Consider the following 120,394-nt stretch of genomic DNA (forward strand, 5'->3'; position numbering starts at 1 on the left):
AACAACATAGATAGACTGGAAAGGAAATGGTGCAGCTTACCTCATTAGGAAAACTGCAAATAGGACAAGCAACATTTGAAAGGCAAGGGGTTACTCTGTGGTTTTCGACATCCCACAGGCAGTTCGTAGAAGTCTCTTCACTCTAAAGATAAACCATCAGACATTATGAAAAGCTGGGCTTATGATCTCACCTGCCGAGAGTGTCAGTTTTTACCATACTGGACAGACTGGGAGGTCAATCTGCTCTAGACTCAGAAAATACTATAGAAATTGTAGATTACAGAAGCCAGATTCATCCTTTGCTGAGACTAATGACCTCAGCAGTTGAGTCCCATAGTGCTCAGAGCCATCCTTTGCTAACAGTGTGTAAATGAAAATCACAGGTACATAATAAATATATAAGTCCTACACGTAAAAGGAAAGGATGCAAAGCTTACTCGGTTAGAAATTAAGAAATAGATGTGTGTATCCCTACATTTATTACTGAATGAACACATTCAGTTATTCAGCCCTTTTAGACAATATTGCAACCTCTACACAGAGAAGGAACCTCGGTCCCTTCATTCGCATAACAAAAAATTCCGTAATTTGACGCATTCCTGAGCACAGCCCAATTCCAGTATAATTTAGTCATAGTTATTGTAAATGCTGTCCTAATGGATTTTGTAAATCCATATGTAATTTGTCAAAATTGTTAACAGAAATAATTTTTACAATTTAAGTCAAGAATTGAAAGGTTCAGAATTGGTATGTTTATATGTTTATTTTATTTATTTAGCAGCTTATGATGTACATCTATGAAGGAATTTGAGCGCAGCGACTCAACTCGAAGACTCCGGCTTTTACTGAGTGAACTGTTGTTCATATCGTCACAGATTCGTGAGCAACAATGGGGACCAGACTTTTATGTAAAACATTTTGATTTATTTGACAATGCTGTATACACTGAGGAAGTCTGTGGTGTAATTTGCAATGCACTTGCAGAACTTCCAGCAGTCTTAAATACTTTGGATATTGTGGAAACACTTTTACATATTAAGAATGGCCCTGAAATTATTTGTTGGATAGTTGCAAATTCACCAGACTGCTTCAGGGAAGTTTGCACAAGTCTCATAGCAAATGGTGAACGTCAAGAAGAAGACAATGTCGGGAGCAGAACAAGAAAACAAGCACTTAGCATGCTTTGTCAGATGAATCCCTCCCAAGCCCTCGCCATCAGAGCTAAACGTGTGGAGCTGTGTCGACTTCCAGGCCTCGCCATCACACTAAGTCTAGAGCGTGCCGGTCGTACGGTAGGAGCAGATGCTGAGGGAGACACGGTTGCCTTCGTATCAGGATTACTTCTGGGTAAAGAACAGCAAACTCGCAGCTGGTTTGCGCCGTTTGTTCGCAATGGACAAAAGCGTAAATGGGAATCGCATACAGCATTGCAGTTGCTTTGTGACGCATTGCTTCATCGTCTTCAGACCATTGTGCTGTTTTCTTTAGACAGCCAGCTGCCAGATTCCTGTGTTGTATAGGCATCAGCTCTACTAAGATTATACTGTGCATTGCGTGGCATTGCTGCTATAAAGTTCCAGGAAGAGGAAGTGTCACTAATAGTACAGCTTTTGACATCTCATCCCCCACCATCTCCTGCTGGAGTCCGATTTGTGTCACTGGGTCTTTGCACGCTCATTGCTCGTTCCTCTCTCATCCGTCAACAAGAACACGAAAAGCGAAGCATAGAGTGGGTTCGGTGGCTCGTTATGGAAGAAACATATTTTGAAAGCTCGAGTGGAGTGACAGCACCATTTGGAGAAATGCTGTTGCTTACGGCAATCCATTTCCACAGCAATCAGCTAAGTGCTATCTGTGAACTAGTATGTTCCACTCTCGGAATGAAAGTACAGATACGTTCAAACAACATGACACGAATGAAACAAATTTTCACACAGGAGATTTTTACAGAGCAGGCTGTGACATCACATGCCGTGAAAGTGCCAGTTACAGCCAATCTCAATGCTGACATTCCAGGATTCCTGCCGATCCACTGCATTCACCAGCTGCTGAAGAGCAGAGCATTCACAAAACACAGGGTGCCCATCAAGGACTGGATTTACAAGCAGATATGAAGCAGTGTCTCGCCCCTTCATCCCCTATTACCATCTTTAGTGGTGGTTTATGTCAATTCTGTATTGGTACCAAGCTCTAAAGCACACAACTTGGAACATACAAACCGACCCCTCGATGAAGAAGAAATCCAGAGGGTCTTTCAGAATTCAGTTCCGAATACACAGTCTGTTGTTGGCAAGAGTGCCGGCAGCCAAAATGCCGAAGTAGTACCATCCCTAACATCACAGTTGTTGCTGCTGTACGATGATGTCACACTGGCCAACATTCATAACCGTGCAGCTGCCGGTCGCAAAGTGAAGAGTTACTCTGCCGAATTTCTCGCTGAGCTGCCTATCAAATATTTACTGCGGCAGGCACAGAAAGATCAACACAGCTATGCGGGCCTATTTTCTCCCTTGTTGAGATTACTTGCAACACACTTTCCTCACTTGTCTCTTGTCGACGACTGGCTCGATGAAGAACCGAGGGTGCACGTTACTGAGAGCCACGACCGGGCCCCAGTGACAGTAGCTGCCATAGAAGAAGGCAGCATTCAGCCATATTTCCACATGTCCATCGAGAACTGCTCAATTGTTAAGACAGCTGTTAAATATGCCAGCAACTAGTGTATGGCCTTTTGCTGAAACCATCGTAAGTCATTTAAAAAAAAAAAAAAAAAAAAAAAAAAACACTCAGCCACACACCGTCAGGTGGCTTGCGGAGTATGGATGTAGATGTCCGAGTACATATTTGCTTTGTCAGTTTTCCAATAAAATCCATTATTTTTAATGATTCTAACTATAATTTTGCTAAGATAAATAATAAATTTTCGCCACAAAATTTCTGAAAATTAACATCATAGTTACAAAATTTTAGATACTGTAAACTAAACAGATTTTATGAGGCATACATAATCTATGTACCTAAATTACAGAACATTTAATTGCAATAATTCTACGGCATGGGTCCATCATTTTATATATACGATATAATACAGTCACATACATATTCTAGATACCGTTTTGTTTACATTTATAAAAAAATAAAAGAAATTATCAGCAATAATACTGTAGAAAAACAAAGTCATTAGATAAAATAATGCTGTTAAGAAGTTAACACATTTTAACATTTTACTTTTTCTTTTTCTCTATACCTGTGATAATTTTTCTTTTAGTGTACTATACCTGTTTGCTTCAGTTATTTTCATTTGAAAGAAATTCTCTGATTGAATATAAAGGGGTTTCTAATAGCAGTTGTTTGATTGACTGTTTAAAATTATCCATTTAGCATTAGTGATGTGTGGTGCTAAAGAGTTGTAACCCCTGCTTCTCTCATATAGAGTTATGTTATGCTGTGGGATTCCTAATTTCTTGGTGTTTCTGATGTAGTGGCGGTGTACATCTTCATTTTTGTTGAGAACAGAGAACACTAGGCCTTATACCACTGCTTTCTAATGATTTGATGTGTAATTATTAATGTATTGACTGAGGTATTTATTCCTCCTGCACTTAATTTTTGTCCTTTTTATGGCACCCATCAGAAAAAAATCACTTAAGTGAGCTGGAGTTAATCACTTGCTGGGGTCATCTTTGCAATCATGTATGTACCAGAAAATTGGCTTGTAACCTGAAACCTAGGCTGTACAGTAAAAATAAAGTTTCTGAAGTGACCTAAAAAAGTGTTTTAGTTAATACAATCATTCTTATTATTAGCCACAAATGCTGTGAGAGAATAAATGTACTGCCATGTAAGTGTGTCAATCCATATGTCCCTGAAGATGTTTCTGCAAAATGTTCAGTTGTCAACTTTATCTTTTATTTTTAATGTATGCTCTAGAATAAAAAACATTTTTCCTTTGCTGAAGTGGCCCAGAAGATTATACCACAGGGCACAGCTTTGTGAAAAGGTGCTAAGTATACTAACAGTTCCATCCATGGATCAACACAATAAAATAGAAATCTAAGTGCAAAGGAAGCAGAACTGGGATTTTTCATGAAATTATCCACTTCGTGGTCATTATTTTGTTATTAAAAATTTCACACACATGACTTAATTTTGTGCCTGTTCATTGATTGCCAATTTCAGTAACAATGCAAGGCATACAATAATAAACTTAACAGCTGTTGGAAACTAATTAATTTGGCTGGCTATGTTAGTAATTACTCACCATTAGACTGATGTTTTATTAATGTTTATACATGCTATAAACGAACATTATAAATCAGTTTCTTCTGTGTGGGCACCACAGTCTCCACAAATTTGAAGAGACATATTTATTTCCAACAGTCCGTACTTTAAAATTATAGTTTGTCAAGCACTGCTAGCTTTGAGCACAGCCCATTCTGCTCACCAAACAAAACTCGTGTGCTGTGCATTTGACCAATGTGCTATACACATGGCACACAATTTGTGTTTTACAAGCATGATGTGTCCATGTCTGTTATAGATCAGTGGCATTCAAAACTAGTTGTGTTTAATAAAGTACAATTTTAAAATACACGTTGGTGAACTGTCATCTCTCTACAAACATTAAAAATTAGCACGAAAATGTCTGCTTTAAAAGAAAGCTGCTTTTTTATGCTAAACAGCATTTCTTCTTTGATTGTCTTCTCAATGCTCTCCATTATTTGCTCTCCCTTTCTACTTATCCCTCCACACAGTTCTAGTATAATGCATTTTATTTCACACTTATACCCAGCACTTTCTTTTTCTCTTCAATCTGGATCCAGAAGCTCAGAATTCTTTCTCCCATTTGTTCAACTTCTCAACATATTTTCAGTAATATATAGGAATAATCATTACTGTGACGAAACAATAATCCGATTAAGCCATGCTATCATTAAAAATTCAAGCATTCATTCCAAGGAATTTTGAATGTGAGCCAACTACTCTAATTCTTCAGATATGTAGCAATCACACGATTTATTTAGTTTTTGATTTTTACAACTCAAAAAATTAACCTTAATTGTTCAGGCCAAGTGATGCTTTAAATTTGTATCCTACCAATGTTTTCACGCAGTGAGTGCCCAAGTATTAACAGGCAGACTGTGTGAAATACAGTGCAGACCCTATTACGGAATGTCCCTACAGAGCATACTGGAATACATAAAGACCTACTGAAATATGTGAATGTGCTGTTTAATTAAAATAATATTGGTCGTTTACTGTCAGTAGGGCTGTATGACAATCATTATTTAATGTATAAACTATGGTCGTGATATCTGGGAACAGTTTGCAAATTATGTGGCACCGATTTAACAATCTTCCACCATGAACATATTTCATAAAAATTCCAAGTAATGTAAGGATTGCAAAGCAGGAAGAGTGAATTTAATTCCACGTGGATGTGGTCCACACTCTGATATGGACACACTGATCAAGTTTTCATACAGTTATGACAGATTGTCACAATCAAATACTACAGTGGTTCTTTCAGAAAGACAATGCCAACCATTCCACTGTTCCTCTCAGAGCTGACATTGCACTGACCTCAAGTAATCTGCTAGGGCTATAATGCAAGAGAATTTTTGAAACAAGTCGGCCCTGTCTTCCATGTTTAAGAGACAGTGGAAATGTAGGGCCAAACGAAAAAAAATCCTGTGAGAATGAGGATGGAAACAAAAATAAAGCAAGTCTTACTCTGACCCAGAACCATTGTCAACAGCTTCTCCTAAAATTACCATTGTTTTCTCAGAAAGCAATATAAAACTGAAATAAAAGCTATGTTAAACAGAAACTAAATTTTTGAGCTTCTGAAGCATTTTAAACGCTGACGCCAATATACAGAAAAGATATATACAAATCTCTTATATCAATGTTTTTCTAAAAGGTTTCTGTTACTTTCAGCTGGATAACAAGATATCAGCGTGTTTACTCACTAGCAAAAAGTTACAAATAGTTCCAGACCTACATCGTCACTAATCGTTTACATGCTGTAACGACGGCGGCAAATTACAGTATTCACAAAACGTATGGACCGACGATTGTCATACAGAGTTAAGAATCTGCCTTAAACATTTGTTAGTTAAATGCGAATAGTTTTAGGATGCAGAACTAGATTCTAAACGTTGGGGTTTAAACTAGGTTCCTGCGAAGAACTAAATTTTGGCTTTTATAATTTAGCCTACTGCACATATTAGCCTACTCAGGTGCAAAATATCAGTTACACTCTGACGTAGTTACACAATTTGATACAGACGCGGTATTTATTACTAATGAACCCTTCGGTATTAAAAAAGTACGACCCAATACGGTCGCACCCAAAATGAAAAATACTAAATTTAATTAAACATGCAAGTGACTTGTTGCCTTTATAAGCTGTCTAAAACGGGATCTTCAGCTTTTTACACTTATTGTGTAATGCACTTCCTTTGGAATTCGCAATATTCGATATAAATATGTAGTTTGCCCACGACAACATGTTGGAAATACTATATCATGTTCAGGAAAACAGATAAGTCAGGTGATCTGTTACCGAGCTCTAAATGGAAAATGTATAACAGACTATGTTGATGATCCACAACTTATATCCTCCCTGGTAACATGTCCTCTGCGGAAAGTGGGTGATGATATTTTCACGCGAAAGTAGAGCTGTATGTACTATGTGGATGTGGTGCGAACGAGCGTTTGGCAAAGTTCAGGGACACACATCATTACGTCAAATGTTTATTTTGTAAGAGGCTTTAAATTGCTGCGAACGGCCGATAAATACTGTTTTACGCTACTAATATTTCAAACACGAGTTAAGTTCCAGATACCTCGTTTTTCCGCATCCTCGTCATTTTGCTATTAGATTTCGGGACTTGTGTTATACTACATGTGCAGTGCTGCTTTTGCCATCAGTCATTTGTGCCTGGATACGAGAACTGCGAACTTGATCTAATTCTGTTCAGTGGAGGTCTTCTGATTGATTCAGGACAGGTGCAGAAGAGTTAACTTTTATGTACAGTGGTACGACATCAAATGCTTTACTAAGATAAGTTATATCAATTTAATATGCAACCTTAATTATGTTTTAATATCTTATATAGTATACGCAAATTTGTCAATAGCGTAATACTTTACAAAATGCAAATGGCCAAGTTATTACGACTATCGACTGGTATAAAATCGATTTCATTGCAATTTGATGTTAATCGACCTTGCCGTTGGTTTTCGACTATCCTTGGCAACAGTTCTATAAAGACCAAATTCCAAGGTTTAAGGAAGCACGATACGCTGCCGTATCGGCGGAGGCAGTCTGTTGTAGGTACGCAGAGCGGTCAGCACATACGTTCACATTTAGAAATGCCGAAGCAAAAGAAAGTTTGTATCATTGGCTCCGGTAACTGGTGAGTCGCGTTTCTGCATGATCTGTGTTTTCTTTGTGCTTCACAACACACCGTGTCACCATCTAAAAATTCAGCATGTTACGAATGATGCAGCTGTGTTTGCGCGACGATCGTTCACGTTCTATAATGTAGTAGAACAGGAGAAAGGCTTGCTGTTTTTCTGTTGCGTGTCACCGTCTTAGAATGAGATAGTATGTTCATTTTTGTTTTGTTTTTAGTTGCGATATACGCATGTCTAACCAACTGTGTAGATAATTGTGGAAACTTTCATTACGCACTATACATATGTGTTAGAACAGTGCATGTTGAATACACCTTATGAATTCCCACTAGTAATTAAAACCTCTAGTTGCACTATCGTTTTTAAACAAGTCTTGAATTTATTCAATTTGAAATTAGATCCCAGTCCTGACGCGAAGTTAGGAAAACTGGAAAATGCGTCCGTAAAAAGTACTGACCTTCAGTCTCGTGAGAATATCAGAACAACGACACTTCACTCAAACAACAAACACTACGTCACTGGCATAATTACAAGAGGAGACGTCTGTGTAATAGTTTAACATGACACGTCTGTTAGTCGCCCTTGAGACTCGGATATTTGCGAAAAATTCTTACCTCGTCATCCGCGATAAGAGGCACTCTCGGCGTATTAATGGTCGCGCACATTATGAATACATAAAACGTGCAAAACATTCGGAAGTACCCGACGCAGTACACGGTATTGTGCTGCAGCTGTGCTAATTATTGCTGAGAGTTGGAAAGCTTGTGTATTGGCTTTCTGGGATTGCTTACGCGTGTTACAAATGTGAAAGCAGGTGCTGAAGAGCGTATAAAAGCTAATACATAAGCGCTCCCTTCCCCTCTCTCAACCCCTCCCCTATACACGCACCCAGAAAGACATTAAATATCGTTGGCATTATTGGATATTGCCCTCTCTGGCAGCCACATAAAAAACGAATTGTAAATGGAATAAAATTGGAAAAAAAAGTTTAAATTTTTATTCGTACTTTTGTCTAACATTGTCACAGTAGGAAGTAATTATTGCTTTGCAATGCAAAAAATTTCATCTTAAAAAGTTATTAAATAATTTGTTAACATGATGAGGTAACAGCCAGTAACACAAAATTAAACCATCTATTCAAAGTGACAATTATGAACTGTTCCACCAACTGATACACTACAAATACCTGTGTGCTGACTTTAAAAAAAAAAAAAAAGATTTGCTCTGTTGTTCATAAAGATAAGAAGAAAATATAGAGAAGGTGAACTGTATGTTCACATAAAGGATTGAAACTCCACACGAAAAGGACTGTAGAAGGGGCAGCTGCAGATAAAGAAGTGGAAGTAGCTATGTCAGTTGAAGTTGTGTGGAGAAAGACAAAGCCTGTTTGGAACTATAGACCCGTGCAAAATGTGGACAACAAACAATTCAGAAAAGATGATGATAAAAGCTTTTCAAATGTGTCGCTACAGAAAATGCTGTGTACTAAATGGGTAGATCGAGTAACTAGTGAGGAAGTACTCGATCGAAATGGAATGAAAAGAAATTTATGGCACAGCCTGACTAAAAGGACCCAGCTGACAGGACACGTCCTGAGGGTATCAAGGAATTGTGTGTGTGGTAATGGAAAGGAAGAAGGAGAGGGATGTTAAAGTTGAGGGAGATCAAGGATTCTCTGCAGTAAGTAGTTGCAGACAGGTGTAGCTTACAGTAGTACAGAGACAAAGAGCTTAGCATAAGGTCACAACATATGAGGTGCCCAAAATGAGTGGTGACTTATACGTAGAGGCACAGGCTGTGGCAGTGGAAGACTGGGTGCAGCCAGTGTCCTCGTGCAATCGACCGTACTTAGTGCCTCGGTACTAGCTGCTGCCGCTCTACCTTTGCAAGGGTTAGCTGGGGCGAAGGCTGGCTCGAGTATGGCAGGGATATTGTGACAGAAGAGCCATTGATAACACTGAACGTTTTGTCGTGGCATGACAGTACAGGGTCTGGACCACTGTATGGTGCTTTTTGAGTGGCCTCGTGTCAGGTGAATACCTGTCTGACTAAAATGAAACTTCCTGGCAGATTAAAACTGTGTGCCCGACCGAGACTCGAACTCGGGACCTTTGCCTTTCGCGGGCAAGTGCTCTACCAACTGAGCTACCGAAGCACGACTCACGACCGGTACTCACAGCTTTACTTCTGCCAGTACCTCGTCTCCTACCTTCCAAACTTTACAGAAGTAAAGCTGTGAGTACCGGTCGTGAGTCGTGCTTCGGTAGCTCAGTTGGTAGAGCACTTGCCCGCGAAAGGCAAAGGTCCCGAGTTCGAGTCTCGGTCAGGCACACAGTTTTAATCTGCCAGGAAGTTTCATATCAGCGCACACTCCGCTGCAGAGTGAAAATCTCATTCTGTCTGACTAAAAGTTGCAGAAAATGAATGGCCACTGGGTAGAATGTGCATTTGAATCGCAGGACGGAGCTTAAGAGTCAGCCGCTATAGGGTTGACACCTTCTTGGAAAGCTGTCCGGAGGCCTAGTAGGACAGTAGGGAGGCCGTCACTCTGATGCTCTGTGGCACAGCATCTGAGTGAGGTCTGTCAGCGGAGCTGTTCTGTGAGGTCATTGACGGTGGGATGGCAGGCACAGGTTTGAATACAGTTCGTGCCGAGCAATGGCGAGAGTGCTTTAAGGAGATAAGACTCGAATTGTTTGTCAGTGGTGACGTGGAGAGGAACACCGTAGCACAGGATCCACTCGTGAAGGGAGGACACAGCCTTAGTAGCTGCCGTTGTGTCCTTTGTAGGATAGATTTCGGGCCAACAAAAGAAACGGTCAGTTACTGTAGGTAGCTATTGGTAATCTTCGGATGGTGGTAAAAGTCCACTGGCATCAATGTGGAGGTGCTCAACGTGTTGATTTTGTGGGATGAAAGTACCAATTGGAGCTGTAATGTGCCAAGTTATTTTGTGATCCTGTCACCAAATCTTGTGCATAAATACCATTTATGTGTCTGGCACAATGTAAGCAGTTAATTACAATGGATAATCATAAGATTGCAAAGCATCTATATTTATCATTTTATTGTACTTCAGAGGCAGCATGAAGAATTGGAGAGTTTACAGTGAACGCTTATATGTAGCAGACAATTCACTGCCTGTAGACTAATACGAGGAGTTGCACCGAACCAGTCTTCAGGCTGAAAACAAAAATGCTTTGTTGCTGACGATGCGAAGATATCAATCGAGCCTAGTGGAGCAATTTCACCAGCTGAAAATGTAAACAATATTTCCTCAGAAATTAATAAATTGGTCTTCGCAAACGGATTGTCACTGTATTTAGGTAAAGCACAATGCCCGGCCATGCCATTAGAAATAATTCTTGAGTGTAAATTGACAAAGGAAAAGACATTTATATTGATAAGACGTTGAACTGAGTCACATGTCGCACTTCTTCTCAAATGTCTAAGCTCTGCAACGTTTGCATTAGAGATATTATCAGATTTTGCAGATTAAAATGCCAAAAGATAGAGTTAAACAGTGGAAAATTCGGGATGGAATAGTAACGATATTATGAAAAGGAAATTTTCTACCCACTGTATAGCAGAGATGCTGAGTTGCATACGGGCATAATAACAAAAAAGGCAAACAAAAGTTTTCAGCTGAACAGGCCATCATCAGAACAGACAAAATAAATTTATACTCGCATGTACAAACGCCATTTGCACAAATGATGTCACAGGAAAAAATTATGTGAATTGTGTGTTGCACAGTGGGTGTCTTGTTGTCAGTTACTTAAACAGTATCCTGACAACAGGTTCTCAGAGAATGTATTCCCTTATAAATTTTGCTGTCAACAGTAACAGTTGTAAAACAACATTAAGATCCATAACTGTAATACAAGAAGGGGAAGTGATTACCATGTCCACCACTCAACCAAAGTGTGGCACAGAAAATAGTAAGTATTCGTCGGCAAAATTTTGTCTGCCTAAATTATGATACAAACAATTTAATGTGCAGTAAAATTATTAATAATAATAGTAATAAGAAATCTTAGTTGGTGTGTTGCCTTTTTTTCCCTCTGAGATGATATACTATAATTGTAAAACTAACACATTCCTTATCAAAGTAAGATTTCCCAGATATGATCCACAGAACATGCAAGTAACTAACCAGATTTGGCCATGACTTGCTTAGACCTCCTTAATCTCTGTCTTCTTAAAGCCATTTTCTCTGCCCCTTTGTATACATACATCTGCCCCCTCCCGGTGCGGCACACGGCACAAAATCTTGCTGTTGCCTCCCTCCCCCCTCCCCCCCCCTCCCCCCGAAAAAAAGAGACTAAATTCCTCTCACAGACACACAATTCACTTTCCCACATACAAATTTCCCCTGTACACCATATTCCTTTACCCCTGCAGATGCAGTCCCCCCCCCCTCCCCCACATCTGCACGTTCACGTGCTCTCTTTTTTTTTCCCCCTCCCTGCCCCCCTCCACCATATTCTCCCTTTTCACACATACTGTCCCACATTAGTACCATTTCGCTCCCCATCACCACCATTTTGCCACCACCATAAGTTTGCCCTGGGCCACAGTAGTACCATTTCGCTCCCCATTACCACCATTTTGCCACCACCATAAGTTTGCCCTGTCACTAATGCCACCACTGCCCTCCCCCTCCTCTCCACAATCACCATTTTGCTCACCAGCATTCCTCCTCCCCTCCCAGGCTGCTGCTGCTGCTACCACCACCACCACCACCACCACCACCACCACCACAACCACCATTTTGTCTCCTCCACTCCTCCCACCCCCATTTTCTCCACACACCATTCTCACATAATTTGCTGTTTGTGTTTGCCATCAGCCCCTCCACTTTTTGCCTCTGATATGCGTCTAATCCTCTTCATGGGAAACATAATGTTACTCCACCCCTCACATCACTGCAACTCCTGCCATCTTCCATCCACTGTTTACTCTTCTAAGTGTTTGCCATATATTTTTGTAAATAAAGTTCTCATGCATTTCAGTTTGTGTTTTAGGAATACTTGTAATTTTGGTATGTGTGCTTATTAAACTCAAAAGAAAATTGTATTAGCATTAGAACAAGGATGTGTAGTGCTTAACACTAGCAGTTGTAGGTGATGTAAACATAGATACTGCTTTTTATCTGTATAAAAAAAATGTTGGTTATAAATATATTTAACTTAATAATCCTTATATGTTGGCACGCTAATAAATAAACAGCTGCACATATTTATAAATGTGTATTTGTTGTTTTTAAAGTTCTTCGTGTATTTTTGGGAGCACTCTCATATTGTGTCGGTGATCCTTTCTTTTCCACAACACTTTAATAGCACAGCGGTGAAATCGTGTGTCAGCTGCAGGAACAGTTTGCTACTAAGTATGTGCTGTAAAATTGTGCCCTCACGTCTCTCGGCGACTGAGAACAGACGTACGGGCTGAGGAGTATTAAAATTGATGCACAACTACTCTTTGAGAACAGAAATGAATTCATAAAGTGGTCTTACTGAACGAATTACAAGAATTTTAGTTTGTACTAAGCTTATTTGGTCAAACAGCAAGTATTTGTCAAGCATTCTGCAAATTATAGAACCAATGGAGCAAGTTCAAGTGGGCGTCAAAAGTGGTTTTGAACAAGAGTATCTTATCTGCGGTACTTTGCAAATTATAAAAATAAAATCAGTCAAAGCAATAATGTGTCACCTTGCTTATGTGGATGACACCTTCCCGGTAAGAGGTAACAGACGAAATCTGAAAGCCAGACTTAGTGTAGGCAGAACTGTTGCACTAAGAACACAAATACCAACTGGTGAATGAAGATCAGAATAAGACACCGTACGGTGCGATAGCTGTGGAAACAGAATAAACGCGAGACAGGCAGCCAATTTCACCAACTCTGCCAGAACAGGAAAAAAATGACAGTTTTAATCACATTCTATGTAAGTCGGAGTTATTTAATTGAAATAAGGAAAGTTGCTCTTCAGTTCAAAGTCGGCATTAAATTGTATGGCCTCATGTGTCTGGATGGATGAGTCAGTTCAGTTGTTGAAAAGCAAGGGCGTACTTCCTGCAGTAGAACTGTGTCCGTTGAAGCCCTGCAGTCCTGAAACGACCTCCAGGTTGACCACAGCCTCTCCTTACCTTACAAGTCGTGTATAGTACGTGCCCATAATTGCAGGGTCCAACTTCTGGTCAGGTTGCTGTGGACAGCAATTTCGGTATTTTGTGTCTCTGGCTTCAGCGCAATCCCGCACGGTACACCGGTGAGTTGCGCTCTCGGTGAGTGGCCTTTCCCTACAGAATGCTACGACTGCAGTGTATGTTTGCCATTAGTCCACAGCACTTTGGATAACTGCTTTCAGTTATCCAGTCAGTGCAGCAAACAAATACAGTATATACAGTTGTGTAAACTTCCACGGCCAGAGTCTGTAGACACATTCCGAGTATCGTACTGCGTCATAAAAAAACTTTACTGGAAAAATCAGCTTCTGAGTTGCCTTCCTCTGGGTCTACTGATGTGCTTTAGCTGTGCGGAGTCAGTCGTATTTTGTCGTTCCTGCTCACTGAGAACAGTGTTACGCCACAGTTTTAAAGTTGTCGCTATGATTGTGCCGGACGCAGGCTGTGTGGTGGCTGTTACCGGGTAGTAGTACTCACGTCACGTGTCGATCGATGTGATCTGTCGGAGTCTGTGGGCTGGTGGCTGGGACGGGCCAAACCTGTACGTGTCCTCTCTGTTCACGTCATAAGGGCGTTTTATTATTTCTGTCGCTTCTCTGGACACGCGTTTTTTCAAAAGCCGGCTGCTTAGCCAGTACACAGGTTTTGTTATATTAGATTTCCTCGCCACAGTCTCACTGTGCTGCCCCGGACGAATATAACTCTTTATATTATACTAAGATGGTATCTGTTCTTTCGGACATGTCCGAAAGAACAGATACCATCTTAGTATAATATATAGTTAAGGCTCAACGGCCACTCGACCGTCTTCTTCTTCTGTGCGAACGCACAAACAGTGCCCGAACTCTTACGGGAATCGGCAACGTGCCGCGAGTAATGAGTATAATGGGCAGGGGTACTACGACTGTAGTGCGGGACAATACGTCGAGAATGTGGGTTTCGCGGGAGGCGTGCCAGAGATAAATCCCTGCAGTTGCGCTATCCTCTGTGTCCTCGGTGGCTCAGACGGATAGAGCGTCTGCCGTGTAAGCAGGAGACCCCGGGTTCGAGTCCCGGTCCGGGCACACATTTTCGTCAGTCGCCGCTGACATATGTCAACACCTGTAAGCAGCTAAGGATGTTCATTTCATTGAATATAACTCTCACATTCTCGTATGCACGTCGCTATCGGCGTGACGGTTTCACTGACGTATACGTCTCCACACTGATATAGAGCACTGTACGCACCTGCAGTGTGTAAAGCACCTGTCTCGTCCTTCGCGGAGCCTCAAACTTCTGGGATCTTGTGGCTGCTGCGGTAGACACGCCGGACACGGACCCATCAAAGGAGTTCGCCGATCCGATCGGTGACCTTTTTTACGTAACATAAGCTCACTGCCAGCCACAGTTTCTCAATGTCTCGCCCGTCTCGCATCCTCTGTCTGTTGCCCTTTTTGAACTCGTGTGTTATGTTTTGAGCATCACTTGGGTGCTGTGCACGGATGGTCAAAAAACCGCTAACAGTCATTCTGCAATAGGAGGTGGTCAGACTGGATGTAGGCACCTGGTATACTCTGTGTCCTAGTGTCTATCGTCCTGTACACTCCGATGTTCGAGAGTGGAATTGTGCCGTTCTTCTCTACCCTGAGCACAAACTGTATCTTCCTGTGCATTTTATTCAAATATTCGTGAAACCTGTGCAGCCCTGTTTCACAGTGACACCGTATAGCAGTGACAAAATACGAGCAACTCCACACAGCTAAAGTGCACTGGTAGACCCAGAATAAGGTCGTGGTACCCGTGGCTGTAACATTTGTTTCTCCGCTATACATTGTTACTTTATGATGCAGTGCAATACTCGGAAAACTTTTCTTGTCAAATTCAGAACAGTATTGATAGAGGAAAACTCAATTGAGAAAACTGTAAAAGGAAACAGGATTGGTGTACAGTACTGCCGATGTATGCGTAGAAGACTACACACCGTCCTCACTTTCTCAAATCGCAGTTTGATACTCGGTGAGGGGTGAGCGATAGGTTGCAGAGGACTAAAAAGGAACGGCACATCAGTTGGACCCCTTGTCGAGGGGAAACGGATAGCTTTCGAAGTGTCGAAATAATTAGTAGAGGACTGAAATTTAAATACCTAGGGAATGGACAGCACCAACAGAGGTACTAGTTGCTACATTACAGAAAAGAACAAGAAGGTGAAAATGGGGTACTACTGATGCTGAAATGTCCACAAACAAAAAAAATAAATTTCAGATTTAGGTACTACAAATTGGCTGTCTCAGGAGAGAGTCTATATACAGTCGAATGTGTCCTGTAGAACAGAAAACGTCTGCTATAGAACTTTAAGTAGAGGAGATGAGAAACTCTATGGAAAATCTCAGGGCTCCAGGAAGATGGTCACGAATACAAATTGTGACAAAATAAGGAATATACGAAAGAAGCTGGAACATCATTCGTGAAGGAAGGCTGAATCTCTGTCTTCTTGTCAAAAGAATGGCCGATAGGTTACCAGAATACTTGGAAAGCGGGAAGATACAGCATAACTGGTTGAAAGAATTAGAGGTGGATAAAGCAGAAATCAGTCATTCCAGAGGTAGTGAGAAATTAAATACTGTGTTGACAGCCAGAAAACCTTGGTTTTCAATGCTCTCCTTAGTGGAAATACAAGAAGGGGTGTGGGGTATTTGAGAAATTTCATTATTGGAGGGAGGGGAACACAAATGCTCATAAAGATATTTGAGCAAACAGTGGATAGTGCCAGAAAGCGAGATAGGCTGCAAATGCGATGGAAGAACAATACTGACTGGCATACTGAAGATGTAGGAGACTGTCAAGTAGTGAGCAAGAAATGGCAGGTAAATGCTGGAAAGTGTGGAGAAGTGCAGAACGAGCCTGTGCTCAGCTGGGCAATGCGAGGAGCGAGTACATTTAACAAAAATAAAAAAACACAAGCGATCATAATCCTTCGGGGGGACTCGAACTGTTTTTCTCTCACATTTTGGCTACTTTTCATACGATTGTTTTAAATAAAGCTGTTCTCAACCTGAAACTCGGCTTGAACATTATAGTGCTGTGCCAGGGAGACACATATTGGAGATAGTAGACTTTTGACTGCCTGTACTTGCTTAGTTATAACGGGGGTTTAAAAGGTCACTGTATGACTCTGAATCTTCCTATATGAAAATCTTTGCCAGAGGTGAAATGAGTGAATGGACAGAAAAATAGCTGCTAGGACAAGGTGAAATTGAAACATAAACTTTTGGGTTTTTGGTGCAACACTTATACTGTTAGCAATTGAAATGTACTCGAAATAGAATACAATAAAAATTGAAATTGAAAGATCTGGTCTGGTCTGCTACACGTACTAGTAAATGAGGCGTAATTGTCAAGCGGTACGTTCCTTCAGGAGGTGACGTGTCTAGTACCGCCGATATACGCGGGTAAGTCGTCACTTTGCCTCCTGAATGTAGAACTAAGTACTGGCCAGCATATATTAATTTTGACCGAGTTCTGTGCCGATCAAAAGAATGGCACCACGAAAAATGTTGCCGTTTTACTTCCTGCTACTTATCTAATTTACCGTTGCAGAACCCACTTGTCCCGATTCCTTCTAAACTTTCGGTACCCGTTGACACGTTAGCTTTTGCTTAAAGAGAGAGAGAGTGTGTGTGTGTGTGTGTGTGTGTGTGTGTGTGTGTGTGTGTGTGTGTGTGTGTGTGTGTGTGTAGAATAGTTTTCTACTGTATCAGATGACAGAATGGGCATAACTGACATCAGTTCATTTTTAGGGGCTCCGCAATTGCCAAAATCGTAGGAGCCAATGCGGAACGGCTGGACTATGTGGACAGCAGAGTCACGATGTACGTGTACGAAGAGATGGTGGAGGGACGCAAGCTGACGGAGATCATAAACGAGACCCACGAAAATGTGAAGTACCTGCCCGGGCACAAGCTGCCCCCTAATGTGGTGAGTGCCGGCTGCTATTTACTTACGTCCGATCGAGGTTAGTCGTCAGTCGACACCCGGCATCCGATCGGAGGGCCCGACGTCACGTCACGGTTGACGGGCCGAGACGGACTGCGGGTTCGCTCGCGGCATTCTGGTTACATCCTGCGCCCGACGTAGTCTGTCGGCTGCTTGCTCTCCGTTCAACCGGGCTGTAATTTGCGTGCCGGCGACAGTTTTCGTGACACCGTTCGTGTGACCTATCGCAAATGTCGACTGACGAGTAATTTTGATCGGACTACAAATGAGGACAAATGATCCACATATTCTGTAGCAGAGTGAACAGCTCAATATTTTATTTTTGTGCAGTTGTTTTCTATGATTCCTGAGTTTCTCCCGGCGTATTTGATAATCAAAATATCCACGGGTGTACTGCCGGTCTACAGTGTCCAACGGGCACAATATTTCGGCGATCATACGTGTCGCCGTCATCAGGTAAACTCACGGACTGAGCTCCTGTGAACATCGTTTGTCGGAAAATCACGCTACGGAGTACGAACGCACGAGGATTCTGGTACAGATGTCGAGATACTGGGACAGCGTCGTTAGAGAGGCCGTCAAAATTCGCACCGATGATGACCTCGTAAACCGTAACTGCGGATAAAATCTTAGCAAGGCTCGGGAACTGGCGATCTGGTTAATCCAGAGTAAATCGAGCAAACGTACAGTTGTGACGACACCGGGGACAGAGCCGTCACACTGACGTCATCTCGGACGCCGTCGCAATCTGTTCCACCGGGCGCGGACGGCGGAAGGAGCGCGCCGTGGGCGGAGGGTATTTAAATCGGCCGCCACCGCGACCGAACCCAGTTCACCCTGAGTGGCCGTACCGTACGGATCTCCGTGTCTGCACATTCACAGGAGCTCAGTCCGTCAGTTCACCTGACAGTGGTGACACGTACGATCGCCGAAATACTGTACCCGTTGGACTCTGTAGACTGGCAGTACACTTGTGGATATTTTGATTAGTTGTTTTCTAATTTGACTGTTGTACAAGTAAAAGCTGAGATCTTCATCACTAATAATAATAGTGGTAGTAGTACGACCCACGGCCCCAGTGCGAGTATTTAAATTGGGCGCAGCTTCGGCAACTCGCGTGCCCCGGACTGATCTGGTGAGTAAGGCGTACCCAAGTGGTCGTCCGGTCGAGTACTCGCTGGGCCTGACATTGCTAAACTTAGGTGATTGAATGGCAATTCCTACACAGCAAAGCTGCTGGCAAGTCTTCAGTAAATGGACAACACTTTCTTCACACTCTCTAGCAAGGCCTTTACATTCCATTCTGTCTTATATTACTTAAACATGTTTGTTCTCGACCGGACGACCATTTGGGTACGCCTTACTCACCGGATCAGTCCGGGGCACGCGAGTTGCCGAAGCTGCGCCCAATTTAAATACTCGCACCGGGCTCGTGGGTCGTACTACTACCACTATTATTACTAGTGAAAAACACACACACACACACACACACACACACACACACACACACACACACACACACACACACACACCTGCACATATACAGACACAGGCAGACATATTTGTCTCCTATCAACATACCAACGCTTTTGTTTGGTAAGTTACTGCATATTTCTGTTTAGATATATTTTTCCCACGTGGCATGTTTCCCTCTATTATATTCAAATATTTAATAATAATGACGACGACAATGATGATGGTGTAATAGTCTTAGTTACCATGATGGAAACTGGTGTGTAGAATATTCACAATGATTGGGAAAACTGTTCACCTAATATTTTAGAGAGAGAGAGAGAGAGAGAGAGAGAGAGAGAGAGAAGGTGGCAGCTCAAAGTTTCTGTCCTACTAAACAGTTTTTTTTCTCACACATGCTCTAACACTCCTGTCTGTTCCAGAATTTTGTCTCGGTCTGTGTCTGTTACTGTGCCCTTTCTGTATCGAGACAGTGATTAAATATGCCGATAACTGCATCATTGTTACATTTTTGTTAATGAAGTACACTAATATTTGTGTGTTCCGAATCACTCCAAAATTGGAGGATGTGTAGATCGGTGGAACCACGATAAGTGATAGACTGCAGTGAGAGGACACGCACATAGGCCCAGCAGAGCATTCCTCTGTGCGACTGGACGACTCGAAGATACACCGTGCTCGATCGTCGCAGAGTCTCTCGGACGGAGAGGAAACGTGTAAGCGAGTGCGAGTATGCCGCGTCTGCTTTAAAGTGCACAATAAATGCCTCTGTGCCTCTTAAACCGAGACTGGTTCGTGTCTGGAACTGACGAATAGAAGAGGACTGTGCACTGTGACGAGCAGTTAGCGTACCGCCACGAGTCCCGGTAGCCGTGACGGACAGAACAAATTTGTCCGCAGTCTCGGCCCTTACACTGTAGCAGTGCAACTGGCGTAGACGTGTGCACTTCGACAGTCGACACCGTCTGTTTGGGGCGATCGTAATTGTAGAGACTTTGGTCGTGCGGTGAGCTCCGGACGCAGTCACCGGTGTGCCTGCCCGCGAAAGGCGAAGGTCCCGAGTTTGAGTCTCGGTGCGGCACACAGTTTTAATCTGCCGGGAAGTTTCGTATCGGCCCACACTCCGCTGCAGAGTGAAAATCTAATTCGGCTATACACTGTGTCTGTGAAGCTCGAGCCGAGACAGTGGCAGCTCCACACGCCCCGTTTCGTCGAGACAGTACCGAGCCACACGTGGTGACAGCTGTTCGAGCCTTCTGCGGAGGGTGGCAATTACCACGACTTTCCCGATCTGCCCGTTCGCCGGGCATTTCAATTGCCGGACACTTCGGGGACGTAACTGGTCTACAACTTGTTAATCACCGTTCTCCCGCTCCACTGTAGATGCTTTGCCCTGTCACCTACAAACCGTGTGACCGCGTGTTCCCGAACGGCATATTCGGATCTCTCCAATTCTGTGCCACGACGTCTAGAGTGTTAAATTGCAACGCGTGGCAGCTTCGCGCCGTGCCGAATTCTCTCGGCCAGAGCGCGGGTACAGTTCTGTATACTGTTGTCTGTAATCTGTGGAATAAATTTCACTGCAATCGCACATCTCCTCTGTAGCATTGCTGTTTTTACAAACAGTAATGTAGGTAATACAACGTAAGAGCCTCGTCGAAGTTCGAACCTGGATGCTTACCGTTTACAGGTGAGTAATCTGGACACACTCTGTAACCCACACCGAAGCCGGAATCTGCGAGCACAGCTTCTACTATCCCAGCCTGCGAGCTTTCCTCCGTACCTCTCCGCTCCGCAGGTCTAGCGGGCAGTGGCGTGTGAGAATCTGACTGGCACCCGAAGGAGGTCACCTGGCAGTGAATACGGGACAGTTACATAAACGGGGGAGACTGAATCTGTGCGAGAGCTCCAGCTGACCTGATCGTCTGGTAAGGAAGGAATTGTCTGAGCTGGAGGTCTGTCCCATTCTGGCTCACAGTTCTGGCCTGTCGAGGAATTTTGTTGAGGTCTGCACTTTGCTGTGGGGTGGGTGCATTCTGCAGTTTTAAATACACCTAACTAGTTTTATTCTTATCTCTCTTTTGATTGATACATTTTATTTATACAATTCCAAAAAAATTCTTGATGTTTTGCATTGAATTACACTGTTAAAGGAGGAAAAAAAGAGCCAGACTTTAAATTCAACCTGTCGGAAAACTTAACCTAGTGTGAAATAGTAAACAAATGTTTTCATCGGTGATGTTTCACGGACGACTTCTGTCAGCAGATAAGAAGTGTGCTTTGGAGTCAGTGTATTAAAAGTCGTGATGTGTGAGGAATTCTTATGTGTGTGGAAGTGTTGGCGGGTAGCTGCCTGCTCTGCTGAGTGGAGCTTACGTAATGGTGATAACGAACTGAGTAAACAACACAGAGGTCACTTGTGAGCATACTGACATTGATTAGTGATTACAGACACTAATCAGCAGTGTTCTGCAGCTGGCCACATTTCCTTGCTAATTTCCACACGTACCTCGACAGTGCACGTATTGAAGCAAATGTTTGAAGGTTTTTCTCAGCAGCAATGTGTTAACAGAATTCATAACACGTCCCGATTTACAAATAGTGTTGTGTGCCTCTGTACTGAACACATCGTTTGCCCTGCTGATTATTGTACTGTAGATAAGAAAGCCAGTGATCACAGCCTCATTACTCGGCTTTCACTCGTGGAGCTGGACACAGATGGAAACAGTCTTATTTATTCAGCCTAGGCGTGATCTCCCCCCCATGAACCATGGACCTTGCCGTTGGTGGGGAGGCTTGCGTGCCTCAGCGATACAGATGGCCGTACCGTAGGTGCAACCACAACGGAGGGGTATCTGTTGAGAGGCCAGACAAACGTGTGGTTCCTGAAGAGGGGCAGCAGCCTTTTCAGTAGTTGCAGGGGCAACAGTCTGGATGATTGACTGATCTGGCCTTGTAACAATAACCAAAACGGCCTTGCTGTGCTGGTACTGTGAACGGCTGAAAGCAAGGGGAAACTACGGCCGTAATTTTTCCCGAGGGCATGCAGCTTTACTGTATGATTTAATGATGATGGCGTCCCCTTGGGTAAAATATTCCGGAGGTAAAATAGTCCCCCATTCGGATCTCCGGGCGGGGACTACTCAAGAGGATGTCGTTATCAGGAGAAAGAAAACTGGTGTTCTACGGATCGGAGCGTGGAATGTCAGCTCCCTTAATCGGGCAGGTAGGTTAGAAAATTTAAAAAGGGAAATGGATAGGTTAAAGTTAGATATAGTGGGAATTAGTGAAGTTCGGTGGCAGGAGGAACAAGACTTTTGGTCAGGTGAATACAGGGTTATAAATACAAAATCAAATAGGGGTAATGCAGGAGTAGGTTTCATAATGAATAAAAAAAATAGGAGTGCGGGTTGGCTACTGCAAGCAGCATAGTGAACGCATTATTGTGGCCAAGATAGACACAAAGCCCATGCCTACTACAGTAGTACAAGTTTATATGCCAACTAGCTCTGCAGATGATGAAGAAATTGAAGAAATGTATGACGAGATAAAAGAAATTATTCAGGTAGTGAAGGGAGACGAAAATTTAATAGTCATGGGTGACTGGAATTCGTCAGTAGGAAAAGGGAGAGAAGGAAACGTAGTAGGTGAATATGGATTGGGACTAAGAAATGAAAGAGGAAGCCGCCTGGTAGAATTTTGCACAGAGCACAATTTAATCATAGCTAACACTTGGTTTAAGAAATTATGATAGAAGGTTGTATACATGGAAGAACCCTGGAGATACTAAAAGGTATCAGATAGATCATGTAATGGTAAGACAGTGATTTAGGAACCAGGTTTTAAATTGTAAGACATTTCCAGGGGCAGATGTGGACTCTGACCACAATCTATTGGTTATGACCTGTAGATTAAAACAGAAGAAACTGCAAAAAGGTGGGAATTTAAGGAGATGGGACCTGGATAAACTGAAAGAACCAGAGGTTGTACAGAGTTTCAGGGAGAGCATAAGGGAACAATTGACAGGAATGGGGGAAATAAATACAGTAGAAGAGGAATGGGTAGCTTTGAGGGATGAAGTAGTGAAGGCAGCAGAGGATCAAATAGGTAAAAAGACGAGGGCTAGTAGAAATCCTTGGGTAACGGAAGAAATATTGAATTTAATTGATGAAAGGAGAAAATATAAAAATGCAGTAAATGTAGCAGGCAAAAAGGAATACAAACGTCTCAAAAATGAGATCGACAGGAAGTGCAAAATGGCTAAGCAGGGATGGCTAGAGGACAAATGTAAGGATGTAGAGGCTTTTCTCACTAGGGGTAAGATAGATACTGCCTACAGGAAAATTAAAGAGACCTTTGGAGATAAGAGAACCACTTGTATGAACATCAAAAGCTCAGATGGCAACCCAGTTCTAAGCAAAGAAGGGAAAGCAGAAAGGTGGAAGGAGTATATAGAGGGTCTATACAAGGGCGATGTACTTGAGGGCAATATTATGGAAATGGAAGAGGATGTAGATAAAGATGAAATGGGAGATACGATACTGCATGAAGAGTTTGACAGAGCACTGAAAGACCCGAGTCGAAACAAGGCCCCCGGAGTAGACAACATTCCATTGGAACTACTGACGGCCTTGGGAGAGCCAGTCCTGACAAAACTCTACCATCTGGTGAGCAAGATGTATAAAACAGGTGAAATACCCTCAGACTTCAAGAAGAATAGAATAATTCCAATCCCAAAGAAAGCAGGTGTTGACAGATGTGAAAATTACCGGACAATCAGTTTAATAAGCCACAGCTGCAAAATACCAACACGAATTCTTTACAGACGAATGGAAAAACTAGTCGAAGCCGGCCTCGGGGAAGATCAGTTTGAATTCCGTAGAAATACTGGAACACGTGAGGCAATACTGACCTTACGACTTATCTTAGAAGAAAGATTAAGGAAAGGCAAACCTACGTTTCTAGCATTTGTAGACTTAGAGAAAGCTTTTGACAATGTTGACTGGAATACTCTCTTTCAAATTCTAAAGGTGGCAGGGGTAAAATACAGGGAGCGAAAGGCTATTTACAATTTGTACAGAAACCAGATGGCAGTTATAAGAGTCGAGGGACATGAAAAGGAAGCAGCGGTTGGGAAGGGAGTAAGACAGGGTTGTAGCCTCTCCCCGATGTTATTCAATCTGTATATTGAGCAAGCAGTAAAGGAAACAAAAGGAAAAATTCAGAGTAGGTATTAAAATCCATGGAGAAGAAATAAAAACTTTGAGGTTCGCCAATGACATTGTAATTCTGTCAGAGACAGCAAAGGACTTGGAAGAGCAGTTGAACGGAATGGACGGTGTCTTGAAAGGAGGATATAAGATGAACATCAACAAAAGCAAAACGAGGATAATGGAATGTAGTCTAATTAAGTCGGGTGATGTTGAGGGTATTAGATTAGGAAATGAGACACTTAAAGTAGTAAAGGAGTTTTGCTATTTGGGGAGCAGAATACCTGATGATGGTCAAAGTAGAGAGGATATAAAATGTAGACTGGCAATGGCAAGGAAAGCGTTTCTGAAGAAGAGAAATTTGTTAACATCGATTATAGATTTAAGTGTCAGGAAGTCATTTCTGAAAGTATTTGTATGGAGTGTAGGCATGTATGGAAGTGAAACATGGACGGTAAATAGTTTGGACAAGAAAATAGAAGCTTTTGAAATGTGGTGCTACAGAAGAATGCTGAAGATAAGGTGGGTAGATCACGTAACTAATGTGGAGGTATTGAATAGGATAGGGGAGAAGAGAAGTTTGTGGCACAACTTGACTAGATGAAGGGATCGGTTGGTAGGACATGTTCTGAGACATGGAGGGATCACCAATTTAGTATTGTAGGGGCCAGTGTGGATGGTAAAAATCATAGAGGGAGACCAATAGATGAATACACTAAGCAGATTCAGAAGGATGTAGGTTGCAGTAGGTACTGGGAGATGAAGAAGCTTGCACAGGATAGAGTAGCATGGAGAGCTGCATCAAACCAGTCTCAGGACTGAAGACCACAACAACAACAACAAGGCGTGATCACTCTATTTTTGTTCCTGTTGCTGACAGTCTTTCTTTCCCATAGTGTTTGTACATGTTTGTTGTAGCTAATGTACATAAAATCCCACAATGTAAGTGTGTTGGATGTCTGTATAGATTATACTGTGATATTTTCATCAGTTTGAATGGAACACTCGATGAAAGATCCGTACCCAGAGACTGGAAAGTTGCACAGGTCTCACCAATTCAAGTAAGGTAGTAGGAGTAATCCACTAAATTAAAGGCCCATATCATTAACGTCAATATGCAGCAGGGATTTGGAATATACAGGGTATTACAAAAAGGTACGGCCAAACTTTCACGAAACATTCCTCACACATAAATAAAGAAAAGATGTTATGTGGACATGTGTCCGGAAACGCTTAATTTCCATGTTAGAGCTCATTTTAGTTTTGTCAGTATGTACTGTACTTCCTCGATTCACCGCCAGTTGGCCCAATTGAAGGAAGGTAATGTTGACTTCGGTGCTTGCGTTGACATGCGACTCATTGCTCTACAGTATTAGCATCAAGCACATCAGTACGTAGCATCATCACGAACGTGGTTTTGCAGTCAGTGCAATGTTTACAAATGCGGAGTTGGCGGATGCCCATTTGATGTATGGATTAGCACAGGGTAATAGCCGTGGCGCGGTACGTTTGTATCGAGACAGATTCTCAGAACGAAGGTGTCCCGACAGGAAGACGTTCGAAGCAATTGATCGGCGTCGTAGGGAGCACGGAACATTCCAGCCTATGACTCGCGACTGGGGAAGACCTAGAACTACGAGGACACCTGCAATGGAAGAGGCAATTCTTCGTGCAGTTGACGTTAACCCTAATGTCAGCGTCAGAGAAGTTGCTGCTGTACAAGGCAACGTTGACCACGTCACTGTATGGAGAGTGCTACGGGAGAACCAGTTGTTTCCGTACCGTGTACAGCGTGTGCAGGCACTATCAGCAGCTGATTGGCCTCCACGGGTACACTTCTGCGAATGGTTAATCCGACAATGTGTCTATCCTCATTTCAGTGCAAATGTTCTCTTTACAGATGAGGCTTCATTCTGACATGATCAAATTGTAAATTTTCACAATCCACATGTGTAGGCTGACGAGAATCTGCACGCAATTGTGCAATCACGTCATCAACACAGATTTTCTGTGAACGTTTGGGCAGGCATTGTTTGTGATGTCTTGATTGGGCCCCATGTTCTTCCACCTACGCTCAATGGAGCACGTTATCACGATTTCATACGGGATACTCTACCTGTGCTGCTAGAACATGTGCCTTTACAAGTACGACGCAACATGTGGTTCATGCACGATGGAGCTCCTGCACATTTCAGTCGAAGTGTTTGTACGCTTCTCGACAACAGATTCGGTGACAGACAGATTGGTAGAGGCAGAGCAATTCCGTGGCCTCCACGCTCTCCTGACTTCAACCCTCTTGAATTTCATTTATGGGGGCATTTGAAAGCTCTTGTCTACGCAATCCCGGTACCAAATGTAGAGACTCTTCGTGCTCGTATTGTGGACGGCTGTGATACAATACGCCATTCTCCAGAGCTGCATCAGCGCATCAGGGATTCCATGCGACGGAGGGTGGACGCATGTATCCTCGCTAATGGAGGACATTTTGAACATTTCCTGTAACAAAGTGTTTGAAGTCACGCTGGTACATTCTGTTGCTGTGTGTTTCCATTCCATGATTAATGTCATTTGAAGAGAAGTAATAAAATGAGCTCTAACATGGAAAGTAAGCATTTCCAGATACATGTCCACATAACATATTTTCTTTCTCTGTGTGTGGGGAATGTTTCCTGAAAGTTTGGCCGTACCTTTTTGTAACACCCTGTATACTGTGTTCGAACATTATGAATTACCTTGAAGAAAATGGTCTGTTGACCCACAGTCGACATGGATTTAGAAAACATTGTTCTTGTGAAACACAATTAGCTCTTTCCTCGCACAAATTGTCAAGTGCTATTGACAAGGGATCTCAAATTAAAAAATTGACAATTGACTCTAAATAATGAAAAGAGGGAAGTCATCCTCACGAGTGCTGAAGGAATCCGTTAAACGTCGATTACACGATAAATCAATCAAATCTGAAGGCTGTAAATTCAACTAAATCCCTAGGAATTACAATTATGAACAATTTAACATTGGAAGGAACACGTAGAAAATGTTGTGGGGAAGGTTAGCCAAAGACTGCGTTTTATTGGCAGGGCACTGAGAAAATGTAATGATCTACTGAAGAGACTGCCTACACTACGCTTGTCTGACCTCTTTTAGAATACTTCTGTGTGATGTGGGATGTTTAAGAGATAGTATTGACGGAGTACATCAAAAAAGCTCAAAGAAGGGCCAGCACGTTTTGTATTATCGCTAAATAAGGAAGAGTGTGGAGTGGAAATCACTAAAAGAAAGACTTTTTTCATTGTGTCGGCATCTTCTCACGAAATTTCAATTGGCAACTTTCTTTTCTGAATGCAAAAATATTTTTGTCGACGCAGACGTACTTGGGGTGAAATGATCGCCACGGTAAAATAAGGGAAATCTGAGCTTGCACAGAAAGATACAGGTGTTTTCTCCCCACGCACTTTACCAGACTGGAATGATGAGCATTGTGAAGGTGGTTTGATGAACACCCTGCCAGGTACTTAAATGTGCATTGCAGAGTATCAGTGTAGATGCAGAACAAACTGTTCCAGTAATTAGTCTAAACTGACTGATACAGTGTGGCTTTTAGGTGTCTCCCATTCTACTAATCAAATTCTCTTTACTTTTTGTGGCAGTCTCTTTGGACGGGAACAGTTCTCTTTCTGTTCCTACTTTTGCTTCCTCAGCCTTCCCTTCCCTGGCCACCTAATAAGGATGGTGGCTAAACTGCATCCTGCAATATTTTTTTCACCAACATATCCTTGTACAGAAGGATGAATTTAGGGAAATAAGAGAACTGGCAAGGTGAGACTTGCAATTTAACAGCATGACCTACTGGAATAGCTGCAACATAAGAACAGAATAAATTGTATTACAGTACAAAATACTGCAGACACCGGGAAATTCTGCGCAGGCAGAAAAAATTAGATTTCACTATAAACACATTTTGCTATCTGGAGGCAGATGCAGAAGCTGCGAGATCTGGTGGAATGTGTGAGGTTTGTGTTACGTACATATTGCCAGCTGAAATGACTTGTCATTTTGTATCTGTTACCTCGAATGTGTTTGCCTCGGCTAAGGCCGTTGCTCACTGTTCACACGAGGTGAAAGGAGCTGTGACCTTCCTCACAGTCCCTTCCTAGTGCCACATCTGCATCTGTTGTAACACCAAAAGGCAGCGGTGTGTAGAGATGCGACATTTGAGCCGACGGGAACTATTTCTTTAATTTAGCTGAAAGACACTGGTGCAGGAGACACACATTTTCCAGTATCCATTTACGCACCGATTCAGATTTTTTGCGTGATAAGCAATTTCTTTTATTCCGACCATTTGTGTGAAATGGTTACAAAATATTTATTCTTTAATATTATTACCTCTTCTGCAGTACCCTTTCACTTACATTTGTTCCTTCCTCATTTCCTATAATTACTGATAGCTCTGACATAATGGAATGAGTAAACAACAACACGGGCAGTATTGAACTATTGATAGGGACATAAATGAGGAACTGAATGTTGTAGCTCACTTTTACTGTTTGCATTCACACACACACACACACACACACACACACACACACACACACACACACACCCCTTGTGGCACAAAATTATTCTCCTCTTTAAGAATACCACAGAAACTGACCATCCCAAATCATGATGTAATAATTTTTTGAACTTTATTATTAGTTGGATGTCCTGCAGCCTCTGTCCACTAATTGTGTTTCTGCCTTTCGTCTGGGGTGTTTTGCGTGGGCTTCTCTTTCGCTATTTCTTCCGCCATCGCATTCCCTTCTCTATATATTCTAATGGATAGTTGCAAAAATCGGATGATGCGCAAAAGAAATTGAAATGAAATTAGATCTCAAATACTTTTATTTTCACATAAATGTATGCTTCAGCTATAATTAATAAATAAATAAATACGGTTTTACAAATTTTCAAGTGTAACATCAACAGTGGACCAAGTGAAGATAGTCGGGCACGGTAGTTGTCGGCATCATGTGTATAAACGAGAAATGAAGTGTGTCGCCCGTGTTTATCGGCTCGGCCCCTCAGTCGGAGCACACTACTGTGACCAGTCGGCGCAGGCAGTGTAGAAAAAAGTGAGCTAGGCTATCGTCTTACAGTGTTTTCTTTTGTTGGTGTGCTAGGTGAGTTATCTTTACTCATTTAATTGTTTATGTTGTTAACAAAAGTGTCCAGTTGATCATTACTCTTAAAAATGTGTGTTTATTTTCTGTAGTCTGGTGACTATTACTTATGTTTATTTCAGTGTCTATGCAACATTCTCCAGCTTACATGGTGTTATGAATAATTTTCATATTAAGGCTTATATTTTTTTATATGTTTATTTTGTGATCTTGATTCTGTTCATTTCTTGAGGTACTGTTTCAGTACCATAAAGCTGGCCATTAAAGAGGATGTGTACAAAGTGCAGTTGGTTATCTGGAAACACCTTTGTGTACTGAGAGATAATCCTTATCTGTGGCTACTGACCCACTGCTTTGTGGGTCAGAATTTCTGAGTGGAATGCTTAAAGGGAGAGGGAAGGCAATCTTTATCCCTATTCTGCCAATGCTATTTCACCCTTTGATTAGGTACACTTTTCAAAAGAAAAAGAAGTGTAAAAATAATGAAACTTTTACTGAATGTATATAAGCCTGCATTTACAAGTAAAAAGAACAAAATACCTCATATGGATTTGAAGAATTTTTTGAAATTCTTTCAGTAGTAAAATTACACTTCTTTCTTTCTTATTCTTCCTTTCCTTTTTTTTTTTTTTTTTTTTTTTTTCTTTTACATCAATTATTATAAAAGTTTCTGTCGAGTTGCTGGTCTTCAATTTCTTTGTAATAACTTATCAGAATCCTGAGTACAAATAGACCAAATTTCATATTTATAACCCAATTAGTTCAGAAAATAATGGTACCTAAAGTCAAAAGACATAACTTTGAGAAAAATAGATTTAAATTTAAGTATTGGAATTTTAGTATAATTATTAATGAGAATTACTTACCACTAATATTTTCCTGCACCACACTGAGCATCATCGGAGTCTTCCCTTGGTCCATCTTCTTTTCTATCTAGCTCCTTTGTGCAGTTTAAATTAGCAATTTATGCTTTGTGGATTCTCTTTTTTTTATATATTTGTACCAACGATTTTTTCAGTATTTTCACTAGATTTTATGCCCAATACTTCCATAACATCCAGTTTTCTTGTTACACCATCATTGAAGCATAAAATAGCATCATAAACACCAAATTTGAAGGCTGTAATCTGAACAAATACAGTTTTCGCTAACTGGGTCCAGATGACAGAATTGACATACATTTAAATTTTGCATTTTCTGATGAAGACATTTCTTTAACAAAGTACATATTCGAAGATCTCTTAAATATAGATTTAATTTCATTCCTTACTGCTACAAGTAAATGTTCTGTAAATTCCCAACGTTTCTTCTTATGGCCAAGCCATAATAATTCTGCAGTCTTTCTGTTTCAACATTTGTTAGGCAACCTTTACCACCTATCTTCTTAGCATGTTCCAGTACTTTTTTAACTTTTTCTATTAATAGTCTTCTCAACCTGGACCCTATTGTCTTCTGGACATGCCCATCATATTTTAATTTGGAAATAGAGGCAGGAAATAATGTACAAAGAATAAAAGAAACCTTTGCATTATATCTGTGTGGTGAAAAAAAGAAGGCACGGTATTTAAATGGCAGGCCGCGCAGTGTGTCAGGAAAACCATCGTAACTCGTGAAAAAATTGTTGTATTTACATGGAACAAAAACTGTTTTATGTGGGGAAATAGTAGGCATTTCAGATACACAAAAATCTAAAAAAAAATATTGCTTGAGCCTGTCTACCTTCTGTCTCCACTTATTCCCCATTTTCTGCAGCCCACATAGTTATTTGCTCCTACCGGTGGCTCGGTGCACTTGCGGTAAGCGGGTGTATTAATAGGTGCTGCATGTAGGTCGCCAAGTACTGCCAGATGTCGCCTGTAGAATGTTGGGCCAGTTCTCACCTTTAATGCTGGCCTTGATCCCCACCAGAATAACTTGGCACACAGCACAGCCCAGCCCAGCCCGGCACACTTTGAGAATGGCAGCAATCATCTTTCTTATTTAAGTCATGGCTACTGGGTCAGGAGACACTGTTCCGCCCGTGGTACTGTTGCAAGACAGGTTATAGTCTGTCTGTAAACTCAAGAGCGAACAGCGCTTTTGGTGGGGGAAGTGGCCTTTCTCAGAAGAACCCTGCCACCGGCCTGCAGGGGCACCCAAAATCTGTTGCCCGTTACCTGCATAGCGCTGTAGATCGGCGTGCAGTGATACACGTCGTTCTGTTTGTGGGATCTTAATTGCAATTGTTAGTCAGCTAATAGTATAGAGTATAGATTTAAGTGTCAGGAAGTCATTTCTGAAAGTATTTGTATGGAGTGTAGCCATGTATGGAAGTGAAACATGGACAGTAAATAGTTTGGACAAGAAGAGAATAGAAGCTTTCGAAATGTGGTGATACAGAAGAATGCTGAAGATTAGATGGGTAGATCACATAACTAATGAGGAAGTATTAAACAGAATTGGGGAGAAGAGAAGTTTGTGGCACAGCTTGACCAGAAGAAGGGATCGGTTGGTAGGACATGTTCTGAGGCATCAAGGGATCACCAATTTAGTATTGGAGGGCATCGTGGAGGGTAAAAATCGTAGGGGGAGACCAAGAGATGAATACACTAAGCAGATTCAGAAGAATGTAGGTTGCAGTAAGTACTGGGAGATGAAGAAGCTTGCACAGGATAGAGTAGCATGGAGAGCTGCATCAAACCAGTCTCAGGACTGAAGACCACAACAACAACAACAACAACAGTCAGCTAATTTTGTATGCATACTGATATACTTCGGTATCCAAAAGTGATTGATAAGTGACATGCATTGCGAGAAAATGTGCAGAATATGGAGAAGATGAGGTATTTATGGAGTAACGAGCATTCGATCGTCTCTAATGTTACAACATCACGTGTTAAAGAGGTGGCACAAAAAAAGTGCTGGCTAATATTACCAGTCCCAGTCAGAGGGATGCAATTTATGCAAACGTCAGCCTCGCCACAGTAGGATGCGTAAGGAAGAAGCGCGAAAATAAACTGCGTGGTTTACTGAAACAGCCACGAAGGAAAACTGATAATTTTGGGAGGAAACTCGCCGTTGCAGGCAGTTTCACAAAATCGGTCATCCGACAAACGATGGAGGACTTTCACAAAAACTAAAAAATAATGCCGACGTTACGGCATTACTTACAGCTGTGAAACAAAAAATCGATTTTCTTTGGCAGAAAGATGTTTTATGAAAACACTGCTTGAAATGGAATTTACATGGAAAATATCTATAAGTAAACAAAAGATTCTGATAGAGAGAACGGGTATAATTGACTGGCGATTTTAGTACTTGAACCGAGGAAATTAAGGGAGCTAGGCAGAAAATTTCTTTTATATTGATAAAACTTGGGTGGACAATAATATTACTTACAGAAAATGTTGCGGGCCTCTGTTGTTGATAGCATTACCGACAATGTTAGCTGAAGCAATAGGATTATAGTGGTCAATATTGAGTCAAAATTACGGTTTTTATCCAACGCACAGTTAATTGATAAAGCGGGATATGCAGTAGGGGACTACCGTGGGCAAATGAACTACGAAAATTTTTCAAATTGGATACCGACTAAAGTAATTCCGAATCTGCTCCCGAACTTTGTTATTGTAATGGACAACACCTCAAGTCACAACAAGGAGCATAACAAAGCTACAACTAGGTCCTCGAATAAAAGGGAAATGATTGAATTATTATTAAAAAATAAGGTGGAAGTTGATTTGTCAATGATGAAAACAAAACTATTTCCTGTAATTAAACAACGTAAGCTGGAAGACAAAGTATTTGAAATTAATAAAATACTTTAAGATTATGGGCACAGTGTGCTGCAACTTCCACCATACAACTGTGATTTAAATCCAATTGAAAGGGCATGGGCAAAATTCAAAAATTTCGTCAGAGGAAGAAATATGCCACAGATTTAAAGCAAGCGCCGCGGCAGGGCCGGTAGTACGTTGTGAAACAGCCTGTAGCAGTGCCTCGTGACGTAGCTGGGTAGGCAGAGTGGGACTCGCTAGCTCGCTCTTCAGTTTACTGACAGACTATAATTCCTGAACAAGCAGTTGGAATGATTTAACTCCCTCCCTCCCTCCCTTTAGTTTAGTTGTAACCACCAGATATATATGTGGTGTCCGTTCTTTTAGCTGTGTCGAAAGAACAGACACCACATATATAGACAAGTTTTATTGCTGTTTTCTGCAACAACAATATTCTTTTTAAGCGGACATAAACGGCACAACCCCGTAATTCAATCCAATGGGTAATAAAGGGATAAGTTGCTCATAGTATATTATTTTTAATGTTTGGCTAGGAGCTGGCTAAGCAGATAAAAGCTGCTACTAGCTTTTCCACATACGAAATTAATGTGGTTCGCCCACCAAAAGTTTTCATTGGCGTACAAACACAGAAATCTACGGTTGCGACTTTCTGTTGCTGAAATGGCACATGTAATGATTACATTGGTGTAGCAAGAACTGCCCATTTTAAATTCCAGTAATTTTGAGTTGTAGTGGTTAATAAAAAAGAAAAAAGAGAAGAAAAGAAAAGAAAAGGTTGAAAATGTGGGAAGAAATGGTGAATAAAAAGCGGGTTCTAAAATCGTTAATGAATGTGGAAAAGGGAAAGAATGAAATGCAAATCGGACTTCGTATTACAGAAAAGCTATCGGACTTTGTGATTTGGAAAAGCTATTGTTGGGGTGGTCCTTGTGGCACTTCTGAGCAGAAGTCAGACCAATTTCCACTACAAAAATTATTTGAAGGAGAACAGAGAATAACAAAATGTGATTAACAGGGGAAATGGCGTAGATAAGAGTTCATTCATTACCGAGTTAATATGTCTTCTCTTGTGCAGCAACCAGGTCTTGTTCTCCAACAATCTCCTGCTTCATTTCTGCCTGAAAGTCGTAGCTGCTCCAAAATCTTGCAGTATATTTCATCGTCCAGGGATTACTAATGTCTACAAATTAAAACCGTCTAGGTATTGAATGCAATGTATTTTACGGCTGCTTCCATCCTCCAAATTTCGTACAAGCTTCCACAATACAATATGTGTGCGTATCAATAAGTTTTTACGTCTGAATCATACCGAGACTAGTGAATGAGTGAAGTTAAGCTTTCGCTCTCAAGAGACAATAGCGGGTAGATAAATATTTTCTCTGCCGTCGAGCGCTCGTACAGCTGTGACGGTATAATTTATATCTGAGGGAATGAGTGTAGCGCGGCAAAATTCAAAGTCTCGCTACAGAGTGTGTGACATTCGTGTCGACTCCCTAGGGGCCTCGTCAGTCTTCGACGAGTACGTGCTCGGCCACCACGGGGCCCGTGCCTGTGCAGCACTATTTCCTCTCTGTGCTGCGTGTCTACCCTCCTGCTATTCTTTTCGCCTCTCTCGGTAATCGAGTTGTACACCTTCTTTGGGAAACCGAATTCTCGGTAAAACTGTGTACGGATTCGTCCTGTCCACCCGTCTTTGATTCCCTGCCCTTCGTTTTCTTATGCTTCATCTCCTTCGGTGTTCAAAGTCTCTCCTCCTCCCTTTCTTCTTCCTCCCGGTGCATTCCCGAAGGCCAGCCCACACGTTTGACACGTCAGAGGCGATCGGGTAATGCGTAATTCCCGGCCCCAGTTTGACAAGTAGGGCTCATACGAACCCCCCGGTACAGGCACGGGCCGGAGGTAGGTGATCGCCCGAGCCGGTACCTTCCTCTGAGCCGATCCGGAGTGCAGGAGGTGTGACCCGACACGCAGACAGTCGACCGAGGCGAGAAAGGAGATCGCCGTCGGAGAAGCCGGCAATCGCGGGGTATTTTTCCGCGACGAGTTCCTCGTCTCGAAAACGTAGGTGGTTTGACGTGAAAGAATAGAAACCTCTCCCGTCTGCACCCTGACCCTGTGTCGCACACAGAAGGTGGTTAAAATTTTAAGACGGTTAATCCGTTTCTTATTCAGAAGGGTGTAGATGCCATTGCCAGCCCTGTGAAGTCTTGTTCTCAGTCGCGTAGTGGAACTTGACTTTTAGAGACGGATAGTGCTTTTCGAACACAGAAACTCTTAATGCGACACTTCTCCACAGCCATTCTGTTAAAGTAGAGGCCCGGGGCACTCCGAACTCTTCCCGTGCTGCCGCGTACACTCGGTCGCTCGACAGCCCGATACAGCACGAAATAACGGCCTGTCTCACTGACCGGGGCGTGACTGCAGTTAGACGCACCGTAAAAAGGGTCGATAAAGGATTAGCGCCGACTCGCACTGTACTCCTCCCATTTGACCATGTGGTGCTACCACCAAAAATTGAGGCTGGCTACGAAGCTATTACTGTCAGACCGGACGTCCCAAATCACACGTGTCTGCACTACAGCCGCGTTGTAATGTGCCGGGACATGCCCTTATTTATTAGTGCCATTTACTAGTTCACGTCGCAACCGGTATTGAAACATTTCCTCACCCAGTAGATAGTGCGCAGTGTTCTCGACCTACCTTGCTTTGCTTATTCAATATTGTCTTCCCAGTAGCTGCGTCCATCTTGCCTAAATCACACTGTAATTAAGAAGCCAGGATCCTAGGTTAAGTTTTCCAAAATCAAAAGTCAAGATCGTATTCAGTGTTGAACATGTATGACAACCACAATGCGATTTATTTGTTATCACTCGCGCACACAATATTCGTGTGAGCAGGCCTCTTACACTTAATCGTCACATTGGGTAGGTCAAAAACTTCCAGTCTTTAACAATGTTCACGATTATAATTACCGAAAAATTAACCAGCTTGACGCACTTTTGCTCCAAGAGAATCTGACAGAAAACTAACTGAGAACTGCACCAGCTCGGACCTTATATAGACGAGCGCTTGAATATTTGACTATTTCTGGTAATATATTATAGTTTGATTTCCCATGGTTAAAATGATCCTTTCTAACTGGTTTTGAAGTTAACTATTGGGTTTTATCATTTAAATAACACGAGTGAGCTGTATCAATTTAAATATGCGGAACTAACTTATGCATCTGCCGTGGGAATTCCCGACTTATAACCACGGCAGCCCTTTTGAATAAAAATTTTTACATATTCAAATTTACTTAATTCTTAATTAATGCACTTACAAAGTTGAACTGAAGTTATTTTACGTAGAAAAATAAAGGTAGCAAAAGTATCGAAACAGATCTCGGAATTATTTGGTAGTTTGGTCACAATTGGCACTGAAAGTCATACAGGCTACATATTTCAAGTCTTAATATCTATTTAACTAATAGACTTTAGGTTAATTTAAACACTTTGCTGGAATCAGTAAAATTTAGGCTTTCTTTTGGATGCAGTCTTGTAGCTGAATTCGATCTATTAGCTCACTCGAATTTTACTTAATATGTATTGCACAATATATGTCATTGTTCATAACTGTTAATATGATGCATTTCCAACAAAACTAATTAGCTCATTACATTTAGAATGGACATTAGAATGTACTGAAATAATAGATTTTACTAGGGGAATTTTATTTAAACTATTTCTGAATTCTGTACTACGAGGCTGAAGGCCACAGAATCTCTAGTCGGAATCTGAGTAGTGAAAATAAAAAAAAATAAAAGTTCATTGCTTAACTACGTTACTGAAGGAGTGTAAAACCAAAACAGGATAGCAGTGGGCAACCCTGCTTCGTTACAGCGTCCCCGAACCTCGTGAAAATGCAGCCAAAAGTGTACCCTGCGGCAGGGTCACTCGTGAGGGTGAGTGTCCACCCCCTTCCGCTCACTGTATCGACTGTGCTACTTCCTCTCGTGGCTGTCCAACCTACCTCAGTCAGGGAGCTGTTGAGGAGATCAGGGTGAAGGAAAAAATTCCTACTCACATTGCTGAAAAAATGTCGGATAGCCACAAACTTTGTACACCACCCTCTGGCAGTTACAGTACAGCTCTCGCTGCACCCCTAGGTACGGAGGACGCGGCTGTGCGGACTTGTGATTTCCAGTTTAGTGTCACACCCCCAGCTTCACTTGCTACAGCTGCACACAGTACTGACAAAACCTCCACCTGCACTAGTGAAATTGCGTGCCTCGCAAACACGAGCACGGAAATCTAAAAGGAGTACTCGTGCGATGAATTTCTGTGCCCGTCTAGGCAGCCTACGTCTGGATGTGCACCTGACAGACACCGAGGTTCTGAGCAGTCGAACAGAGGCAGAAGATCTTTCCCTTCTCCACCTCGGCGTTCTTTGGCAGTGTCGCCACCTGGTATCCTCACCCGGCTGATCTCCGTTTCGCCGGGACGCGCCGCTGCCGACTGGTTCGCCGGCCGACCGGAGACTAGTACAGACACCTCTGTCGTACTGGTGGACTGGTATCCTCCGGCCTCTGAACCTGATCGTTGTGCGTGTTCGAATTCTGGCATTAGGCCGACACTGTAGTGACTGCCCCCTTATCTGACTCTTCTCTCGTCTGTCGTCGGATATGGTTATTCTCTGACGAAACGTTTGCGGTATCGGATCCGGTAGGTTTGAATTACAGCTCCTCTTGTGATTGTACTGTCCAGTTGTTTACTTCCTCCGGCAAACAAAATTACACCCTCACGATCGTTTTCACATCTTACACTTCACTTCAGTCTGCGTTTGTCATCTACTTTGTCGGATGTTTTGGCAGGTGAGGCACGTTTCAGTCAATCACCTCTTACATTTTATTACTGCAGTGGCACGGCGAAGCAAATTTGGTCCTGTCCCCGGCCCCTGGGGACCTCAGTCATCTCGACGATGATTTAAGAAATTTTTCTTAAATTTTTCTGTTCGTCTCAGGTTTTTATTTAGTACTTATTTATACTTATATTGTGATACGGGCACTTTGACCTTACCAGTTTTGCACCGTAAAGTACTGACCGACCGATATTTGCCTCCAGGTCCGGACCACTGAAGTATTTCATTAATTCTGTTAGACTATTGGTGACAAAACATTCTAGCTCGTTACATTATCTCCCACAAAGTACGATTGAAATGACATCTGCAAAGCTTACTGCATAGAAATTAATAGCCTGTGCAATGTCACTAATATAAATGAGGGGGAGAAAGGAATAAATGATTGGAACCTGACATACACCGTGCATTGCTCGTTGCTAACGGACTGAAACTTTACAATTTTTTCATCTAATTTGTATGTTAATTTAGCCGGTTGTTGGTCGATTTGGGGGAGGGACGAAACGGTGAGGTCGTCAGACCCGTCGGATTAGGGAAGGAAGAGGAACAAATCGACCCTGTCCTCTCAGAGGAACCATCCCGGCATTTGCCTGAAGCATTTTAGGGAAATTATGGAAAAACCTAAATCGGGACGGCCGGACGTGGAATCGAGTCCTCCCGAACGAGAGTCCGGCCTGCCGACCACTGCCCGACCTCACTCGGTGTATGTCAATTTAGTGCATTGTTTAGAAGCGACAGGTGTATGGCTAGGAGATGCACAGACGCATCCCCGATACATTGTAACTTGAATTTTTTAGAAGTAGTTTACAGTTTACTGTGCTGAAATCTTTTGTCTGGTCTGAAAATATACCTGCAGTCTGCTTTCTCTGATCCAACTTGCACCACACTTCACAGAAGTAGTGTGAGATTGCTGTTGTTGTGTCTAGCCCTTGTCTAAAGCCACTCGTGTTTGGAGCACCAAGCAGGGAGAGTATAATACTTTCTAATATCTTACAAAAGGTGGGAATTAACGATACTGGTGTATAGTTGGCAATGTCTTAGTTACTTACCTTTATATACATTGGTTTTACAACAATCACTCTCAGAACAGTTGGGTACATGTCTTCCCTAATTCTGCATTTAATCAGGTAGGCAAGAGGTTTCGAGATTCCTTTTAAGCACACCTTATTAACTGCACTAGGTACAGGGTACTGGTCCGTACTTGTCGTTCACTCAGTTCATCGAGTGAAGTGACGCGAGGTCTCGACCTGTGCATCTGTCATGTGGATTGGTCAATACGAGAGTGAAACATTCTTTTTCCATTTTAGACTGTAGAGAAACTTACCATTTTTGCATACGTGATATACTACCGGGGGTGGAAAAAATGCACAGTTCGGGGAAAAATATTCTCGGGTCAAATGGATGATGAACGTTAAAGGTTTAGTTTTCGAGTCTCAGTTTTCAAGTTGCTCGACCGTCCGAGCTACCGAACTGTCACTCGTTAAACTTTTCGACTCCAGAATGACCCACGATGTGGAACATAACCTTTTTTTTCTGTAAAATTACTGAGCCCTCTTTATTTGCCTCGTCAAACAGGTGGCGATACCCGACGTGGTGCAGGCGGCGGATGGAGCGGACGTGCTCATCTTCGTGGTGCCTCACCAGTTCATCCGCAACATCTGTGCGTCGCTCCTCGGTCGCATCAAGCCAGATGCTGTCGGTCTCTCCCTTATAAAGGTAAGCGTCTGCTCTGTAAATGCACTATTCGGAGTCGGGCCAAAATTCCTCGCTTTTGTTTTACTGCACTTTATTTGTGGCTTTGTGGCTTTAATGCACTTCGTAGTGGGTTGCCGAGTGTATGTGTAGATGCAGTTTCTCATTATTTTGGGAGTCTGTGACCACTGCCAGGTTCTCGTAGGTATAATAATGAGTATTGCTGAGGGAGCCTAGAGTTTACCAGACCTGTGGGTCTTTTTTTTTTTTTTTAATTTGTCACCTTTAATTTAGTGTAAATATTTTATCCAGTAAGTTTTACATTACAGAATGAAATTTTCACTCTGCAGCAGTGTGTGTGTGTGTGTGTGTGTGTGTGTGTGTGCTGATATGAAACTTCCTGGCAGATTAAAACTGAGGCAGATGGATGTGTACACATAGGAGCTCAGAAATAAGAGGTACTAGATGGAGATATTACCTGGAGTGATCAGCAGGGTGAAAACCAGAATAAAAGCGGCTTCTCTAGAGTAAAAATGTTAATTTATGAACATTGAGGAGTCAGATTTTAATAAGGGACGGTTCTTATTGTCAAAGAGAATAAACAGTATAGAACTGTCTATAAATCTAATGCATGTCCATTTAAAGAAAAAAATATATGTCAGCTTGAGCAAAAATTTGAAAACCACAATATGTAAGATAGAGCATCAGATAACCTCAAGTTATACATCTCGGTGTTGTCACAGGTGAGGGTAGATTCGGTGAGCTCACAAATTGTACGGTAGACACACTCGAGAAAATGCACGGTGATTCTACGACATGCCGGTCCCCACTTTTGTATTTCTCGAGCTTCCTTTTTCTCATTGATGCTAAATGCCCTGTAAACATTTTCGTTTAAACTGTTAATAACTTGGCGAACTCTGTGAAGTGTACGTGTGTAATGACAGCTGCACTTTTAACTCTTCCTTCAGTCTGACCACTTCTCTGTGTCTTGTTTACATTCTGTCATAGAATAGAATGTGTAATTTGATCTTTAATCACCACCTCATTTATAATGGAAATAAGGTGAGAAGAGAGAAGCAAATATTGACGAAAAAGTAACTTGTCCAATGTAGCTCAGAGCTCAGTAGTTTGACAATTATGAAAATCAAATAGTGTATCGGGGTACGAGTAATTATAAGAATACTGGTGTAGGATCTGAGAGTCCAACTTCACCCAAACACTTTGGACGTGGGAGACGAGATAGTGTAGGTGAGAAATGGCTACTGTCTGAGAACTTTTGTGCCGAAAACACAGCGAATGCGTGAAACTTGCTACCGAATTAAAGCTGTGTGCCGCACTGCGAACCTCACCTTTTGTGGTCGGTGCTCTGAGTCGTGATTTACTCTAGACACTTCGGTCCTGCCAGAATTGTGTAGCAAATTTGGTGGCATTATTGGTTTCAGTATCCACTTAATTTAAGAATTTACTGTATCTGCTAATTAGCCATCTTCGGAATCATTACTTTGCTTCGCTACACCTGTACTGTCACAACTCCTGTCCGGGAATTGGTGACAATGTGATGTGTACGTGGTTTGGCACTTTGTGCCAACTGTCTGCAACAGGATTTTGTTGATTACTACTCTGCATCCATCTAATCCAAACTGAATCAAAAACAATTTTTTTGTGTCGTACGTATTTTGCCCTTGTTATTTTTGAAGCACCTTCAGTGGTCAAAAATATATACATATTTATGTGTAAACTAATTTGTTTTGCATATTCAGCATTATACATTGAGGTTGTAAAAAGTTGTGGCACTTTCTGGCTTCCTGTCATGTAAATTTGTAAGTGGAAATTTAAATTTGGTAAGTTACAGTGTATGCAAAGATGATGTAACTTACCAAATGAAAGCGTTAGTATGTTGATAGAGACACTAACTGCCTGTCTGTCCTCAATCCCCCCCCCCCCCTTTCCCAGCTGTGTTCTCAAAGAAAAGAGAGAGAGAGAGAGAGAGAGAGAGAGAGAGAGAGAGAGAGAGTAGAAAGCCCCACTTTTTTTGCAAAATTTATTGTTCCTAGTCTTGTAACTGAGAAAAGTTGTCATCTTAGGTTGGTATTATCTAAAAGAGAAGAAATTCCACTCAAGTCATATGATACTTTGAGGGGACAGGCTACAAATTTTTCTGTCAATATTATTGGGGTTTGCCTTAAAATAATTGTTCATTAGATCTATTGAATTGAATAGGGTAGGGTTCCTATAATTTGTGTCTTACGATTACTAACTTCATTCTGAATTATCTTATTAGGAACGACTGGCGGGGAAACCAGAGAAATGTGATGCAGTACGTTGAGAATGAAACAAGAGTTGTGTTGTTAAGAAAATTGCTCTATTAACCACTTGAGCAAATGACACTTAATTCTGTCAGTATTTGTAGTCGTATCTCCTTCCTATCGCCTCCCCTCCCCCCCTCCAGCTCTGTTCATCTGCATGTCTGTGTGCACGTGTGGAGGAAGGGAATCTGTGGCCGTGCAAGTTATTACTGTAATGAAGTCTGTTGTTTACTCTTACAGCAGTTGTGTGATAACACGGTTTCTCAGTACTGTAGAGGTGGTGAGTATTTTCTCACCTATCTGTTTTCTAACCCACCTCTGACCAATAACACACAGAGATATTGAGCAAGGTTCATATCACTATGATAAGGGCTATTTTTAGGGAGTTATTTCGGGTCAGTAGATGCACTGCCGTTATCTCTGTTTGTGACCGGAGGTCGAGGACTCGATATACGCGCCCTCTGCTCTCAGATTAATGCTGCTCTCACATCTGGCTGTTGCTAAACTGAGTTTGGTAGTGAAATGTACACAGTAATAAATCACATTGGTAGGAAAATAAATGGAGGTGGGCTGGCAGTTTCCTGCACAGCACATACAAATGCACAAAACGAGACTTATCTTGTGGGTAATGCGACAGACTTATAGCTCAGTTCTGTGGATGAACGCTTACTGTTCGCTTGGTGATGCCCCTTTGAATATCTTTGAATTCTTACTAGTTTCCCAGCCCACTTTGTCCCAGAACAGTACTTGTATTTAATAATAATCAGTTTCAAATACGGTGGAAAGTCTTATTGATAATCTGTTAGATTTGTATACTGTCTATGCAATCACAATAACTGGAAGACACACACAGTTGTTAACCCTTTCAGGGGCAAAATAAATAAAAAATTAATTTTTAATATTTCCTTGTTTTTATTGTTTTAATTTTCATACAGTGAGACAGAAAAATGTAAAAATTAAATGAAATATACATAAACTGAACACATACATGGTGGTTTCAAATGGAGCCACTGCCCGCTAAATGTCATCACTTTTGATGGTATAGTAAAAAGCAATTCCTTTCTGCAGATAAGCATAAGGCTACCTGGCAGTGACTACATGTCCATCTGCTTTTGTGGGATTCTTCCTTTGTGGTGCAGTGCACACAGCACCTTCAGGTTCAATGTTTTGCTTCCGATATACGTTTCTCGTGGGGAACAACAGTTTTGAATTTTTTGCAGATGGTTCTGACAGTGTACTGGGACAGCCAGGACTATCTTCGAAGACATTACTGCCTACCAGGCCTGTGGCAACACATCTTCGAAGATCCTTTCCAATAGAAATATCAACTACATACCAAAATAATCTTAGCCACCACCTTCGTGATTTCCTGTCTATAGCATAAAAACTGTTAATCGTATCTGCCTTATCGACACAACCCATATTTGTATTATATGATTTCACTATTTTTGGGCAAGGTACCTTTGTGATTTTTCCATCCTTTTCTTTACGGCTTACTTCTTCAACATGACTACACGTTTGTCTTTCCATTTGATGCAGGCAATGCCATCAGAATGAACTACCCAGTCAAACTCTCCTCTTTGCAACTCTTTGTCTGTTTTTAGTGTAGGAAGTCCTTTTCTGTGTGATCTAATTGTTACACAGGCAAAAAGTCAGTCATCTTTTAGCTTCTGTAAAAGTGAGACACTGGTAAAAAAATTGTCAAAGTATATGTGGTATCCCTTTCCTTCCAAGCCTTTACTCGTCTCTCTCACAATTATCTCTCCTAAGGATTTTTCCACTACGACTTCAACTTTTCCAGTATGTATCTGAAAATCGCAAATATATCCAAGCATATCAGCTTTGACCCAGATTATGTATCCCCTCTCGATTGGCTTTTGGGGCATATATTGTTTGAATGCAATTTGTCCTTTGAACTTCACCAAGCATTCATCTATAGCTTGCTCCTTAGTAGGTGCATAGAATTCTTTGAAGTTTATCAGTATCTGATTGATTAGTGGACAGATTTTATATAATTTGTCATATTTGATGTGAATATGTGTCAAAATCCAGCTGAACCTTTTTACAGACATTAGTGAGTAAATGTACTCACCTCGAAGTTCTTTACAGGATGACGAGCAATCGCGATAATAACGAGGTTTCTCGATTCCAATTAGAATGTTTATAGCGAAAAATACTTTTAGTTCTGCTTTAGAAAGAGGCTCGAAATTGCCACCTTTCTGTGTTGCGTACAGGTTAGACTGGAAAACTGTGTGTTCTAACATAGTGTCACAAAACAAATCTACTGGTTGCATACCTTCACTGTAATTTAAGTTTTCCTCGCGCACCAGCTTCCTTTGAAAAATTGGCGGCAAAGTTCATTGCACTGACGTCCTTCCTCCATGAAAAATTCGCAATGGAAGAAAGAGGCAAATTGTCATTAGTGCTGAAACTGTCATCACTGTCATTGTCCAAATAGTCCTCACTCTCACTTTTAGAAATAATTTGAGATAAAACAGGTGTTTTCATTTGCAAATCCAGATCACTGTCTTCAGCTAGCACATCACTTTCACTGTCACTGCTAGTGTCAATCTGCGAGTCGGGATCTGAAAGAATATCTGCGAAAAGGCACTCCAGAATTTCCTCGTCGTTTAGTCTGTGAGAATACATCACGTGAAACTGGAAGAAGGAAAAAAAAAAAAAAAAATCGTCACACCTACTAATGCTGCCGTTACAGGAGCAGTGGTTTCAAATGGAACCACCACACCGATCACGGAAATAAATGCATTATTTATTTATTATTGCAGTACATATTGTATTAATGGAAACAGAACAATATTCTGCATTTAATACATGCATAAAAGTTACCTAATCCAGAAGAGTACAGTCACAATTTGAGAACAGAGACGTTCACGCACAGCGTACAAAAATGGCTATCCAACTCGCCTCGCTACTTGCTAATATTTACAGATTTTTTTTTGTGGTTCCAGTGACAGCCGCTAGAGGGCAGCGCCAACTAGGCTGCTGAATGGTGTCCCCAAATGTAGCCACTGCCCTTTTGCCACAAAATGAGGAAATTGTAGGTGGTTTCAAATGGAACCACTTCCCCTGAAAGGGTTAATGCCTTCAAGTCTGCATTCTTCTCTGAGGTTCAGATTGTAGTTGAATGTTGTGGCACAAAATACTTCGATAATTTTCCATCTGACATAAAATGTGGAACTGGGAATCTGAGAAACTCTGGAAATTGAAACTTCCTCACTTTGCTTACGTGCCATTGTGTTAATAGTTTGGAAGGCAAATTCAGTTCAGAAGGGTATAGAGTCTGGAAAGATACAAGAGGGCCAGCAAGTACCTACCTTCAGGGTGGAAACTTGGAGTACTGTGACACAATCTTTCTAAAACAGGTACGGTATACACAGTGACTTAACACTGCGGTGTCATTTCATGCGCCAGAGCTCGAAATTGGAAAGGTGGAGCAGAAATTAAAAAAATAAGGAATCCACAGATGTACCAGGTGATCAAAAAGTCAGAATAAATTTGAAAACTGAATAAATCACGGAATAATGTAGATAGAGAGGTACAAATTGACACACATGCTTGGAATGACATGGGGTTTTATTAGAACCAAAAAAATACAAAAGTTCAAAAAAATGTCCGACAGATGGTGCTTCATCTGATCAGAATAGCAATAATTAGCATAACAAAGTAAGACTAAGCAAAGATGATGTTCCTTACAGGAAATGCTCAATATGTCCACCATCATTCCTCAACAATAGCTGTAGTCGAGGAATAACGTTGTGAACAGCACTGTAAAGCACGTCCGGAGTTACGGTGAGGCATTGGTGTCGGATGTTGTCTTTCAGCATTCCTAGAGATGTCGACTTCAGGTAACCCCAAAGCCAATAATCGCACAGACAGAGGTCTGGGGACCTGGGAGACCAAGCGTGACGAAAGTGGCGGCTGAGCACACGATCGTTGCCAAACGACGTGCGCAAGAGATCTGTCGGACATTTTGTGAAATTTTTTTTCCGTAATAAAATCCCATGTCATTCCAAGCATGTGTGTCAATTTTTACCTCTCTATCTAAATTATTACGTGGTTTATTAAGTTTTGAAATTTATACTGACTTTTTGATCATCTGGTAGATGAAGTTAACGTTGTGTTCTGAAGATGTGCGTAGGCATAATATGAGCCCCTTTAACAAATATAATAAAGGAGTCCTTTAGTTCGGGTATTTTCCAAAGTAAGTTCTGCACTGATGTTACTCTCACTGTTTCTGTGTTTCTGTTTTAGTTGTCGGTCCTAAATACAGTGTTTCTCATTAGTAGTAGTTTTGAGATTTTGAGAACTGCTGCTTGCACTTTTAAAGTTTCTGCCATGCAATATTTATCAGCAAAAAACTGACTTTTACACTTTACAAATGACTTAAACCCAACTCGTATCCACAGCCTCCTGTGCTTTATATTCGGTGAGGGCTTTTTATAAAATTAGTCTCGGACATGAGTGCTTTCCATTTTCCAGGGTTTCGACCACGTCGAAGGTGGAGCCATCGACTTGATCTCGAATACGATCAGCCGCTTACTGAAGATCCAAGTTTGCGTCCTCATGGGAGCCAACCTGGCCAGCGAGGTGGCTGCCGGCATGTTCTGTGAAACCACCATCGGTGAGTTGACGGGAGGTGTGGAGCGGTGAGTACGACTCGATCGGCCGGTGACCGAACTTCTCCTGTCCCCCGAACGGGAGAGACAGATAAGCTGAACAAGAAAATCTGAACATGTAATGGGTACTAACTAGTAGCGAGTTTTTTCAAGAAATGTGCTGTGAAATCTCAAAATATGTTCGTCATTCACCACTGCAGGCCATTATCAGAGGTTGGAGTGCACAGATTGAGTTATCAAGTATGTGAGTGGCTCAAATACTCGACCTAACAGAACTGACCCTTTCGTCTTCGAAGGTGAGGGTTCGGCAGACAGAAAGGTACTGTCAGCACTCCCCAGGGAAGTGGATAAGGCGACTGAAAAACATTCGAGAGATAGGATGAGGGACTCTCTCTGTGTGTGTGTGTGTGTGTGTGTGTGTGTGTGTGTGTGTGTGTGTGTGTGCGCGCTGGCAGCGCCATAGTGTACTGAAAGTGTCGAATTTGAGCGACCGTAGGAGGATAAGAGATGACTGGCACAGAATTTCGATTCTCTGTCACGAATGGCTGCTTACTCTTAAGCATATAAAAATATAAATTAATGCATACGAGTAGGATAAAGATTCCACAATGAGATTTTCACTCTGCAGTGGAGTGTGCGCTGATATGAAACGTCCTGTCAGATTAAAACTGTGTGCCGGACCGAGGCTCGAACTCGGGACCTTTGCCTTTCGCAGGCAAGTGCTCTACCATCTGAGCTACCCAAGCACGACTCACGCTCTGTCCTCGCAGCTTTACTTCCGCCAGTACCTCGTCTCCTACCTTCCAAACTTTACAGAAGCTCTCCTGCCAGGAAGTTTCATATCAGCATACACTCCGCTGCAGAGTGAATATCTCATTCTGGAAACATCCCCCAGGCTGTGGCTAAGCCATGTCTCTGCAATATCCTTTCTTTCAGGATTGCTAGTTCTGCATGGTTCGCAGGAGAGCTTCTGTAAAGGTCGGATGGTAGGAGACGAGGTACTGGCAGAAGTAAAGCTGAGGACGGGGTGCGAGTCGTGCTTGGGTAGCTCAGATGGTAGAGCACGTGCCCGCGAAAGGCAGAGGTCCCGGGTTAGAGTCTCGGTCTGGTACACAGTTTTAATCTGCCAGGAAGTTTCAGGATAAAGATTACTGTAATGTCCAAATACAGTCACAGTCATGTTTTTTTGGACTCGGTTGTCTAGACTAAATATCTAGACGCAATATTGCAGAGTGATAAGAGAGGGAACGAGCACGTAAGGTCAGTTGTAGGAAGGGGGATCGGTGGAATTCAGTTTGTCGGGAGAATTCTAAGAAAGTGCAGCTCGTCTGTGAAGGAGGCCTCGCATTCGAGATCCCGGCCGGATTGGATGGAACGGAGACGTAGACAGTGTGCTGCTAGATCTGTTAGTGGTAGCTTCGGTTGTCACGTAACTATTACGTAAACCCTCTCGTGAAACTGAATGGGGATCAGGAGGAGGAAGGTATTCTTTTTCTGAAACACTAAAGAGAAAGTTTAGAGAAGTGATCTTTGTGACACACTGCAGAACAGTCACACGGCCACGGACAGCATCTCGTGTGAGAACCGCGGAGACGAGACGAGTGTAGCTGGGGATCGTGTGGAGGCGTGGAGGCGGTCTCTCGCCATCACTCCGTTTGTGAATGGAACGGGAAAGGAAACGGCACGTAGCACTACGATGTATTCTCTGCTGTGCACCGTACGGTGGGTTGTGGAGTACGGGTGCAGGTGTAGATACAAGTTAACCCCATATACGCCCTTTGTGTAAAGGGGAGAAAAACTTCCCAGGTTTTCGGTGTTTGCGGAATGTCAGCTTCTATTTGTTTTCTGGTGTACTTCTTACGGGTGAAATATTACACTCGGTACAATACCTCGGAGCTATTGCTTGTAAAACAAACTGCATTGTGAAAATGTTGTCACAGAAATTTTGCCTTTCCTATTCGTAAACATATTTTCGAGTATACTCGAAGAGATTAATGTGTAACTCTCAATTTCAATATTCTTGTCAAATTTGTGAGCTGAAATATAGCCCAGTATATATTGACTCACTATCTCCTTATATTAGACACTTCATAGTCTCTATTGGAAATTAATTTGGCTCATCCCGTCATTTTCGGTAAGCGGCGCGTGATTGCCCAGAATGTGGTGGTTACGACCATGCGCAGTGGTAGGAATTTCTGCACAGTGAAAGCATCTCGTACAGAAAATTAAATTGCTACTGTATCGTGGAAAATGTGAGACCATAAAATAAGCACATAATTTCCTATTATGAGAGAAAACCGATGGAAGTGAAGTTACAATATTCAATATCTAGGAAAATGTGGGGTGTGGTGTGACATTTTAAAAGTAGTCATCAACTCGGGGTTCCAGCCGTTTCCACACGATGACAGTAGTAGTTACGGGGGCCATTTTCAGAACACTGTGTCGAACATTAGTGTCGCACGAAACCTATAAAAATTACCTCGTGCTACTAGGCACGGGGTATTTGCGAGGGTAGAAAGTTCTGCTGTATATTTCAGACTGGTTCTCAATTTTAGAGACTTTATTCTGTCATCCTAGCTCGGTGCAACGAACACACGTTCGAACCGTGTGCCTACCACCTCCTGCAGGTACCTCGTGAAACTGGCCTCGCGGTGCAGTGGGAGTCGGTGAAGAGTCGACAGGGGTGCCCTCCCGGTGCACGGGGTTCTGCCGTAGGTACACTCGGGTCTCCTGCACACACTTCAGGTTCTACTGGATCTGCCTTAGTCGTCGTTGCTGTGAGGCACCGTTATACCGAGTGGGTATGCGCGTCAATCGTAGAGCGTGAGATATTGTAACCTTAAGTCATTGACAACACACGATGGTCTCGGTAGCACCTGATTCCAGAATAGCTGCAATAGTTAGGATCTACGAACTACCCCCTCTTGACCAGGTCCCCAAAACTGAACTCGTAACGAGATCCCTTCGAAGCAAATTGTCATAATGATCGCCTATAAAGGCTTCGTACAACGATAAGAAATGTTACTGTTTATGGAATAAAAACAGATACGACCGAACTGTCCTGTTTCTTCTGTTTTATTTAACATAACTTTGTTCACAGTTTTGTTTCGCATTCACCACTCATTTACACTATGATGTGGAGTATATGCGAGTGCCTGAACCTTAACTCCCAAGTTCCATCGAAACCCTCTGATGAACAGTTTTGGTTGCTCGACACCAACAGTCAATGATAATGATACAGTATTTTGTAACTGACTCTTCTAGTTTAGCCGCCGCCCTCCACGAATGTTTGTTAGGCGTAAGACAATTTACACACTTTTCTCTCCGATCCGCAATTATTAAGAGCTCGCGTAAAAGTGAACGTTTTTCTCCTTTTCGTAAATTGGAGCCCACTCTCCACGACATAATAATAATGAAAAAAAACCAGTCTCAATACTGCGTCCCTCGTGAGATGCGTATAGATTTATCCCGGAATTTACCGCCCTGTAGGTGTACTCAATTTAATGACCACACTTCGCTATCCGCGATTTCCTGTAACTAAATGTCCTTTTGTTACTCTGATTGTTTACCGTAATTATTTAAAACTCGCCCCTATATTTTTTCACAATGCACAATTAGCACTTCTTTACTTGTTTATTTCTAAGAGTAAATGGAAAAAACTGAATCCGTATCATCGGCTTCGTCGATATAAAGCATAACACCTCAGTATGCCCAATTTTACCTCTTCTTATAGGATCGGCTACCTTACTCATTAATTTACTACACATTATTTCCAATAACACTAAACAGGTATCGCCGTTATATTTTAATTGTATTCAAAAGCTTGTTGTTATTATTATGACCGACCAAATCGTAACAAATCACGCGGCATGAGTTTTTAACAATAGCTTTACACTCACCCAGCCTTTATTCGTGCAATATTATATACAAATATACAGACAGGACCGAAAGATCGATCTCTCTCCCGTAACCGATAGAGGCAAATACGCTATTCAAGTGCCGTTGCATCTATCTCGACTCGTATTGTTACAAGGTGTAACAACCGATCGGCGCACGTGCCAGATCCTTTCCGGCTGCCGTGTCGTAACTGTCATTCCGACACTCTCTCGTACGTGTGTTAGTAATTTCCGCACGTCGAGTGGCACACTTTGTGAAAATTAATTGTCAATTTACTGTCACCAATTTACCCACATATTTTGGTACTCCCTTTAGTGTTTCTAATTCTACTTAAGGAATCCAGAATTTCCCTTCTGCAAGAGATAATTTAACTTACGCACCTGCAGATAAAGTGGTCGCATCCGAGGTGGCAAGTGTTCTCAGAATGAGATTTTCACTCTGCAGCAGAGTGTGCGCTGATACGAAACTTCCTGGCAGATTAAAACTGTGTGCCCGACCGAGACTCGAACTCGGGACCTTTGCCTTTCACGGGCAAGTGCTCTACCGACTGAGCTACCGAAGCTCGGTCGGGCACACAGTTTTAATCTGCCAGGAAGTGGCAAGTGTTCTATTCGGAGAAATTGCATACTGTCACAAACGGCGTAACGTACCGCCCGTCCTGTGAGATGCCGGAACGAGATTCGAGACTCGACCCGGGATGCCGGAAGATCGGTAGCCGTAGACTGCCACTACTTTCCCCGTCGTCGGCCGAACACCGGTGACGGAGGGTAGGCTACTACGTCTGTGTATTGGTGGCCTCAGCTTCAGATTAACCAAGCTGTATAATAATGCTTCGTGTACTGAGGGGTATGTCAAGTTGGTGAAATACACTACATCTACATCTACACCCATACTCCGCAAGCCACCTGACGGTGTGTGGTGGAGAGTACCTTGAGTACCTCTATTGGTTCTCCCTTCTATTCCAGTCTCTTATTGTTCGTGGAAAGAAGGATTGTCGGTATGCATCTGTGTGGGCTCTAATCTCTGATTTTATCCTCACGGTCTCTTTGCGAGATATACGTAGGAGGGAGCAATATACTGCTCGACTCCTCGGTTAAGGTATGTTCTCGAAACTTCAACAAAAGCCCGTACCGAGCTACTGAGCGTCTCTCCTGCAGAGTCTTCCACTGGAGTTTATCTATCATCTCCGTAACGCTTTCCGGATTACTAAATGATCCTGTAACGAAGCGTGCTGCTCTCCGTTGGATCTTCTGTATCTCTTCTATCAACCCTATCTGGTACGGATCCCTCACTGCTCAGCAGTATTCAAGCAGTTGGCGAACAAGTGTACTGTAACCTACTACCTTTGTTTTCGGATTGCATTTCCTTAGGATTCTTCCAATGAAACTCAGTCTGGCATCTGCTTTACCGACGAGCAACTTTATATGAGCATTCCATTTTAAATTACTCCTAAAGCGTACTCCCAGATAATTTATGGCATTAACTGCTTCCAGTTGCTGACCTGCAATATTGTAGCATACTTTTCGCAGCACATTACACTTGTCTATATTAAGATTCAATTGCCATTCTCTGTACCATGCGTGAATTCGCTGCAGATCCTCCTGCATTTCAGTACAATACACTGCCTCACAAAAGAGCGAAGCATTCAGAAGACATGCTTCGGTGTCGATGTAATTTGGGACACGCACACGGCATTGGCACTTTTCTTCACGTGGAGAGAGAGGAGGATTGCTATCGTCCACCTACTGTTTGCCATCAGCGGAGTAAATCTGTCGTCTTTTTCTTGCAGGATGCAGAGACAAGCGCGTGGCTCCACTCTTGAGAGACCTGATTCAGACAGAGAATTTCCGAGTTGTCGTCGTGGATGACGTGAACGCTGTCGAGGCCTGCGGAGCCCTCAAGGTAAGCTCAAATCGTGGTGAGAAATTGCAACTGCCTCGTGAACACTACATGCACAAGATTCTAAAGACTACACTGTAATGATCCTGCTGTCAATGTTTGTGAAGGTGCAGAGAATTTTACTATAATTGAATTTTACTCAAAATTGACCAATTTATTGCAACAGATTTAAAATGATCTTCAAGCAGAAAATGAAACTTAAGCTGTATTTACCTTTAATCATTGCTGTCTATTGTAGGACCCATTTTCAGAAAAGTACAGGATTTTATTAATTTTGAATAAATTGTATGCAACAATTTTTTTTTTTCCTTTAAATATGCTGTCAGTTATTCTTGTGTTTGTTTACATCCTTTTGAACATGTAACGTTTTAACTGACTTTTCCACTCTGCTCATATAGCCACAGCTCCACACACTGGAAGTTACAGTATGTCTACCCACTGAAATACAACTCAAAGCGCCAGCCGTGCTCGAACCGCATTTCATCGTCGTATCCCACCGAAACTCTCAGCACGTTGTAAAAATAGAAATATGTTACATACAAAAAATACAAAAATTTAATGTGTTGTGTGAATTTGTGGCAGGAAATGGATTTTGAGTAGAAGGTTGGTGGGGGGGTTTTCACTGATGAGAGAAGGGGGATAGATTGAACTTCTGGGACGGACCTACGGACTTCGTCAGTGCTCGGAAGCTACGCTGGACTTCTGGAATGGGATCACTGTGACAGGGCTTTTTTTGTGTAGTGACTACCCGTCCCAGATGGTTCCTTGCTCGTCGAATCGATTCGGAAAAGTGTCCCTCTCCGTAACTGAAACCTAGTCCTGCATACTTTTCCCTAAGTGTTCCTGAACCACAGAATGCTCAGAGCATCCTAACCGTAAAAATCCCCTTTTCTGGATCCCCACCCTCCTTTCACAGTGACCTTCGACAACCTGAAACTGCAGAAACAAATCTCCATTTCCAAGTATCCCTGAACCGTCTCTGGTCTCTGCACACGAAACTGCTACTGTGCTGTTGTCCCAGCTGCCTAGACTGTCTCCCCCAAATTGAAAACATTGCCTTCGAACATCTGGAAGAGCACTCTAAACACGGGCACCACCTCCACAAATTATCCACAGTGTCGAGATCCTGCCGTCACCTACGACTGCCACCTGTCGAAACCTGTCCTTGCCCCACCCTGCCCCCTCCCCAGTCGATCGTTCGTAGCACCCGAACCTTGCCTTGCTGAACGTCATCTGCCCCATCCCCCTTAACTCTCTCCCATCATACAATCAAACCCAGAACGTAAACGAACCCAGAATGCTGTTGTCAGTCTATCCACCAAAAATCTTAAGTCTACAGAAATCAAACAATGGAGAATCCAGGATGGAATGTTAACAATATTATGAAAAGGAAAGTTGCCACTCACCATATAGTGGAGATGTCGAGTCACAGATCGACACAACAAAAAGACTGTTACAAATAAAGCTTTCAGCCTGTAAGGCCTTTGTCAAAAAAGACAACTGTGTGTGTGTGTGTGTTTTTCTGACAAAGGCCTTACAGGCTGAAAGCTTTATTTGTAACAGTCTTTTTGTTGTGCCTATCTGCAACTCATCATCTCCGTATAAGGTGAGTGGCAACTTTCCTTTTCATAATATTGTTAATTCTACAGAAATTTGAGCCTGTCCAAAGGCCTCACCTCCAGTTGGACTTGTCAAAGACCTATTCTACTTCTCCTGATCTCTACAGTGAAAAAACTTCTTGCTGTCACTCCCTCCACCCAAAGCCAACCTAATCCAGACACTGAACCTTGGCTCTCCCAGTTCATATCATCATCCTCCCCTGCTCCCACCTATGCACCATCCTTCCCCAGGTCTCTTTCCAAGAAAACAAACCTTGCAACAGACAAAAGCACAGTCACTCCAGACATAAAAACAAAAACAAACATTGACCTAATCATCCTCCCTGCAGAGAATAGCTCCACTGGCGATGTGATGAATCGCAGTGACTGCCTCGCAGAAAATTTGAGAGTGCTCCACCTGTGACCTTTGTCGTAGTGATGGCATCCCAGAAGTCCAGCGTAACCTCCAATTTCTACTGAAATTGTTACGCCCGTCCCAGAATCTGCCCCCTCTCTCCTCCCGAGTCCATCTCCTTCCGCATCCCGATGACCCCTCCACGTGCATCTTCTACGTGCTTCCCTCTGTTGTAGCTAGTTACTGTGTTCCCGTACATCAAAAAGAGTATTGCATCGCTCCAGTTCCCAGAACTTCTGAAGATAGACGCTGACTGTGGATATTAATCACAGACACAGGCCCTTTTACTGTTCAGAGATTTCACTAAACCCACCCAAAGATGTAAACAACCGTGCACGAGCAGTGCCTATTAGACGGAGGGGGTCCGACAGCCGGTCAGTTCCAGTCATTCCACCAGGAAGGAGGTACACGACTCGTATTGTCTGTAGTTGTCGTGCCTAGACGGTAGACACCGTGATTCGACCGCGTCGGCAATGTTGCTCTGTGCCGGGAAGGGCACTCGACGAGGCATCTCGGGGTGAACTAAAGTGATGTTGTTCGGACACGGAGGAGATCCAGAGAGACGGGAACTGTCGATGACATCCTCGCTCGGGCCGCCCGAGGGCTACTACTGCAGTGGGTGACCACTACCTATGGGTTATGGCTTGGAGAAACCCTGACAGCAACGCCACCATGTGGAATAATGCTTTTCTTGCAGCAATATGACGTCGTGGCGAGACTAAACTGCGCGCAATAGGCTGCGTGATGCGCAATTCCACTCCCGATGTCCCTGGAAAGATCCATTTTTGTAACCCTTACACCGTGCAGCGCAGTACAGGTGGGCCCAACAACGTGCCGAATGGACCGCTCGGGATCGGCATCGCATTCTCTTCACCGACGAGTGTCGCATACGCCTTCAATCGGACAATCGTCGGAGAAGTGTTTGGAGGCAACTCGGTCAGGCTGAACGCCTCAGACCACACTGTCCGGCGAGTGCAGCAAGGTGGAGGATCACTGCTGTTTTGGGTTCTAACAGTTTGGATGACTTGAAGTGTTGAAGTTTGCATACAAACTTCCACTTCTTTTACGAGACGACTTACTCGAGATGTTCGGCCAAACTTCCCTGCTGGCAGGCCTGCTGCTGCAAACTCTCTTTCACTTCTTCTCTGAAGTATGCTGCTAGGTACAGGAATTTCTTAAGACTCTTTCTGCTTATAAAAATAAGTAGACATACCAAGTTTCATTTGGTTCAATTAATAACGTATATTTTAACTTCTGACATTTTACAAATTCCGCAATTTGTCTGTCCGAGCATTAGAAACAAAACAAGTTACGTATGACAGAAAGTTGGCTTAAAAACCGTGTCCATTCTCAACATGAAACAATACGCGTCTGTCCCTTCACCGAGGCAAGACAAAAGTACTTGTCGGTAAAATTTGATCGCCACATCTCATTCTGTTCGTGACTCATTTCCGACCTGTACACACAAACATGTGATGCACAGTAGGTAGGATTCCACTTTCTCTCACTCGTATCTAAAATATCGTGTGTTCGAGACAGTAGAAGGCTGAGTGGTTCTAGAATTTGTGCAGAAATGTTTGAAACGCTACAGGGGTGGCATTATGTGAGGCCGACGTGCACTGCTGGTGGTCACGGAAGGCACCGTAACGGCTGTATGATAATGTGAACGCCATCCTCCGACCGATACTGGAACCGTATCGGCAGCATATTGGTGAGGCATTTGTCTCGACTGATGACAATTCGCACCGCCATTGTGCACGTCTTGTGAAAGACTTCCTTCGGGATAACATCGCTCGACTAGAGTGGCCAGCGTGTTCTCCAGACGTGAACCCTGTCGAACGTGCCTGGGACAGATTGGAAAAGGCTGTTTGTGGACGACGTGACCCACCGACCACTCTGAGGGATCTGTGCCGAATTGCCGTCGAGGAGTGGGACGAGCTGGACCGACAGTGCCTTGATGAACTTGTGGACAGTATGCCGTGATGAATACAGGCACGCATCAATGCGAGAGGACGTGCCACTAGGTATTAGAGGTACCGATGTGTACAGCTATCTGGACCGTTACCTCTGAAGGTCTCACGGTATGGTGGTACAACGTGCAATGTGTGGTTTTCATGAGCAATGAAAAGGGCGGAAATGATGTTTATGTTGATCTCTATTCCAGTTTTCCGTACAGGTTCCGGAACTCTCGGAACGGAGGTGATGCAAAACTTTTTTTTATGTGTTTAGAAAATTTGCTAATAGTTGATATTTATTTATTTTTACATGACCAGGCGATACACTTAATTGTTGCTTACATAATGTCCATTCCAGAAGTAAATCTATAATGATTTTGTCTGAATTTTGCATACAAAAATGATAAATTCAACATTTTGATACCACACCACGATTTAAAATGGAAAGACCAATATGCAATAAAACAAACTCGCACACTTTAAACAAGTTAAAACACACAGTTTTACATAATGTTGCTGTTGCTTCCTAATTATGTTTTATCTGCGAATTGTCTTATAGCATCGTATCAAATTTTAGCTTCGGGCAATTTTTGCACCTCTCGTATGTTTAAGTCATTTTTGTACGTATATTTCAGTGTCATTACTGTAGGAGATTATTGCTACATTAACTGAGTTTGGTTGTGTGTGTTTACACTTTTCTCGTCCTTCCTCACTCGACACTATCTGTCTTTATTTGTGGCCGAAATGAGTGTGCTATAGTGTTTTCCTCTGACCTGTATCTGCTTCTGAAATGTGACGTCTGTTTTCCCTACAGAACATCATTGCAGTTGGCGTGGGGTTTGTGGACGGGCTGGGTTACGGCGACAACACCAAAGCGGCCGTCATCAGGCTGGGACTCATGGAGATGATAAAGTTTGTCGACGTTTTCTTCCCCGGCTCCCGGCTGTCCACCTTCTTCGAAAGCTGCGGTGTGGCTGACCTCATCACGACGTGTTTCGGCGGCAGAAACAGGCGCGTCGGTGAAGCGTTTATCAAGACTGGAAAGGTAAGCGGAATCCTGTGGCTGTGTTTGTTTAATCCTTTGTGAGGGCTTAGCATCAGACCAGTAAGATCAATAAATAGTGGGGTATAAGAATTTTGAAAATTATGTAACTGTTGTTGGTTATTATTTAGAATGTAAACATATTGTTAACGGATAGTGAGATCACGTGAAGACTCTTTAAAACTCAATCCGTCACTTACTCAGGTTCAGTCAGGCAAATTGTGTTGCCGTGTTGCACCACTGAAAATGAAAACTCGACTGCTGTCGACTTCTGCGGTAAAGACTTGTGGGGTCCAGGAGAGCAGCGGGGTGGACTCCTTTATAAAGTCTGTGCCGGGGCTTTTAACACTTACCTTCAAATAGTGTCAGCTCGTTTGTTTGTGAACTATCGAGCAGCTGGTGAGAATAGACTAGTCACATACACCGTGTAGGTTGCTTGACAATGGCTAGAAAGTTGAGATTGGCTAATAACAAATAATTGCATAGCCCATAACAGACAATGTTCTCATTTGACAAATGATTGTGTGTGTGTGTGTGTGTGTGTGTGTGTGTGTGTGTGTGTTTTACATTCTTTGACAATGTTGTTGTGTGTCAAATAATTGCCGCTGTATCGATGAATGTTTCAGTCGATTGAAGAACTGGAGAAAGAGCTGCTGAATGGACAGAAACTACAGGGACCCATCACAGCGGCAGAGGTGAACTTCATGCTCAAGAGCAAAGGCATGGAGGCGAGGTAGGTTCCAGTCTGCAACAGTCGATAGATTTAAGAGTCCAAATGAATACCTTCAGTTACAATGTGACTTTTTTTAATCATTACCTCTACACTATTATGGATCCTACAGATTAATTTTCAGGTGTTCCTTTTCTTACAGCTTCAGTACGTATTTTTTGAATGCTTTCTTGGCTTTGAGTGTTAATAAAATTGATGCAGTTGCATGTATAAAGAATGTTTAGAGAGCAATAGATTATTGTTACTGGTAGAAGCATTTCTTTACACTACAGCAGTCCAAACTTGGGTGAGAAATAAGTAAAATTGTGCATTATACTATAGTGACATTCTCGAAGAATAAAAATTCTCGAACGATTATCTGCAGGATAGTTTTTGAGCTTTTATCTCGATATGTGTTGTTTGGAATACCTAAACTTTTTGTCGGCATTTCTGAAATGCAAAAGACGTTGTCGACAGGAATGTACAGAACGACTGTCGTTAAAGGTAGACTTTCTGACGCTCGGCTGTCGGTGCGTAAAAATGGAATCGACAGTTGTGTCTGACGTGAGAAAGTGTACCTTTGGTGTCGCGCTACTTAAGTAGTGCTAAAAAATAATTCCTTTTAATGGTGCCACAGTATAAGCCTTTAAATTTGGCACTAGTTTGTCAGTGTGACAGCTTCTCCCTCAGCTAACTGCTCAGTTGTCTCCACAGGTGGAACAGGTACTATTAGTCATCTCTCCGAGCAGAAATCTCCATTTCTCGGAATCGGACCTACCGGTCGTGCTGCGAAAAAAAGCTCCTTTTTAGTGACCGAATATACAGTGATTGAAATGAATGTTGCTTATTGTTTTATTGTCGTTACTGGATGTAATAGGAAAGAAAACTTGTTTTTGTTCTGCCAGGTACAGTCATAAGAAAACAAAAATAAAGAAGGTGAATAAATTTCCACTCAATAAACACAAACAAAAAAAACCAAATTGAAACCGTGCAAAAGATTCCATTGCAAACACTGCAGTTTCTTCTCACTGTCACCTGGCATAACACATTCTTTATGAACGAATAGGCCCTGCTCGTAATTCAGGTTGTAGTCAGGGATACTCCTCGTAAAGTTGTTCAGATAAGCCGGTGATAAGCCTCCACAGTGGCTCCTTTGAGCCCCGTGAGGTCTCTGCCGGAACAGGATGATCACGAGCTGCTCCTTTTGGCACGGCACGCGCGCCCCCGTATGTATTCGCCACTGGCTGCCCGTGACGGTACTTCCCGACCTCAGCTCGCTCCCACAGGAGGTTACCCTAGCTTCGGTATACCGCTCGCGGTTTGTCGAACTTCGTTCGAAGTTCATTAATACGATCTTCGTTTATACAGATGGCTCTAATACCGATGATGGTGTCTGGTGTTCTTTTATTGTGGGGCACACAGTTTCAAATACCGGCTCCACGGCCATTGTTCGGCCTTCACAGCTGAGCTATTTGCCCTCTACCGGGCTGTTCTTTACATCTGCCGCCACCGACATTCTGCTTACGTCATCTGCTCAGATTCCCTGAGCACCATCCAGAGCCTCAGTGATCCGTATATGGTTCACCCTTTCGTGCACCGGATCCGACTCTCTCTTCAACAGCTGGCGGTCGACGGTTCTCGGGTTACCTGTATGTGGGTTCCTGGCCGTGTCGGTATCCCTGGGAACGAAGCTCCAGATGCCGCGACCGAGGCTGCGGTCCTCCAGCCTCGGACAGCTTCTCGTTGTGTGCCTTCATCTAATTTTAGCAGGGTCATTTGTCAGTGCATTTTATCGCTGTGGCGTGCCGATTGGGCTACATTACGGACAACGAGCTTCGGGCCTCGAAACCTATTCCCGCGGCTCGGACAACCTCTTCACGCCCTTCTCGGCGGGAGGAGGTCGTTTTGGCCCGGTTACGGATCGGACACTGCCGGTTCGGCCACTGCCATATGCTGACGGTTGAGCCGGCGCCGTTCTGCCTGTGTGGGCAAGTGCTGACGGTACGCCACATATTACGTCCTGTCCGAATTTTAATACACTGCGCGTTGATCTCGGCCTGCCGTGTACTCTGGATGAAATTTTAGCGGATGACCCAGGAGCAGCCGCCCGCATTCTTCGTTTTATCCACTTGACAAACCTAGTGTTGTCCCTTTTAGTTGCTGTTTTAACCTTGTGCCTCGCAGTGCATTCATAACTTAGTCTGGGCGCTAATGACCATTGTAGTTGTGTGCCCTTAAACCACAAAAAAAAGTACTTCCTTACCCAATTACCAAATCATTTATGCGTGAAATATGCAAGGTAGCACCCAGTTTTGAGTGTATGTTATTCCAGTTGTTATCTGGAGAGGTGAGCTTCACGGCAGTTATCAGAGAACTACTCGTACTACAGTCGGGTAATGCGTGATGATATTGCTCCGGTTATGTAGTTGTAACTTTGAAGCTGTTAATTTCAGTGAGATATCTCGTCACAAAAGTGAATGTTCCTTCTCTCGTTTTCAGATTCCCTCTGATGACAGCCGTGCACAAAATCTGCACCGGCCAGATGAAGGCTGCGGACCTGTTAGAGAATGTCCGGAATCACCCGGAACACATGTAAGTTCCTCGCTCACTCGCTTCCCTCGCTGGTGGTGGGCGTCGGGCGGGCTCTCTCTCTCTGCCACTGGTCTCCCTCTTTCTTTATTTTCCCACACGGACGTCAATTCCCCCCTCGCACTGTGTACACTTGATGGCAGGTGTTAATAATTTGCAAAATTTGTATCTTTGCTGGCCCTCGCACATTTGTGATGTGTAAATGTAATCACTTTGTTTGTGAGTGTCACGTGTGGTAGTGGAAGACATTTGAGGTAGGGAAAGATAGGTTTCTGCTTACCCTAAAGGTGACATTTTAAGTTGCAGCGAGGCACAGTTGAGACACTTATTCTTAATTTCGCCTGTCTGCAACTTAACGCGTCATCTGTACCGTAAGCAGAAATCTTATCTTTTCCTACACCGTTGCCAATCCGAGCCGGAGTTTCCGTCGCTCGAGATACTGTAGCGAGAGTTATCGGTGTCAGAAGATTCGAAAGGTGGCACAAAGATCCACACGTACTACCGAAAGTGTGAAGGTTAATATGTAACGGGAGGATTGGAAAATGGGAGGGACACAATCCTCTCGTTAGTGACCTCTGATCTGAGTCTTAGGAAGTGCAACAACTGGCCTGAAGATGTTAATGTGGAAGTGAAATTTGTGCACCACATAAAAGAAACGAGAAAGCCCGATGAAAGCAGCTGGAGGGTGACTTTGTTGACAAATTGTACTCTTCTGTTTCATAGCTGCATACATTTTGCTCTCCAGACTTGTTTTTATTACAAGCGGACATCGAATGCACAGTCGGTCCGTCATTACGAATGACAGCAGTGTCCGCTCGTACGAGTCGGCAGGTGGCTGTGGCGACGGCTGCAGATATTGCTACATCTGGACGGATTGCAGAAGAGCCTCGGTAAATTTGTAAGACTTGGAGATATGCCTTCCATTGACATTTGAGGCATGGCTGGGCAGAATTGTCCGAGAGAGCGAGAAAAAAGCATGCGTGTGTAGTGGTTAATAAAAAAGAAAAAAAGAGAAGAGAAGAAAAGAAAAGGTTGAAAATGTGGGAATAAATGGTGAATAAAAAGTGGGTTTTAAAAATCATTAATGACCGTGAAAAAGGGAAAGAATGAAATGCAAATCGGACTTCGTGATTCGAAAAGCTATTGTTGGGGTGGTCCTTGTGGTGTTTCTGAGCAAAAGTCAAACCAATTTCCACTACAAAAATTATTTGAAAAAAGACAGAGAATAACAAATGTAACTAACAGGGGGAAATGGCGTAGATAACAGTTCATCCTTTACCATTTTAACATGTCTTCTTTTGTGCGGCGTCCAGGTCTTCAAAAATCTCCTACTTCATTTCTGCGTGAAGTCTTCTCCGAAATCTTGCAATTGTCCAGGAATCACTAATTTATACAAATGAAAATCATCTTGCTACTGAATGCAATTTAATTTACTTTGCTACTTCCATCCTCCGAATTTCATAACAACTTCCACAATATGTCTACACATTAAAATCAGATCAAGACTAGCTAATAAGTTTTTTACATCTGCCTTAAGCTTCCACTCTGGAGAGACAAAAGAAACGGTTACAAAAAAAAAGTTACAATTTTAGTATTTTCTCTGCCGTCGAGCGCTCATACCGCTGCGATGGTGTAATTTATGTCTGAGGGAACGAGTGTAGTGCGGCGAAATTCAAAGTCCCGCTACACGTGTCATAAGTTAATACAAACATTTGACCCCTAACATATATTCATTGTTGTTGTTGTTGTTGTTGTGGTCTTCAGTCCAGAGACTGGTTTGATGCTGCTCTCAAATTCATTACACATGTCAAATTCAACACGATTTGTGTCGACACCTGTGATCATTTTTGGTAAGACATTATGAAGGATGAACACTTGTGAAACTGAAGTAACTGCAAGAGGGAAAGACACACAATCGTAAATCTGTCTGAGAAAAGGACATTACAAATTTACTGTTGCAAATATGTGTTTGAAACAACTGTTCTAGAGAAGAGTATGTTACTGAGAATCGTGTTAAACCTGTCAGAATTTTACTAGGCCGACACGAGTGTTACGCAAAGCTGAGACGTAAGCTAAAGAAAAGGATTCGGAGCCAATGGAAATGGCAGATATTGTGTGTGTTTGGGGCCATTGTTAATTCTGAGAAGGCTTTCGAGATGGAGAAGTAGTACGAGTTTAGTCATCTGGTTTTGCTAGAAATGTAATAGAAACAGAACAGTAATAACACTGTCTTTAGTAAAATATTACATTGGTGATAAATGAATGTGTCAGCCACATTATTTGAATATTTTCACTTTTTCAACAGTGAGAAATCCAGGACAGAAGAATAAGAACACAGATAGGATAGACTGCTACTGGCCACATAGAGGGGAGACTGAGCCACAGACAGAATGCTGTAAACACTCAGCCCCTTGTCAGACATACAAAACTTACACTCGTTCACTCGAACAAAACTCTCCCACACACGTGGCCAGGCACTGTAACTGCGTGGGTTTTTTCTATGTCCGATGAAGAGCTTAGTTTGAGAGCTGAATATTTCTGTTGTTATTTTTATTGCACCTGCCTGAAACTCAACTCCTCTTGTCTATTGATATATTTTAATAAACAGTCTTTATTGCAATTGTAGCAGATTCCAAGCAGGTCCCGCACCAAGCAAATGATCTGGCAAAGTGAAAAGTAATAAGCAGAGTATTTCATAAAACAAAGATAGCTGTTTCTCTATTCTTTTTATTTTTGATCGTCTGTGAAGCCCATTACTATAAATTGGATTGTCCCTGTCTTTATACGCTTTCTTCGTTTGAATCTTTGCTCGTGGTGTTTGTGTCCTGGAGCCCTTTGGGATTTTCAAAGTTCCTCGATTATAAATTCTTATTCCTTGTGCTCTAATATTTCTACCATACCCTGGACGTCTTGTGTACTCGTAATGTGTTAATTTCTCCTCACATATTCTATCAATGTGTTCAAAGAGGATAGCTGTTCTTTTCAACAGTTTGGCATCCTCCCCATTTGAGTCTACAGCAGTTGGTTCTCGCTCCTTTTATGTGAACTGTTGTCTCCTCCCCCGACCCCCCCCCCCCCCCCCCCCACACACACACCCCCCTCTACTCCATGGCCACTGCAGTTTATCACCTAAGGATTCGTCTTTGGCTGTAAGGTACAGTCACCATCAGATCAAATGTTGCAGCATAGAGATTTGTGACTTGCTTGTACTGATATCTTTGGGGCTCTGTATTCTGTAATATTCATTCTGAAGGTGACTCCAGTGTACTGTCAAAACTGAAGACTAAAAGTTGTGATCTGGATAAATTAAAGAAATAAGAATGATTTCTGTACTTACAGCAGTCTCTGAAACAACAATCGTGTCAGATTTTACAATTTATTTGACGTCCACACAAAGGAGAGAGAATAGTTTATATTGCAATTTAGGGAAGCTGCACCCACCTCACACAATTATCATTTTTGAATCATTTAGTTCAAGTTGCAATATACATTACTTAATACTTGTTTTGGGAGTTATTGTCTGCCATCATCGTCTCAGTTCCATTCACACTGTGTGTGGGGGGGAATAAAGATTGCATTTGCATTGTAACGGTGGAAAAAGTGTGGACAGTACCAGACTTCTGCCACACCACAGCGAGGGAAGAGAGAGTAAATGCTACAACTATTAGACAGTGCTCTCGTAGAGGCAGCAACTTAATCTCTGCCGAGTAGTGTAGCGTATCGTAGTGTAGATGACAGAACTGTATTGTAGTTCTTTGTACTGTGTAGCATTGTGCCAAGAATCTGTGTTCTTACAAAACTGCAGTTAAAAAACCAAAGAGAATGACTGTTATGCATCTTGTGAACTGATAATTGCTTATTTTTCGTTTTTTGAATTGTTACCATTTTAATGTAGTTTTTAGTTGTGCACGAGTGCCTGTAGAACAGAAATACTGACAACGAGTCGATGCTCGGAAAATGTTTGTAATTCCTACTATTGTAATTTTGTGTTTTATATGTATTTGGGAATATCTGAGTGTAATTTGTACCTGAATTATTTTTGTACAAAGTTATTGTATACTTTTACATGTTGGAAATAGACCCGGTATTTCGGGAACCGGTTCTAAAAGAAATTGCAGAGCCCGTAAATATTTGTACGACAATAAGGCAGGGTTAAATGTCGAGTGTGTCTCTTGAAAGACGGTAATTGGGGTTTTCTTCTTCTGTTTCATTTTCTGGCAACAAGGGTACCCCCGCAAGTTTGTCGCTGTGTGAAAAATAAAAAAAGAGCAGTTGAAGAAACTTTGTAAAACTGGGTAATTTTCTTTTCTGCACGGGGCGATTCTAGACTGGCATTCGTAAAGCTCTGTTTGTAAAGGTGCAGGCTGCCTCCAAGTAGTCTTACCTACCACAAAAATACAAATCTATCTGAATGATGTTGTAGATTCTGTGAACTTGTGTTAACCTTAACATTGGTGTCACCCTTGCAAAGTTGTATCCTCTCTCTTTTCAGGCAAGAACTTTGCAATACAGGACTGTAACCATCTTTTAAATGGTGTAAGAAATTATTTTTTGAAAGTTGTTGTGAATTGGCAGCTAAATTTACTTTGTACAGTGATTCTTCTTGTGTACTGAAAGGAATAAAAATAAAATAATTTTAGTTAAATAACTTTTTTATATGTTTTAATACAAATTGTTCACTCGAGACTAATGATGTGGTGGTGTGCTCTTTATCTTATATTTCTTCTGCATCTTTGTGCTTTGCTTGAAGTAAACCAATTGTGGTGAAGGTTTCTTTAAACTGTAGCTGGTTTGTAACTGTAATTTACGAGGTGTACAGTATTTTGACCTTAGAGAATGCACAAATATAACATTCGAGGAAAGTTCCTGTTAGAATAGAAATACTTGGCGAGTAAAGAAGATCACTCGCCGAAAGGCAGAGGCGTCGAGTCGTTAACGAGCACGGGTGAAAGAAAGAAAACTAGCTAGCTTCGGAGTGATCATTTTTTTGAGCTAAAGTAAAAGACACGTGAGTACGTGTACACGTGTGGGGGCAGGGGGCGGAGGGAGGGGGTATTCCGTCTGATAGCTTCCCCTTCTTCTGTCCTGTCACCCCCTCCCAGTTCACGTCCCCGAGTCACCTACAGTGTGGCACTGAAACCCGTTCTTCGTGCACCCACTACTGCTCCCTCCCACATCCCCAGCTGGCGAGCCGGCTGCCTCCCTCCGTGCCACTGGGCACCCATTCTCCCTGCCTCCCCCCTCCCCCCCCCCCCTCTCACTCAACACTACCCCTACAACGACCTAGTCCATCTTTCGATATGCTGTGCCGGCGCTTTTCGCGCGGCAAGCGGCAGTGTTTGAGGGCACAGTTTGTGTGTGTTTGTTTCACTCTAGCTCAAAAAAGGATTACTCAGAAAGCTAGCAAGTTTTGTTTCTTTTTGTGTTCCTTTTGCTGACTCGGTGCCCCTGCCTTTCGGTGAGTGGTCTCCTGTACTCCTAAAGGATTCGTGACAAGTTGTGTTATTTAATTGAGCAATGTGTGACGATCAGAATGTTGGAAACGTACTCTAGTGCAGCACAAAATTTAGAACACAGAAGGAGAGAATGGATTCTCAAGACGAATATGTCTCGTAGATTTGTCACAAATTGGAAAATATTGTTTCTGGTAAGAGTAAATCTTGTTCAGACCATTTATATTACTGAATAAATAGCCTACGAGCTTAGCAGATCTGGTATGTCATTGACGCTTCAAGTTTTCTGCCGGAGAAATGATTCGTAAAATTTGTACCATTTTATTAAGATTTGAGTGGTCAGTGTGAGGCTAGTAATCTCGTACAAACGGTCGTATAGTGCCTCGAGTGAAGCCGTAGGAAGTTGCCGAGTTGATGTCTCTCTTAATTGTGGCAAAGAAACACTAGAGGCAGGTCTTTTCAGAATTGTATTTGAAAAATTTGAAGCGTATTTCGAGACACATCTTGCACTATTAAGAGACTGTGTGCACTATTACAGCCTAAAGCTAAAACGATATCTTTAGTTTTTTCTTTTTATTTGTTTATGTTTTTCTCTCCAGTGTTACTGGAAGTTTAAGTACAAGCAACAAAGATTAGCACAGACACAATTCTTCTGCAATACGATAATGCATCTACTCTCACGTCGGGGGGAACAGTGGCAAAGTTGCACACACAGACACAGACACACAAACAAAAAGCTCTTGACTGCGCCTGGCACCCCTACCCTATCCCCCGTGTGCTCCCGCAGGCAGCACTACGCGTTCCTCCACCCTACCCTGCTATTCCTCCATCTCCCTGGCCTGTGCTGCCTCCTTATCCCCACCACCCACACCAGATTGCTTCTCCCGTCAGGCGCACACTGTAGCATTGCTTTATTGTTTTTTCTTGTTGTCATTGCCAGTTCTCCCGTCTCTCTATTTAATTGTAGACTAAACTGCAAAATTTCTCCCAAGCATCTCGTCAATTCTTCACATTCCGTTCGCCGTTCTGTCAAATTGTAAGCAAACAAAATATCTATAAATGGTAACACCTGTAAAAATATCCAGAAAGTATCGATTTAGAGTGACGTAAAGTGGAACGAACGTGTGAAACTAGTTGTTGGAAATACAATGCCAGACTCAGATTCACTGGTAGAATCCTGAGGAAACAAGATTCACCCACCACAGAATCAGGTTGCAGAACACTCGTTCGATCCATTCCGGAGTATCTCTTGCCGATCGGGAACCCTTACCGAACGGGACTGACGGGGGAAGTAGGGCAATTTCTAAAATATAGTGGCAAGTGTCGTCACAGGTTGGCTCGGTAAACGCGAGAGCACCGAAGAGGTTCCAGAGCGACTCCAGTGGCCTACATTAAGAAGGGGGTACTGTGCGACACGGGGAGTTTACCGAAAAAATTCTGAGAGCGTACATTCTACAGTGACTCCGGCAGTGTATTCTTTCTTCTGTGAATGTTCCGTACGTGACAGCCTCAAATGTAAGCTCGTACGAGTCTTACCCGCGAGATCGTAGTGGCGTAGGATGCGATGCTCGTGCAAACGGAGATAGAACGGAACACTTGCGATATTTGTTTTGCTTCTGCATTACTTTCTGGAATATAGTCTGTGATGACTGTAGCCCAACATTTTGATTCAGTTAGAAGATAAGTTTGGTTGCAAATTGGCAAAGCCGACAAATGTAATGTTGTGAGAATAACGCTACTTCTTGTTACGTACATACGTAATCCGCCGAGCACTTTATGGGGTATAGTGGAGGGTATCTTATACCACTACTACTTATTCCCTTTCCTCTTCCACCCACAAATAGTGAAGGGGAGACTACTGTCCGTAAGCCTCGGTATGACCCCCGATTTCTCCGACTGTCTCTCTGTGGTCCTCGTGCGATACGTACGTCGGCAGTAGTAGTATTCGTTCTAAATTCGGCCTCTAATGCCGGTTGTCTAAATTTCTGCAATAGTGCCTCGGTGAAAGAGCGTAGTCTTCCCTCTGGGGATTCCCTTCAGAGTTCACGAAGCATCACAGTAACACTCGTGTGCCGATCAGAATTGTCAGTAGCAAATCTAGCAGCACACCTGTGAATTTGCTTCGATGTCTTCCTTTATTTCAACTCGATGGGGAGCCCAAATACTGAGGCAGTATTCGGCACTGGGTGCACTAGTGTTTTGTGCGCCGTCTCCTTTACAGATGAGCTAACTTTGCCAAAACTATCCCCGTAAAACGGACGGGCATTTGGCTTCCCTACTACTGACTAGACGTACTCGTACCGATTCGAGTCGCTTTGCGATATTACACCTAGATATTTAATTGATGTGGCTATTGAGCAGCGCACTACTAATGCTGTATTCAGATATTACAGGTTTGTTTTCCCTACTCATCTGCATTAGCTTAAATTTTTCTACATTTAGGGCAAGCTGTCATTTGACAAAATTTTTAATTAGTGTGACAAAGACCTCTCGTATCCTCCTACAGTAACGGAACAATAGCATCTTCACTAGCACCACAGTGCCATTAGCAAACGGTTGTAAATTGCTGCTCACCTCATCTGTCAGATCGTGTATGTATGCAGAGAATGAGCTGTCAGATTGCGCTCAACCCCCCCCCCCCCTGCCCGGCGCCCCGTCCCCCCCCCTCCCCGCCCCCTTTCATGACAATATACTCATCTCTGACGAACACTCGTCGCCGAGGATGATGTACCGGGTTATCAAATGATAATTTTTTTTCTCTATTCTTTGATCACAACATAAAATCCTTCAACGATGATCGCTTTCAGTCAGTAATAACCATTTTCACATGGTGTAGAACAGATCTGAAAATGGTCATTACCGACCGAAACCGATCATCGCCAAAGGACTTTGTATTGTGATCAAAAACTGGAATTAAAAAAAGTACAGCACCAGGATCACTGTTTGTATTCATGATTGTGTCGTAGCTGGCTTCTCTTACCAGAGAAGTCTTAGAGTGACTCGTATATCTTGGTACCTAATGTGTGCACTCAGACCTTAGTCTGCAGTGGGGCACTGTGTCAAATTTAACGGGTGATCAAAAAGTCAGTATAAATTTGAAAACTTAATAAGCCATGGAATAATGTAGATAGAGGGGTAAAAATTGACACACATGCTTGGAATCACATGGGGTTTTATTAGAACCAAATAAAAAAATGAAAAATAAAAAGAACAAAGTTCACAAAATGTCTGACAGATGGCGCTGGACAGCAAAACGTCAGTGACTGCACATGACAATCGTGTATAAAAGGAGCTGTAATGAGAGACAGAATCAGATGCGACAGCAGTCACAGCATGTTGATGTTACCTGAAAAGGCGCTTTTAGTGAAGCTGTATTATCAGAATGGGGAATGTGCTAGTTCAGCGTTACGATCCTATCGCCATAGGAAGGGGATTCGAACGGGTAAAGGTCCGTTGACAAATGCAGCTGTGGCGAGAATGATTTCGATGTTCTAAGCCACGGGTTGTTTAGATGATAGACTCCGTAGTGGCCGACCGAGCACAAGGCGTAATGCTGCTGAGACAGTTCAGGAAGAAATGGAGACTGTAGTGGGTTCGTCTATGCACGGGGAAGTCAGCGCTCGTGCAGTCGCACGTCGCACCGGCATTCCATACACTACAGTTTGGTTGGCACTGAGGTGTACCCTCCGATGCTATCCATACAAAATCCATCGGCTGTTACCGGCGATTTAGTGAAGCAGAGGGCATTTGCGGTGTGGGCGTTTCAAAAGATGGCGGAAGATGACGATTGGTTGAGTAACGTGTTGTGGACCGACGAAGCTCATTTCACACTCCGAGGTCTGTCAACACCCACAACTGCAGAATTTGGGCTACCGAAAATCCTAGAACTGTTGTGGAAACTCCATTGAACGACAAGAATGTATTGGTTGGAATTCCCACATCTACGGTTACCGGGCCTTTTTTCTTCGAGGAAATGCGTGATTCTGGTTTTGTAATTGCTACCGTGACAGGTGAGAGGTACGACGATATGTTACAGAATCGCATCATCCCCAGCCTGGCCGATAAACACCTGCTGGAACGTACGATGTTTATGCAGGATGGCGCTCCACCCCATATTGCTAGACGCGTGAAAGATCTCTTGTGCGTGGCGTTTGGTGACGATCGTGTGCTCAGCCGCCACTTTCGTCATGCTTGGCCTCCCAGGTCCCCACACCTCGGTCCGTGCAATTATTGGCTTTGGGGTTACCTGAAGTCGCAAGTGTATCGTGATCGACCAACATCTCTAGGGATGCTGAAAGACAACATCCGACGGCAATGCCTCACCATAACTCCGGGCATGTTTTACAGTGCTGTTTACAACATTATTCCTCGACTACAGCTATTGTTGAGGAATGATGGTGGACATATTGACCATTTCCTGTAAAGAACATAATCTTTGCTTTGTCTTACTTTGTTATGCTAATTATTGCTACTCTGATCAGATGAAGCGCCATCTGTCGGACATTTTTTGAACTTTTGTATTTTTGTGGGTCTAATAAAACCCCATGTCATTCCAAGCATGTTTGTCAATTTTTACCTCTCTATCTACATTTTTCCGTGATTTATTCAGTTTTCAAATTTATACTGACTTTTTGATCACCCGGTATATTTTATGTATCGTGTGGATTTCTGAGAGTGGTTTGTGTCTGCCACTGTTTTGTATCAAAGCAGATGGACGGCATAGTAGGGTCAATAGTTCCCATACAACAAGAAGTGCAAAACGTAGTGCCAGAACGAGCAGCGCGGATGTCTAGTGGGCTGTGGACACAGCTGGCAGTGGTAGTTGTGTTCCGTGGCTCTGGTGGTCGCAATAGCAGACGTGGTAATCGTTGCCAATGCTAACTACTGTTGTAATGGAATGGCGTGCAGGGCAGACACAAACTGGGCAGTGGGTACAATTACTCGTGTACCTACTGTTTTGACAGGAGTTTGGTTCTACCTGTGGGCAATACGGGTGACCTCGTTATCTAAGGAAATCGTAATAAAATACAGTGTAGCTGAGACTGTGATCCTTTAGGACGGGCTGACTGACTTCTGACACAAAGTGACTTCATCTGACCCTTGTCATTTTCTCTCTACATACACCTCTGGATGAAATGAGGCTTACTAACAATGCCCTTTCGAGACGCACCTCATGCTGGTGAGGGAGTGTGAGTGGTTATTTTGGTCCACTCGTGTCCCGGAGGGTCGGTGGCATTTGGATCGCGGTACAGTAATCCACGTCTAGAAAAAAATGGTTCAAATGGCTCTGAGCACTATAGGACTTAACATCTGTGGTCATTAGTCACCTAGAACTTAGAACTAATTAAACCTAACTAACCTAAGGACATCACACACATCCATGCCCGAGGCAGGATTCGAACCTGCGACCGTATCGGTCAAGCGGTTCCAGACTGAAGCGCCTAGAACCGCATGGCCACACCGGCCGGCAAACCACGTCTAGGTTCTCTGTGATTTTTCCCTAAATTATTTAATACAACTCTGAGGACAGTTGCCTCAAACAGGCCCTAACCGATTTCTCCATTCAGTGTGAGCTCTTACTCAGTCTTCTACGACCTCCACATTGTGACTATGATAAACATTTCTTTTTTTTTTTTTTTTTTTTCCTTTTTTTCCTTCTTTCCATCCTCATATCGATCCTATTAAAACTGAATATGTCTCGTAATCTGATACCGTTAATTGTGCCTTGGGAAATAAATATAATGGCATAAAATAGTAAGTAAAAGCATTCACTTTCAGCCACACAAAGGATTTTATTAAAACTAGACACGTTTTGAGCCCTGAAGCGTGGTCTTTAGGTGAAATGCTATCCTGTCATATGTCAGAGTTCACACAGGTCTGTTTCTGTCATTGGCTGTTCACAATTAGTCAAATGTTAATATGTGGAAGAAAAACCTGTGCAATATGTGCAATCTGTTGTTTTACTATGTCAGTTATCTTTGCTTCTCAGCTGTACAACTGATAACAGAAACGACCACTGGGAGCTGCTGTGTACAAATTATGACAGATTGATACATTAACCACCTGAAGTTCAGTCCTTGGGTTCAGAATATGCTGTAATTTTTGTTGAAACGCACAATTGTGAGTGCAGGTCGACGTTCTTCTGTGTATATATTGTGAATGTATATCAGTCTTAATTCTAATGGTGACTGTGCATGAAATAAAAAAAAATTTAACAGTTACTTGCATCCTGTGGTTGAAGGAAAATGCATGTGCTCTACTAAAGTCTCCTTTTCCACACAAGAGGCACCACTGTCGGCTACATTTGTAACACTATTTGCGTAATGTCAATTGTCTGTAGTAATGAGATGTTTTGACAATTTTTGTCTCAAAGAGTGAACAGACAGGCATTTTGTAGATAAGCGTGATGTTCACTGTTTGTTGTGTGTGCATGTGTGTGTATGCAGCATGAATACTCACTATGACTACCACATTTGCTTTTTCTTTTTTTATCCCTTGGATGAGAATAAAGCATTTTAAACTGAATTTTGTTTGTTTTCTTTCTCTTTTGGTTTTAGGCAAACTACATTTGGACGGTGTTCGCTTTAGTCAAAAAAACATCGACACAAACACTACTCGATACTTTTACTACAGAAACTGACCCTCTGTAACCCTTATTTAGCAATTTAAGTATCGGGAAGAGTGCAGTTGCAAAATGCACTGTAGCATTTGCACCTGTGAAACGCCCGGCATCGGCGAGGATGTTGGATTTCTTTTTTCATAGTCCCACCACAGAACGTGGGCTTGTCCCACCACTAATAAGTGTTTTATGTGAGTGAATTTTTATGATGAATGTCTTGTATGGCAGTGGAAGTTCTTCACTGAGACTGAGCAGGAATTTATCTTTTAATAGTAGGCATTTTACTGTGGCATTTCTTCGTGCATTTAATAACAAAGCAAATGAGGTTCTTTTGATGCCCTCAATTTCTTGCCAAACAGAAGTCAATCGGATAGAAAAATCTTCAAAGATATTATGTGGTACCATGATTATATGTGTAATATTTTTAAAAGAAAATTTTTATATATGAACTTATCAAATTATAAATATTTAGAAATGCATTTATTTTATCTTCTGTTTTTAATATGATATAGTTTCTAATTTACTATAAAGAGTATTTCCTGTGAAGAAAGAATAATATTTTTCACATTGACTGATCGTGTATGTTACAAATTTTGGTTTGACTGGTTATTATAAGATGCATTTGTGGGTTGTAAATGGTTGAGATAGATGAAAGTGATTTTATTCCATATTATTATTTGATAGTGCCAAAAATAAAAGGAATGTTGAAATTATCAGGTGCAACCATATAAATAAAGATTCATCAGAGACAGGAGACAAGAATATTATTGGTGTCGTTTGTGGAGCTAAATGCACAGGCCATTGTATAAAGCATCAGGAAGTGCAAGCAGCAATTTCTATCTACATATGAAGTACAATCTCATATTTGACTCCAGAGTACATTGAAATTAAAATTGTGCAATGAAAATAATCAAATTTTAGTACAATAAAATTAAAGAACTTGGGTGGTGTGGTGTTATAGAGTTAAAATTTTACATTATGCATTGTTAAATAATTTTTAGATAAAAAGTTTTGAAGGAATGGGACAGCTTCATTTTAAATGATGTAGGAAAGGTTGCACAAACAACCAAATTTGTGTATAGGATGGTTAGAGCCCTGTATTTTAATTTAGTCATTATTTTTATTGACTGAGGCTTTTACTGCAATTTATAATACATCATTGGTAAATACAATGTTATTAATGCTATTGAGACTTTATAATAATAAAAATGCCAATATTGATAATAATAAACTTGTTACTTCTAAGATACCGAGACCCGTGGCCTTATCCAGAATTATTTTGTCCTTTCCAACTGTGTGTTATAATTCCTACCTTCTAGTTGTTTTATCATCCACATGTGTTATTGTACATTATTTTCCATCCACTGTAAGACAGCATGTTCAATAGTGTTATTAAATGCAGAGAAACCTCTGAAAGTCGAATGACACCTCAGCTTTGTCGAGCAATTTCTGCTAACTGCCTCGATAATAGCGTGTGTTAAACTCTGTAGCAGCTACTGGTGAATGTTAAATTTATTTAGTTTGCTATATTTATTTTTGAGTGTTCCACACTTCCCCTAACAGCAGAATCACCATCTACCACGTCTCTGCTTCCGTAGTGACGCAAGAGTTGTGACCTCGGCGGTTCTTTTTTTTTTTTTTTTTTTTTCTTTTGTCCAACAATCAATTGTATTTATTGCCACACTAATTGCAGTCAAAGCAAAAGCACAACTATCTGATTTATAATGTGGCAATGGACGTGTAAACACTCGACATACCTGATGTGTGGAAGGTGGCAATTATCGCCATCAGGTAGCCACATAGCAACTGTGTGGGGTGATGGATAGATGCTCCCTCACTGTTAAGAGATATATTTTCACATGTGTAATACATCACTTACCACAGTGTGTCCCTGGAGATGAAACCTTTTGGCTCTGAAATTGATTGCAATTAGTGAAATACGAAAAGTACAGGTGATTATGTAACTAATAATAAAAAGGGTGTGAATAATGAAAGAAAAAAGTGTTACAGTTTGTAAGTTAGGATCCTTAGCTCTTCAAGGTATTAATTGTACTTACTCTACTAAAACAAATACCTTAAACACAATAGGTAGTTTGGCAATGTGTCGTCTTTCGTCTTAGCGTATGCATCACACGTAAAGTAGATTTTGCATGTGTTCTAAATATTGTCAAAATTATATCACGACGGAGTGACACCGTTAGAAAAAGAGAGAGCCTGTAGCGTACCTTGATGTAGTGTCCACTGTATATATAGTGGACTACACGTGTGCCCCTGTGTAGCTGACATGTGTTAAGAAATGCAGACGATCGGTGCAAGTCGCAAATATTGACATCTGATGCTTTGGTAAATGTGGTGCTGTGCACCTACGTAAATGTACGGATCGGATATCGCTCGCCGCACAATCGGCAGTCGATTACCGGAATCCCTCTCGACCTCGGAGTATCTGGGAGTTAACGTAAGGAGTGAGGTAAGGCAGAATGACCGGGTAAGTCGAGCCACGGGGAAGTCTGGTGGCAGACTTGGACTTACTGGAAAGATCCTGAGGAAGTGTGCACGGTGCTCAAAATCACTCACGTTTAATTATTGGAACATAGACAAGATTAAAATAGCAGATGGGCAATTTGCCACGGCCTTCTTTTATTCGGTGTGGAAATGTGCCAGAAGCGATGTACAAAGTGCAGTGGTAGACATTTGAAGACACACACCGTGCACTGTGGACAGTATTACTGACGGAAGTCGGAGAGCTCGTGTTCTGAAATAAGCCGAGGAACAGAGTTTTTCTTCTCGTAGCGACGACGGTGCCGACCTCGGAGAATTCGGACCCAGTACGGCGGGGTAATGAAATCTTGGTACCTGCGTACTGTCTGGAACGGGATGGGAGTGGGAGACATGCTAGCGGTACTCCGTGTGTCCTCTGCTACACAGGCTGCTTCAGCTTACCTTGTCTCTTCATCTCATTTGTTGGTGAACTTAAGCTTAGATAAGTTGGAGGGAGAGTGGGGAAGGGGACTATCCTAAGGGTAACTTCACAAACGTAAGTAAGGAGTGCCAGAGCATTTAAAAAACTAGTTACTTTGAAAAGTGTACACATCTGTCCCGAGGCCGAGGTGAATCGACGAGTTCGGCAATAAATGAGATTACGTAGTTTGGTGGAGCCTCCTTTCAGAAAGACGCAGTAAGTCCACATTTCTGCACTGGCTAGATTTTGGACCCCGGAGCAGCCTGCGAGACACCTGTATGCAGTTGCCCTAAACTCTCGATCGAACTCTACTTCCCGACCTAATTTACATGCGGAACTCGGAAGCGCTGTAGTGTTTCCTTTCCTCGGGGTTCTGCCGTAAAATATAAAATTTAAAATCTGACTGGGTTTTGAATTTTGATGGAATAAGTTACGGATAAGGCGGACTTTGTATTACTGATTGAGATAGTGCTGTAATTTGACCGTGAATGGCAGACCGAGTCGGCAACACTACAAAAAGCGACTGTAAGGAAACAGCATCAGAAATAAGTTGAAATTTACCTTATAATTCTGTCAGAAACGTAGTATCTATTATAATATAGTCTTTGTGGCTGCGCCTGGAATATTTCTTAATTTTATTGTAGGATGTCTTTTTTTTTTTTTTTTCTTCTTCGCTGGTCCTTTTGTTCTCTGTCAGATTAAAATTTCTTGAAGTTGTCACTGTCAGGATTAATTTATAAATTTTGTGATAACCATTGCGAATCACTACTGAAATAACTTCATTTCGTAATATAGTTTTAATTTCCACTTAAAATCATTGTTTAACACAGCGCCGAAAAATACACGTCTTGAACGTATGAAGACAAGAGAGTAATGAATTAGTTGTTAAACAAGCACCTACGCAAAAGAAAAAAGAAAAAAACAAAAACAACAAAATAAATTACTTACAAAAATCTGTCGCTGGCGCAGCGCTCTTCTGCATTCGCGATCATAAATCATATCTTTGCACTGGCGGAGGCGCGGTAGTCAAAGTACCGTTACAGCGCCTAATCTGCTCGAGAGGAAGTGTGTTCTGACAAATTGTACTTTGCACCTTTCAGCTTTTCCGTTGCCAAAGCAACTTTGTGGTCCGATGCCATTCCAAAGACTTCCCTCCCCCCCTCACGGCATCCTCCTAACACATCTTCTCATCCAGTTGGTCCACAAGAGTATCGTGGTATTTTCCAGCTACTGTATTTTTAACAACAGGATTCCTGGAACTGTCAGATGGCTCCACCTCCTATGGTGCACCCACCCCCTGTGATGACCCTCATTTTGCTTCTGATGATCTTTACGAAACAGTCCGCACATTCCTGAGAACTTCGTGGTTGTGATTGATTTCATTTAGAGTTCAGTAAATGAGTTATCTTTCTCTTATTTAATTCTGCGTGTAAAACTAGTGACTCGCCCCAGCCTAGAAGAGTGGCACTAAGTGGCAGAGATTGGAGGACTCGTCTGTCGTAGCGGTAATTAATTGTGTACGAGAACTTTCTCCACAAATTGATCTGTCTAATAATGGAAACTGTATTGAAATCCCTGTGTGGCTCCTGAGGTCAGCCTTTGCATACAGCCAGAAAAATGTGGCAGAGAACATTAACATATGTGCTGTAATCTTTGTTCTAGTACACACATATCGGCAGTTCCACACATTTGTATGTCACTACTGACAGATAACAGTGTTTTGCACTTTCTCAGTGGTCTCATCTGTGGCCACAGTTCTGGGCCAACACTCGCACGGATCCACATTTACAACTGCAGCTACAGTGACACACTGTGTGAGCTACTTAGCAGTGCACGGTGGAGGATACATTTGCCGTTCACTCGTATTGAACTTTGGGTGGATGGCTTTCTACGTGTCTCTGTGCATGTACTCGTCTCTCACGATCCTTAAAAGATATAAAATGTACACGCTGGTGACAGCAGAAAGCTCGCACAGCCTTCCACAAATATGCGATATGTAAACCTACGAGACAGGGTTTCGAGACAAGTACACTGTCTCTCTTTCAGAGATTCCCATTTTTATATGTACGGTAGCCTACCGACCTGTTAAAATGGTAGCAGCGTCTCTCTCCATTTGTCACATGTCCAATATCTTGCCAACTCGAATGAGGACTCCTAAATGTGTGTATCCTATTGTGAGTAAATTCTACAATTAACTTTTTTGAAGACTTGCTGAGCTGTTCGCATTAGAATGAAAACTGGTCCAAGTTCACAGCTGTGAGTTGCTCGGGCAAGTTACTTTTGTGAACTCGCGAGTACGCGCAGAAGAGTAGCACTGTCAGATATGCGAGTGGAAGGTTACGGTGCCGTGCTTAAAAATCTGAGCACATTGCCAGAAACTGGGTGTGCTGTGAACACGACCTCTCGCTTATCGAGTGTCCCGTGGGCGTGCAGATTTGAATGGTGCTAAATCAGTCACCCCAAAACGAGTAAAATGATAGATTACTTCAATGAAGCTAATAGGTTGTTTGACAAATCGACTGCCACGCACATCGGGAAACGTTATTTGATAAGTTCCTGAACTCGTCGGGGGCCTCACCTTGTTGCTTATGGTTGGAGGACCTGAACATTACAATAGAATAATTTATTTTAGTGGTTGCTGAATGATAGAGTTTGATCTGGTGAAGTATTATTTATCCAAACAGAATGTAAAAATTACTCATGACACCCAAACATCAAGGTTTTAAAATAATTTAACAATGAGGTTACATTAAAATAGAACAGTTGTAGCGGGACTTTGAATTTCGCCGCGCTACACTCATTCCCTCAGATATAAATTATACCGTCGCAGCGATATGATCGCTCCACGGCAGAGAAAATATATAAGAAAATGAAGGTACTAAATTTGTAACTCTTTTTGTTATCTATCCACTTTTGTCTCTGGAGAGCAGAAGCTTAACTTACTTATTAGCTAGTTTTGGTCGGATTAAGACGAAAAAACTTATTGATGTGCAGACGTATTGTGGAAGCTAGTATGAAATTTCGGAGGATGGAAGCAGCAATGTAAAATACATTGCATTCAATATCAAATGGATTTAATTTGTATACTTTAGTAATTCCTGGATAACGAAATTTATTGCAAAATTTCGGAGCAGCTAAGACTTTTCACGCAGAAATGAAGCAGGAGATTTTTGGAGAACAAGACCTGGACGCCGCACGAGAGAAGACGTGGTAAAGGATGAACTCTTATCTACGCTCTTTCTCCCTGTTAATCACATTTTGTTATTCTCTGTTCTCCTTCAAATAATTTTTATAGTGGAAATTGGTTTGACTTTTGCTCAGAAACGCCAAAAGGACCACCACAAAAATAGCTTTTCCGAATCACGAAGTCCGATAACTTTTCTGTAATACGAAGTCTGATTTGCATTTCATTCTTTCCCTTTTTCACGGTCATTAACGATTTTAAAACCCCCTTTTTAGTCACCATTTCTTCCCACATTTTCAACATTTTCTTTTCTCTTTCTTTTTTATTAACCACTACACAATGTTAAGAAAATGAATGGTTAATGTTGCTACCAGCATGATGCTGGATAGTTACAGTTGAGATGGTGCCCTGATACATTGTTGTTGTTGTTGTTGTTGTTGTTGTGGTCTTCAGTCCTGAGACTGGTTTGATGCAGCTCTCCATGCTACCCTATCCTGTGCAAGCTTCTTCATCTTCCAATACTTAATGCAACCTACATCCTTCTGAATTTGCTTAATGTATTCATCTCTTGGTCTCCCTCTATGATTTTTACCCTCCACGCTGCCCGCCAATACTAAATTTGTGATCCCTTGATGCCTCACAACGTGTCCTACCAATCGGTCCCTTCTTTTTGTCAAGTTGTGCCACAAACTCCTCTTCTCCCCAATTCTATTCAATACCTCCTCATTAGTTATGTGATCTACCCATCTAATCTTCAGCATTCTTCTGTAGCACCAAATTTCGAAAGCTTCTATTCTCTTCTTGTCCAAACTGGTTATCGTCCATGTTTCACTTCCATACATGGCTACACTCCATACAAATTCTTTCAGAAACGACTTCCTGACACTTAAATCTATACTCGATGTTTACATATTTCTCTTCTTCAGAAACGCTTTCCTTGCCATTGTCAGTCTACATTTCATATCCTCTCTACTTCAACCATCATCAGTTATTTTGCTCCCCAAATAGCAAAACTCCTTTACTACTTTAAGTGTCTCATTTCCTAATCTAATTCCTTCAGCATCACCCGACTTAATTCGGCTACATTCCATTATCCTCGTTTTGCTTTTGTTGATGTTCATCTTATATCCTCCTTTCCAGACACTGTCCATTCCATTCAACTGCTCTTGCAAGTCCCTTGCTGTCTCTGACAGAATTACAATGTCATCGGTGAACCTCAAAGTTTTTCTTTCTTCTCCAAGGATTTTAATACCTACTCCAAACGTTTCTTTTGTTTCCTTTACTGCTTGCTCAATATACAGATTGAACAACATTGGGGAGAGGCTACAATCCTGTCTCACTCCCTTCCCAACCACTGCTTCCCTTTCATGCCCCTCGACTCTTATAACTGCCATCTGGTTTCTGTACAAATTGTAAATAGCCTTTCGCTCCCTGTATTTTACCCCTGCCACCTTTAGAATTTGAAAGAGAGTATTCCAGTCAACGGAATACTGATACGAATTGAAAATGAAATGCGAGAAGCCTCTCTGAATTTTGGTAGCCTTCCTTCTGACCCTGAAGAGGCACCCTGCACAATCTGTTGTAGCCCACCCAGAGAGGGCCTAAGTGCTCATCCAGTCAGGGATTTGGACGTTCATTTCCTAGCTCTCACCGTAAAGATAAAATCCGTCTGCCAATGTGATACGCGTATAAGAAAATGGGAGACGAGTGTTGCCCCATTTACATGTCCGGACTAGTTTGTCACAAACTTTCTCGGGCTTCAGACACCGGTCCAATGGGAAGGGCAAAGTTTACAAATTTGCAGACACGAGAGTGGCTATATATTCCGCTTGAGGAAATGTGTCTGGAGACCACACGTAGCGCCGTAATGGAAAGTGGGCAACTGAGGACTCTGCCGCGAACGACGAGGCAGAGCGTGCATTTCACCTATTCGGCTATTGAACACTCCAGTTTTCTGTTCTGCCACTCATCGTTCGCAGAAGCTCAGCTAGTAGTATAGTCCTGAGAATGCTTTGCATTTGACTGTACGTGCGGACCACTAGTGTGAGACCCTCCACTCGAAATGTCCAGCAGCTCTTTCGGAACTTTCAAAAGTTCCTCCCGTTTTCACCTCAGGGGAAAGGAGTTCCCTCGGTCGAGACCGGATGTATGTAACGGAAAAAGTTACTACGAGAATGAGAAGTTAGAGGGATGGGTTACCTAATGTAGTGGCTAATAAAGAAGAAAAGAAAAGGTTGAAAATGTGGGAAGAAATAGTGAATAAAAAGGGGTTTTAAAATCGTTAATGACTGTGAAAAAGGGAAAGAATGAAATGCAAATTGGACTTTGTATTACAGAAAATCCATCGGACTTCGTGATTCGGAAAAGCTAATGTTGGGCTGGTCCTTGTGGCGTTTCTGAGCAAAAGTCAAACCAATTTCCACTACAAAAATTATTTAAAAGAGAACAGAGAATAACAAAATGTGATTAACAGGGGGAAATGGTGTAGATAAGAGTTCATTCATTTACCAAGTTCAACATGTCTTCTTTCGTGCGGCGTCCAGATCTTGTTCTCCAACAATCTCCTGCTTCATTTCTGCGTGAAAAGTCGTAGCTGCTCCGAAATCTTGCAGTAAATTTCATTGTCCAGAAATTACTAATGCCTACAAATTAAAACCATCTTGATCTTGAATGCAATGTATTTTACGGCAGCTTCCATCCTCCAAATTTCATACAAGCTTCCATAATACTATATGTCTGCACATCAATAAGTTTTTGCGTCTTAATCAGACCAAAACTAACGAATAAGTTTTTATGTCTAAATCATACAAAGACTAGCGAATAAGTTACATTAAGCTTTCGCTGAGAAGAGACAGTAGCAGGTAGAAAACAAAAAGTGTTACAATTTTTGTACCTTCATTTTCTTACAAATATTTTCTCTGCCGTCGAGCACTCATACAGCTGCGACGGTATAATTTACATCTGAGGGAATGAGTGTAGCGCGGTGAAATTCAAAGCCCTGCTACACTACATTGTTACACACTACTGCCTAGCCACTATTGCAAACAACACACAATACTGGTAGAAAGTTGACAAATAAAATTGTATCAGGAAGTAACTGAAGTGAAAGTCTCTTATGCAAATCCAGTCTGCGAATAGGAGGAGGAAGGACTGGAATAGGCTGCCGCCTCACAACTTGACAGTTTTTGCATTATTACTATCGTTATAAAGAAAATCCTGATGAAGAACAAAAAGTTAAGAAGAAAAGAAATGTTTGGGTGAAGAAATGAACACAGAGATTACATATGTGTCTTTTCGAGAAACACTTTTTTAATCTCTCGTTTGTACCGAATACTCAATTTGGAAATTATTTTGCACATTTCGGAATTTGTTGTCTCAAAGTCTGCTGTAATATTACCGTGAAAGTCCTGCTTCACAACCCTATTCTTAAAATTAACGTGTTTTGTGTCTCGTAAGACAGGAAAGCACCCTTCTTTCCAAATTAACAGTGACTCTTTCACTTGTCTTCACACACTATTCACTTTGTGACAGACATTTTCATACTGTTACTGAATGCACAATACTTCAGTAAGTCTGAGACAAACTTCTGATAACTAGCAAGATTGCCCAGTAATTGCTGCAAAATGTAAGACTGACTTGCAGAAACTACTTGTTGTTGTTGTTGTTGTGGTCTTCAATCCTGAGACTGGTTTGATGCAGCTCTCCATGCTACTCTATCCTGTGCAAGCTTCTTCATCTCCCAGTACCTACTGCAACCTACATCCTTCTGAATCTGCTTAGTGTATTCATCTCTTGGTCTCCCCCTACGATTTTTACCCTCCACGCTGCCCTCCAATACTAAATTGGTGATCCCTTGATGCCTCAGAACATGTCCTACCAACCGATCCCTTCTTCTAGTCAAGTTGTGCCACAAACTTCTCTTCTCCCCAATCCTATTCAATACCTCCTCATTAGTTACGTGATCTACCCATCTAATCTTGAGCATTCTTCTGTAGCACCACATTTCGAAAGCTTCTATTCTCTTCTTGTCCAAACTATTTACCGTCCGTGTTTCACTTCCATACATGGCTACACTCCATACAAATACTTTCAGAAATGACTTCCTGACACTTAAATCTATACTCGATGTCAACAAATTTCTCTTCTTCAGAAACGCTTTCCTTGCCATTGCCAGTCTACATTTTGTATCCTCTCTACTTCGACCATCATCAGTTATTTTGCTCCCCAAATAGCAAAACTCCTTTACTACTTTAAGTGTCTCATTTCCTAATCTAATACCCTCAACATCACCCGACTTAATTCGACTACATTCCATTATCCTCGTTTTGCTTTTGTTGATGTTCATCTTATATCCTCCCTTCAAGACACCATCCATTCCGTTCAACTGCTCTTCCAAGTCCTTTGCTGTCTCTGACAGAATTACAATGTCATCGGCGAACCTCAAAGTTTTTATTTCTTCTCCATGGATTTTAATACCTACTCCGAATTTTTCTTTTGTTTCCTTTACTGCTTGCTCAATATACAGATTGAATAACATCGGGGAGAGGCTACAACCCTGTCTTACTCCCTTCCCAACCGCTGCTTCACTTTCATGCCCCTCGACTCTTATAACTGCCATCTGATTTCTGTACAAATTGTAAATAGCCTTTCGCTCCCTGTATTTTACCCCTGCCACCTTTAGAATTTGAAAGAGAGTATTCCAGTCAACATTGTCAAAAGCTTTCTCTAAGTCTACAAATGCTAGAAACGTAGGTTTGCCTTTCCTTAATCTTTCTTCTAAGATAAGTCGTAAGGTCAGTATTGCCTCACGTGTTCCAGTATTTCTACGGAATCCAAACTGATCTTCCCCGAGGTCGGCTTCTACTAGTTTTTCCATTCGTCTGTAAAGAATTCGTGTTAGTATTTTGCAGCTGTGGCTTATTAAACTGATTGTCCGGTAATTTTCACATCTGTCAACACCTGCTTTCTTTGGGATTGGAATTATTATATTCTTCTTGAAGTCTGAGGGTATTTCACCTGTTTCATACATCTTGCTCACCAGATGGTAGAGTTTTGTCAGGACTGGCTCTCCCAAGGCCGTCAGTAGTTCCGATGGAATGTTGTCTACTCCGGGGGCCTTGTTTCGACACAGGTCTTTCAGTGCTCTGTCAAACTTTTCACGCAGTATCGTATCTCCCATTTCATCTTCATCTACATCCTCTTCCATTTCCATAATATTGTCTTCAAGTACATCGCCCTTGTATAGACCCTCTATATACTCCTTCCACCTTTCTGCTTTCCCTTCTTTGCTTAGAACTGGGTTTCCATCTGAGCTCTTGATGTTCATACAAGTGGTTATCTTATCTCCAAAGGTCTCTTTAATTTTCCTGTAGGCAGTATCTATCTTACCCCTAGTGAGAAAAGCCTCTACATACTTACATTTGTCCTCTAGCCATCCCTGCTTAGCCATTTTGCACTTCCTGTCGATCTCATTTTTGAGACGTTTGTATTCCTTTTTGCCTGCTTCATTTACTGCATTTTTATATTTTCTCCTTTCATCAATTAAATTCAATATTTCTTCTGTTACCCCAGGATTTCTACTAACCCTCGTCTTTTTACCTATTTGATCCTCTGCTGCTTTCACTACTTCATCCCTCAAAGCTACCCATTCCTCTTCTACTGTATTTCTTTCCCCCATTCCTGTCAATTGTTCCCTTATGCTCTCCCTGAAACTCTCTACAACCTCTGGTTCTTTCAGTTTATCCAGGTCCCATCTCCTTAAATTCCCACCTTTTTGCAGTTTCTTCAGTTTTAATCTACAGGTCATAACCAATAGATTGTGGTCAGAGTCCACATCTGCCCCTGGAAATGTCTTACAATTTAAAACCTGGTTCCTAAATCTCTGTCTTACCATTATATAATCTATCTGATACCTTTTAGTATCTCCAGGGTTCTTCCATGTATACAACCTTCTATCATGATTCTTAAACCAAGTGTTAGCTATGATTAAGTTGTGCTCTGTGCAAAATTCTACCAGGCGGCTTCCTCTTTCATTTCTTAGCCCCAATCCATATTCACCTACTACGTTTCCTTCTCTCCCTTTTCCTACACTCGAATTCCAGTCACCCATGACTATTAAATTTTCGTCTCCCTTCACTATCTGAATAATTTCTTTTATTTCATCGTACATTTCTTCAATTTCTTCGTCATCTGCAGAGCTAGTTGGCATATAAACTTGTACTACTGTAGTAGGTGTGGGCTTCGTATCTATCTTGACCACAATAATGCGTTCACTATGCTGTTTGTAGTAGCTTACCCGCGTTCCTATTTTCCTATTCATTATTAAACCTACTCCTGCATTACCCCTATTTGACTTTGTGTTGATAACCCTGTAGTCACCTGACCAGAAGTGTTGTTCCTCCTGCCACCGAACTTCACTAATTCCCACTATATCTAACTTTAACCTATCCATTTCCCTTTTTAAATTTTCTAACCTACCTGCCCGATTAAGGGATCTGACATTCCACGCTCCGATCCGTAGAACGCCAGTTTTCTTTCTCCTGATAACGACATCCTCTTGAGTAGTCCCCGCCCAGAGATCCGAATGGGGGACTATTTTACCTCCGGAATATTTTACCCAAGAGGACGCCATCATCATTTAACCATACAGTAAAGCTGCATGCCCTCGGGAAAAATTACGGCCGTAGTTTCCCCTTGCTTTCAGCCGTTCGCAGTACCAGCACAGCAAGGCCGTTTTGGTTATTGTTACAAGGCCAGATCAGTCAATCATCCAGACTGTTGCCCTTGCAACTACTGAAAAGGCTGCTGCCCCTCTTCAGGAACCACACGTTTGTCTGGCCTCTCAACAGATACCCCTCCGTTGTGGTTGTACCTACGGTACGGCTATCTGTATCGCTGAGGCACGCAAGCCTCCCCACCAACGGCAAGGTCCATGGTTCATGGGACTTATGGAAGTCAAATTGCCAGAGATGTTTTGACATCAGAGTCATATACAGAACTTTGCTCACTAGTGGGTACGTGCCACAACGTAGGAGCGATGCTGTGGAATTGGTTGCACTGGTGCCCCGAATCCAGTTTTGGTTCCGTGTGCACTTCACTTTCCCCAAACCCTTCCTACAAATCTAAGTCTTACGTTTGCATTCCTTAATATTGACTTCACACATTCATCTCTTTTCATATCACTTCTCAGTATTATTGCTAAATATTTCAATCACGTGTGCAGTGTTATGTAGCTTTATGCTTAATTACAGACTTACTCTTTTATCAGTTGATTTGTTTTCACTACGTAACACTCGCTGTTTACGTCGTCCTTCGTTGCTGAGCAATGTATCACTTTTCATTCTCACGCCACAACTCTTCCTTTCCTGTATCTTTATTACTTTTTATCTATATAAATAATTAACTATTGGTTTTGCCATTTAACAACTTTTTAATAACTGTGGAAGTATTACAGGCATCAGGTCCCACCTAATGTGTCACCTGCCTACAGGTTTTACACGAACCTTTCAAGACTCGATCGATCTGTGTACAAAGAGAAAACAGAATATCTCTTCCTTTGACGTTGTCCGACAATGTCCTAGGAAACTCGACGCCCTCGCGGCCCGGGCTCTTCCGTGGCTCACGGTAGGTTGCAGCGTTCGTTTTATTTCTCGCCCACTTGCTGCTATGTCGAACTTTCGTGGTGATCGTCGGGCAACGTCTTCCAGGTTATCTGCAACATAAATAAACTTTCTTCCCACAGTATTTCTGAAAACCCAAAAACAAACTTAAAGAACATAATAATGGTAACTGTTCTTACAATTTTTGTATAAGTCTTGGTCTATTTAATGAGGGGTGGGACAGGCCTAAGCCTTGTGACACCACACGTGTCATGCTTGAAATGTTTGGACTTATCTTTCTTGTAACCGGTAACATTCGTCCCCATTCTGTTTGTTGTAGCAATTTACTTGCATTTGTCCATTAGATCATTCGAATTGGATGTACCATCACATTTGAACTCTGCTGCACATTTCTTAATTGTTTAGATGAATAAGGAAACTTCTCATAAAGGATCACCAACTTTGGATGAAGTTCACAGACAATAAGCAATTTGAGACCGGGTATGTTACTATTTGGCAGTATACCAGATCATCCGTGAGCGTGACACACTCGCAGTATTACTACTTAAGGAAACTGTATAAGCAAAATTGCTTTGCAGATGAAGTCTACTTTCGAGTTGTATCTCTGTGGAATACGTGTCGACATAATGGGAATAAAATTTCGTTAATATAAATTCCACTTTCAGACTTGTTGAAGAGTTTGCACCTTGACCTCTTAATCTGTGAATCTAAAAAAATTATATCTGGAGAGAAGATGTGATGCAAATTTCATAAAACTGCCGATGAAAATCTATTTGGTTTCCAGCTGGGTGGCAGTGTTTGGAAACCGTGGCGTTTAAAGAAGTGTTTTAGATCTGACATCTGGCAGAGTGCCGAGGTTTGTGTAAAACCCGTCGAAGGATTCTCCCAACTATAGGAATGGTTCTGCCAATAGGTCTGAGTTAGAGTTTCGTATAATGTTACTTATAATCCGTCTTGATTGCAAAATTTTTTATTCATATGACCAGTTTCGGTTCATTCAGAACCATCTTCAGATCTGATATTTCAGTTACAGGAGTAACTCGTCCAAATCCAGCAACTTTCACATGCTGCGTCACATATATGAACCGTCACATATGTGACGCAGCATGTGCAAGTTGCTGGATTTGGACGAGTTACTCCTGTAACTGAAATATCAGATCTGAAGATGGTTCTGAATGAACCGAAACCGGTCATATGAATAAAAAATAATAAAAAAATTTGCAATCAAGACGGATTATAAGTAACATTATACAATCACTGATTGCTGCTATCCCATCAGACATTATGTCTGTTTTTGCAAAAATTAGTTTCGTCTTTGATGTTTATTAGTGTAAGAGACTGGATATGTCTTAATTTTATCCAAAATGTCAGAAAGCGGGCAAAAGTCTGAATGGAAAAGTTACAGTCTGTAGTATCATCTTAGTAATTATAAAAATATACATAGATGCAAATTTAAAAATATATGAATTTCGATATTTCAGAATTTTTCCGAAAATTTCACAAGGATAGGTGTGGAGAATAGAATAAGAAAAGTGTATACTCTGATGACAAAGGTGAGGAATACTTGAACCAAACTCAAGATCAAGAAGAGCATAGGAGTGAATGAATAAGAAGAAATGATTAATTGATTGATTGATTTCATCCATCTTTCATTGTGTTCTGTAGTTCTGTCAAGGGGGAGAATGTGTGGTGATGAAATAGTTCTGTGTACATTAACAAATGACACTTAACCTGTGTAGTATATTGACAATGAGCTGTCACTGCACTGCTTCATCATCAGCTTCAGTTGAAATCACAAGTTGCTCTTAATAATGTACTCTAGGTAGTGAGAAATGGAGCAGCTGAAATAGAAAAAATATTAAAAAGTACCAGAAGTAGTAGTAACTAGAAACATCACCGAATGAAGCTATAGCAGCACGACCTGCACGGCACAGCTGTCACCGGTTGCTACACTGCATCTACGGCTTCCGCATAGTAGACGTGTGGCCGATACTGACGTCTAATAAATGTTTTCTAGGCCGGTTTTCCTGCCGTGGTGCCGACATCGGCACATTCTTCCAGAGCTAAAGCTCGAGAGACTGAAGACTGTTGCATTGGTAGGAAGAAGAAACCGATTCAACATTCCCAAATGAGATTTTTCTCTCTCACAAAAATGTGTAGCAATAATGATTATTATTCCAGAGCATTGATAATTTTATTTCTGTTGAGAGTGTTGTAGCTGTGTGTGATAAATATTGTCCATAAACCATTTAATATTATTTCCTTTACATTTGAAATGGCATGACAAGTGTTTAAGCGATAAAGATCAGTTAGCAAAAAGGTGACTGTGAAATTTTGTGGGGATAGTTTTCGGGTTGTATTGTATGGAACTGGGGACCTAGAAATGACAGAGTGGCTTCATCCCCACTGTAGCCCTCAGTGGTATGCAACCCCACAACAGACTACAGCAGTCCACTCACGCCTCCGCGGCCCCACACCGAAGCCGGGGTTAACGTGCGATTCGGCCCCCGGTGGACCTCCCGGGAACATCTCACATCGGACGAGTGTAACCCCAATGTTTGCGTGTGGAAGAGTAATTACGGTGTACGCGTACGTGGAGAAAGTGTTTGCACAGCAATCGCCGACACAGTGCAACTGAAGCAGAATAAGGGGAACTGGCCCGCATTCGACGAGGCAGATGGGAAACTGCCTTAAAAACCATCCACAGGCTGGTCGGCATACCAGACCTCCACACTAATCCTCCGGGCGGATTCGTGCCGGGGACCGGCATGCCTTCCCGCCCAGAAAGCAGTGAGTGCGTTAGATCGCGCAGATAACCGGGTGGGCTGGTTTTCATGTTACTCTCACAGAGAACTGAAGAGTGTAAGGATAGAGTGCAATACAGATGCTCTCAGTCTTGGCTCTTGTGTGTATTGCTGACACTTCACCACACTTCTGTAGAGTAATATATTTTCATTAGCCATATTGTGTAGGCTGATTACTGGAGTGGAAAAATAGTCACTAAGTTAAGTAAACAAAAATGGGAATTGTGTTAAAAAACAGTGACTAAGCCCACACAGAAATGTGCACATCTAGAAGATATAAAGAATGTTGTTGTTGTTGTTGTGGTCTTCAGTCCTGAGACTGGTTTGATGCAGCTCTCCATGCTACTCTATCCTGTGCAACCCTCTTCATCTCACAGTACCTACTGCACCCTACATCCTTCTGACTCTGCTTAGTGTATTCATCTCTTGGTCTCCCTCTATAATTTTTACCCTCCACGCTGCCCTCCAATACTAAACTGGTGATCCCTCGATGTCTCAGAACATGTCCTACCAACCGATCCCTTCTTCTAGTCAAGTTGTGCCACAAGCTTCTCTTCTCCCCAATCCTATTCAATACCTCCTCATTAGTTATATGATCTACCCATCTAATCTTCAGCATTCTTCTGTAGCACCGCATTTCAAAAGCTTCTATTCTCTTCTTGACCAAACTGTTTGTCGTCCATGTTTCACTTCCATACATGGCTACACTCCATACAAGTACTTTCAGAAACGACTTCCTGACACTTAAATCTATAATCGATGTTAACAAATTTCTCTTCTTCAGAAACGCTTTCCTTGCCATTGGCAGTCTACATTTTGTATCCTCTCTATTTCGACCATCATCAGTTATTTTGCTCCCCAAATAGCAAAACTCCTTCACTACTTTAAGTGTCTCATTTCCTAATCTAATTCCCTCAGCATCACCTGACTTAATTCGACTACATTCCATTATCCTCGTTTTGCTTTTGTTGATGTTCATCTTATATCCTCCTTTCAAGACACTGTCCATTCCGTTCAACTGCTCTTCCAAGTCCCTTGCTGTCTCTGACAGAATTACAATGTCATCGGCGAACCTCAAAGTTATTATTTCTTCTCCGTGGATTTTAATACCTACTCCGAACTTTTCTTTTGTTTCCTTTATTGCTTGCTCAATATACAGATTGAATAACATCGGGGAGAGGCTACAACCCTGTCTCACTCCCTATATAGAGAATAATGGGTAGCAAAGCTTCCAAGCTTAAACTTTGTGGAACAAGGAATTCCACCACCATCGGACAGCTGCAGTTTCCCGGGTACTGTTAACAAGAATCTTTCACTTCCTTCTGTCCACCTGCAACCTGCCACAGACAACACCGTCCGTCATCCTTCCTCTGGTAGCGAGGTCTCCCTCGATCGTGTCTATCCTGCAGGTTCTGGGTCTTCCTGCGGGATGTTTCCTTTCACCTCTTTTTCCAAATTTATTCGAGCTCTCCTTCTCGGTGCCACCCTCATTACGTACCTGTACGGTCACAGTCCGAATGTGACAATTCGATCTGAAAGGGACGTCTCGATTTCAGCTTCCTTTCTCATTCCTTTGCTACTCCGTCTTGCTCTTCTGGACTGGGATGTAAGGAATTTCATTTCCGAAGCCCAGAGTCTCGACAGCTGTCTGTGCTCGAACACTGGAGTTCTGTACCGGTATATGAACATCCCTGATTTTATTCTTTCTTGAATTGTGTCATCCTGTAAAAGGTTCTTACTTTTTGGTTGAATTCAGAACCAGTTTGCACTTTACCAATACTCAAATAATCCCTGGAGATTATACTTTAGACATGTGGGAAACTGAAACTTCCTGGCAGATTAAAATTGTGTGCCCGACCGAGACTCGAACTCGGGACCTTTGCCTTTCGCGGGCAAGTGCTCTACCGTCTGAGCTACCGAAGCACGACTCACGCCTGGTACTCACAGCTTTACTTCTGCCAGTACCTCGTCTCCTACCTTCCAAACTTTACAGAAGCTCTCCTGTGAACCTTACAGAACTAGCACTCCTGAAAGAAGGGATATTGCGGAGACATGGCTTAGCCACAGCCTGGGGCATGTTTCCAGAATGAGATTTTCACTTTGCAGCAGAGTGTGCGCTGATATGAAACTCCCTCGCAGATTAAAACTGTGTGCCCGACTGGGACTCGAACTCGGGACCTTTGCCTTTCATGGGCAAGTGCTCTAGCGTCTGAGCTACCGAAGCACGACTCATGTCCAGTACTCACAGCTTTACTTCTGCCAGTACCTCGTCTCCTACCTTCCAAACTTTACAGAAGCTCTGCTGTGAACCTTACAGAACTAGCACTCCTGAAAGAAAGGATATTGTGGAGACATGGCTTAGCCACAGCTTGGGGGATGTTTCCAGAATGAGATTTTCACTCTGCAGCGGAGTGTGCGCTGATATGAAACTTCCTGGCAGATTAAAACCGTGTGTACTCTCAAAAAAACATTAACCGCAATTTTGCCAGTGGACGAGTCGGTCTTTGTCTCATTCGACACACTGTTACAAGCCTCAGTCTCTCGTTTCATCTCTGGTGTGTAATGGTGGATCCAGTTTCATCCACAGTCACAGACTGTCACCAAAAGTCCCGCAGGCTGCTAGTCAACACAGTCGAACACTACAGTCTTCTAGACACATTTTTCTTGTCAATAGGTGATAGTTTCATTATTTTAATTCCCAGGCGTTTTGTATTCGATTAAGTTTCAGCCCCAACAGTCCCGGCATCCACTCAGACTTCCACTCGGTAGTCTCGCACTATGGTGTCACTGTTTTTTTTTTTTTTTTTTGCAAAACCTCAACTGTGTGCCCAGAGAACTAATCGCCTTCAGTGCCCTCGTGACCAAATTTAGACTTGTTAATTCAAATGCTGGTGGTGGTTTGACTGTACTTCATCCAGTTTACGTTCTACAGTTCAGTAACCCAATCTTTCAAATGAGACAGGTTCAGGAACATCACAAAAGACATTTCCCTCTTTGGTTTTTTTCTTCTCATTCTCTCCCCCTCCTGCTGCCTGCCTGTGTAACTTCAGATGGCTACTTTAGATGAATGTTGCATCTCTCTCTCTCTCTCTCTCTCTGTGTGTGTGTGTGTGTGTGTGTGTGTGTGTGTGTGTGTGTGTGTGTGTGTTTGTTTTTCCCCAGTCATTATAAGAATTCTGCTTGAATACAATGATTTTGTTTGACAAAATTCTTGCTATTTCATGGAAATTTGGCCGATTTATCAAATAACTGTTATATTTCAAAATGAACAAACCAATATTCACTGTTACTGTTGTTGGTATCCAGATGAATTCTGTAGTTTTTCTTATCTGTAGGTGGTAATTGTGTATTAACTACTACAATTTAATCATAAAATTGCAAAATTCTCAATTTTCTGTATTTGTGCCAAAGAACTACTACATTTATATTATTTTACCCAAGGGTTCCACATCTTTCTCGAGGCTTTTTTTAAGGAAGGAGGAAACAGGTTCTCTATAACTGGAAGACCATTGGCAGTGTGGAACTAGACCAGTAGATAAAGAGAGAGATTAAAGATTAGATTATATTCACACCGAGGCAACTGCGTTGTAGATTCCTGGAAGTGAGCTAGTGAATATGTGTGATGTGGCCAATTCACAGCAATTTCTTTAAGGTGAGTAGTACTTCTTGGTAAAACTCGTGGATTTAAAAAGTAAACTATAAAACTGTGAATGTACAACCAGAGCTATTTAATTTAAACAAGCTGCAATCAACAGCCATGCCAGTTTACAGTGGCTTTGTGTGGTACGAAGGACAACTTGTAACGTATAATGGACCGTTGTACTGTTTTGTGGATAAGAATGGTTACTTATGTTCCTGTAATTGTTTCATCTGGTTCGTGGCTTTTATTTGATATCATTGTATGTAATGTGGAAGAAGATGCTTGGAAGATGATGTGAATTCATTTATTCATGTAGTTCATAAACGCCAATGTAGTGGTTAATAAAAAAGAAAAAGAAATAGACAAGAAAAGAAAAGAAAAGGTTGAAAATGTGGGAAGAAATGGTGAATAAAAAGGGGGTTTTAAAACCGTTAATGACCGTGAAAAAGGGAAAGAATGAAATGCAAATCGGACTTCGTATTACAGAAAAGTTATCGGACTTCGTGATTCGGAAAAGCTATTTTTGTGGTGGTCCTTTTGGCGTTTCTGAGCAAAAGTCAAACCAATTTCCACTATAAAAATTATTTGAAGGAGAACAGAGAATAACAAAATGTGATTAACAGGGAGAAAGAGCGTAGATAAGAGTTCATCCTTTACCATGTTAGCATGTCTTCTTTCGTGCGGCGTTCAGGTCTTCAAAAATCTCCTACTTCATTTCTGCGTGAAAAGTAGTAGCTGCTCCGAAATCTTGCAATCGTCCAGGAATCACTAATTTATACAAATCAAAATCGTCTTGATATTAAATGCAATGTATTTTATGCTGCTGCTTCCATCCTCTGAATTTCATACAAATTTCCACAATACGTCTGCACATCAATAAGTTGTTTTCGTCTTAATCAGACCAAGACTAACTAATAAGTTTTTACGTCTGCATTAAGCTTCCGCTCTCGAGAGACAAAAGACGGATAGAAAACAAAAAGAGTTACATTTTTAGTACTTTCCTTTTCTTATATATTTTCTCTGCCGTCGAGCGCTCGTACAGCTGCGACGGTATAATTTATATCTGAAGGAACGAGTGTAGCGCGGTGAAATTCAAAGTCCCGCTACACCAAAATGAAGGAGAAAGTTACGACTTACTTATTTGTAGCTCTGATAGTGGAGATACAACTGATGAGACAAAACGAACGAAAGCACACAGAGAATCAATGGGCAAGAAAACAGGTGCTGAGGTAGTCTACACTGGGAAGGTCAGTGATTCGAGTTGCAGAATTGTGTCAAAGTACTGAAGAACACACACAATATAGGGGGTGATCAAAAAGTTTCAGTCCGAGGGCATCTCTGCAGCGTATATACGACATAGCACGACTCCGATGCAGGTATATAAGCGACTGTCTGTAGGCAGCGGATTTGCGTGGCATTTGTGTCTTTCTGACAAGTGTGTGGTAAATGTGGTACTGTGGCACTGTTATCACCAAATGTGTCCAAACAGGACAATGTCCTGTTATATTCTTGGCTGCCAAAGGACAGACACAAGTCGACAATCCATTAGACTGTGCCGTCTCCGTATCACAAATGTTGTACGACTGAAGTAACTCTGACTTGAGTGGGACACACTCGAGCACCCGCCCTGTACTCCTCATCTCTATCCCACTTTCAGTCCCTTGAAGGGTCAACGATTCCTGTCGGACGAGGACATGCGGTGAGTGGTTACAGCCTCCTTCACCAGCAGGACACGCCGTTTTACCGAACGGTTATCTCCGACCCGTCGCATCGGTGGCACGATTGCCTCGATGATTCCAGCAATTTTGTCCCGTCGGTATACCGAGTCTGTACTGTACGGCCTTTGAATGGAAACTTTTTGATTGCCCTTTATATTATTTGACAATGTTTGCACAAGTAGTGTCACTGTTTGCTCCAAATAGAGTAAACATTAGTATCATTGTGTCACTCTCTTTGTCTGATTCATTAATAAATAGGTTTACTTCAATTTGCTCTGTTTCACGACTGAACACACAAATCAGTAAGTGGAAAACAGAGAACAAACATCACAATGTCTGTGACTATTCGAGCTTTCCCATTGGACTTCGAAGAAAAAGCACTACAGTCAGCTACTCTCAAACCCTCTTATTTTCTGGGGTATGTGGACGCTACGTTCGTAGTGTGGCCACATGAACTTGACAATCTACCTATGTTTTTTCAGTACTGAAATTCACTCCATCTGAATATAAACTTCACAGTGGAAGTGGAAAAAGATGGTACTTTACCTTTTCTTGACGTTTTGGTAGCAAGGAAAGCAGATGGAATCTTGGGACACAGCATTTACTGCAAGCCGATGCGTACAGATCTATATCTGCAGCCGACAAGCTACCGTCATCCTGTGTTCGTAGAGCACATGTGGTTTCTGACCGTGAAAGCCTGTCGAGTGCAATACGACATTTGAAGACACTGTTCCAACAAAATGGTTAGTCTGAGGTACAGATACGTAATGAATTCAGGCCTGAGCAAGTTCAGTCTACGGAGCAGAATGAAGATACCACCACTTTGCCCTTCTTGCCGTATTATGGTGCCGTGTCACCAGGAATCGGAAGAGTCCTCAGAAGCTATGACATTGTGTTTTTCGACCCTCTGCAAAACTGAGAAACGTGTCGGGTTCCGTTAAGGATGATCTTGGCCTGAGGAAATGTGATGTGTACAAGATTCCTTGACAATGTGGGGCAGCATATATAGGCCAGATATGTTGCACAGTACAAGAACGCTACGATGAACGTCAGCATCGTACACACTTACGTCGACCGGAAAAGTCGGCAGTTGCAGAACACTGTCTGAATACTGGACATCACGTGATTTGTGAAAAGATGGAAGTTTTATCCCTGGCATCATCTTTCTGGGATTGTGTCATTAAGGGGGGTAGGACGTCAAACAGACCGACTTGGAGCAAGGGAGGCATCACATGACATTTTCATTTCCAAGGTCTATACTTTTACAAATAAATTCATAGAACTATGTCAGCATCACCAGGAAGGATTCAGGATTCACACTCATTGCAGTGGAAGTTTGAAAACATAACAAAATATTTTTTTTTATGTGTGAAATTTATTCATTTTTTTCACTTACTAATGGCTGCATTGTTGCTATAGGTACACTTTTCTTCATAAGTTAGAGAGATTCTTCGATGAATTTTGCACAGCATACATACCATACTTACAGGTGTATGAAACTCTAGAATTTATTTAATTTATGAAAACACGGATGATCTGTTGTATTTTAAACTTCATGTTTAGAAAAAAACACAAATTTTGTAGTTAATTACCTCAATTTTTACCACAGTTTTTAATAGATTTGGAAAATTGTAAAGTTTCATACACCTTTAAGTATGGTTTGTATGCTGTGCAAAATTCATCGAACCATCTCTCTTACTTATGAAGAAAAGTGTACCTATAGCAACAAATGCTGCCATTAGTAAGTGAAAAAAATGATGAAATTTCAAATGTAAAAAAAATTACTTTGTTAAGTTTTCAAACTTCCACTGCTGTGAGTGTTAATTCAGAATCCTTCCTGGTCATGCTGACAAAGTTTTATGAATTTATTTGTAAAAGTATAGATAGTGGAAATTAAAATGTCCTGTGGTGCCTCTCCTGCTCCAAGTTACGCCGGCCGAAGTGGCCGTGCGGTTAAAGGCGCTGCAGTCTGGAACCGCAAGACCACTACGGTCGCAGGTTCGAATCCTGCCTTGGGCATGGATGTTTCTGATGTCCTTAGGTTAGTTAGGTTTAACTAGTTCTAAGTTCTAGGGGACTAATGACCTCAGCAGTTGAGTCCCATAGTGCTCAGAGCCATTTGAACCATTGCTCCAAGTCGGCCCGTTTCACGTCCTACCACCCCTTAAGGAAGCAATACATATCTGTACAGCCGATAATCCCATTTACAGGAATGTGGGATTTCAACTGAGCACAGCCTGGAACCCTGCATCGGCTGCTATTAAATCACGATTCTTCGATAACAGACCTGTCATAACATCGGTTTAGTTCAGCCGTCGGTGAGTAACGTCTGGCTGCACTGCTGGCAAATGCACGCACAGATGAACAACTCTCCGATTTTCCAACTATCTGCAAATCCTTGCACATGCTCAATTTCCACGCCCGCACATTCTTTGCGTGCGGGCCTCGACGTGCAGATACCGTCAGTCGTACCTAGCCACCAGCAAGGTCGAACTACCTGAAGATGTCGGACAGTTGCTCCGAGGAAATATTGTGGAATTTGCACAACGTCAACCGGAGTCAAACCCGTGAAGACTATTTACAGTCACAATGTCTGTTCATTAAATGTATGTATTGCCACTGAGAACGAGCTCAGAGAGTTCAAAACTGGCACAGTTTTATAAGCAACCTAAATGGAGGGTGGAAAAGTGATTGGCTGCAGTCTCATTCCTTTCTCGTAATTCCACAGTCAGAATGTTTTCCACGTCAAGTACGGGAAAAAATAATCGGGCTACGAACTGCGAAACGAGTGACGGGTGTGCATTGGAACTGGATGTGAGGCAGTACGCAAGTCAGGGGGAAAGGTAAGGAGAAAAGTACTGACAGATTGTGAGCTGTGGGGGAATTAATTCGTGGGTGGCAGCTCACCTGGTGGAACACTGCACGCAAAAGGTGACGAGTTGTCAAAAGGTGACGAGTTGTATTGTAAAAAGACACGGGTAACATATGTTGGCTACTGTCATTAGAGGCCCGGCGGCAGGTAGACTGTTCCCGTTTCCAGGCCTGTTTAGGCCGTACTCTGTTATCTCAATTTGTGCAAGCTGGTAACCGGGGAGGGAGTACACGGATGGAGCCTCCACAACTGATTGTGAGTGAACACGATCGGGTGTACCCTGGAAATTTTGAACTAATGCCAATGACAGATCCTCCTGTCACAGGGAAATGTCAGAGAAAAATGGCAAACACACCACGCTGGACCTCTCGAAAACCAAAACTTGCGATGACTTCTTTAAAAAGTGAAGGGTTGTCGAGAGAGAAAGAAGTCTTACTATCAGACAAGTGCAAACGTCATTTGTGGGAAATTGCAAGAAACACACGGAGAGGTAAATGACTGCAGACCGAAAATTGAAGACACGAAGACGGTATTACAACTCCCTCCTAAACAATACGGTAGTGCTTTCTCTGTAAGTCCGATATAGAGATTAAGTCGACAAGTATCGCAGACGTAAACGACACTGAAATTATAACAATTGCACTACAGTTGTGTACAGTTTCATCTGTGTACAAACCACCTAATACTGATTTTACCTTTCAGAAGCCAGATAACTTTCAGAATGAAAACATCAAGGGAGATTTTAACTGTCAACTGGGGACATAACTCAGTATATAAAAATGGGGAAGAACTAGAAAGTTGGGCAGAAAAAGAGGAACTGAAACTTATTTTTGATTCTAATGTAAGATGTGGCAGATGGCAGAGAGGGTTTAACCCTGACAACATCTTCCTCACTCACAACAATCTTCATCACGTAACAAAAACAGTAGAAGAAAATTTCCACAGGACACAACATTGTCCTTCATCTTGTACAGCTTGTGGAGTTGTTTGAGTAGAAAGCATACTCTTCAAATGCCGTTTCAACTTTGAGAAAGCCAAATGGAATGCTTTCAGAGAAGAACTGGATCTCGAAGTTGAAAAGAAGCAGACCAAAAAAACTAAAAAAAACCTGGGAACTTGTAAGGAAAACGTCACGGAGGCATATTCCCCTCGTACGTAAGACCTTATTTTTATGCGGCCTCGACTCGAGCTCACGAGACCTCTCGTGGGACTATCGTACCGAGTACAGTGCAGATGCTTTCTCAGCAGATATGACTGATGTGGGAGAAGAATTACTCTGAAACATAGCTGAACAAAGAAGGGAGAGATGGACTAAATTGCTGTCTCATGTGGACATGAAACAGAACAGTTGAAATGTGTGAAAGCTGATAAAAAATCTTACCAATGATCCTGCTAGCGAGCCATTGACAACAAATGTCACTCTGAACTAGATTGCTCACCGACTGTTACTGTATGGTATGACAAGGCAGAAAGTTGAATCTCGAGCGAAACATAGGAAGAGAGAGCGAATCTCTAGAAAGACTATTTTCACCTGAAGAAGAGAAGTCTGACAACTGAAAGAAAATAAAGCAGCAGACACAGATGACATACAAACTGAAAAATAAAGCAGTCTGGTCCAAAAACTAATGAATGTCTAGTGGAGATGATGAACAAATGTTTGGATACATTTCAGATTCCCAAACTGTGGAGGAATGCACAAGTAGTAGCATTACTAAAGCCTGACAAAGAGCCAACCGAGTCAAAAAATTTCCGTTCTATTTCCTTAACCCGCCACTATATATGTTATTTGCAAGAATGGTTCTGTCGAGAATAGCAACTGACCTGAAAAAGCTGGATTCAGACCAGGGAAAGTCAATACGACTCGACACATTGAAGACAGTTACGAAAGGAAGTCGATAACTGTTGCTGTCTTTGTCGACCTTTCTGCCGTACCGATTTACGTATCGAGAGGCGTGTTGCAGAATTGAAGATTCGACATAACCCTCCAGAGGAAGAAAAATAGACCGTGAAGTCAAAAGAATGGATTATCACAAGGGCAAATTATATCCCCTACTTTGTACAATATGTACACAAATTACCAGCCACACCAACTGGAAATGAAGAGAGACGACACTGCCATTACTGCTCACGAAAAGACGCCTGGAGAAGTTAAATGAAAACTTACATACCTCGGGGAACTACTACGAAGAAAATTGCGTGCGACCTAATCCGTAAAAAATACAAGTACGTGCATTCTACCTGCGTAATGGACGAGCCTCGAGACAGAAATAGAATAGAGAGGGGTTAGACTACAACACTGCACCCAACCAAAATACTTGGGAGTCACCCTAGACTGTACACCGTCATTTAAAAAAACTGCAGTGTCCTAAAAGCAAAAATTTGTGTAAGAAACAATATTATCTGTAAACTGACTGGCTACTGGTTTGACACAGGCAGCATAACCTCAAGTTCTTCGATTGTCAGCAGTGGGACTCAGTTTTGCAGCCGGAGAGTACGCGGCACCAGTGCGGGAGGTGTCTAGCTGTTACAGATGAGTACATATCACTTCAGATTAGACTGTCAGGATTGTCACCGGATGCCCGAGGCCTACACCTGTCCACAAAGTTTACCAACTTGCGGCAGTAGCACCGGTGACTACGAGATGCAAAGTAGTGAAATAGGGTGAGGGAGGACTAGGGTCCTACACTCGGTATACGACACGGTCATCGGAGGAAGAGTGCGAGTATAAATCAGCTTTAGCATTCCGGCATTTGTATGAAATAATGTACTGAAACCCAGTCAACCAGATGTCACACTCAGCTAGACAAATCTGAAATTTTGTGTTAAGTAGCCAAGTGAAACCTTTAATGTATTTCAAAGTTTTACGTATTATAAGTTTTGATGCCATCAGCCTTTCTTAAAAAAGGCAGAACTTGAACTTCTGTTTCCAAGTAGAAACTAGAGTCACAAACCTATAGTAACTGAAGTTATTGAGCTATAAAACCCTCCCCTGTATAGAGGATATCGAAAATTGTATTTTGAGAAATCCCTTTCCTCGATAAACTACAGAGTGGTTCTATTCCGTCCAGAACACTATTATTTTGTGAGAAACTTTCTAAGATACCTGTCGCTGTAACACCCTATGGGAATGTGAGTGAGGTGCACGGTTTAATACATTGTTAGGACTTGACACTGCAAGCGGATTGGGAATTGCGCAACATTTCGGATACATTTTGTTCATCAGGTTGCCCTCCACGGGGTGGGTGCACACGACGACTGTGGTTGTATTGGGTTAGATAGAGCAGCAATCGGTCGTAGAATTAAGTTGCTTTAATATGACATTTATAGTCACAACGCAGATCAGATTTCGATCTGTGTCAGGTCATTATCAATGCTAAAACAAATACAAGAGTATATATTACAATGTGATTTACAAAAGTCATAAGTCCATCACATTGTTGTCTTTTAATGTTAACATTACATACCAATATGGAATTGTAGCAGTTGTTCGTGCTCAAGTGAATGCTTACTCAGTTCAACCGTTACTGTCGTAAAATTATATGTCGGTTTCACAGTACACATCAGTTTTCCGCACTGGTATGTAATGTTAACATTAAAAGACAACGATGTGACGGGCTTATAACTTTTGTAAATCACATACTCTTGTATTTGTTTTGGCATTGCTAATGACCTGACACTGGTCGAAATCTGATCTGCGTTGTGACTGTAAATGTCTTATTAAAGCAACTTAATTCTACAACTGATTGCTGCTCTATCTAATCCAATACATTTTGTTCATCACATACATCGAGGTCCCTCGTCCCACGAAGTTGACACAGGAGTATTTGCCTTTACTTTTGAGGAGAGACTTATTTCCTGAGACAGTCAAAATCACAACCTACAGTTGTGATATGAAACCTCATTTCTCAACCCCCAGTGCTTTACATTAAATGCCAAATCTTCAGCATACGTCTTTCCGCCATACCGACGACCCAATTTTTGGAGACCGGTCAGCTGCTTCACGAAAGCTCACAATGTGAACTATCGTCCATTCTCTTTCAGTTGCAGAGATGACCCCTCTCTGAACCCCTGAAATGTACTGTAGTTAAGGATTACAAAATCTGAGAACTCAGGGTCTCCAGTTCTCTCGTTATTTTGAAAGTGTGGAAAAGCACACTCGCTCGTGTGTCTTTCTGATCGTATCCCGAAGCATCTACCAGTGAAAGCACTCACTTTACAGAACTCTCTTCTGAAAAATCTACAGACGGGCGAGCTGATGCCAGCTGGTAGCTGAGGGAGCCACGATCTGCAGACCCTGAGGCAGCCACTTCTTCTGAGTTCCGAACCCCCACAGCAGAGGGTTAAGGAGTTAAGGAGAAGAAGAAATAATTGTGTCAGAAGTACACTGTAGTAATCCCAGGTGCAGCAGAGCTCCCGACGTCATCAAATTCGGAACTGACGTCCGTCGACGATATTCCACCCTTGTCGGTGGCAGACGGTGGTCGTGGTGCGTGATCTGTGCTCTCGGTCCCTTCGTAACTGACCGGGATGCCCGTAATGTGGTAGTTCGATGGGACTACAACTTATATTTCTGTCACGTGTCGGAACTGTAACAATAAGCGTCCTCCCGTTCCACATCTCGTAGCTCTCTGAGAAATACAATTTTCTGATTGTTCGATGTTATTTGTAGCACTCCGATTTTACGTATCCCGCTCGATCGGGATCAGATAGCAGCCTAAATAATAATTATTTGATGTGACCGTGTACCTAATGGGGCTGGCAATCGGAATGGACTGCTGCGGAGTTGTTACATTCCATTTTGTCCTTCTCAAATGCTGTAATAATGAAATGTCCGGTGACAAGAAGAACGCCAACACAGCTCCATTAGTCAAGAACCTATATTCGTCTCTAAAACACAAGAACAAGGAGACAGCCACTGCCTTCGTCATACATGTTTAATTATGGCTAATCTCAGCACAGGCCTCTTCGTTATTCATTATTGTCACACGCAAATTCAATCACTGCAATCCAACACTGCAATCCAACACAGCAATCCAAATGATGCCGGTGCGGTAGACGCGAAACCAAAAATATCGGTAATCACTCTCGTAATTGTACTTCTTCACTTTCCCGTATTGTTCTAACACAGAGGGGTTAAACCGCGGCGATGGCCACTCCCTTTGTCGGTAAGCCTCGCATTACATCAACCGGCTTCCACACGGCTCGGCCCACAACCTGGAACTCTTCAACTCTACACTCGCTCTCGCAACCCGACACTATCGACTGTTTGCCCTGTCGACCTGTGCCGAGTGCAAACTTATAGTAAGGGCCTACGGACCCCTTACATATTGTCTCTTCTGTCAGAACATTGTCGGTCTGAGAGAACATTAGGAGCAGTCTCTGTGTTAGTTTGCACAGATAGCTTCATCCTTCGTACAACAATACAAGTGTTTCAGCTCATTTTGAATCCTCGGAGGGCCCGGCAGTGTCTCGAGCGACGTCCCCTACGAACTGCTCGTCACATTTTAACGGCTCCGTGTGGGGCTCATTGCCTAATTAAATGCAGTGAGAAGGAATACTGGAAGCACTACGTCTCCTCCTCAGGAACATATGCGTCTTTCTGCCAGGTAGTCTACTGGGCTCCCAGAGATTGAAGACTGCGCCAGATATCTTCCTTCGTGACAGCATTTCTACCGACACGTCAGTTCTCACCGGACACCTCGCGACAGTGTTACTGTACTCTCTGTACTCGGACAACTTTTGAACTCGTAAAAGACAGGTCGGAGGCATCCCGTGTCGTTTACTACCCGTAACCCCGAAGTATGCAGTGAACCTTTTGCCGACCGGAAACTGTTCCGGGCTCTGGAAGTGTCACGACACGGCCCCGGGCCCAGTTTCTCTTCTCAATTGGACGATCTGACATCAGAATGTGGCTCGCAGACTCTGTAGGTACTGCTACTCGCCTTTGTGTGTGTGTGCTCTGTTTTCATCTCAATTGGAGTACAGTTGCCATGTTTATGGCTCACTGGTATCTACATCTACATCCATACTACGCAAGCCACCTGACGGTGTGTGGCAGAGGGTACCTCGAGTACCTCTATCGGTTCTCCCTTCTATTCCAGTCTCGTATTGTTCGTGGAAAGAAGGATTGTCCGTATGCCTCTGTGTGGGCTCTAATCTCTCTGATTTTATCCTCACGGTCTCTTCGCGAGATATACATAGGAGGGAGCAATATACTGCTCGACTCTTCGGTGAAGGTATGTTCTCGAAACTTTAACAAAAGCCCGTACTGAGCTACTGAGCATCTCTCCTGCAGAGTCTTCCACTGGAGGCCTCCGTAACGCTTTCACGATTACTAAATGATCCTGTAACGAAGCGCACTGCTCTCCGTTGGATCTTCTCTATCTCTTCTATCAACCGTATCTGGTACGGATCCCACACTCCTGAGCAGTATTCAAGCAGTGGGTGAACAAGTGTACTGTAACCCACTTCCTTTGTTTTCGGATTGCATTTCCTTAGGATTCTTCCAATGAATCTCAATCTGGCATCTGCTTTACTGACAATCAACTTTATATGATCATTCCATTTTAAATCACTCCCAATGCGTACTCCCAGATAATTTATGGAATTAACTGCTTCCAGTTGCTGACCTGCTATTTTGTAGCTAAATGATAAGGGATCTTTCTTTCTATCTATTCGCAGCACATTACACTTGTCTACATTGAGATTCAATTGCCATTCCCTGCACCGTGCATTAATTCACTGGAGATCCTCCTGCATTTCAGTACAATTTTCCATTGTTACAACCTCTCGGTACACCACAGCATCATCCGCAAAAAGCCTCAGTGAACTTCAGATGTCATCCACAAGGTCATTTCTGTATATTGTGAATAGCAACGGTCCTACGACACTCCCCTGCGGCACACCTGAAATCACTCTTACTTCGGAAGACTTCTCTCCATTGAGAATGACATGCTGCGTTCTGTTATCTAGGAACTCTTCAATCCAATCACACAATTGGTCTGATAGTCCATATGCTCTTACTTTGTTCATTAAACGACTGTGGGGAACTGTATCGAACGCCTTGCAGAAGTCGAGAAACACGGCATCTACCTGGGAACCCGTGTCTGTGGCCCTCCGAGTCTCGTGGACGAATAGCGCGAGCTGGGTTTCACACGTCTTTTTCGAAACCCGTGCTGATTGCTACAGAGTAGATTTCTACATTCTAATTTGATAGTAATGGACCCAGTCTGTCATTGTCGAGTAGGACTGGTCATTGGCACTTTCAGGACTATTGCTGCAGGCAGTCTTCTTGCCGAAGTCGAGTCGTACCTCTTCAGTTCTGACAGCACCTACTCTCACTTACTTACGAAACCACCATCTGACAATTTCCTAATCGCCCTACTCGCCAAATTCTTTTCGCATACGAGGGACAGTGACCACTGGGGCCTGTGCTCGGACATAATTGTCAGTCAGAATGTGCCCCGAGGCCCTCAGTGCTCTCCCCGTGTATTGCCGTGCGATCCTCGTCGGCTGGCACTCGGATCGACGTATTTCACGGACTTAAAGTTCCTGTCTTCCTCGTGACCTTTTTGCATCTTTCCCTCTCAGTTCTTTGGCGATATCAGAGTGCTGACATCTTAACAGTGATAGTTTAAAACTGTGGACAGGACAGGATAGGATATATTTTTACATTTACTGCCGATCAGGTACAACATTAATGGAACCCTTTATTGTGGTCAGAGTGGGTGTCACCAATCTTCTGTCCAGTTTAATGTCACCACAACGAATTCTTTTCCTGCACCGGCGTCTACGTCTCAGAGTAGCATTCGCACTCTGCGTTCTCAATTATTTGTCAGATGTATTACAGGCTCTGTTTTCCCCTGCAGGTTTTACCCTCTACAGCTGCCTCAAGTGTCCTGGTGCCTTAACGTATGTCCTATCATCCTGTCCCGTCTCAGTGCCACTTGCAGTGTTACGTGGCTTTATGCTTAATTACAGATTTACTATATTATCAGTTGATTTGTTTTCACCACGTAACGCCTGCCGTTTACGTCCTCCTTCGTTGATGAGCGATGTATCATTTTTCGTTCTTACACCACAACTCTTCCTTTCTGATATCTTTACTACTTTTTATCTATATAAATGACGAACTATTGGTTTTGCCGTTTAACAACTTTTTAATACCTGTCATCCGCCTATACGTTTTACATATACCTATTTCAGACTCGAAAGCAGAATATCTCTTCCTTTGACGTCGTCCAACAACGACCTAGGAAGCTTTACGCGCTCGCGGCCCGGGAGGCTCTTCCGTGGCTTGCGGTAGTTTGCAGCATTCGTTTTATTCCTCGCCCACTTGCCGCTACGTCGAACTTTCGTGGCGATCGTCGGGCGACGTCTTCCACGTTATCTGCAACATAAATAAACTTTCTTCCCACAGTATTTCTGAAAACCCAAAAACAAACTTAAAGAACATAATAATAATAACTGTTCTTACAATTATTTGTATAAGTCTCAGTCAATTTAATGAGGGGTACGACAGGCCTAAGCCTCGTGACACCACACACTCTACCTCTCCTCGCCTCATTTCATCCCTCACCTTACTGGCCCACCTAACTTTCGACACCCTACTATAATACCACATCTCAAACGATTTGATTCTCTTCGTTTTGATTTTTCCACAGTCCGTGATTCACTTCCGTAAGGTGCTGTGCTCCAAACACAGATTCTCAGAAATTTCTTCCTCAAATTAAGACTGATATTTGAAACTAGTAGAGTTTGCTTTGTCAGGAATGCCCTTTCCATCAGTGCTTCTCTGCTTTTTTGATCCTCCTTTCTCCATCTGTCGTGGGTTATTTTCTTGCCCAAGTTGCAGAATTCCTTACCTTCGTCTACTTCGTGCATCCCAATTTTTATGTTAAGTTTATCACTAATCTCACTTCTACTACTAATCATCATTTTCATCTTCCTGTGATTTACTCACAGTCTATGGTGTGCTCATTAGTGTGTTCATTCCATTCGACAAGTCTCAGTTCACCCTTACCTTCACTGATGACAGCAATGTCATCAGCAAATCTTATTATTGGCATCCTTTCAACCTGAATTTTAATCTCACTCCTGAACCTTTCTTTCATTTGCATCCTCAGTGTGTAGATTGATCACTACATCCTTGTCTTATAAAGCTTTCCAAACTGAGGACTTCCTTCTCGGCCCTCCGTTCTTCATTTTCCCCCTCAGATGGGACATATTCTGTGTTACCTGCCTTACACCTATTTTTCCAAGAATTTTAGTCATCTTCCACCATTTTACATTGTCGAACACTTACTTTCAGTCAACAAATCCTACGAATCTGTCACAAATTTTTTAAGTGTCGTTCCAGATATCGAGTGCGACATTAGAAATGCCTCTGTTGTGCCTTTACCTTCCCTGCGGTCAAACACGTTGTCATCTGACAGATCCTCAGTTTTCTTTTCAGTTTTTCTATTTACTATTCTTGTCAGCAACTCGGATTCAGAAGCTGTTAAGCTGACTGTGCAGTACTTGTCTTCCTGATTATGTAGATGATATTTCTCTGAAAGTTTGATGGTATGTGTCTAGACTCACAGAATCTACAAATGTAAATAATTATTTGGTTACCAGTTCCTCCCAGTGACTTCAGAAATTCCACAGGAAGGTTAATTATGCTTCACATTACTTAATTGCAGTTGTTCCAAAGCTCTGTTAAATTATGACAATGCTCTGTCTCTTCTAACTTCTTCTTCAATCACGTCATCAGACAGTTCGTCTCTCTAGTAGAGGCTTCAGTGTACTCTTTCCACCTATCTGCTCTCTCATTTGAACTTTTAATGTCACTGCCTATGCTTAATATCACTGTACGTTGTTCTGAACTGGTCCATCCGATGACCACTTCTTTGCATTTTTCCTCTAGCCTTTTCACCTCGGGTTCTCTGCATTTCTTATTTCATCCCTCAGTCACTCACATTGGCATATTCCTGTTTCTCCTCAACATTTTTTGTACTTATTTTTTTGTCAATCAACTGAAATATTATTTTTTTCTGGTATTTGTAATCCTACTTTTGCTGCTTAACATTGAAGTTCTGTGATTTGTTCTTGTGCATTTAAAAAAAAAAAAAAAAAAAAAAAAAAAATTTGTGTAATAAGTCCCACGTTATCTGCAAATGCTAGACAATCTACAGTGATCTTTTTTGGCTTCATATCTAGCTGTAACCTCTTGCCATTTATGGCCTTCTTCCATGCTCTAGCCACTTCCTGTAATTCACGACTAAAAAGAAGGGGCAACAAGCCATTTCCTTCTCTTACTGCTGATTTTATTTCGGAATTTTCTGACAATTCTTCCATAATTTTTAGTTTTGATATTGTTGGTTAAAGTTGATTTAATTATTTTTGTTCTTTTGTTATCTAGCCAAACACTTTTTAATATATTGAGTGACTTATTTCCACCAACAGAATCATACACTTTTTAAAAAATTGACAAATATTACCACTTAACTGGTATTTGTAATCCTACTTTTGCTGCTTAACATTGAAGTTCTGTGATTTGTTCTTGTGCATTAAAAAAAAAAAAAAAATAATAAAAAAAAAAATTATGATCTTCGTAGTATCTAAGATGTGCCTTCAGTTTACGACACTCAGTACATGTGATCTGATTTTCCTGAGCAGACGTGATCTGATTTTCCTGAAGCCTGCTCAATATTCCCCTAACTGTGGACTGAGTCTTTTTTCAGCTCTGCTTAAAAGTGCCTTCGACAGGATCTTACAGGTCACTGGCAAGTGGGAGATTCCTCTAGAATTGTTGGTATCTGTTTTATTTCCCGTATTTATGTAGAACATTATTACTTGTTGCACAGCTCCTCAACACACACTACTACTTGTCATGTAGCTAACACAACTTTTCAGTCCTTGAATGTACATATCCAGTTGATTTGTAGAAAGAATGGCTGACAAGCTATTTCCTTTTGAGTTTTTCCTTTTCATTTCCTTTCGAGTTGGTAAAGACACTCGGTTTCGCGATTTGTGGTGGACGGGAGTTTGTCGAATATCTTCTAACCGGTGTACGTAACTCCATTCTGGATGCTGGATAAGAAGGTGAAGTCTACACGAAAATTATGTTCATGCTTTGTTGTGTGAGTTGAGTTTATCATCAGCAATGAAAACCATTAAGGAGTTGATGTTTTTGGAAGTAAGTGCCAGAACTCCAAGGCTTCCACAAGGAGTGCAGATATCTACCTGACACAATAGTCTTCTCGGTTCTGCTAAACAAACATTTTATTTTCTTTTGGTGCTCTGCTGTAGAAGATATTTCGTAAGACAATAGGGACCAAAAATATGCATAATAAGCTGCCTCTTCTTCTTAGGTCAACACAATGAAAAATGTTCCCGAGGGCATAACATACCGAACTGAGCTTCTCGGTTAGCGTATATGTGTGTTAACTGCTTTTAAACTTGCTATTAAACTGACCCTGAGGAATTTCGCTCTCTTTGCTTCATTCAGTGAATGACCACAAATATCTACTTATATTGCTAATAGGTCTTATTGCCAGTTTGAAACTGCACAATATGAGCTTCACTCAGTTTACGACCATCAACAAATTGCTCTTTAAAATCATCAGAAGACAATCCACATAAGATAGAAACGAGAGTTGTGGCATTCTGTATGTTACCCCTCCCAAATTCTGAGGTGATTTTCATACCTGTCAGAGAAACTCTCTGCTGCTTTCTGTTACGTACGTAAGACTCCATCTGTGTGAGAGAGATATACCATTAATGCCATAACACTTCGCTTTTAGAATTTTGTGAGCCACACAATAAAAGGCCTCGGCAAGTTCACAGAATACATCAACGGGATAATTATTCTCGTTTAGCTCTACTAGCAATTAATTTGTGAGGTCTCGTATTGCTTTCTGTGTGAATAATCCTTTACAAAAGCAAAATTGAGGGGCTGTTAATGAGTTCTGATCTGTCATTCTACTGTAGGCTGCTAACTCGGACAAATTGGTAGAGTGGTGTACATCTGCAGCTTCCTTGTCTCCAGGTTTTAGATGGCTGTTACATCTTTCAGGAAATATGCTTAGAGTCATTGACCGATTTGCTAAGATAGCTTAAGGATAGTAGTATCAGGTCGGCACAAGATTTTAGGAATCTGCTAGAAACATTATTGTAGCCAGCAGAATTACATTTTAGTGACCTGGTGACTTCTGTAAGCTCGTTAGGGGTTATATGTCTGAAGCCAAAGTATGTTGTTGATGCATGCAGTGTCTGCACGAGTAAAAGTAATGCATCTGTATTTGGTAATTCATTCTGGGTGCGTCTGCAGCCACTGCGAGGAAGTAATTATTAAATTTCGTGGCCAGTGACTGGAAAGCGTCACAATTTCTTCGACAATTATTATTTGGGGGTCAATTTCATTTGGAGGACTACTTTTGTTTGCCCTCATTTAATAATTTTGCAAATAGTTTTTGCCTTATTCGTCGAGTTTATGGTCTTCTGAGAATTGTACGCGATCTTTGCCTTTTTAAGACGAGAGTAGAGGATTCGACAATATCGGTGGTAATTTACTTTCGGATGTCGACTACTGCCTGTTCTCCGAATTATGTAGAGCCCTCTCTTCCTGACATTTGGCTCTTTAATCCCGAGAGTTATCTACACTTGTCCTCGCTGCTGTTCAATTTTGCCCTCGTGCGTGTTTGGTGAAACGAGAATGGCACCGGTGTAGGAATATGTTTGCTAACTACGAGTCAACTTTAATGTAAGCTCTGCCTGCTCTATAAATCTCTCCCCAGCATCCTTTTCACCGAGTCACTCTGTACGAGTCTGTTACACGATACTTTTCTTCTGTGATCTGCACATATCAGGTCAGTAAATTTTATTGCTTACATTTGACCGTCACGGTGATATTAACTGTCGACTGTTCATTATGCAGCTAAATCACTACAGGGTGTTGGGTCCTACAAACAAATTGTCCGTAACTGTTGTGCTGTGTCCTTCAGTCCTTGCAGAGAATTTTACTGTGGAAAATAATCTGAATCTGGATATCCACAAACAGTGCCTTCCAGGAAAGTCCGTGTAACCTTTCAAATCCTATTTCGGTGTGGGATCGGGGTGTCTTCCGCTTACTACCTCTGCCAGTTGCCTCGGTCATCCCTCTTTTAGTCTGTCTGTTAATTACTTTTACATATGGTTAGTCCTTTTCTACTACACACTGCTCAACATTTTTAGGAGTGCCTCTTCATTTAGCACTCTGACAAATGCGTGCCCTCGACAGTTCCTTATCGTCGACACTAGCCGACGACAGACGGACGGAGGATTCCCGACTGTACCCTCCCTCCTTCGCGAGTCGTTATTTCTCTGAGCTCGTTTTATTGTTGTCAGCCCTCCCGGTTTTCATTACGCTTCCAGTCTTTTCACAGATAGTATTAGGGTCCTCCTCCTTGCAAAACTACGACGAACTGTCTATTCACAAAAACTGTTACAGAAAAGAAGGATTTAAATTAGAGAAGGCCTTAGTGCTTAATAGGGGACTAAGAGGTTTACAAAATAAGCCCACACGACTCTCCACTCTCGGACAGTGGTCTGACGAGTCACGACCTGACAGCAGCGTCTAGGCCCGCCGAGCTCGTTTAAGTTAGAGTCTTTACAGCATCTTATAATGTCTCCGGCAGTACGAGATGTCAGATACGGTAACACACCCGGGACTGTGGCCTAAGGCCGATAAAACAAAACACGTCGAGGATCATTTACTTAGTCGCCGCCTCGCCCCGGCCGGCGCCTGTCACCACAGACGAGCCCCGGGGGAGGAGGTGGGGTGGGCTTCGTCTACACTCTTGCATAGCTGGTGCAGTTACTTCTCATTTCTGGCAGCAATATTCCTCTCGATGCACCAATTTTGCTACTTGTATGCCCTACCACAATTTGATTAGATTTCTGACCGATGTCACTAACTCCGGATGGACTACCTCTCAAAGCTCGGAATGACATTATCTCTCTTTAGTCCCCTAACTCCTGACTGACCGACCGAGCTACTACTGTTTGGAGAACAAAATAATTGTGATGTCATTGTTCCTACTTTGCATTATCCGACATATGCTAACAGATATCAGAAAAATTATAACTTTTCACTAACCCGTCTGCTGCTGGTATTCTGGCATCTCACACACTTCTTGTTTACACACGTGTGATACATTATTGGAGAACTATTTGCGTCAGAGTGTCAGTAGGGTACGTCTATAAACCAGGTTATGAAATCTGTCACTCTCTCTGAAGCGACATTATTCTATTCCCCCTCACCTATGCAACTGACTATTTGTGACTGTACAACACATCAACTTTACTGGCTCGTTTTAATAGATCCTACCATCTCTGCCTTGTTAGAACAATTCCATATTTATGAATGAAAACAGATAATTCGGACTGGTCTAATGTTATTGACTTTTTGTAAATATATTGTGTATAATTATGTTTTGCGCATTTGTGAATCCTTGATGTCATTTTGTATGCTTGTGATTGCATTGCGTATATGTATTTATATGCAGATTCCTCTCGAGTATATACATCACGACAAAATAATGTTTTATGTTTGTACTGTATGTTTGTGAGACAGCAAAAGAATGTTCTGTGTTTGTTAATTTGTATTCTGAAGCTGTCCTGTGATATTTAGATTAAACATTTGGATGTGGCACACAGTGTAGATTGACCGACAGCATGGTGTTTTTATTGGCTGTTGTGTTTTGAAAGCATGTTAGATGCTTGTGTAATGTAATTAAAGTAGTTAATTGACTATGTATTAGGAATCTGTATTTCTAATCTAGTTTCTCAACTAACAAAGGAACAAATATTAATTTTTGCTTTGTACTTATTTATTTGTATCTCACTAATAGACTACCAAAGCTAGCATTGTATTATAATGCTCATAAGATTAAGCCTTTTTTATAAGTAATAATAGATTATGCATGGTAAGATAATGTAATGTTTACCGATTTAAATAGCTGTAAACTGGAACTGTGCGTATAACCTCTGTTGTTCATGATTTTATTTTTTTATTTTAAAATCACAACTGTTGCATATTACCATTTCATTGTTGTCACATTATAAGGGTCACCTTTGAATACGGAGTGGCATCCCACACGGATCAATTTGTGAGAATGAAGGGCAGTGTGTCATGTAGTCTCTGTAGTCAGTGGCACACTTTTTGCTTCCAGCAGCCATGTGAGTCCTACAAAAGCTTTATTATGTTTATACGAATCTCCGTAAAGGGATACGAAATATTAAAATTTTCTGTGCTCTTTCAAAGAGCTTATAAACACAAGCTGAAGGTGTGCGTGTTCTGAACCAGTGTACATATCTCCGGCTTTAAGCTGAGACCTCTTCGGAAAAGAATGCAATAAGAAAACAATAAAAGTATAATTTGACTAATAGCATGCTTATGAAAGACTGTAATATTAAAATTCTGTTTATTGAAAGTTAATTTGATTATTTCACCATTATTTCAGTTTAATGATTGCAGAGAAGGGTATTCTTCATAACTCAGTAGGCTGCTGCAGTGGACAGCTTCACTTCTGTGCAATTTTGAAAGTAGGGGATGAGTACTGGCAGAAATAAAGCTGTGAGGGCAGGCCAAGTCTGCCCCCATGGCCCAGCTGGTGAGAGCACTGCCCACAAAAGGTGAGGTTCTGGGTTCAGATCCCAGACTGACAGAAAGTCTTAATTTGCTGGGAAGTTTTGACTTAAACAATACCTTACTTGCCCTTCTACATATTCTGTACGATTGCCAACTGCAAAACTAAAGAAATTATAATGTACTCGGAGGTATTCACGAAGTTGTTATTCTCAACCGTTCTGCGAATGGTGTAGCGAGGAGGCCAAATGATAAAAGTCTGTTGCGTACCCTTCACAGTATACACATATATAGTAGATGCGGGTATACAGCATGTCCGAGAAGTCTTTGCACGGCTAGGTCAAACCTGTATTGGAGAACTTACAGTTCTGCTAGATACATAGTTTATATATGTAAGTGCATTTCCGTGTCCTCCACAAGTTGTCAAAACTATGTATGTGCCAGAACTGGAAGGCTTTGAAAGGCTTCCCAAATATTTTTGGACAACTCTCCATCTGTCTTGTGCCGACACTGAGTCACGACGACCTCGACTGGTCCCTACGAGTTGTCTCGGGTGGTGGCCATTTCGATGTTGGTGAACTATACCCGACACAGTGACAAAAGAAATGTTTACCGAGAAATCGCACATCTTAATACTGAAGTATGCCGGAGCTCCATCCTGCTATAACATCACATGATCCACCATTTCCTCGGCTTCGAGCTGAGGTATTAACCACATTCGCAATGTGCCCTTACAAGAATTTCCATTCACATACCTTTCAAAAAATATTGTCCAGACAGTATCATTATGACGCCCTTGCCCATATAACTGGAGGTGGATTCTTTTCCAATTCTTGCACACGATCTGAACATTCAGAAATCACGGCAGACTGCAACTCGCTGCTCTGTGTAGTTGTCGGATAATTTATTCACAAATACCGATCTAAATCATTTCATTTTCAATTTTATTTTATTTTTATTTAATTTTTTTTAAAATACCGTCACACCTTGTGGACTGTGGTACTTCAAGTTCAGTAACTTTTGTGAGAACAGATTTCACTTGAGGCTGTTCAATTCATTGAGCCACATTCTCTAACGTTTTCTTATGCCCACTATGCAATACTTTGACGCTTCTCAAAACAAACCGTGCTTCTCCCAATCTAGAGGTCACTTTTTGAGGTGGAGGTCTCACCAAAATGATCTCTAAATATACTAATTATCTCTCGCATTTTTTGCTCTGTTTATGTACACTTGTGCACCCACAGAGACAACTGTATCCACTCACATCAGACATTGATTCACAATTGAAACCAAACAATATAGTACTGATAACAAAGTACGAGTACTAACAAAACTATTGTACAAAGTTGAAAGGTCACGGAGACTTCTTGGACACCTGTACACAAATAATGTGACACGACAGTCTGTAAAGGAAAATAGGGAAGAGGAATGTCGACAAGAAAGAGTGAAGTGTGCAGAATGTGATTTCTCGTATGTTTATTACAGCGCATATGGAAGTAATTAGTGAAGAGTCAATGAAATTATACTAGTCTGTAGAGAATTCACAGTCACAGTGACTCGTTATCCGCAGCATCCGCACAGAGCCGCCGACTCCGGACAGCGAAGCGGGCAGCGTGTAGGGGTGAGGCAGAAGGCATACAAACTTCCGCGCTCTCCACTCTCCTCCAACCGCAGCCCCCCAACCTGCCCTGCCCCTCCTCACCGGCAGAAGAGACCCTCCTCGAGGTATCGAGGTGCGGAGACGCTTCCTCGGAGCCACAAATGGACCGGCTGAACGTCCGGCAGTGTCGTCCTCTGTTCGGCGTCACCGGTTTGCTTCCTTGTAGCGACTGGAAGTAAATATTTTGTAATCCCGATTGCAAACTAAATGTTGTTGCAAAAAGGTGTGCAAAATTGTCTAGGAAGTAGCACATACTTTTGCTGGGATCTAGAAAGGTAAAAGGGATGCTCTGTTATGGTGATGAAGCATATAGTTTTTAAGTGGTAAATACGTTTAGTCGCCAAAAGTCTGGAAACGGAGTGAGGCACATTTACTGCCCTCACTTTTTTGGATTATTGGCTAGTTTCTCCACATGTACCTGACTGTTTAAATATTTTTATTCCGCACGAGAGTTCCTCAAAGAAATTTGTTAAAATTGTTCCGAGTTGCCTTTTGTCGTAAGTTAAATAGCTATATGTCATTACAGTTTGGAGCAAGTCTGAGGCTTATTTATTGCGACAGTGGTGCAAAATGTGATATACTAACTTGCTGTATGTTTTACAATACATACTTTTCTGTGCTGGTCTAGCAAGGAAAAATGAGCATAGCAGAAATATTTTTACTGGTAAAGCTTGTATTCCAATCTCAAGTCTTTGTAAATTAATTTATATTTGTGTTTGTCTACATATAATTTTATAAAGCTATGCTCACTAGCGAGTTTTAAATGAGATACATTGGAAACTGTATATGATAACAGCTGATCATTAAGTATCTGGTGTGAGTCTAAGGAGGAGACTGTTTATATGTCATTATAAAAAAATCATAAACACTGCTCTGCATATACAAAATCACAAAGTAATATCTGTAAATGATTGCATGTCATTGCACCTGTCAAGTGTCTATAAAGATATGGTAACCATATTTTTTATAGTTTCCACTATAAAGGGAAAAGATGGAAGTTCAAAGTTTTAAAGTGTTCTGAAATTTGTCTTCCATAAGTCACATGTGATACTACAGTGGCAATACATGTATGATGTATGTTATAATATGTAGGCAGCAATTATTTAGTCATTTGTAATCAGGAACAGGAACCTAGAAAATAGCATTTTCTGAACTTATATTTAATGATGAATGTGTTACTTTTGGAATATATGGTACATCATCACACGTGATTACTTCTTTCCATTTGCTGTTAATGGGATAAAAAAGATTTTTATGCTTAACTGTATCTCTCCTTAGTGCATTATTGAGATTTTGACTGGACGAAGAAACAAAATATGAATCCGTATGGATAAGAAAGGAATGGTGCTGCAATAAATCACAATGAGTTTTCTCAACAGTCTCTTCTATCCCACCCCCTCCCCCTTGTTTACCAGTAACAAATTACTTAAGGCATCGGATTTGTTGTGTTTCAGGAACTGTAAAATAAATGTCTCAGTATTAATTCTTCCTGTCATTTTTTTGCTAAGTAATGTAATAGTACTCTCCAGTTGACAATATTTTTTGGTCTGTGAAGAGCTACAAACTGTTGTGGATTCACTTGAACTGAAAACTGTATGACATAGTTCCATTTACCATGTCTGTACACCATACAGTGCAAATGGAAAAATTTGATGAGGATGGTGAACTCTAAATAGAGAATCATACAAACTACTAACATGACTCTTGTTCCTAAATCATATATCAGTTGACCAACAGTTACAAAAACTGGTTCTTCATAAATATAATCATAATATAAAATAAAATCCTCCCTCATTATCGATGTTAGAGTTAGTGTAAGAATGTGAATTTTTATTATAATGGCTGAAAATGCTGTATGAAGTACAGATAAATGATGCAAGAAAAAACAGTGTTGCACCTTGCAGATAAGTGTTGGGCAACAGAAGCTTTTAGTCCTGTAGCCCAGTTTCCAAATTTGTGTTCTTGTAAATGAGCCACACTCTCTGAAGAAGGTGTACAATGGGTAAACATCCTCTGTGCTAAACAAACACTAATTTGCCAACATCCCAACTTCTTCCGAGTGAACAGTAAGCTCCCGTTTCTGAGTAGTTCTTGCAAGTAGTGACCAAACTGCTTTGCCACTCATTCTCACCCAAACTGCCCCGATATAACTGAGCGACGTGGCACACTCGTCAAATGATGGATTGTGTTCAAATCCTTAAATTGCTTAAGACAAGTGCCAGGGTACTTACTTTGAAGATAGACTCAATCTCTTGCTTCATCCTTCTACATTTTGAACTCCTGCTCTATCGTCACAGGCCTCTTCCTTTCCTCTTCGAAGTGAAACAGTACACTGAGCGGTAGCTACTGCAAATGACATTGTTGGCAGTGGGTGCAGGGAAAATACTAGATGCTTAAATTCTTCCAGCTTCTACTGCTTTGCAACAAGGGAGCCAAATATGCGAGAAGAAGTATACAAACTGTAGATACACAGGTAAAAATGTGTATGTTTTTCACCCTGTTTTATCTACATATCTACCACATAATGCTTCCTCTCTCTTGTGAATGTAAATAGTTATGATGATATCCAATATGTAACCAGCAGGGTAGGAGTTTAAGATTAGTTTTGTTTCTGCTTAAAGAGAGGAGAAAAGGGGGTTTATCTTCTTTGATCTCATTAACTGTGCTTTCCACTTGCCTCTATAATGGAGTAACAATTTTCTACTTTAAAATTACTAGTAAAAGTTAAGAATGTGTCACACTACTCCCGAATCCTACAAAGAATAGCAGTACTTTGCTCAGCTCTTCTGCCATGTTTTCTCGAATAGAAGAGAGAATTTAATAAACACAAAATGTGATTATTTAATCAATGTGACTTGAATTACATGTGGCACGTCACATCAGCAGTTTTCTGTCAATTCTTTTTTTTTCTCTTAAAGAAACTCTCGCACAGCTCAATCGAGTGAAGGATACGTCCGGGAAGGTGACGTCGCATCGAGACACTACTGCAACTCCGGTACTCTCGGGCCACCATTTTTTTTCCCGCATCTGCCTTACGCACACGAGTATCTCCCAGCGAGACGGCACTTTGCCGTCCTCACTTAACGGGGCCGCACCACCTTCCTAGTGTGTACCTCCTCAACAGTCGAGCATCTCGGAATACGAAGTACCTGTCCTCGCTCGAAATACTCTACATAACTGTGTTTGAAATCTGACAGTGGAAAATAAAAGATGGGATGAAAAAATGAATTAAGACAGATTACTACTTACAACATCGAGGCAGTGTTAAGCTGTGGAAGGGCTCTTTTAAAAGCAGGCTGCTGGATATTATTAGAGAGCGATCACACAGAAATGCGGGGATGAGCAGCACCGATCTCGGCTGCTGCAGAAGAGGTGCGGGGGAGTGTTGCAGGTCGTGGTGATACAGTGGGAGGGAACATTTCAGGGCACACTAGGAAGTGGAGGTAGGCAAAACTCTGGCGGACAGACCTGGACAGTAATGAGTCACTGGGGGACTCTTTTGCAGCCAGAAAGTGTTTGTGGAACGGTAGGTTGCTGCAGAGAGAGCGTGTGGGAAATCTGTTTTTCGAACAGAGTGAGGGGGCACATTTGGAGAGGGACCGTTTCTCGCTGCAGACGTGACGGCGACAGGTGCCTCGGCCGTACGGAGGGGACGTGTGTCAGTTATCGCAACGGAGGTACTGCCGGTAAGTCTGCCGTGGACAGGTATATTGACGGAGCCACCTCTGAGGTATAGGTCCACATTGAGGAAGGTGGATTTTGCAGCCGAAGAGGGCCGTGTGAAGTGAATGGCGGAGAAGGTGCCGAGGTCTCGGAGGAATGTGGATAGGAGGTCTTCGGCCTCGGACCGAATTGTGACAGTGTTATCGACAAATTTGACCAGTTTGTGGGATTTAGGATTCTGAGTGGTTAGGAAGGTTTCATATACACAATCCACAAGTAGGTTACTGTAACACTGTAACAATACGAGTCAAGATAGATGTAACGGAACTCGAATAGTGTATTTGCCTCTATCGGTAACGGTAGAGAGAGTGATCTTTCGGTCCTGTCTGTGTATTTATATATAATATTGCACAAATAAAGGCTGGGTGAGTGTAAAGCTATCGTTAAAAACGTCCGCCACGCGATTTGTTACAATTTGGTCGGTCATAATAATGACAACGTGCTTTTGAATACAATTAAAATATAACGGCGATACCTATTTAGTGTTATTGGAAATAATATGTAGTAAATTAATGAGTGAGGTAGCCGATCCTATAAGAAGAGGTAAAATTGGGCATATTGAGGTGTTTTGCTTTATATCGATGAAGCCGATGATACGGCGTCATTTATTTCATTTACTCTTAGAAATAAACAAGTAAAGAAGTGCTAATTGTGCGTAGTGAAAAAATATAGGTGGCGAGTTTTAAATAACTACGGTATACAATCAGAGTAACAAAAGGACATTTATTTACACGAAATCACGGATAGCGAAGTGTGGTCATTAAATTGAGTACACCTACAGGGCGGTCAATTCCGGGATAAATCTATACGCATCTCACGAGGGACGCGGTACTGAGACTTTTTTTTTTTTTTTTTTTGTTAAATTATATCGCACAGAACGGGCTCCAGTTTATGAAAAGGAGAAAAACGTTAACTTTTACGCGAACTCTTAATAATTGCGGATTGGAGAGAAAAGTGTGTAATTGTCTTACGCCTAACAAACATTCGTGAAGGCGGTGGCTAAACTAGAAGAGTCAGTTACAAAATACTGTATCATTATCATTGGCTGTTGGTGTCGAGCAACCAAAACTGTTCATCAGATGGTTTCGATGGAACTTGGGAGTTAAGGTTCAGGCACTCGCATATACTCCACATCATAGTGTAAATGAGTGGTGAATGCGAAACAAAACTGTGAACAAAGTTACGTTAAATAAAACAGAAGAAACAAGACAGTTTGGTCGTATCTGTTTTTATTCCATAAACTGTAACATTTCTTATCGTTGTACGAAGCCTTTATAGGCAATCGCTATGACAATTTGCTTCGAAGGGATCTCGTTACGAGTTAAGTTTTGGGGACCTGGTCAAGAGGGGGTATCTCGTAGATCCTAATTACTGCAGCTATTCTAGAATCAGGTGCTACCGTGACCGTTGTGTGTTGTCAATGACTTAAGGTTACCATATCTCATGCTCTAAGATTGACGCGCCTTTCCACTCGGTATAACGGTGCCTCACGGCAATGACGACAAAGGAAGATACGGTAGAACATGGTGTTACGTAGGTGCCACGGTGAAGTAATTGGGTGTGAGAATACTGTTCGTCATGGCGACCAGCGAGAAGGTTTCAGCTTCAGAGTCAGTTATGCATCGAACACTATCATATCCGACTGGAAATGCCACGGGCATTTGGGATGTTGGTGTAAAATGAACTGGTTT

The 120,394-nt window shown here is 42.0% G+C and overlaps 1 protein-coding gene and 1 pseudogene across 2 annotated transcripts; both read left to right on the forward strand.

Moving 5' to 3' along the window:
- Positions 1-797: 797 nt before the first annotated feature.
- Positions 798-7,029, forward strand: LOC126214994 (integrator complex subunit 2-like; annotated as a pseudogene).
- A 237-nt stretch (positions 7,030-7,266) lies between these two features.
- LOC126215353 (glycerol-3-phosphate dehydrogenase [NAD(+)], cytoplasmic) lies at positions 7,267-116,352 on the forward strand. Of its 2 annotated transcripts, none has more exons than XM_049942040.1 (9): positions 7,267-7,424; positions 17,391-17,568; positions 39,679-39,819; positions 46,602-46,743; positions 52,425-52,537; positions 57,317-57,547; positions 58,171-58,277; positions 60,753-60,845; positions 114,891-116,352. In XM_049942040.1, exons 1-9 carry the CDS (start codon positions 7,381-7,383, stop codon positions 114,937-114,939), a joined length of 1,098 nt encoding a protein of 365 aa, XP_049797997.1. In that variant the 5' UTR covers positions 7,267-7,380; the 3' UTR covers positions 114,940-116,352. The 2 variants fall into 2 exon arrangements, with proteins under 2 accessions (XP_049797997.1, XP_049797998.1); XM_049942041.1 differs by lacking the exon at positions 114,891-116,352 and adding an exon at positions 72,853-74,143.
- Positions 116,353-120,394: the final 4,042 nt, after the last annotated feature.

The sequence above is a fragment of the Schistocerca nitens genome, chromosome 12 (genome assembly GCF_023898315.1).
Source record: "Schistocerca nitens isolate TAMUIC-IGC-003100 chromosome 12, iqSchNite1.1, whole genome shotgun sequence".
In the NCBI taxonomy this organism is placed as follows: Eukaryota; Metazoa; Arthropoda; class Insecta; order Orthoptera; family Acrididae; genus Schistocerca; species Schistocerca nitens.

Bases quoted from the DNA above. Each gene is read 5' to 3' on its own strand.
- LOC126215353 (XM_049942040.1), top strand. From the start codon at position 7,381: ATGCCGAAGCAAAAGAAAGTTTGTATCATTGGCTCCGGTAACTG. The intron at 17,569-39,678 runs GTGAGTGCCGGC...CTCGTCAAACAG, and splicing joins ACAAGCTGCCCCCTAATGTG to GTGGCGATACCCGACGTGGT. The intron at 57,548-58,170 runs GTAAGCGGAATC...TGAATGTTTCAG, and splicing joins CGTTTATCAAGACTGGAAAG to TCGATTGAAGAACTGGAGAA.